The sequence below is a fragment of the Podarcis muralis genome, chromosome 5 (genome assembly GCF_964188315.1).
Source record: "Podarcis muralis chromosome 5, rPodMur119.hap1.1, whole genome shotgun sequence".
NCBI lineage: Eukaryota > Metazoa > Chordata > Lepidosauria > Squamata > Lacertidae > Podarcis > Podarcis muralis.
The window spans coordinates 74360973-74505151 of NC_135659.1; the positions used below are offsets into that span (position 1 = coordinate 74360973).

The 144179-nt window shown below is 42.9% G+C and overlaps 2 protein-coding genes and 3 long non-coding RNA genes across 21 annotated transcripts in view; 2 read left to right on the forward strand and 3 right to left on the reverse strand.

Moving 5' to 3' along the window:
- Nucleotides 1–6302: 6302 nt before the first annotated feature.
- Nucleotides 6303–82655, reverse strand: LOC144327694 (uncharacterized). Its single transcript, XR_013392774.1, has 2 exons — nucleotides 82162–82655; nucleotides 6303–6435 (listed from the first exon to the last, which is right to left on the reverse strand). It is a non-coding gene; the product is annotated as an uncharacterized LOC144327694 (long non-coding RNA).
- A 17637-nt stretch (nucleotides 82656–100292) lies between these two features.
- AAR2 (AAR2 splicing factor) lies at nucleotides 100293–113147 on the reverse strand. Of its 3 annotated transcripts, none has more exons than XM_028734938.2 (4): nucleotides 113031–113147; nucleotides 110237–111025; nucleotides 107665–107894; nucleotides 100293–100635 (listed from the first exon to the last, which is right to left on the reverse strand). In XM_028734938.2, exons 2-4 carry the CDS (start codon nucleotides 110982–110984, stop codon nucleotides 100468–100470), a joined length of 1146 nt encoding a protein of 381 aa, XP_028590771.2. In that variant the 5' UTR covers nucleotides 110985–111025; nucleotides 113031–113147; the 3' UTR covers nucleotides 100293–100467. The 3 variants fall into 3 exon arrangements, with proteins under 3 accessions (XP_028590771.2, XP_028590772.2, XP_028590773.2); XM_028734939.2 differs by lacking the exon at nucleotides 113031–113147 and adding an exon at nucleotides 112763–112900; XM_028734940.2 differs by lacking the exon at nucleotides 100293–100635 and adding an exon at nucleotides 103499–104708.
- A 16-nt stretch (nucleotides 113148–113163) lies between these two features.
- On the forward strand, nucleotides 113164–125947 carry LOC144327835 (uncharacterized). Of its 4 annotated transcripts, none has more exons than XR_013392997.1 (3): nucleotides 113224–113283; nucleotides 115733–115910; nucleotides 119686–125947. It is a non-coding gene; the product is annotated as an uncharacterized LOC144327835 (long non-coding RNA). The 4 variants fall into 4 exon arrangements; XR_013392996.1 differs by lacking the exon at nucleotides 113224–113283 and adding an exon at nucleotides 113290–113662; XR_013392994.1 differs by lacking the exon at nucleotides 115733–115910 and having other exon boundaries at nucleotides 113164–113283.
- LOC144327836 (uncharacterized) lies at nucleotides 117185–118182 on the forward strand. The gene is made up of 2 exons (XR_013392998.1): nucleotides 117185–117515; nucleotides 117635–118182. It is a non-coding gene; the product is annotated as an uncharacterized LOC144327836 (long non-coding RNA).
- Nucleotides 119433–144179, reverse strand: part of EPB41L1 (erythrocyte membrane protein band 4.1 like 1) — a 163190-nt gene continuing 138443 nt past the window's right edge. For 3 of the 12 annotated variants that reach the window (XM_077929226.1, XM_028734929.2, XM_028734930.2), the window contains 14 exons: nucleotides 143025–143173; nucleotides 142364–142399; nucleotides 139568–139759; nucleotides 138378–138476; nucleotides 132036–134888; nucleotides 131309–131416; nucleotides 129703–130089; nucleotides 128179–128262; nucleotides 127466–127546; nucleotides 127102–127155; nucleotides 125464–125559; nucleotides 125108–125188; nucleotides 123589–123705; nucleotides 119433–122610 (listed from right to left, as the gene is read on the reverse strand). In XM_077929226.1, coding sequence (XP_077785352.1) covers nucleotides 122602–122610; nucleotides 123589–123705; nucleotides 125108–125188; nucleotides 125464–125559; nucleotides 127102–127155; nucleotides 127466–127546; nucleotides 128179–128262; nucleotides 129703–130089; nucleotides 131309–131416; nucleotides 132036–134888; nucleotides 138378–138476; nucleotides 139568–139759; nucleotides 142364–142399; nucleotides 143025–143173 — 4346 coding nt within the window. In that variant the 3' untranslated portion in view covers nucleotides 119433–122601. The remainder of the gene's footprint in view (nucleotides 122611–123588; nucleotides 123706–125107; nucleotides 125189–125463; nucleotides 125560–127101; nucleotides 127156–127465; nucleotides 127547–128178; nucleotides 128263–129702; nucleotides 130090–131308; nucleotides 131417–132035; nucleotides 134889–138377; nucleotides 138477–139567; nucleotides 139760–142363; nucleotides 142400–143024; nucleotides 143174–144179) is intronic. The other 9 variants (XM_028734931.2, XM_028734933.2, XM_077929227.1 and 6 more) reach the window with 9 other exon arrangements.

Consider the following 144179-nt stretch of genomic DNA (forward strand, 5'->3'; position numbering starts at 1 on the left):
ACATGTGTCAGTTGAATATGCAAGTACACATACATGCTCATACCTCAAGGACCACCTCTCCTCATATGAACCAACCCAGACCCTGCAACCATTTGAGGTGTCTCCCCTCTTGTGGAATGCTCCCCCCAGGGAGACTCACCTTCATTATATATCTTTCAGCATTAGGCAAAAACTTTCCTCTATAACCAGGCCTTTGGCCTTTAACTATCAACAACAACAAAGTTGAGGATATATAGTTACAACTGCAGAACCTCTGGCATACAATATGACAGATCATTCCACTGATTCCCTTGCAAGGGAGGCACAGTTCCTAAATGCAGTTCCCAGCTGGCCATTCAGGATTCAGACAAATAGTTGGTAGAATACGCAGGACTCATCTATCTGATTTGCATAAATGCAGATTAGGCTTCCTGGATTCGGGGACCTGGAATTTTGCAATTTGATTTCCTACCGACGTACTTGTAGCCAGGTACCCAAGGCTCAACATACAGCCTGGGGCAACATATGTGCAAATTACATAAGAAACGCAATTGCACACACAGTTTAATTTTAATCTTTCTTGGATGCTCTTGTTTTACAAAGTCACCAGGGCCTGGAAAGGATCCAAGTGAAAATAGGGAAGCTTAAAAGAACTGGATGAAATAATTGAGTGGAATAAATAAATTGGGCAGCCTCACATTTGCATTGTGCTGAGGCAGCGGAACAACTGACAAGATGAGGTGGGGTCATTACCACAATCTACAGCCATTTCAAATGATTATGGGCACTGGAAGGAGGTGGCGTAAGAGGTTAACACACAATACCTTAGTAAGATTCACACACACACAAAAGGATTATTAGGGATTTGTACAGAATTGGCAGGAATCAGCTAAGGCAACTCCTTCATGGATCACTGCCTTGCCGTGGCGAAGGGGCTTGAATAACTCAGAGAAGCTATGAGCTATGCCGTGCAGGGCCACCCAAGATGGACAGGTCATAGTGGAGAGTTTTGACCAAACGTGATCCACCTGGAGCAGGAACTGGCAAGCCACTCCAGTATCCCTGCCAAGAAAACTCCATGGACAAAGACAACAGGCATATAAAAGTTATGACGCTGGAAGATGAGCCCCTCAGGTCGGAAGGTGTCCAACATGCTACTGGGGAAGAGCGGAGGACAAGTACAAGTAGATCCAGAGCTGATGAAGCGGCTGGGCCAAAGCCGAAAGGACGCTCAGTTGTGGATATGCATGGAAGCGAAAGGAAAGTCCAATGCTGTAAAGAAAAATATTGCATAGGAACCTGGAATGTAAGAACCATGAACCTGGGTAAGTTGGATGTGGTCAAAAATGAGATGGCAAGAATAAACATTGACATCTTGGGCATCAGTGAACTAAAATGGACGGGAATGGGCGAATTCAGTTCGGATGACTATCATATCTACTACTGTGGACAAGAAACCCGTAAAAGAAATGGAGTGGCCCTCATAGTCAACAAAAGAGTGGTGAAAGCTGTACTGGGATGCAATCTCAAAAATGATAGAATGATCTCGATACGAATCCAAGGCAGACCTTTTAACATCACAGTAATCCAAGTTTATGCACCAACTACTGGTGCTGAAGAAACTGAAATTGACCAATTCTATGAAGACTTACAAGACCTTATAGAAATGACACCAAAGAAGGATGTTCTGCTCATAATAGGGGATTGGAATGCTAAAGTAGGGAATCAAGAGATAAAAGGAACAACTGGCAAGTTTGGCCTTGGAGTTCAAAACGAAGCAGGGCAAAGGCTAATAGAGTTCTGTCAAGAGAACAAGCTGGTCATCACAAACACGCTTTTCCAACAACACAAGAGACGACTCTACACATGGACATCACCAGATGGGCAGCATCGAAATCAGATTGATTATATTCTCTGCAGCCAAAGATGGAGAAGCTCTATACAGTCAGCAAAAACAAGACCTGGAGCTGACTGTGGCTCAGATCATCAGCTTCTTATAGCAAAATTCAAGCTTAAACTGAAGAAAGTAGGAAAAACCACTGGGCCGGTAAGATACAATCTAAGTCAAATCCCTTATGAATACACAGTGGAAGTGAGGAACAGGTTTCAGGATTTAGATTTGGTGGACAGAGTGCCTGAAGAACTATGGATGGAGACTCGTAACATTATACAAGAGGCAGCAACTAAAACCATCCCAATGAAAAGGAAATGCATGAAAGCAAAGTGGCTGTCCAACGAGGCCTTACAAATAGCGGGGGAGAGAAGGCAAGCAAAATGCGAGGGAGATAGTGAAAGATACAGGAAATTGAATGCAGATTTCCAAAAAATAGCAAGGAGAGACAAGAAGGCCTTCTTAAACAAGCAATGCAAAGAAATAGAGGAAAACAATAGAATGGGAAGAACCAGAGATCTGTTCAAGAAAATTGGAGATATGAAAGGAACATTTTGTACAAAGATTTCCATAATAAAAGACAAAAGTGGAAAGGACCTAACAGAAGCAGAAGGCATCAAGAAGAGGTGGCAAGAATACACAGAGGAACTATACCAGAAAGAAATTGATGTCTCGTATACCCCAGGTAGTGTGGTTGCTGACCTTGAGCCAGACATCCTGGAAAGTGAAGTCAAATGGGCCTTAGAAAGCATTGCTAATAACAAGGCCAGTGGAAGTGATGATATTCCAGCTGAATTATTTAAAATTTTAAAAGATGATGCTGTTAAGGTGCTACACTCAATATGCCAGCAAATTTGGAAAACTCAGCAGTGGCCAGAAGATTGGAGAAGATCAGTCTACATCCCAATCCCAAAGAAGGGAAGTGCCAAAGAATGCTCCAACTACCGCACAATTGCACTTATTTCACACGCTAGCAAGGTTATGCTTAAAATTCTACAAGGCAGGCTTAAGCAATATGTGGACCGAGAACTCCCAGAAGTGCAAGCTGGATTTAGAAGAGGCAGAGGAACCAGAGACCAAATTGCAAACATGCGCTGGATTATGGAGAAAGCTAGAGAGTTCCAGAAAGACATCTACTTCTGCTTCATTGACTATGCAAAAGCCTTTGACTGTGTGGACCACAGCAAACTATGGCAAGTTCTTAAAGAAATGGGAGTGCCTGATCACCTCATCTGTCTCCTGAGAAATCTCTATGTGGGACAAGAAGCTACAGTTAGAACTGGATATGGAACAACTGATTGGTTCAAAATTGGGAAAGGAGTACGAGAAGGCTGTATATTGTCCCCCTGCTTATTTAACTTATATGCAGAATTCATCATGCGAAAGGCTGGGCTGGATGAATCCCAAGCCGGAATTAAGATCGCCGGAAGAAATATCAACAACCTCAGATATGCAGATGACACAACCTTGATGGCAGAAAGTGAGGAGGAATTAAAGAACCTTTTAATGAGGGTGAAAGAGGAGAGCGCAAAATATGGTCTGAAGCTCAACATCAAAAAAACGAAGATCATGGCCACTGGTCCCATCACCTCCTGGCAAATAGAAGGGGAAGAAATGGAGGCAGTGAGAGATTTTATTTTCTTGGGCTCCATGATCACTGCAGATGGTGACAGCAGTCACGAAATTAAAAGACGCCTGCTCCTTGGGAGAAAGGCGATGGCAAATCTAGACAACATCTTAAAAAGTAGAGACATCACCTTACCAACAAAGGTCCGTATAGTTAAAGCCATGGTTTTCCCAGTAGTGATGTATGGAAGTGAGAGCTGGACCATAAAGAAGGCTGATCGCCGAAGAATTGATGCTTTTGAATTATGGTGCTGGAGGAAACTCTTGAGAGTCCCATGGACTGCAAGAAGATCAAACGCATCCATTCTTAAGGAAATCAGACCTGAGTGCTCACTGGAAGGACAGATCGTGAAGTTGAGGCTCCAATACTTTGGCCACCTCATGAGAAGAGAAGACTCCCTGGAAAAGACCCTGATGTTGGGAAAGATGGAGGGCACAAGGAGAAGGGGACGACAGAGGATGAGATGGTTGGATAGTGTTCTCGAAGCTACAAACATGAGCCTGACCAAACTGCGGGAGGCGGTGGAAGACAGGAGTGCCTGGCGTGCTCTGGTCCATGGGGTCACGAAGAGTCGGACACGACTAAACGACTAAACAACAACAACAACAGCTAAGGCAAAACACAGCACTGGGAGACCTGTTGGATTGGCATAAGGATAAGGCATCCCAAGGGACCAGCAACCAGAGCAGCAACATCAAAGAATTAGAGAGTTGGCATTTTAAATCAGGAAAAGGGAACCCTTTATGCGTTGTTGGACTACATCTCCCATCAGTCCAAACCTGCATGGCCAATGGACTAGGATGATGAGAGCTTAAGTCCAGCATCTTCCAAAGGGCCACAAATTCCCCATCCTTATTTTGCATCATCCCATGCATTTGCCAGGCAGTGCTGCACACACTCACAAATCTTATGTTTTATTACATTTTAACTTTATTACACTGCCACCTGCCTTTGAAATATACTGCCAGGCATGAAGGCAACATATAAATATTTAAAGTAAATACCAGCAATGCCCCTCTCTCCTTTCTTTCTTTTTCTTGAAGTTTGTTGGCACAGGAAACAAGAATACTTCACAGTACAGAAAGTGTCCTGCTCATGCACTTACGAAGAGACCACCTGGATCAGACCAAAGTCCTATACAGTCCAGAAACCTGCCCAGAGGTAGGACATGAGCACAGCTACATTCTCCCAGCTCTGTATGCCTCTGATACTGGAGGTAATATACACAGCCATCATAGACAGTAGCCATTGATAGTCTTCTCCACTGATTCTCTAGTTCCCTTTTAAAGCCATCCATATTGGTGGCAATTAGTACAGCTTGTGGCAGTGAATTCCATAGTTTAACAATGCATAAGGCAGGGAAGGCGAACCTGCAGCCTTCCAGCTGTTATTGGACTACAAATCCCATCATCCTTCATCCCTTACCATTGACCATGATAGCTGAGGCTGAGATGAACAGGAATCTGACAACTTTTGGAGGGTCACATGACTCCCTTCCCTGGTACAAAGTATTACTTCCGTGTAGAAAATTTCACACTGGTATAAAACAGCCTTAAGCGCATTACTGTATGAAGAGAGGACAGTTATATAATTATACTGTGGCTAAGCTGTAGAAAGCAAAGGAGACTAATGCTAAGGTGGGAGGGAGGGAGAATCTAGAATAACATCTATGCATAACATACGGATGGAAGAAACTCCCAGTTTCATTTTTCTTAGTTTCTCAATTTTTCAATCTTAAATTCTGTTCTGCACATTTCTATAGTAATTTACCATTTTTAAAAATTGCCATAAAAATTATTCTGCATTTTAATGTGAATGTCTTCAAATAAAAACATTTTTGTATGTTGATTTCACTGATATATTCATTTTTACACACATTTCCTCCTAATATACACATTTTTGTAAACACTGCTTGGCTGGAGAACTGCATCGCAAAATTCAGGTAAGTGTGAATTTTGGAGGCTAGCTGTGTTTCAGTTCTCATATTGCAAATTTGGGAAGACACAAGACCTACCCACCTTGGAAGAATGACAGATGAAGGTGATAGACTACATGGGACTGGCAGAGATGACGAGCAGAATCCGAAACCAGGGAAGAGAAACAGCGGAAGAAGACTGGAAAAAATTTAAGGACTATCTAAAGAAATACTGCAAAATTAATGAATGTTAAAATGACGCTGGATTAGAAAATATGTGGTTATTAGCGGTAATGGATAAGTTAAAAAGAAAAAGAAAGGTCAAAATTAAGTGGGGGGGGAAGGGAAGGATTTGCTGAATAATAAATTAGAAATTGGAATACAGAAAGGGGAGGTAAGAGGAAGTCGGGGAAGTAAGTTATAAGAAAATAAGGGTTGAAATTATATTTGTTTTTTATATTTTTTGTTTGTAATTTTTATTGTATTGTTTTGTTTTGTTTTTGTTGTTATAAAAAACTTTTGAAACTTTAATAAAAAAATTATTAAAAAAACATATTGCAAATTTGACATATTTGGCTTTACAATGTGAATTGAATTGAATCTTCACCCCCCCCTTGCCCCAATATGAGGACATGAAGAGTATAATGGGAGCTATTGACATTTAGTTTATCCATAGCATTATACAAGAAGAAAAAATGGCCAGAGAAACCAGCATGGTTCTGTAAATCTGCCATGATTTATCTTAGATGGGATTTGAAGAGCACTTCACTGATAAAGACTCTTGACACTTTGATGGGTTAGGATCAGAGTACAGTACAAAGGAAACCCCTGAGGCTTTGATTATTCCTCCCACCCCATGCAACATATTTCAGAAAGTTAAACAATACTCACCTGCTCCAGAAGATCAGGGCTTCCGAGTCAACTTCCAATTCCAACCAATGGAATCAACTTTTCCAGGTTCGCATTACAATTCAATGGGATTTCAGTGCTTAAGTCCTTTAGGGATCCCCTGAAATGCCAAATCTATAAACAGAGGGAGATAAACAGTGAAATGAGTTCAGGCAAATTACAGTAAAATTAATGCAGAATCAATTAGCAGCTTTTAAATTATTTAATTTTATTTATTATATGTATATATCGCCCTTCCTCAAAAGATCTCAGGGTGGTTCACAAAATAAAAACATGAGATAAAAGCACAAACAAATAGGTAAAACAGAAACAAAAAACAATACCCCCCAACACATTTAAAAGGCTGTAGAATATTAATCAGCCAAAGGGCTGGTTGAAGAAGAGCAACAGATGTGATTCATACCTTTCTACAATAGGCAACATTTCATCTACATAAAAGTCAGGGGGTTCAACACACACTTCCTCATCCTCCCTCCAGGTTAGCCAAAGCATTATTCGGGGCTTTTTATCAGCTGGAACTCAACAGAACTCAGTTCTGGCACCTCTCAGGTGGGCACCATTGCCATTATAAGAGAACAAGGTTGCCAGAGAGGGGGGAACATAATGGTGCAGAGCTATTGTTCTCTTCCACGGCTTGTAGGTTTCTGTGAAACACTGGGCTTGCCATTGCTGGAAAAATATGTTGAACTAGATCAGGGGTCAACAAACTAAGGTCCGCAGGCCGCATAAGGCCCAATTGCTTTCAGGATCTGGATCGCACACTGTCCGTGGATCGGCGTGGGGATTCCATTTTTTCCTGCACCATTCCATTTCCCCCCTCTCCATCACACACACCGTGGCGCCGCCTCCTCCCTCCCTCCTCTTGGCTTCTCCCTGCCCTGCCTAGAGGAGGAAGGGGGCTGCGCTGAGCTGGCTGAGCACCATTTTAAGCAGCCCCTCTCTAGAGCCAGCCCTTTTGCACCGCTCATCTTCCCTCCGCTGCCGCTGCCCCCACCCTGGTGCTCCTGTGGGTCAGAGAGCAGAGCGGACGAACTCACTCTACCTATCCATGGGAAGCAACGGCGGTGGCAGTGGCAGTGGCAGTGGCAGTGGCAGTGGCAGTGGCAGTGGCAGTGGCAGTGGCAGTGGCAGTGGCAGTGGCAGCAACAGCCTCTGGAAAGGTAAGCACAGCAGCTAGGGCTGGGGAGGAGGACTACTTGCTCCCCCGTGCCCCTTCTTCCAGCTCCCCCTCCCCAGTGCCACTTCTCCGGGCCACCACAAGGTCTGAGGGATGGTGGAACGGCCTGCGGCTAAAAAATTTTGCCGAGCCCTGAACTAGATATGTGTTCTGGTGTTATCCACTGGGGGCTCTTACGTTCCTGTGTTGTTTTACCCAGTGTGAATCTTGCATGTGTTTTTTCCTGATTGCTTTGTTTCCAAGGTATCCCTTCTGCTCCCCCCCCCCATACAGTCCCTGAAAACAAACCTGAGACAAAGTAACACACATACAAAAAGGAGATGAAGTAAACTGATAGGGAAAGGCATTTGTTGTTGTTGTTGTTGTTGTTTAGTCGTTTAGTCGTGTCCGACTCTTCGTGACCCCATGGACCCGAGCACGCCAGGCCCTCCTGTCTTTCACTGCCTCCCGCAGTTTGGTCAAACTCATGCTGGTAGCTTCGAGAACACTGTCCAACCATCTCATCCTCTGTCGTCCCCTTCTCCTTGTGCCCTCCATCTTTCCCAACATCAGGGTCTTTTCCAGGGAGTCTTCTCTTCTCATGAGGTGGCCTCTCTAATCAGGGCACTCATAGACCACTGTCCAGGAGGAATCACTAGGTCCCTCCTCCTTTTTTAGCATCCATAGAAAACAGATGCTAATAATATGACAGCCAACACTGTCATTAGCACATAGGAACATGTCAGACCATTATTCCGCTGATGTCACAGGTCTCCAGGGTCTGAGATGGGAATCTTTCCTAGCCTGGGATCTTCTATCTGCAATGCAGATGCTCTGCCATTGTGTTATGGCCCTTCTCTAGTAGCATGGCCATGTGTCCTATTTACAGCAGATAGTCCTCTATTTGAAGGGTTGTCTGGTCCAAGTCTGATTTAATGGTAAAGAATCCATTGGAAGGGTCATCGGGGCCTTGAAGCTGTCCGTCAACAGTTAGCACCAGGGCTGAGTAGACACAAAGGTCACCTGATCACAGTGTTCTCCACCAAAGTGAGATGTATTTATATTATTTAAATCAGGGTGATTATCCCTAAATATGTATCTACACATGTACATTAGCACACACAAAGTTTATGCAAATCTGCCCTCTTTTAGTGGGGATGTGTAAACTGAGCACTCCAGTCATCAGATATAATTTGGAGTGTTGTTTTCCAGTGTCTTATTGGCAGTGTGCATTTCCGGTGCTTTTTTCACAGTAGGAGGGATAGTATAATCTTCAGGAGATATACTTACCAGTGCCAGGTGGGGATGGGGGTTAGAATACAGGGTCTGAAGAGTAGGGTGCAAATGTTTAAAATTAATAATGAATTAAAATGAGTGCTAAACATCTGCTAGATTCCACTAGGTTTCCAAAAGCAGCTTTTACACTGTATGAAAAATTGCATAAAACCGGAAAACTAACAGGTAAGGGAATGTTAGGATTACAGAAAAAGGTGCTGCTGAATGCAGCCTGTGATTGGTCCAGCGAACTGGTCCAGTGAACTTTCTAGCTAATCAGGAATGTGAACTCAGGTCCCTCCAGCCAAACTCCATGGATCAACATAGCATCTTGAGGGCCCACCTGAGATGGCTGTCATGGACAGCTGCAGCATTTTGGAAATTACTGCTATGTCACTGCTGTTTTCCCTTGTGAATTTCCTTTCCTGGTTTCTCTCCTGCTTTTTTGAGGCAAAGCAAAGATTCAGAGACTATGTAGATGAGTTCAAATCCCATTTTAATGACATCCCATCATCCAGAAGAGCCTTACTATAATAAACAGTAAAATTCTCCTTCTGGCTGCCTTTAAAATCAGTAATAAAACAGGATGGAGAACAGTAGCTAATGGCCCCAAATGATGTCACTTTCTAGAAATATCAGGCTTTGACAGTCAATAAGGGGCTTAGGAATATCAATTGGTACTTTTAAAAGCCTTTTTATTTTGAATTAGAGTTCTCTGTTGCTTCAGGAAAAGTGAGGTTTCCCAGCAGCTGCTTTCCCCGCCTCCTGAAGGGGTTCTGATTAAGAATAAAATGTAAAAGAGTAGATAAGAAACTGATCATACAGAATGTGCTATAAAAGAAATGGCTATAACAAGCATCTCTCTCAGGGCAAGGAGCTTAGGCCATTTCCATTAAGGAAGTAAGGGTGGGGAACCTCAGTTCCAGGGGTCTCTACCTGGCCCTTAGAACTCTCCCAAGACCAAACCACCTCCTCCAAATGTTGACTGTTGTTCTGAGGGTGGGGCACTTCTAGGCACCACTAGTTTTTCTGCTGTGAAATTGGCACTTGGTGGTTCTATCAGTTTCTTCGTTTTCCAAATGTGCCCCAGGATCAAAAAAGTGACGACCCCTGGTAGGAATTCAACATTGTACCATGTTGATGGTTGCATCTGGGCAAGCATTTCTTCTCCCACCCCTCCACATGCTGTTGTGTGGGTTCTCTTGACCCCCCCTCACAAGTCAATCTGGGAGGATGGGGGCATGCGGTGTAGGAAAGGAGGAAAGCCCAATTTTGCAAGTGGAAATCCTTAAGTGAGCATATGCTAATGAGACTTTTGAACTGAATACCACCTGTGGGCTATAACACCTCAAACTCCTGAAACAGCACAAAATCAACATCAGAGGAAGTACCGTACTAGTACTAGTTACATATACCGTATTTTTTGCTCTATAAGACTCACTTTTTCCCTCCTAAAAAGTAAGGGGAAATGTGTGTGCATCTTATGGAGCGAATGTAGGCTGTGCAGCTATCCCAGAAGCCAGAACAGCAAGAGGGACTGCTGCTTTCACTGCACAGCGATCCCTCTTGCTGTTCTGGCTTCTGAGATTCAGAATATTTTTTTCCTTGTTTTCCTGCTCCAAAAACTAGGTGCATCTTGTGGTCTGGTGCGTCTTATAGAGCGAAAAATATGGTACTTCATAGAATCATAGAAACGTAGAGTTAGAAAGGACTCTGAGGGCCAACCCACTACAAGACAGGAATCTCAACTAATAATTATAATATAATAATAATTTGTTATTTATACCCCGCCTATCCGGCTGGGTTTCCCCAACCACTCTGGACAGCTCCTAACAGATTAAAAACAGAATAAAACACTAAAGCAGATGGCCATCCAACCTCTGCTTAAAAGCCTCCGAGGAAGGAGAGGCCACCATTTTCTGAAGGAGTCCGTTCCATGGTCAAACAGCTCTTACTGTCAGAAAATTCTTCCTGATGTTTAGTCAGAATCTCCTTTCTTGTAACTTGAATGCATTGGTAAGCCAACAACTTCCTGTTATAACTTCCGATTATAAGATTAAGCTATGATGATCTGTAAGGAAGTTTTGGTTCTGTTTGGTAACTCTATGTTGACCGCATCTTTCCCTCCACAAGTGAAAACACAACAGGAGGTGGATTTTTGGCTGAAAAGTAGCCACAGAAGCATAGCTGTCAACTTTTCCCTTTTCTTGCAAGGAATCCTATTCAGAATAAGGGAATTTCCCTTTTAAAAAGGGAAACGTTGACAGCTCTGCACAGAAGATGGGTCAAGCAGCCTCTCCTCACACCACCTTGCTGTTTATTTATTTTTTTAAAAAAACTTTTATAAAGAAACTGGGACAATAATGTAATTCAACTCAAGGATAACATTTGCTTTGTTGTTTGAGAGTAACAAAGGCAACCTGCAACCAGACTACATCACAATTACCAATACTGATTGCTAGAAGTTATCAGATCATGCAGAAAACAGAGGCGGGGGCAGTCTTCAATAGAAGTAACAAGAAGTCATGGGAACCCTATTAAGAATTACATAAATACGAACATATACAAGTCAAGGCCACTGAGTAATAATCAACGGAGGCTGTTATGTGAACCACACTCCATTTTTCCAGCCACTGCAGCACTTGTAGACAATTAAAGAATTCTCTGAACAATACAGGAAGGGGTCTCCAGGACTGAACCTCATTTTGTACTTCAACAAATGGAGAATATGCATGGATGGCAGCTATTAATCCCTTCTTTTTCTCTCTGGATTTTCTTTCCTTTTAAGGGACTATGCCTCTAAATACTGTTGTGCATTGAGGGTGGGGTGGGGGATTTGCTATATGCCTGAGCCCCTTCTAATTTCTGGATCCAGCAAGGGTTACAATCCAAGGAAGGAATCAATTGTTAGAGTAGCCAGCCCAGCGTCTTGGTGAGTTAATGACCCACCACAGTCTCTGTTGTTGTCTCATTCCAAGGAAACTGAACCCTGGGTTAGCGTGTGGAACACAGCTTGGAGATGGGGGTGGCATGCAACAATAGCAACTGCTAGGAATCGCAGGTGGGTAGAGTGCTGTTGCATTCATGTCCTGCTTGCAGGCTTTCCACAAGCATCTGGTTGGCCACTGTGATGCTGTGCCAGATGGGCCACTGGCCTGATCCAGCAGGTTGCGCCTCAAGGCCCCCAGGACCCACCCCCAAAAATAATTTCACTCAGATAACATATTTTAGTTTTAAGTTTTTGGGCAAATTTTTGGCCACAACTTTATTGAATTACAATCACGTGAGTGGTATTGGCTTAGGCATTGACTCCTGACTATAACTGACTCCACCTCTCTGGGTGGTAGTCCAATGGGGTAAACCAAAAGAGGGAGCAAATTCGATGCAGACCAACCAAAGCTCACCCTGGGGTTCCTATGGTCCTGGCATGGCCCTAGCCCCTCAATCGGGCTTCGGACGAGATCCAGGACCCCCAGATTCCTTTAACGGAATACCCAGTGCCTGGAGGGGCAGGTGATGGCCACACCTCCCCTCCCCACAATCCAACTGAGCCAATGCCTAACCACCACCTTACAAGTTGTGTCGATTGCTAAGGGGTAGGCAAAAACCAAGTGGCTAAAGCCAATTTGCCAAATGGAAAAGTTCCTACCCAGCCCCTGTTCCAAAACAGGCGACCCGAACCAAAGCAAGGCCAAGCGACACTACCTAATTCTAGGGAGGGAGGGCGGGTGTTCAGCCGTATGATACAAGTGCCCCTACTTGCATCACGCTGCCAGATTTAAAGCCCCTGGGACCATGCCACCCTCTAGGGTTTGGCTAAAACAGCCTGGCGTGATCCCAGGGCTATGGCCAGGGCTTTTAGCTACTCCCCCACTAATTCACCCTATGGGGGGAAGTCCCAGGGGCCGGCGCGCAACCAAGACCCTCTAATAGGAGGGCCCATTTAATCTTTTGTTCTTATGCCTTAAAAATGTCAGAGTCTTGACTACCAGTTAGGCTGTGTTGACAATTTCCAGGAAAAGGAGCTACAAACCTTTCATCATGGGGCTGCAAAATAAGACACATGGTTCTTTCCTTCATCCTGTGATGGTTAGACAAGAAAACTATGAAATAGAGGAAGCAAGCATTATTTTTTACAAGAGGTGGGCTTCCTCAGAATGGCAATGCAGTAAACACAACCGTGCCTGGGATCACTGAGCCATCACAGAGCAATTAGCTTAACATCAGTGTGGAGGAAACTCAGGAAACATTAGAAGCTATTTTGGTAAATGGTCTCAGAGAAGGGTGCCTTGAGAGCCATAAATTAATTAGAGTCTGCTGCCAGGGTGGATTCTGGAGAACATGGCATGCAGCGAAAGGACAGCACCAATGTCAGTTTGAACTAGATCTGAAATGTTGCTTATTTTTCGAAACAGCAGTTTAAATCCCTGCTGTCATGTGCTGCTTTGCACCGTAACAAAGGAGGCGCCAGGTATGGCTGCAAAATCCAGAGGTGTCTGAATACCCATAGCCACATGCATATCTCTACCTCCATCCAGGAATGGTCAAAGTGCAAGAATACATTCCAGCCAGGCCAAACTACTCAAGGAGCTTGCAGAGCAGAGCCAATGAAGGGTGAAGCTTGCAGGAAAGGAGCTCAGGCTGGGGAGAGCCCCAAAAGCTACAAAGAGACCTGGAGAGCCACATTTGCCCTCCAGACTGAGGTTCCCCACCCTGATCTAAGGGTCTATCATAAGGAAATATTTGACACTGTTGAAAACAGATGGCAAGGCAGGCAAGATGGAAAAAATCAATACATCCGTCATTAGATCAGGTAGGTTAGCACATTGTTCAGATTGTGCTGGGCATTTTTTTATGTGACACTCTTTCTTTTTTATGCAGAACCAACTTCTATGTAGGACAAAAATGACCAGGTTTAGAATCCAGTAGCCAGATTGCTCACCAGAGAAAGGCAGTTTGAGCATGTCACACCAATCCTGGCCTGACTACACAGGCTGCCAGTTAGTTTCCAGGCCCAATTCAAAGTGCTGGTTTTGACCGATAAAGCCTATAAAGTTCTGTAATTTTATTTTGTTTGATTGCTTATGTGAAGACTATTGTGTTGTTTTATAAACTGTATTTTTAAAAATTACTATATTGCACCCTGCAATCAAATTTATGAAGGCTGGTTCAGGAATTATCTGAAGAAATAAATATCACAAAGCAATCAAACTGCAATCATATCAAACTACCCAAAGATGCCAAGTTTCCAGAAGATGAGGTGCTCTTATTTTAAATGAACATGACCACAGCAAGGAATGAGATGGGGCAATATAGGCCTTAAACATTTTTACGCCTGAAGCAAAAGAGTCAGAATGAAACACATGTCAGTGCAAATGCCCCATTCATATTTGTTAAGTAGCAGATTCCAAAAGAGGTTGCGGGTAGCAAAAATAATGCCTATTCCACAATTTGCCACCCAAAGTGACTGATTTATGTTGTCAGAAATCTTTGCTTCAAGGCTACAGAGAGAGAGAGAGAGAGAGTTTCCAGGTTGCCGTGAGATGAAAGTGTGAGAACTAGAGAATGACATTCTCAGAAAAATTGAACTGGGAGGTATACATTGTTGTCCCAAACTGATATTTATAGCCTGCTAGTGAGCTTTCACTTGATTAGAGTTTAAGCTTTTCTCTTTGTGACATATGTCAAAAAGGAGTACCGCCTCACAGGTGTGTTTTCTGCCTCCTAGGCTCTGGCAGAACACCAGTCATTAGCCTTCAGTTCCATCAAAACCTTTTTAGCAAGGCCAGCCTTGGTATTTAAATAACAGAGCAAGATGACATTAATTCTAATTCACATGTTGCCTCAGGTGAAAACCACCTCTGGGATAGTGTGAGAGACCTGGCCAGTTAATTGAATTAACTGGATTTAACGGTAGCCAGCTAAGGGATATACCGATCACAAATACATTTATTTAGATAAAGTCTCACATCAATGGACCAAATTGCAAAGTGTGCTTATGATTGCATTTAGCGGACATAATATCAAATTTAAGAGCCGTACTAACAGCAAAATTGGGGAAATCAAATTGACTTCAAGAAATGCTGTATCAAATCAAGGTTCAGCAAGAAGATGTTATATCTATAGTGTAGCCAAGGCAACAGTGAGGTAGTACAGCTCCAGTACATATCTATAAAATCTTCTTTTTTATGATATCCATAATGGCAACTCTAAAGCATATAAAAAATACCCATAAAATGTCTGTATTGAAACACATCTCACCCATCTTTTTCTTTTTTGTATTTATTCTTTATTAAAATTTTCAGAACTTCAAAAACGAAAGCATAGTCACATACAGAATGGTGGCCTTGTTGATTTTTTCAGTCTTCCAGAGAGGTATAACAGAGATGGGGATATTACAATACTGAGTTCTGTCAAAATTGTCCTTTTGCCGTAATGAAGTCCAAATCCTTTTATCTGCTCCCTGAACCTTCTTGTTGCTACTTGACTTGTTTGTGCATACAGTAGGGTTGCCAGTAGGAAAAATAGCTCAAAATAGCATTTTTTTGAGGTGGGCAAAAAAATATATTTTAAAAATGTCAACCCTAGCATATAGTAAAGTTATCACAGTCCGCAATGAAACTGCTTGTGTGTTTCTTTCTTTTTAATAAGGAAATATATCCATTTAAGGCAGTCTGCCATAATTTAGCATACCAGTATCCCATTTACTCCTTTCTATAAGTATCACAGTACCAGCATATTTGGGCCCAAACTATAAAGCTAATGGGACGCGGGTGGCACTGTGGGTAAAAGCCTCAGCACCTAGGGCTTGCCGATTGAAAGGTCGGCGGTTCGAATCCCCGCGGCGGGGTGCGCTCCCGTTGCTCGGTCCCAGCGCCTGCCAACTTAGCAGTTCGAAAGCACGCCCGGGTGCAAGTAGATAAATAGGGACCGCTTTCTAGCAGGAAGGTAAACGGCGTTTCCGTGTGTGGCTCTGGCTCGCCAGAGCAGCGATGTCACGCTGGCCACGTGACCCGGAAGTGTCTCCGGACAGCGCTGGCCCCCGGCCTCTTGAGTGAGATGGGCGCACAACCCCAGAGTCTGTCAAGACTGGCCCGCATGGGCAGGGGTACCTTGACCTTTATAAAGCTAATGGAGCTTAGAGACTTCAACAGTGCTTAAGCTGTATTCTCTCTTTTCTTCTAATTGTTGTTAGTGGCCCTGAGCCCGGCTTCGGCTGGGGAGGGCGGGATATAAATAAAATTTTTTATTATTATTATTATTATTATTATTATTATTATTATTATTATTATTATTATTATTCATGCAAGAGCAAAGAGAAGAGGGTTGAAAACGATTCTCCCCATCTGGAGTACCAACTTGGCCCCATTACCATGAATGCCCAGGACTGTGGGTGCATGCAGTGTGCATGGACCTGGCACCGGAATTTGTGGGTGCCCGGCTCCTTCATGGGGAATTTTGTGGGTGATCAGGCACCCAGGGCCTCAGGGAGTTGGCACCTATGCTCCCCATAAAGTCCTTATGGTGTTTCCCCTTCCTCAGGTTCATGAGAGATTGAAGCAAATTCAGGCTTGGCAGCCAGGAAATGTTTCTGTTCACAAAACCCAGTAAATGAGGTTTTGCTCTATGCTGTTTCAACAATCTGAATTCTGTTACTAAATAATTCCTTGAACCACACAAGGTCTAGTGGCAAGAACCACATAACCAGATTTGTACCCCAATTTGGTGCTTTGTAAAAGAGCCTAGATTGATCCAAATTGGTTCAGAGGTTATTTGATTCTCCTCGGAGTCTGAAACCAAAGCCCAATTCGGGAAAATGAAGCTTAATGTCTCCCCATTCAGTATTATAGAGATTTTTAAAAACAAACAGAAAACTTTTTTGTTTGTTAAAAACAAACAGATTTGTATTTTATTTTTTACAAAAATGGACGAAATTTGCAGAATTAGTAGTATCACTTGATTGGAGAAAGCTAACTTCCAGGCAAATAGGTTGAGATGCTTTGTTTTGTTTTGGACACCTGTAAAGCTTAATTTGTAAAAAAAGGGACTGTTTATAATCAGGGCAGCTAACCTTTTTTGGGGGGAAGGAGTCACAATGACACATAGTCCACCCTCCAGTGAGTGCTTGTCAAAGTGGGCATGACCAAAGTCTAAAAGTTGGCACGACCAATTTATTTCTTGTACAGTACAATGCACAGTATGGTGGAGAGTTTTAAAGTATAAATGTAGGCAGGTGCTTTGGTAGTCTCGCCTTAAGTAGGGATTGATAAAGGTGAACTTCATACACCCTGTTCTCTCTCTCAGTGTGTGTTTTTATTATATAGAGTACTTGTTGATTCTTTTTGCATTTACACTCACATAGCAGCTCTGCAAGGTCAATTAGTGGTCATTTCTTATTCACACAAGTCAAAAAGAAGTATTACTGTGTTATATAGTCACAGGTATATCTTTAACATGGGTACTGATAATGCAGCATTCGTATACTTACACGTATTATCCTTTATGAAGCCTGTAGGATGACACTGTATGGTGTAACAGTGTAGATGTGTGATATGCCTGATGGCTACTATACATTATGCTGGATTGGCAGGGGACTATTTATGAAACAGAGGTCTATGTGTTGTGCGTCCATGTTTTAATTGCTACATGTATTTATAGTGCAGTTCTGATGGATTTTAGCATATCAGCACTTCATAGTTCCAGACATAGACCGAAAGCATTGGAACCATCGCATGCGAACAATAGAAGGGGATAGATTGCTATCCAGCCACGAGGTAAGATGAATGGCCTATGCATTTCAGCCAGGCATTGTCTGCTTAGCATATATATGAGAAAGCCAGCTGAACAGGAAATGGCACACTTCCCTCCAGCCTCCACCCTTGTCATGAAGTGAAGGTTCTTGTATCTACGCTACAGAGTGCTCTATAGGGAGCCGGGCGTGTAACCCTCTAGCAAGATCTTCATCTTGGTGGCAGCTCAGCTGTCTGGGCATCACTCAGTAGGGAGAGAAATGGATAGAACAAAACCTTTGCTGTAGGAAAGAAGGGGTATCTGCAACATAGTAATGTGGAGGAGTTGGGGGGAAGGACACCTACCAAAATGCTTCACAGTGCCTTGGAGAATAAAGACATAATTTTCAATATCCCACAGCATACAGCAGCCCATGTATCCCCCCTTTATGGCAGTGTTTTTCAGACTTTTTTGAATTTGCCCCCAACCCATGAACTTACTGAGTCGACACAACCAGATACCAATTATGTGTTCCAAAGCTGAATGTCTTCTTTGAACGTAGTCTAATGCAGACAATCTGCTCCATTAGAAAAAAGGAATCACTCTAATCACCACCTAAAGCCACCAAAAAGGAAGCATCAGAATAAAGTAGCAGCCTATGCCAAATCCCATTCTTCCCAAATCCCATTGGGATAACGGGACGTTAAGGATGCAATTGCTACACAAGGTGGATCGGAGAGGGGCCACCAGAGGGGGGATATTCACTCTGTCTGAATATTGACTGGGTCGGGGAGTTGCCACCTGTTCCACCATCTCTGAAAACTTCACACGGCTTCCTCCTGCTCCAGAGGACACCTGTGTCCCAAAGGGAACTCCTCCCACAGTTTAAGAATCATTGCTGGGATGTGGAAAGAATATGCCCTTTCTGTGTTGGGTATTTTAGCTCTATAAAGGTTTTTCTTTTATCCACATACACCTGGACTACATGCTAGAATATGGCTGGACCAGCTATGCAGATAGATAGATGATAGATGATAGATAGATAGATAGATAGATAGATAGATAGATAGATAGATAGATAGATGATAGATAGATAGATATAGATAGATAGATAGATAGATAGACAGACACAAAATAAAAATATTGGGTACCTTAAAGACTAACAAATTTTATTAATGCATAAGCTTATTACAGACTGACAAATTTAAGTTTATGTCATAACATTTGTTCCATATATAAATGTTTATTGAAACTTTTCAACCTACAATGCAATAAAAATCAAACTAATCTAAAGAAGAAACAAAACCAAAGAAAGAGAAGGAAAGAAGAGAAAGTGAGAGGAGAGAGAGAGAGAGGACAGAGCCTGCTATCAATAGATCTTAAACCTTATCTCACACAGAAGGGGGTAGACCCTCCCAGTTCTCACCCCCCTCTGAATCCTTTATGTACTTAGAAGTTCCCCATAACTCTTTGAAGGCCCTTCCATACCAGAAAGATTTTGCCTAGAGGTACCATGAGAGACTTCAGCTGTTGAAGATGAGATATGAAGAAAAATATAGCCTCAATCAACATGCTAGAAAGGGATTTAGGAAAATTGTATGTAGCTGGGACTTCCAATTCCTTTGGAAACAGAAGCAGAAATTGCCTCTATTCACATTTTCATCACTGTAAATCCATCCAGCAAATATTATCAGTATTCACTCACACCATTCTTGGTTTTTTGTTTTGAAGGCCTAAACTGATATGTAATTAATTATGGGTGTTTTTAACATTGTTTTGATGTTTCTTGTATATTAAAATGAATGGTGTGGAAATAATCACACCTTTAATTACTTTTAATTCATAACTTATGTAAATTATGTAACCTATGATGTAAAGTATGTTAGATAGCAGATAGCAAAACAAATAATGTAACATTTGGTGGGAACTGGACTGCAGCAGTATGGAAACACCCGTGATTGTGACCAAGGCTGGTTGACATGGAAATTTCTGCCTTCACTTCCTTATAGTGAAGTCTAGGGCAGGGGCAAAACTAGGCTTTATTTCATCCGGGTCGAAGACCCAGTTTGGCACCACCGCTACGAGCATTTGCATACATACACACACACACAGGCTGGGAGCCTCAGTGGTGCCCCTCTGGAGGCTTCACCAGGAGCAAACTCCCCACCCCGGTAGCTATTTTTCATCATCAAGAACAATTTCTTTTAATACTATATTAAATAGTATATTGAATACAATTCTCTATTTAAGCAAAGGCTTGGATAAGTCAGTTGGCATTACAAGCTACAAGAATTTGCTGAAATGGCACAGTTAACAAATACCCTGAGAGGCAATTCAAAACAAAAATTTATGGAAAAGTGGGACAGATATAAAACATATGTTCAAAAATACAGTAAAGGTTCGCTATCTATGCTAGCATTTGATTGACGTTGGAGTGAGACTGAGTTCAGAAATAAGACTAAGAGCACATATTGATATAGGAATGTATTAGATAAAATGTAAAGAAATATACAATAATAAGAGTACATTCATTTGTAAAAAAGGAATATACAACGGGATAGACAGGAAGTCTAGTGTGTTGGTATGTATATGATTTTTTTGGGGGGGTTGTTTTTGTTTTTTCTCTTTGTTCTTTCTTTTTTTGTTTCATTTTCTTGATAGGTATATAAAATTTGTATATAATTTTTGCATACATGTTGGAAATTATAGTAAGTGCTGTAATGTGATATAACAACATTTACTGATGTAATATAAGAATGTTAACAAATAAATAAAATGCAAATTCAAAAAAGAAAAGGATAACTCAGTTGGTTAGAGTGTGGTGCTGATAATGTCAAGGTTTGGTCCTCATATGGGACAGCAGCATATTCCTGCATTGCAAGCAGTTGGACTACTAGATGATCCTCAGGGTCTCTTCCAATTCTACAGTCCATGATTCTCATATCTATCAGCTTTTTAACCATCGAGAGTCAGTCCTGGTTGCTAAAACACACTTTCTTTTTGTTTTCTTCTTCTTCTTAAAAAAAAAAGGAGTTTTAAATCACTCCATCAAAAAAAGCTGGTTGCAAAATATGTTTCAAATAGATCTCAGTTCCCAGAGTTCCCAAATAATAAAGCAGCACACCAGCCTGCTTTGGTAAATAAGGCAGATACAGTACACATAATGAGAAAACCAATACTATTAAGCTGGCACATTAAGCGTGAAGACATGAGTTTAACAAGATATTAGATTATCTACAGACTGCATTGTAGAAGATACATGTCTAGGCATCAGTTCATTTTTTCTAAGCTCTGAATAAAGCTGAGTTGAGGAACATGGTTCCTCATGAACCATGTTCGTTCTTCCATTACTCCTCCCCACACAGGTTCACAGCACACATTAAGCTGAATTCTTTTACAACAGGCATATCAGTACCAAGGAACAGGTCCAGTTTTTTGTTTAAAGAAATATACAGTAGTACCTCGAGTTACAAACGCCTCAAGTTACAAACACTTCAGGTTACAAACTCCGCTAACCTGAAAGAGTTACCTCGAGTTGAGAACTTTGCCCCAGGATGAGAACGGAAATTGTGTGCCGGCGGCAGCAAGGGGGCCCATTAGCGAAAGCACGCCTCTAGTTAAGGTCTGTATAGTCAAAGCTATGGTTTTCCCAGTAGTGATGTATGGAAGTGAGAGCTGGACCATAAAGAAGGCTGATCGCCGAAGAATTGATGCTTTTGAATTATGGTGCTGGAGAAGACTCTTGAGAGTCCCATGGACTGCAAGAAGATCAAACCTATCTATTCTGAAGGAAATCAGCTCTGAGTGCTCACTGGAAGGACAGATCCTGAAGCTGAGGCTCCAATACTTTGGCCACCTCATGAGAAGAGAAGACTCCCGGGAAAAGATCCTGATGTTAGGAAAGTCTGAGGGCACAAGGAGAAGGGGACGACAGAGGATGAGATGGTGGAACAGTGTTCTTCAAGCTACCAGCATGAGTTTGACCAAACTGCGGGAGGCTGTGGAAGACAGGAGTGCCTGGCGTGCTCTGGTCCATGGGGTCATGAAGAGTCGGACACGACTAAATGACTAAACAACAACAACATTCAAGAACAGTTTCAGGTTAACAACGTATTCTAAATAATTTGCCTACCAGATAATTGTAACAAAAACCCACCACTAAGCAGTTTATATAATATCCATATATTTAAATTACCAATGAAAAATAAGAAATTAAAAACATGTAAACCAAACAACATTTATGTACTTAGGACTGGGGCTGAGAAAGACGACTGCTAGAATGGTCAACTGTTTCTTTTGTTCAGTAAACTGCCCTATCCGGGTGGCAACCAAATGCCTATGGGAAGACTTAAAGAAATCCATCGGCACTATCCCCTCTGGCATTCAGATGCGTACTGCCTCCAACTGAGGAGGACAAACATGTGGATATAAACTTTATCTGCCTTTACTATTTCACCGAAGACCTATCTGCTCAAACATTTTACAGCACCTAAAAATTATTACAAAGGCTCGGGCAAGTTTTAGTTGGGGCAGCGTATCTGTGGCAAGTAGGGACTGGGAGACATTCAATTCAGGTGCATTTGAAGCCAGAACTATCAAATCTGCACTTTCCAAAGCAATATGCAATGTGAAACACAGCTCACCTTTGAAATTTACACTTATTCAAGTTTTGCAATGCACTTTCCCAATCAAATTATGCTTACAAAAATGCATATATTAGGGGAAACTGCTTGCAAGAATGCATGCATTAGTCAAAACTGCATGTAAAAATGGGTTTAGTTGGAGAAAGTCACACTAAAATGCTAAGAAAGTTTTATGGTGATTTAAAAAACAAGCAAACTATGAATTGCAGCAAAATGTGGAGAATTAAATTTAAGACTGGAAAAATGAGGAAGTGAGAGAACTGAAATGGACAGATCCTTCAATTTCTAGAGGCCAACACTGACTATGAATATGCTCCCAGTGGCAGATCCTAGATCACTATCTCTCCTGTGTGGAGGCAGCTGTGGACATAACAAATCTGTGTGCAAGATGATGTGAACAAGAATTTTAAAAAGAGCGAGCTATAAAACCAATGTGATTTTGGGTCCCTACCAGCATGACAATCTGGCACAGTGACATCTAGCAGTCGGGGAACATTATGGGCAGCTGCAAAAGTAAAGTGCTTTGGAATGGTCCAATGCCTGTAAACGCTGTTGATGAAACAATACAGCACTGAAGGCCAAATGCCACTTGGCAGTGGGACAAAAGGCCTGGGAGCAAGTACATGATGCTGACAACTCACAGCAGCATGTGTGTGTTGTTACCTACTTTGCTAGACAAATGACAAAGACAATGCCATGCCCAAACCCCTGCCAGTCTTCCAGCTGCTCACACATGAAGGAGGCCTCATGCATCCAGGGCAGAGACACATGGAACACATGCTTGGAGAGATGACTTCAACATTATCTTCAACACCCTGCTGTGCTTGGAAGCTTAGGGAGAACAGTAAGTGCCTATTATTAGTCATGTTAGGTTAAGTACAAAGAAGCTAATAGATTCTGGGCCAGTGGAATCTTCCTATATGTATGCTAAAGAAGAACGGAGCTAAAGTTACTGAGAATATATCTCTAAAGCAGGGGTGGTGAATCTGAGGCCCTCCAGATCTTGTTGGACTACAACTCCCAGCATCCCTGAGCACTGACCATGCTGGCTTGGGCTGATGAGAGTTGGGAATCCAACAACACCTGGAATGCCATCAGTCCCTTATCCTTGGTAAAGCTTCAGCCTTCAGTTATTGCATCCTGCTTCAAGTGTTTAGATGTTCTCAGGAGCATGAGAGGATTTCAAGGAGAGTGAGGCTTAGGCATGACATCTGGGCACTTTCCCCATCATTAGTATCTATTTCTTTTAATAACTATATTCCCCACAGGCCACAGGGGTGGTTTTCAGCATGGTATATTAATATAATTTTAGAACCTACCATTTTTCTTCATGGTAATAAACAAATCTAGTGTATGCAGTGATCTGATCATTCATTCCATAATTTATTTATATCGAAGATGTTCAGCATCTGAAGCAATCACAAAACCTCTTCACCTTTACTGGAGTACACCTGTACTGAGAACCAAAGATTTCTTCCACATCGCCTCACTATTATAAACACTTTTTGGTTGGAAAGTAAGCCATAAAATCTAATTCCTTGAATCTAACAATCCTTGAGCATCGTAGGAGAGTCGCTCAGCAAACATAACCCAAGGTAGCCATGGCTTTTTTCCAGCGGCTTTTGATTTGTAGAGGCAAATGCCCTTGACAAATGACAGTATAATTTACAAATTCATATGGTCAGATTTGGCATCTACAAACCTCCCCTGATATACCTAGGCTGGCTTGCATTTCTATAGCTCTCACTTGACTTGTTCTGATTGTGTATATTCTTTACATTATAAGGAAACAGACTGTGGCACTGAAAAGCTTTGTTGGAACAAAAACCTATGGAAATTATGGCCAAGAGCACTTAAGTGGGATGCAGACTCTGAATTTTGAAGAGGATGTTCAGAATCTGTGTTAGATATAGAAGCATTGGACTTGGGAGGTCACAAGTATCACAAACTCATTAGCAGCACAATCTACTCAGTAATAAGTGCCAGTAAATTCATGTGTCTGAGGAGAAACAGCTCCACTGGTGTTTATGGACAAGGTTATAGCCAATAGTGGACTACAATTCTCATAATCCATGACCACTGCTCATGCTGACTGAGGCTACTGGGAATTGGACTCCAGTAACATCTGCAGGGTACCCCACTGGCTAACCATGTTGGTTAGGAATGGTAGCCCTTTCAGGTCTTAGCCTACTGCTTCATATATATATATCAGTATGTACATTTTACTGTCCCAATAGCTTGATTGTTTGTAGGGAGAAATATTGTAGGTGATGTATGGTTTGGGATGGACCATTTTCTCACAATAGCATCGTTTTCCTTTGCCATGATCCAGGAGATTGATCCAGCCATTTTTTCTAATGCCTCCAACATTAGGTCCCATAGAGAATTAAATGGGAATGTCAAACCGCCTGGTAACAGAAGACACAGGAAAAGCAGGACTATGGAAGTTCAACAGATGTTCAGTAAAATTCCAGGATATGCACACAAAAAAGCCATGCAATTACTTGCCATATGACAATTTGCTCTCTGCTAAATGTCATGATAAAGTCAGAATTTCAAACATTCAAAAGGCTGGGCAAAATGGTTGGAAAGAAATGTTTACAAGCTCATGATAACTATACCCTCAGCTCCATGGAGCTTCCTTTCTTTCTGTGCCTGTGATACTATCTCCATTTATAATGGCCAAGATCAAGAGATAAAATGTAGTGGCTTTATTAATGAAGGGTTGCACTCGGAGTGCACTCTTCCAAAGATCCATCATTCATGTTCCAGAGCCAACAAAGGGAGAAACTCATTTCCCTCTTGGTGAAATCCACTTTTGCTTTAGCTGCAGATGAAACATGAAAAGATCCCCAGTGTTTTTTCCGCCTACCTTTAGCTTTTATACTGATCAATCCTAGCAGAGCTTGTAGCTCAGTATCAGGTGCCTGTCAGTACTGGCACTATATCTGCCTAAGTAATGATATGACTTTCTGTCAATTTACCCAGACATTTGTGTTATTGCCACTTGCCCATCAGCTAACATGTGGTTTCTCTAATGTATGTAGGAGATTGAGTGGGAGAGAAACTGTACTAAGGGCTAAAAACACACTGTTCCATTATTCATCACTTCCTTGGCTTGCTATCAAGCTTATGTAGAAATGGACGGTATGTAGAAACATCTAGCAGTTAAGCACTGGGAACAGTCAGGGAGCAATTCTGTGCTCTATCCTAATTTGTTGCCTCCCATGATGCATTGTCTAATTTGGATCCATTTGGAGGCATTTTGTCCAAACAGCTGCTGTACAATCCAGGCCTGTGCTGCTTGGACTCAAACCTCAAGGGGGGCAGAAGGGATGTATCCAAATAGCATGGGGATCTGGAAGACAGGCAATGCACATTCCATGTGCAGAGACACAAGAACGAACCTGGTGGGGAGAGAGGTCATTTTGCCGAAGTCCTATTGAAAAGTCAAAGCAGCACATGCCACTCAAAGCCAAGCAAATGTATTCTGCAAATGTAACACCTTCCATGCCTTCCAGACAACAGCTAAAATCTGCTGCATGGGCAGGCCATACTATTCAGTAGCATCAAAAATGGAAAAGGATATATGAAGATCTAAGGATGGGCAAACCAGACTACTTATTTGCCAAGTCATAGACCTGAAAAGGGTCTATGGGTGCCCATATAATAAAAATGCATTGTTGAACTGAAATTCAATCTAGTTCAGCCTAAGGTAGGTTCTACCCATATTAGTCTTCCTCTAGATTAATGCATGCTGGACATAAGCCCGCATACCTTATGGAAATGAGGCACGTCTTATTTTTAACTGAGACTCAACTTCAGGAGTTTTTAATTATGCTGTGGAATTCATTTTCCTTTTCCTTACGCTCTTAACTCTTTAATCTCTTTGTGATCTCTTTCTCACTGTATCGCACAAGAATGTCAATCAACTTACATGTCTGTACCTATGTGTGAGCCCTACACCCGAGAAACTATTGGAGAATTTCTTCTTTCTCACAAATAGCGTGGAGATGCCCAAGAGGTCATTTGTGCACAGTGCTACTTTCAGAAACACGTATCAGCTTAACAACAGATATGCTCAGAGTTTCTAGCAACCTTAATTGTAGCATAAAAGGGAGGAAATGATGAAAAACCATATTTACATTAGCTCCCCGTTCTTAACTCACCCAGATGGTAATCTTAGCTGCAAGGGTTATATAGCTGATGTTTCCAAGATTACTTATAAATCCATTCCTTGAGCATTAAGCAAAAGATACATAAATTCCTAGGACAATTTCTACCAGCATCCCTCCTTCCACTTAGCTAATCCCTCTCATGCAGCCTTCAAAGGCTGTTCATGCTTATGAGAAGCTGGGTACTTCACAAAACATTCAGTTTTCTGAAACAATGTTGATCCAATTCAGATGCGTCATAGAATGAATTTCCCCAGGAACTAAATCAAATTAATATATAGGACTCAAAACACAGGAACTAACAGAATCTAGCTAGCAGTATCTCGTTAGCAGGAAGTAGCAGGAGAGAAATAGATGGGAAATAAGTATAGGCATGGTGGTGCTTCCACTAGGAAGTCATTTGCTTTTTACCCACATTGTGGTATCCAAGACACAATGGCTAGTAATTACACTGAATCTACATTGCCTAGGACAAACTGAAATTTCTACAATTAGAGCAGTTTTCCTTCATCTTCAAAATTAAAAGATCAGGTATTTTAAATACATATATCACCTCCTGGCAAATAGAAGGGGAAGAAATGGAGGCAGTGAGAGATTTTACTTTCTTGGGCTCCATGATCACTGCAGGTAGTGACAGCAGCCATGAAATTAAAAGACACCTGCTTCTTGGGAGAAAAGCAATGACAAACCTAGACAGCATCTTAAAAAGTAGAGACATCACCTTGCCAACAAAGGTCTGTATAGTTAAAGCTATGGTTTTCCCAGTAGTGATGTATGGAAGTGAAAGCTGGACCATAAAGAAGGCTGATCGCTGAAGAATTGATGCTTTTGAATTATGGTGCTGGAGGAGACTCTTGAGAGTCCCATGGACTGCAAGAAGATCAAATATATATAATATTAGGGTATCAAACACCCCAACATGTCTAACAGATTTTGAGCTAAAAGTCTTAAAAGAGGAAAGTATTTTAAACAATTTATTCAGTACTGCTATCAGTGCTAAATCCTTGGAGTAGACTAAGACTGCAATTCTAAGCCAAATTTCCTGTGGGGAAGCCCCTTGGGATTAAATGGGAGTAACTTTTGAATAGTTTTCTATAAAATTGTACAATTGCATGCTAAATAAATAAAAGGGTTGTTCTTTGGGTTGAAGATTACCCATATGTGGGCTGATCTCCTACACATTGCTGATAATTTGCTATAGAAAATGAATGACTATATGAACTCAAACTCAGAATCCCTTCTTCCTATCTGATCTGAACAGCATGGAACTTTGTTACATTTTGTTTCCACTGTTTTGTTGCCCTGTGACCAAATTAAACTGACATCTATAACACCTTTAATTCTGCATTGTAATATGCTAGTACCTTGTATTTCACATTCTGAGTTTCCGCTTCTATTTGGTTTTCCAGCACATTTACGTTGTACTCGTATGTAATGTTCATAGTTCTCAGCATTCACTGCCATTTATGTTAAATGCGTAGTTTCACTTTGTGCTTTATCTCTGAGCGTAATCTCATTTTATGCTGTTTCTGCTTTAATACTTCAGCGTTTCATTTCACGCATCTTGGATTTGCCATCGCTCAAGCCAATAAAGCTTTTGGAACGCTCTTAAATCTCATTGTCTCAATCAGCCTCCACACTGTTTAAAATTAAGTAACTACAGCATGGTCTTGGGACCAGGGGAATTATACCCATTGTACTTGTACTTGTAAGCTTCACTTGACAAAATACCTCTTGGATAAGGGAGCTTTTCACACTTCTTTCCTGCAGGACAGTTGGTCATAGATTGCCATGCAGAGGGAGGAAGACCTTGCAGCTGGAGAAAGCGTCTTCTTCACCTGCTTCTCTATCATGAGTGCCAGCACAGGAAAGGCATTTCCAAAGACTTCACATAAACATCTTACATTTGTAGGTGCACACATAAAAACATAACCAGAGGCTGGCAGCCCAGGATTTGGCTGGTAAATCCCACTCAGCATGTGAGAAAGCACTCAGGATTCAAAGAGACAAAGAAAGGTTATGAAATGACAAATTGTTGCTTTGTGGGGAGCAGATCCCTTTGATGTTAACCTTGTAATCTCTTTTCGAAGGGCTGCATGTAGCATGTAGTAGAGCAGCTGCTGTGCATGCAGAAGGCCTCAGGTTCAATTCCTCACACCTCCAGGTAAGAGAGGCAAAAACTCTGGTCTGAAACCCTAGACCAAGCATAGGCAAACTCGGCCCTCCAGATGTTTTGGGACTACAACTCCCATCATCCCTGACCACTGGTCCTGTTAGCTAGGGATGATGGGAGTTGTAGTCCGAAAACATCTGGAGGGCCGAGTTTGCCTATGCCTGCCCTAGACAGCCATTGCTAGTCAATGCAGACAATAATGGACTAGTGCTCTATCTCAGAATAAGGCAGCCTCCTGTGTTCCTAAGCTACAGCAGTAGGAGTACATACCCTCCAACCATCCTCAGCTGAAAATAGGGACATTCATCACTCCCCACCACCAAATGACCCTCCTCAATCCCCATTTTTTTGTCTGCCCCCCTGCCCTGCCCTGCAAAGCATTTCATTTCAGAAGAAGGGCAAGTCCCAAAGGAGGAGGCCGGTAGCGATGGTGGTGGAGAGGCGATAGGGTGTTTCTAGTCATTCAGGACTAGTACCAGCTCATCCTCCCTGGGCTCAGCATCAGTTGCACTGGTAGGGGAAATAGGGACATTCTGTTATCAAATCGGAAGCCAAGTATTCACCCTGATTTGTTGGCACAACCTTTGAATGGTGGTGAAACAACATTGGCTGTTTATTGATCATTCATTCTGATTAAATTGCAACATTCATCAAGCAATTGTTACCCCATACTTCCCAGTGCATTTCCCCTCAAGTCTGAGCAATTTGTTTTGCAGGAGTCTAAGAGTGCCATGGTCACTTTAATGGTGCAACCTGAATGTGATCCGAGCTTAAATGTGATCCGATCACACCTGCAGAATACCAAAAGTCTGGAAGCAACCATTATTGCAACAGATGTGTTAGTTGACAAGAAAATCTCCCAAGCAATAATTGTTGTTCTTGCTGCGGTGGCGGCAGCCACTATGGGAAACAAACAGCACTACCTTGGAGGGAAAATAAGTGCATGATCTGCAACAACTGAGTAAAAACTGTGCCTTTAATGTGCAGCGAAATGATCATCTTGGTAACGTTCTCAGACAGGGCATGGCCTTCTTCACTGCCTGACCTGCATTTCTCCCTGAGACCTGACAAGGAACGCATGCTTCTCCCCTCCGCTCCAAACAGTACCACCCACTGCAAATATTCTAGCAGCTTGAGGGGGATGTGCAAGGCATAATAGAACAGAGTGTAGTTCTTCCTCACACAGTAATGACAGCCATAAATAAGCTTTGCCATCAGTACACTGGAATAAAGGTAACACGTCAAGAACACAAAAAGGCATGTACAGTACCAATTTTGCAGTTAAATATCTGATTGTGACTTCGTTGTTACTGCTGTTAACATCTCTCCACTGTTCACAGATCAGAGGTTGATCTGGTAAATGAAGATGTTAAGGGATTTCCTTTCCACAGAAATGTTTTACTGACCAGCCATTACTAATCTTTTTTTAAAAAAAAATATTATTATAGCTCCTAATTCCCAAATTATTGATTGCCACCTACAACAGCATATGCCAAACTAAAACTAAAACATACAAACACAGGGAGAAAAGAATTAGCCAGCATTAGGTTGGGATTCAGGAGACCTGCAGGATCATATCTATTCTGCCATTAGGTTACTGAGGAACGTGACTTTTTTATCTTACCGTTTCTTCCTCCTTCTATATAGCCAGATCTTAACTGTTTCTTGTCCTTCTATGTGACATAGCTGTGGGTCTCTCAAATGGATTTTGAGGGACCCCTGGGTGTACTGTAGTTGATAAATATCCCTAGAACTGGAGAGCAGGAGGGAAGCATTCTGACTTGGATTGGGACTGCAACACTGGGGAAGGGATGTTAAAAATTCAAATAGTATAATATTGTACTTCCATGTTTTCCAAACTTAAAACTGCTCCCCCAACCTGCAATTTTTACCATTGGGAGAAAAACGTAGAAATACTCAACTGTACATCTGCACTGGATCTCCAAACTTGATCATGCCTAAATTGCTGCATTTTGCTGTTAGGGGTTTAACCACTGCATTATGGTGATGCAACCCTCTATGTGCCAGAAATCCAAGGATGACTTGGAAAAATTCCCCTTTTTACCTAAGAAATGTATACAAAGCCTCCCCTTAGTGAAATGCTCATGAAAGGAAGTGTGCCAAGAATCTGATTTCATACCCTCCAGCATTTCTCCAATGAAAATAGGGATGTCCTAAATTGTTGTTGTTGTGGTTGTTGTTGTTTTTTTTTTTTTGTTGTTGTTATGTCACCCATTAAGCATTTTAAAACCTCGGTATACAAGGCTGCCCTCAAATGCCTTCTTCTAAAGGTTGTATGGTTACTTATCTCCTTTTCTCGAGGGTCGCATAACTCCATACCCTCCAACAATTCTCCAATGAAAATAGGGAAATACAGTGGTACCTCGGGTTACATACACTTCAGGTTACATACGCTTCAGGTTACAGACTCAGCTAACCCAGAAACAGTACCTCGGGTTAAGAACTTTGCTTCAGGATGAGAACAGAAATCGTGCGGCGGCGGTGTGGCAACAGCAGGAGGCCCCATTAGCTAAAGTGGTGCTTCAGGTTAAGAACAGTTTCAGGTTAAGAATGGACCTCCAGAACAAATTAAGTACGTAACCAGAGGCATCACTGTACTACCATACCCTCCAACATTTATCTGATGAAAATAGTGATGTCCTAAACAAAAGTGGGTCATTCTGGGATCAAATCTGAAACCGGGATGGCTTTTATAAATCTGGGACTGTCCCTGGAAAATAGGGACACTTGGAGAATCTGCGATTGAGATATTAGATTATCTTCCCTGAGTGAAAATTCAAATATTGTTTCTTTTAAAATTTTGACATCCTGCCTTTCTATTTGCTCAAGGGAGCAATTAACATAAATTTTAACACAATGAAGTTTTAAAAAAACAACCCACTCATATCAAATGGGAAGTGCTGGACCGAAAGAGAGACAAAGTGGACGTACCTGCTTTATGCCATGCACTTACTCTGCTGTTTGGCTCAAAACAGATTTTAGAGGCCCCCTTCAGCAAAATGTTTCTAGACCTTGGTGATATAACAGCTTAATAGCTCTTGTTTCCTCCCTCCCTGCAGGGCAGGATGCAGGCCTTTATGACACGAGGTCAGAGAAGTGAAATGAATTTGAGGAAATGAAGCCATTCCAAACAATAAATGTTTGTCAGTATCAAAAGAGCTATTTCACAACATGCGATGAAAATAATTGCTCAGGGAAACCTGCACACTTGAATAAAACTTGGAAAGGAGGGAGGGATGTGTAGGTCAGGTAGCAGTAGATGGATGCTGCTATATTTTTCTGTTTACATAAATGGATAATATTGAGCAGACTGCCCAGACACAGTGGGAGCCAATTACAATGTTTGCTTAACAGCTTCCAGTGCCTTCCTTTACACATTCGCATCCGTTTTGAAATGTAGGTTGCTTGACACAAGGGTTTCAAGCAATTAAAGGAATATTACTTTATTTCTGCATAGCATCCCAAGGCAGAATGGAATAGCGAGAGCCTGAACGGTTTAAGGAGAGTTTGATAGCTTATTTGCAGAGAATGGGAAAGACTCAAAGGAAACTGCAGCGTGTGCTGAAAACTTTGGATGAACGTGAAAGATTTAGTTCCTAGGTCCTGCTGCCCATGTGGACATCAGCTTCTGGAACGTCAAATACTGAATGGTATTCTGAAGGAATGACTATGAATGTTGAAGGATTTACTTATCAAATACAGGAGAGTGAATACGTGATCTGTAGTAGAAAAACCTGGCTTGGCTGCTCATAAAAACAGTATTTGTCATAGGCCAATTCTCAAATCTGCTAGTAACATATTTGGTACAATATAAATAAAATTACACTAAGAGATCCATAGCCATTAGTTTGACTATATTCATTTGGAATCGAAATAATGATGCTAATATTACAGCTGGTTAGAGTTTTACCTGAATGCTTTCAATAACGGAAATATTTTGTATATATGGGAACCTGCCAGTTCCAGGGTTAAAAAAAATCTGTTGGAATGGTTTCTTCAGTGGTCTTGCTACTTACCAATGAAGTAATTCATACATCTACTTTGTATGCACCAGGGGACGTCATAGGCCCATCACATCCAGATTATTGCAAGCCTTTGATGTAGTATCATATAAAGTATTATATTACAAACAGAGTAGAAACCATTCTCCCATACACTATTTGTGATGTCAGAAATCAAAGGATTAATTGAGTATCATGGTAGCCTTAGTTGATGGAGGTATCCCATTCTTATACAGTGGTACCTCTGGATACGAACTGCCCCCTGTGCAAATGCTTCAGGCTACGCACACGGCAAACCCGGAAGTAAAGGAAAGGTTTCCGCTGCCCGCACCTGCCCAGAACAGTGTGCCTCTGGATACGAATGTTTCGGGGTAAGAATGGGCCCCCGGAACGAATTAAGTTCGTATCCAGAGGTACCACTGTATCTAGTGACCAATGCAATTTCATTCCACAAAACAACTCAAGTCACTTGTAGTATTCCAAGATAGAATGTGAATGCACCAACTCTTTAATGTTTGATTGTATTCTTTTATACAGTAGTTTGTTGCAAGCTACCCAGAGTGGCTGAGGCAACCCGGTCAGATGGGTGGGGTACAAGAAATAAAAAAAGAAACATAATAATAATAATAATAATAATAATAATAATAATAATAATAATAAATAAAATAATAATAACATATCGTCTTTGGGGAAGGGGGTTACATAGGGGGCAATCCTATTCCTGTAAATGGCACCATGGAGGAAGAACATGTCTACATTCTTACCTCTCCCCCCCCCCCCCACTTGAATACAACAGGCACCTATTCCAGGACAGGACCCAGTGTAAGTAGTTCCCCTCTCATTTACTCCAACAGGCACTAACAAGGTAAAACAGAGCTCTTTCCTCCCACCACACAATTCCTGTTTCCCTCTACCCCACCCAAGCTGGAGATGCTTGAATGCTGAGGAGCTACCAGTGACAGGCCAGGGGAGAAGCTCAGAGTCAGAGGTCTCCCATCTCTAGGATTGCTTGGTTAATTACTATCCCCTCTGTTCTCCTGTGCTCAGTGGCGGAGCTTCATGCTCCGGCACGGGGGGGGGGGTGCAGGTGGGGGAGGGGCTGGCATGCATCTTGGGGGTGTGGTGCACCACCTGTGGGGGTGTGGCACCCAGCGCGGGTGGGGGGACAGCCACAATGGCACCCCACCGGGATTGCACTGCCGGGGGCGGTGTACTCCTCCCCCACTCCTCTTCCTCCGCCAGTGCCTGTGCTAATGTTTTCATTTGTTGCTCTGAAATGTAGATTTTCATTGTGTGATTTCATTTGTTTTAATACCAATGGAAGGTATTCCAGAAGCAGTAACACTCAAAGTGTGGGATGCAAAAATTCTTTAAAAAGAAATGCAAACCATCAAATTGCTTCCACTACCTATCCACGTTTTGTATACACCAATCTAACTTCTGATCCGTCTTAGCAAGCTGACAAACTATCAACAAAGTGGACCCTAACTCTGGAGATGATGTTGTTGTTTAGTCGTTTAGTCCGACTCTTTGTGACCCCATGGACCAGAGCACGCCAGGCACTCCTGTCTTCCACTGCCTCCGGCAGTTTGGTCAAACTCATGCTGGTAGCTTCAAGGACACTGTCCAACCATCTCGTCCTCTGTCGTCCCCTTCTCCTTGTGCCCTCAATCTTTCCCAGCATCAGGGTCTTTTCCAGGGAGTCTTCTTTTCTCATGAGGTGGCCGAAGTATAGGAGCCTCAGCTTCAGGATCTGTCCTTCCAGTGAGCACTCAGGGCTGATTTCCTTAAGAACAGATAGGTTTGATCTTCTTGCAGTCCATGGGACTTTCAAGAGTCTCCTCCAGCACCATAATTCAAAAGCATCAATTTTTCGGTGATTAGCCTTCTTTATGGTCTAGCTCTCACTTCCATACATCACTACTGGGAAAACCATAGCTTTAACTATACAGACCTTTGTTGGCAAGGTGATGTCTCTGCTTTTTAAGATGGCCTTCATGGATCACTGACTTGCCATGGTGAAGGGGCTTGAATAACTCAGAGAAGCTATGAGCTATGCCATGCAGGGCCACCCAAGATGGACAGGTCAAAGTGGAGAGTTTTGACCAAACGTGATCCACCTGGAGCAGGAACCGGCAAGCCACTCCAGTATCCCTGACAAGAAAACTCCATGGACAAAGACAGCTCTGGAGATACTTGCAATCTAATGATGGGGGAGTATTCCAAAAAGGGCATTTTTACTTGGTACTAAATCTGCCAGTTAAAGCTTGTGTCTCAGACAGGGATGGCAAAGTGTTAGAAAAGCTAGAGATTCTTTAAGCCACCCAAACTTTCTGTCTTCGCCGCCCACCATCTACAGTTCTGTCTGATCGTATAAACTTAGCATTTGACTAACTCAAGCAAAACAAGGCCAACATATGGCCAAAGGAAACCTCACACACAGTTAGCTCAAGGAACATGTCTATGCAGTCCCTCTAGTTCATTAATTGAACAGCCAGCCTCAATCAGGGAAGCTTAGAGACAGGCAAAGAGCCACAGGGCAAACCTAGCCTGTTCTTCGAAGCCTGGCAATTCAACGCACAGCTCAAGCAGGAATAATGCAAAGTGAGCGGCCCCATAAAACACAGCATATTGCTACTAACTCAGCAGCAGCAACAGACCTAATGGGAAACACTGAGAGTATTTGGCCTTGAATAAGTGATGAAAACTCATGTATAAAAAATTGGCTGCTTCTCATAGTTGCTTCTAGTAGTATTATTATTATTTTGCAAAGTTACTTTGGGTTTTGTTTGGCTGGATTAAGTTTATACATATCACAAAGCTCAAAAGTGGCCAAACAACAGTTTCAGGATTATATATCAAACTGAAGCATTTCAGTTTTCAAAACTGCTTTTTCCAGCAAAGCCTTTAATTACAGGAGAATTCAGAATAGGAGATCAACATGATTTTTTACCCTTCCCCGCTCCCCTCATTCCAAAACCTATGGTTCACATGATGTTGCGGAAAAAGGAAGCATTCTTCATCTTTGCTCTTTTAGAGTCCATTGCTGAATTTATTTATGCAAAAATTAGTCCCACCAAGTTCAATAGGGATTACTTCCAAGTAAGCATGCTGAAGCCTGGTCAGATATGTCATTAGTTTGGACATCTCTTCTGTTCCTTGTAGTCTGCTTCCCATTTTCCTAGTTTGTTTCCAATAATTTTTGCAGGAAACTTTCAAAACCCAACTCTGCAATACAACTAATGTGTTTGATTTCAATGGGTGGCTGATTTCAGCTGATTTTCTCTGAACCAAGGCAGTCAACTCTGTTCTCTAGCTCTCCTGCCATGGGCATTTTTAAGCGTTTTCATCCACAACTCAGTGCTGAATTGGGTGCACTTCAGCTGATTAAAATTGTTAGACTAAACAGTGCCTAACTCAGAGTGGTATTTTCACACATTTACTCTTTTATTTTGAATGCGGAAAGGTATAGGGAATTCTGACTGGGGCCCCCTCCAGACTTGCATTTTATTGCAGACATATTCTGCAGCATGTTCTTGACACAATAATGCCCAGTGGTAGATTTGTTTTGCTTTAGTTAGTTCTGCAATGCTTCTCCAATACTGTCACATTATTGCTGCCCTGGGGGACTATAGCACAACAAAAGTGGAACAATAAATAAACAAAAACATTTGTGGTATAAGAATTGCAGCAGGAAGTTATGAGATGTGCACTGATTGGAAATGAAGCTGGACGACCATCCCAAAACTGTTGCAGGCACAAGCAATACTGAAAGCGGGATCGTATGTGACCACCCCTATTGCAAAAAATTATGAAAGCACAATAAAAAGGATGTCTTGAAAAGCCGCACATCTCTCTGTGCCACTACGATCAAATGTCAAATAAGGCAATGTGCTGGTCTTATCTGGAATTGGAATTAATGTACACTGGGCCAGTTGACCTGAGAATTATGCACAGATTAGTACACCCAAATGCCAAAATGAGAATGTCCAAAAATTTGGAGAATGGGTCTCTGAGATCAAATGAAAACCATACAGCATTTGAACAAGTAATCACTGTTTTTGCTGCAGCTAGTGTTTTAATTATAACAGTGTCTCCGGTCTTCAGCACAAACTTAATTATACCTTAATTATCAAACGGTGCTTCCATTTATTGTGTTTCTTCCCCTATAAGTAGTGCCTAGCATCACCTCTGGTTTTCTCGGTATCAGGGAGAATGTGTATTTTCCACTGTAAAAGCCACACACACTTAGAGATAGCATTACAAACGGAATATGAGTAAAGACAGAAAAGAGCATGTTTACCTTAAGGAACAGAAGATTAAGGAAGGGCATGATCGATTGCTCTGTAGGCTTCATATATTTTAAAAGGAAGCCACGAGGAAAATAATATATGCTTCCAGGGACTAATAAGGGAATAACTAGAAAATGTAGGTTCATGTTGATCTGACTGCAGGAAAGCTGATCTACACATCATGAAACATTTCCTTAGGGCCTTTCCAGATTTTGTCCTGATTATTTTTTAAAAGCAGATTTTATTGTTATTGTCATACTCTTGCTTGCTCAATTCAGCACCAGCAATGCAATGTAGCTTTAACAAATAATGGGAGCAGGGGGAGAGCTCTTGCTCCAAGAATGATGGCCATATCTGTGTGTCCTGTTTACTTATTGTTGTTTTAAATCTTGGAATTGTTCATTGAAGTTTTAGAATGGAGGTGCAGAAACACCTGTGTATATATGCCCAGAATGGAAAAAGGCAGTGATGCACTGGCAGGAAATGACTCAGGAGAAGGACCACGCCAAAAAACCCACCTTCAAAATCATTCCAGCAAATTCCACCCAGTGGCATGGACAGCGATTAATATCCATGACAAAAGAATGAGATTTATTGTGAACATGCAAAAAAGAAAAAGAAAAGAAAAGAAAAGAGGATCTGAATGACCTGTCTATGATACAAATTCCACACCAGAAAGAACCCACAGTCTCAGATGTGTGCATTTACGAGACATTTAAATGTATGTGTTTTTTTAAAGACACCATGGATGGGTAGGTGTGAATGAAAGCAAATGCCACAGAAATGTGGCTCTGAAGACAAACATAAGTTTAATTTCCACTTTTAAGAACAGAAACTGCATAGCCACAAAGCAAAACTGGCAACAGTAGCCCTTTCTTGGTTAGCTGCTTGTCCTATCTGGACTTACACCTTTCTCTTTCCATGGCCCAAATCATTTTTTGTAATAATTTTTCAAGAAGCCAGATATAAGCATAAGCATAACATTATTCAAACAATTGGTTTCCTCCCTTCCACCCCTCCCCCAGAACAGAAGACTAATACAGCAAATTTCCCCATAGATCTATAGGTGTAGTTGGTGGGTGTCAGTCATCGGGGTGTTCATTTGAATACTTTATAAAGGGATACTATATTTTAGCAAAATTGTCCATATCCGTTGTATCAGTCAGGGTGTGCACTCTTAGTTTCTCAGATAGTGCAATTGTCCATACTTCCGGTTTCCATTGTGTGATATGTTGATAATCAAGTCCTTTCCCATGTTTTGCTATGATTAATTGTGCTGCTACAAGAAGAAAAGGGATAAGTTCCTTGTGCAATGATTTAAGCTGAGTATCTTTAAAAATTGTTAATAAACCAGCTTCTCCGAGATTTGGTGTTTAACATTAAGGACTATCAAAAAAACCGGCAGAGAGGAAGTGAGAGAGAATTAAGAGCCTCGGATGTTAGATCTCCAGGCTGACTGTATATTGAGATTGATAGACATTTGTTGGGGACTGAAACCGGGAAGGGGGTATGGGTGGAATAGAAATTGGGAACTTAAAGGGTATATAATTATAATTTGTTTTCTTTTGTTTTTTTGCATTATTACTTGTATGAAAATTGGGAAATTCGTGGAAGGGAATAATGGTCGATCTTAGAAATTGTTTTAAGAATAAGTATCGATGAACAAGTTTGGATGAGAGCTAAGATTAGATAAAGTAAAATTGGTTTCTAAGGTGAATTAAATCAGGTGAGGACTTGCTGAGCTAATAATTTGAATTGGAATACAGAGAGGGGAGATGTGAGGAGGTCTGAGAAATAAGTTAAAAGAAAAGTAAGTAATGGAAATTCTATGTGTTTTTAATTTTTTGGTTTTTTAATTTTTTGTTTTTGTACTTTGTATTACTTTGGAAATGTTAATAAATATTCATTAAAAAAATTGTTAATAAACCAGCCCAAATAATATTTTATTGCATGTCCACCCTGAAGGTCATTCTCAGGTCCACATCTCCCAAGATGGAATGTCAATCCTGACAAGCAGTATCAGAGCAGAAGAACACTCTCCCTTCCTGTGGCTTCCAGCAGCTGTCCTACACGGAAATCTGTAGAAACCATCTTGAATCCCATCTAGAGTTTGTGATGAATGTATACTCTATTGCACTGAGCACACACATGGTGAGATGTCACTGCAAAACAGCTGGGGGAAAGTAAATAAGCATGACAGTTGATTTGCGGGAGTTGGAAAGCTTCTTACCCAGAAGTAACTTTCACATCAGAAATGCATGTTGAGTAAACACACCCTAACTCATAAGCTCAGTAGCCAAGCCTGCAGGTATCATCAGGAGCAGAAGATACAAACAGCCCCTATTCCAGAATGTTAACTTTAGCAGCACATTGTTGTATTTTACTAGGCGTTGCGTCCATGAACAGGAAAGAAAACCTGCACCCCTGAATGGTTTCAACAGCAACAAAGCAAAATGCAAAGATTATCTCCTGCTCTGCCATTTTTGAAAATAATTTCATTTACTTTTTTTTAAAAAAATGTATACCACTTAATTATCAAAGCCTCTAAGTGGTTTACATTGAACTTTAAATATACATTAAAATTATCAATAAGAGTCAAAAGTTAAAAACAAGTTGACAGAGGAGGGGAATTCCAAGTATACATAAAATCAGAAGGTATATATAGATATATAGAAAATTGCCTATTAAAATGCATGTCAACTTTACATATATGGGAGAAGGGTGAATGGATAGAAAACAAATCTGGGGTGAATCCTGTTGCAGAGTGAGCTGTTTGTCTTACTCCAAGGAAGACAAACACAGCTAAAAGGTTTAACTAGCTTGTTTTACTGAAGCTGATCAGCAATGAAACGATAGAAGCAGAAATAAGGAAGGAAGGCAATATTGAAATGCACAACTTAGGAAAATCTCTCCCCCCCCCCAATACATTAACATGTTAGTGCATTTTTATTCTCAATACAATGGGTATTAATTAAAGACTGTTGCCTGTTCCAACAAAATCTAGGATGCAGCACTTCCAGTTCAGTGCATCCATTCACTCTGCAAACTGTTCTCTCTCTCTCTCTCTCTCTCTCTCTCTCTCTCTCTCTCCCTCTCCCTCTCCCTCTCCCTCTTAAAACTCATTTACCTCTATGCAAAGTGTCATCTCATTCCACCTCCTTTTAAATTATTGATCTTGACACTGAGGCTGTAATTGCCACATGGAGCTCAGCGAGCTATTCTTGTCTGTCTTGAACTCCTTCATTAGAGAGAAGCCCCCTGTGTCTCATGCTAGGAATTGGGGTGGAGGGTGTTCGGAATAGGATGAGGGAAGAGGAGTTTGCACAGTTAAGGGCTACAGAAGCTGGATCATCCTAGAGGTCTTAAAACCCAACGACAATTATTGTGATCAGCAACACCTGACTAAACTAAATTCCTTGATGAGCAAAGCAACCTTTAACCCATCTCCAAAATCTTTTGTACCAAAAGCTGTATTTGTAGAGCTTAGTCTCTGACCCCATTTGATTCTAGAAGGCAATTTGTACTTGCTTTGCATAGTAGCTTGGGATATGAAGGGACCAGTGACAGCTACAGAGAAGAATTGATACGAACCAGCCTAGCGATTCAGCCCAGGGAGCACCACCTGGGTACCGAAGCCAAACTGACTTCTGGCGTAGGAGGAAATACACATAATAGCTTTGTGTGGCAGAATAAGGTAATAGGGGGTGAGAAGACTATTGTGCATAGGGAAATTGGAATTGCAAGGATGAGCCGTCATTTGCATGTGCTAGTGAATCTTGAATGGTGTCAAGAGAGGGGGGAGAGGAAACCTTCCCCCTCTCTCTTGTAATACTGTTACTCAAGGTCACCTTATGAATTTGTGCAGGACTGAGTAAAGGAAATACTTCCTCATACAATGAATTCTTAACTCCAGAATCACCAGCATGGCACCTGCATGTGCTATGTGCTCTTGAGACTTTACCTGGTGCCTTTGACGCCTGTGAGCGCTCACACACTCATGCCTACTTTTTCCTGGGGTGGGGAAGCACTTGGAGCAGAAGGAGGAAGTTGGAAGAATGGCATTGTTGCCCACTTCCTCTTTCAGCTCTATGTGCTTTGCAAGGCACACACTGGCCAGCTGAGCAGAAAGCTGAGTGATCAAGATGAAAACAGAGACCAGAGGGAGGCAGGGATTAATGTGTTTCTCGTGCTGGAAAGCATCAGCTCTGAGATTCGTACAATGCAATCTAGTGATGTAGTGTTCTGCCCAGACGCTGAGGTCCAGTGCTGAGGGCCTTCTGGCAGTTCCCTCACTACGAGAAGCAAAGCCACAGGGAACCAGGCAGAGGGCCTTCTTGGTAGTGGCACCCGCCCTGTGGAACGCCCTCCCATCAGATGTCAAAGAGATAAACAACTACCTGACATTTAGAAGACATCTGAAGGCAGACCTGTTCAGGGAAATTTTTAATGTGTGACATTTTAATGTATTTTTAATTTTTGTTAGAAGCTGCCCAGAGTATCTGGGGAAACCCAGCCAGATGGGCGGGGTACAAATAATAAATTATTATTATTATTTGATGGTGGTAGGGAGATCTTCCACATGTGGAAAGTGCAAGATTTTCATCACATGAGGATGGAGATGCTTTTAAAGAAGTATCATAGGCCAAAAGTGATCTGGCAAAGAGAGGAAGCAGCAGATTCTGTTTACCAAAATAGTTTTGAAATAGGATTTGTGGTTCTCTGTTCTACCCCATTCCTGGCTAAAGTAAAAAAGATCAATCAAGAGATAACAGTAAGGGTGACATCTAGAAGCCTAAAGCCAGCCTTACCTTTAAGCTCAGGTGGCAGATGTTTGAAGGCAGTGGCAGAAGCTCTGGGCTGTTCTTTTTGAGCTGCCTAGCCATTGGGGCTTTTAGTTAGCCAGAACTCGCTGGAACTCAGTTCCAGCACCTCTCAAGTGAGTGCCATTGTCATTATAAGAGAACAAGGGAGGTGTTCGTGGTGAGTTCTGGCACCTCTTTTTCTGGAAAAATAGCACTGCTGGCCATTCCCCTCTGTTGTAGAACTGAGGTGCAGGTGATGCAATCCCACGGACAGAATTGAAAGAATATTCAACCACCAGTCCACTCAGATTATGCATGTGGAATGGTGAGGAAGCACCATCTTTTCCTTCACCCAAGACAGCAAAATGTTTTGGAGCAACCCTATAAAAACCCACCTACAGCTATATGGGGGTGAATGAATTTCTATTACTCACCTCGCTCAATTATGCCCCAAAGACCACAACTTATTAGGGTAGTGCAATACTGAATGCTACACTAATATAAAGATACCCTGGGGATGTTGAAGTGACTCAGAACTGAATAAGCTAAAAGCAAAATACTCTGAAGGACAAATACCTTCTAAATGTTGGGCCTTTGAACTAATATCTCTTTGAACTCAACACCTCAGAGATTAATATAGGAGTTCTGTGATCAAGGCTATTTTTGGAGGGCAACCCAACCTCTTTTTGCAGAGTTCCCCCCAAAATACAAGACAAAGAATCCATAGAATGATACAGAAGATGGAACCCAAAGTAACCCTTCATCTATAAAGAAATAGACAAGTCTTCAATCACATCACCTCTGATACGTATTCTGTGAAATACAAGTATATTATGGTTTGTTACAAGACAATAAATAAAAAAGAACTACAGTGGTACCTCGGGTTACAGACGCTTCAGGTTACAGACTCCACCAACCCAGAAATAGTACCTCGGGTTAAGAACTTTGCTTCAGAATGAGAACAGAAATCATGCTCTGGCGGCGTGGCGGCAGCAGGAGGTCCCATTAGCTAAAGTGGTGCTTCAGGTTAAGAACAGTTTCAGGTTAAGAACGAACCTCCAGAACGAATTAAGTTCTTAACCCAAGGTACCACTGTATATTATATTTATTTAAAGGTGTTGCATTTCATAGTAATTTTTACTGTAAGAGTACTATCAATTTCCCAGCAGAGAATTTGTTAGAAATATGTATACCCCACCTTCCCACTTACCTGAGTAGTGCTAGAGGCAGCTAAAGCTGTTGGTGGTCGTACGGCAGCACACAGAGTGTAACAAGGACTGAGAGATTGGGGGGGGGGGCTCATTTAATCTTACTGTAAACAAGTGGTACAGTGACAATAAAGTATTTCTATTTCTATCATTTTAAAAAAAACAACAACAGAAAGAGCATAGCATTGAAGCACTGGAGTTGGCTGAAATAACAAACATTAATAATAAAAAGCCACCTAAACAAAATTATTTTTACTTGGCAGAAAAAAGCTTTTAAAAAGAGGGGGTGTCAATGTACTTTCTGTGGAAGACAGTTCCATAGCCCCACTAAACTCACATCAAGGGTTCAGATCTTAAGGTGTGGGTAGGTGATATGAGATGACGCAGTCTTGCAGGTACCCTGTACTCAAGTCATTGAGGGCTTTATGGGTGATAACCAAACACTGGGCCCAGAATCATTTTGGTAACCAGTACACATGTTCTGAAATGGGTCTAATAGGCTTATTCATTCAACCATGTTTCTGTGAACATCTTTGTTGACGCATTCTGGACCAACTGATGTAACCGAGGCATTTGTAACTGTGCCTAGCATGGGCATAGCCAGGATTTTTGTTGGGGGGCAGGTCTCTTGTTGGGGGGGGGGAGAGAACCTCAGTTAGCTATGCATTTTTATTGATTTGGCTACACCCATGGTGGCTGGGTTCAGCCTCCCCCAAAATAGGTGCAGTTGGTGTACCAGCCCATGCCCATGTCCAATGCATTTTTCTGAGCATCCAACAGAAAGGCCCGCTCCAAGAGCATTGCCAATCTGCAAACCTTGTATTTTAAGCAGAGCATTACCTCTTAGAAACAGACTGAAACTGCCCTGCTACCAAACCAAAGATTCATCGGATTTTGTGAAGATGCAACAATTCATCTCTTTTATGCCCCATCCTTAGTAATGATTTGCTGGACCAATGTATTCTAAGATTGGTTTTTTAGTCAATGGCTGTAAGCTCATTACAGACAAATGATCTAAACAGTTCAGGTTTTCCTGTAAACTCATGTGTGTTCATAATTAAAGTCCTGCTTTAAAAGGTTTTATTCAGATTGTCACCATGTTAATATAGACAAATGTCTTCCTTGTAAGAAAAGGCTATTTTAAAAAAGAAAGAAAGAAAGAAAGAAAAGCCAGTGTGTCACATTTTCAACATGCTGAGGCTTTCTCATTCCGACACCTTTGCAGAAGCAAAGCAGGGTAATTTTATATGCATGGCATAAACTAAGTTTGCTAAACTATTTCATCTCTTTCTCTATTGGAATCCTGCCTCTAATCCCACCAAGAGGCTATCAAGGTCAAACATTTCCCTTTTCTAATTTGTTTGCAACAATCCCCGCCTAGCATCAGACAAAAATATGAATGCAGGTGCGTGTCTACGTTTTTATAGCCTTAGCAGATTTGCTGCATATTTGTTGATGAATATTGCTTCTTAGCTATCTGCATATACTAATAGATTGGAATAAAGCAGCACAAGCAGCTCACATCTCAGCTGTGACTGTTTATTCTCAATTTGAATAATCTATCCAGGAAAGGCCAAAAATAAAGCAAGAAGTTTGTTGTATAGAGTTTTCTTTGCCAACAGCTTGTTTGCTCAGAGTCTAAGAGTAATATTGTCTCAAATGAACTACATTTCCGTGACAGATACAAAGCGAGTCTTCATTAGTTTTAATTACTTCTAGAAATAAACTAACCCCAGGTACTCTAACTTAAATCATTAATGTTCACTCATCCATACACTGCGCTATGCAACTACAAAGGTGAGTTACAACAACTATTGGATAAGCTAATCTCACATTAACCAGTATGTGTTCATCAGGAAAAACAAATACAAAATGTCAAATTATCAGTTTATTCATTCAATATTCATTAATTCATTAATGAAAACAATCCCTTTGCTAACATCATCTCCCAAGCCTAGAAGCTGAATGTAGATTCTGGACCTGAATTAGCAAATAAGAATCCAAAAATGCAATAAATATTTGATTTGATTTGAATGTTTATCTTAGTTATTCACCAAGTATTTGCACAAGCTTATGCTGAGCACCAGCATATAAAATTTGGAGAGACGGAAAACCATTTTTGAAAAATTGTGCTTGCCAAACTACATGTTTTGCATCATCTAGCTATTTCTTCATCCAAGCCATGAGTTCAGATTGATTAAAATTATTTATTAATATTTGGTGTGTGTTTTTAGATAGCTCAGTTCCTACACAAGACCTCACTACTTCAACATTTCATTAAGAATGAATCAAATTATCAGAAATATGTCCCACTGAATTCAGTAGAGTTTACTCCCAGGAGAGGGGGTGGGGGTTAGAAATGCAACCCGCGTCATACTTAGAGTAGACCCACTAATGTCTATTATTATTATTACTATTACTACTATCATTCTATGCTGCTTTTCATTCAAATGAATCCCAAAGCAGCTTACGAATAACAAATAACAATAACATGATAGAACATAATAATATAGAATAATATAGAATAATTAACAAATCATCAGTGGACAAGGAATTGGCTTCACTCTTTCATTGCTGACTACAAGTAAGGTCTGGATCTCCCTCTCCTCCAACCAAGTAGGTTTACTCGTGAATCAGCATCCCCAGCGTGTGTAGAATCCTCACGCATGCAGCCATCGCTAATGAGAATTTCACTTTGGATAGCCACCAGTTTTAAGCAGGAAATGGATTCAATGAATGAACGAGACCTCTAATAAATATTCAAAAGCGGCAAAGCAGATTGCTTTCAGCTAAATATGATTACAGTACAGTGACGGTAAAATTAAGCTGCAGGTTTAATGCATAAGAGAACAAGGAATTAGGAACACACAGTACAGAGACAGATAGGTTTAGACAAACCTAACAGTGTACACCACACTAAAATAAAGTTCCTTCCGTAGAAGGAATGATGAGGAACACTGGATCTTAGATCTCAGTAAGGTTTCTATGGAAACACTATCTTTTAATTTTTTTTTAAGAGATGGCAAACGCCTTTGAGATAACAGATATATTGAAGATCTAATAGTATGAAAAAGGTTATAATGAGCAAAGGAAATATGATCTTGTGTTGAGGCAAGGACAAATTTATTCAGAAGAAAAACCTCTACTCATGATGTCTTGGAGCCCAGATTTTTACAACTGTGACCAAAGTCTGATATTTGTTGAATACACCTGCAAGGACTGAGATCAGATGTGGTAGGACAGAGGTTCTAGCTTCTCTTTACTGAAGTTTTTTTTAATGTGGTAGGAAATGTGGTTTCTTTATATACATTTGTTCCTAGCTGTACTTTATCAACACATCAACACCGTTTTTATTTCTACCCTGTATTATTTATTCACATGGGAGATATGCCAGGAGCATTTTGTTACATGAACTAGGAAGAGATTCACATCATACTCACACAACTTGAAAGGAAAAAAACCCCACCTACAGGTTGGGATCAAAAGTGTAAAGTGATTCTCCAAAAATGTTTCTTCAGGGTGGCACAATTATTTGCTGGACTGTGGTGGGTAGGATTGCCAACATTTTTATTAGGCCTTATTCTTGTGCATCTAAGAACAGTATGATCTGCAGTCAGTTGCAGGTGGAATCCCCATGCCATGAAACAGCAAACTAAGTGGCTATTTTAAAAGTATAGGAAGTGGGGTGGGTGGGTGTTTTGGATCAGGTTAGCCATATTGATTTGTATGCTGTTGGTGGGTTATTGTCATTGTCTTGTTGGGCTGTGTATGTGATAAAGGGGAGCATCTTCTTCTGTTTGTCCCCGTGTCAGTTTCAGTTTATTGGTTAATTTTTCTAGTAAGGCTGTTTGCCATACTATTTGGTACCTTTGGTCTATGCTTACTCCTGACAGGTCTCTCCAGTGCCTGGTTATGGTGTTTCTGGCTGCTGAAAGTAGGTGGGTTATGAGTTCTACATGAAAACAAAGATTGCCACAGCCAATCACAAACAAACAACCACACCCTAGGCCAACCCCAACCTCTCTCACCAACAAAGAAACACAAATGAACAGCAGAGAACCGGCACGAGCAACGCTGACATGAAACCCTACATACATTAAGCAAAATAGAAACATCGCCACCCGATCCCACCCCCACCCATCTTCCCCCTTTCCACCCCCTTTCACTAATATCTCAACAAATGAAACTGATTTGTAAAAATGTTACATGGAAAAAATACGAGAGACATTACACATACTTCTGTAAAACAAGAAAATCTTTAATAAAAAATAAAAAGTATAGGAAGCAGGAGCCAGGAAAACGGTGTCAACCCTATAAAGGACAACAGATATAACTACTGTATTTTGTTTCACAAAACCACTGGCACTTCAGTGCTGTTTTTGTATGGATATTCAGACTCTATATTTGAGGAGAGGGGAAGAAAGGTTGTTGTGAGAATAAAATGGGCAAAGGGATCATCATATATGATTGAAATCCAAAGCAGCGTCAGTGGAGTTCCACCGGTGTACCAGCACTTATGCTACCTCTCTTTCCCCCAGCCCCTAAAAATTTTCTCTTGAGGGTTTCCCACCCTCCTCACAACTGATTTTGAGTGTGTACTCAGGAGGGAGGAGGGGAAAATTCCATTCTCCTAGAGCAAATCTCTTCTGCAAGTGGAACAGGAGTGCTGGATAATACCCAATAAATGATAATCTAGATGAAATGTTTATAGTGGAAGCGGTTGTTGAATAATAAATGTAGAATATGGAAACATCTTATGTCCTCCCTACTTGAGACTCAAATCTGCTGTCTGCAACCTTGTTCATGCAATATTTGTGGATGCAGTCACAGTGAATCTGAGGTTGCCGGGGGATGGGCACAGGAAGTAATAAATGACATGACAACATTTTGGGATCATAGATGTCAGTAGGCTTTGGCATAGGCATTGGGTATGTAACCCGAATCAACCAACACAATTGCTGGCTGATTACTTCATCAGGGTCAATCTTGGGTTAAGGATACCATATGACACACATAAATACGAGTCACCCATCCAGGATGCAATTTGGGGATTCTATGGCCCATCAGCCCCCATCTGGGCATACAGACATAATCCTTTCCCTTGGACCCCTTTACCACGGTATCCTACTTTGATCCGGGTGGTAGTGGTTAAAAACTCCTTTCCATGCCACCAAAACAGTAAGTGGTCTTTATTATATTTGTTAATCCCATCTTGACAAAATTATCAAAGTGATGTATAATAAATCTAAACCAAGATAGATTTTATTCTGGCCATAGACTAATAAAAGCAGATATACACAGGAAACTTAATTAGTGTAGTAAAATAACAGATACGTTTCACAGAGGAGCCAAAGGGAATTTCATACTTTACCATCTGCTTCCTAATTTGTATTGAGGACAAAAAGAAAAAAGAAAAAGTTACCTGCTTGCTAATGTAAGAAGAGTAATCACTTAAAGAGTATCAGAATTTCAGAGGGTTTTCCAAGTAGAGTTCTTGAGAAATGAAAAACCAGCCTCCCTCAAGGTTCCTACCAACTGCAATATAAAAGAACATGATCCACAGATTCTGTTTCTCTGATTCCACAGAGACAGAAACATTCATTAAGCAGTATTAAGCATATTAAGTTGGTCAGTTAGCAAAGCAAAAAGGAGAACATCAAAATGAGTGAGCATAAATGAAATGAAGAGATAAATCCTACAAGAAGCACTACAAACTGAAGTGAGGGACAGGGAAAGTAGAAGGAAGGAACCTGTACCAGGATCTCCTAAAAGTTTGCAAAATAAAACAACCAAACTAGCACAAAGTGAGGGCAAAGAAAAACATGCAAGCAAGCAGAGAGAGAACAAATTAGTTGAAATATTGATTTTTAACTTGTTAGGAAACAGAAAATGATTGGGGAGGATACCAATTTTCCACTGCCTTTCCTAGGCAGACCTCACAGAAGATAAACCTAATGGAAAACAAACATCACTACAACATTCCTCCCCTAAATCACTGTGGAGTGTCCTGGAAGGGAAAAAATGCCTAGATTTATATGTCAACATGAAATATCCACCCACCTCTCTCTCTACTCCCTTCCTACTGTAGCTTATGGCATTTCCCAAAAATGCAGCAATCACTTTAAATGACAAGATGGCCTCATCTTCAATCCAGCCCCACAGTAAGTTGTCTGTGACCCTGAACATTTGCTGTCTGACCAGGGCAGGTTCAAAGAATTTTTTTTAATAATATGTTATGCACCACTTTTCCATGGTGCACTATTCCCAAATGACCTCACACTGTATTAAAATGCAGTATCATACACATAAGAACATAAGAGCCTGGTGGATCAGGACTGGCCCATCTAGTCCAGTGACCTGTACTCACAGAGGCCAACCAGAAGCTAGCAGTGGCTAATTGTTAAGTTGTGGGTGAACATATCAGACGACACAGCGATTCTTCAAATAGCTCTTGTTTATTCACAGGCCAGAACAGAACTGAACTGAAGGGTTCAGCCAGCCTGCTTATATAGAGCTCCACTAGAACGCAACAGTAACCATTTTCTGTAACTGAACATCACTTTCTATCTCTTATTTGCATATGTGGACCTAAGTGAAAACTATCTACAGTATCCCCCTGCTGGCCCAGGGTGAGAACCTCAGTACATAACACTAATAGCCATTGACAGACTTATACTCCATGGATTTGTCTAATCCTCTTTTAAAGAGGTTCACCTGTGGGAGCAAGTTTGATAGTTTAACTATGCACTGTGTGAAGTACTTTCTTTTCACTCTCCTGAATCTGCGAGTTGAGCCCACGTTGAGAAATGTGCCTTGGCTGTAGCCACTACACCCCTTGCATATCCTCATAAGCATGGATAGCTTTTTTGTGGCTTTGGGATGATGGTGAGGATTTATTTATTATTGCATGTATATACCACCTTTTTCTCCAAGGAGCTCAAGATGGAGCTCTTCCCCTCTGCAATCCCCACAACAATCCTAGATTAGGCTGAGAGGCATGATTAGCCCAAGGTCATCCGGTGAGCTTCATGGCCAAGTGGAGATTGGAAAGCTGGTCTCCCAGTCCTAGTCCAACATTCTAACCACTACATTACACCGGATCTTAATGCCTCATGTTCTGGGAGTCTGATGTTTTAGAAGGGTAGGAGATTAGAAGAGGAACTATACTACTATCTGATCCATGGCAAACCTGGTTATTGTGATAAGATTTTGCCTGCATCTGATGGTGGCTCTCATGGGCAGTACTTTGACTCAGTACCATTGTTCCTCTCTGCCATATCTCTCTTACAAACTGAGTTTGCAGACTGACTGCTCAGAGGGAAGTGGTGTGAAATACCCTCCCAAACCCAACCACTCCCCAACCACCCCTCCTCACAGAAACTGGAACAATGCTTGTTCGCATGCGACACATATGAAAAATACTGAAGTTGGGTTTTTTGCTGTAGAAGAAAAAACAGGCTTTTTAGTACATTATTCCAGAATCATGGCTGAATAATAGCAGCATGCCCTCCCAATACCCCAAACCTAGCAACTGTAGAGTTAGAAATGGTAGGTGCAGAAATCTCCTATGTATATGTTTGCAGGTGTATATGTGTAAAGGTAAAGGGTAAAGGGGACCCCTGACCGTTAAGTCCAGTCGTGGATGACTCTGGGGTTGCAGCGCTCATCTCGCTTTACTGGCTGAGGGAGCTGGTGTACAGCTTCCGGGTCATGTGGCCAGAATGACTAAGTCACTTCTGGCGAACCAGAGCAGTGCATGAAAACACCGTTGACCTTCCCGCCGGAGCAGTACCTATTTATCTACTTGCACTTTGACATGCTTTCGAACTGCTAGGTTGGCAGGAGCAGGGACCAAGCAATGGGAGCTCACCCCATTGCGGGGATTAGAACAACTGACCTTCTGATGGGCAAGCCCTAGGCTCTGTGATTTAGACCACAGCGCCACCCACGTGCATGAGTGTATAGGTTGGCAGATGTATATGGGCCTGGATGCCTCCCATCTGCATTTTATCTGTCCGTATCTGCTCTGTTCGTGTTTTTTTCCTTTTTCCATGCAAACTTATCTTAGGTTATCCTAATACAAGGGAGCAGGGGAGAACCTAATGGCCATTATCTAGTGGACCTTGGGAATCAGAGCTGAGTGCAAACATTTGTTCACTTGATGCCAAATTTTCACATTTCAAATATTAACCCATTGCACCAACCATTCCTACTTCCATCACTTTGCATTTCCTCAAGAGACATAGTAGTATCTCTGAAGTGTCACAACACCTGATATTTTTAACAACCTATTCTTTCTCTTAAGTGCTAGTTTGCAAAGGGGGAAACTGAAATATGTTAATTACGATTTTTTTTCCTGGGAGCTCATTACTACCAGGGGAAGCAAAAGAAGACCAAGACAATTTAGCAGGAGTACTGCCTGCTGTCTCCTCTATTTTGAGTAATCCTTTCTGGCTCATTTCCATTTATCTCTACTTAGCAATTCCTTTCTCAATCAACACCTTTGCTGACTGGAGAAACACTCAGAAGTACTGCCTCTCCCTTTTTTTACTAGAGTTATTGCTTCTTTATCATCTTATAAGTCTATTCACTGCTCTAACCTCAGAGTGATTTTCACTCACACCTAGGCCGTAAGATAAAGTTCAGGAAGAATTTCTTAAAATATAAGTACAGCAGCCTTACACCCAGCCTTCTTCGGGAATTCTAATAATACCTCACCCCCAAGAAAAGTGTCCTTTTGAAACCATTGGTTAAAATCTGTGCAGTTTTGAAAATCATACACAGCTGCAGAGAAAGCAGATATGAAGATGCTTTCTATCCCTATCTTGAATACTAGAACCTGGGATCATCCAATGAAGCTAAATGGTGGGAGATTCAGAACAAAGAAAAGACGGCACTTCTTCATACAATAGCTCTGGTCTACAGCACTTGCTATAGCAAGATGCAGTTGTCCACCAATCTAAATTGCTTTAAAAGGAGGTTAGACAAATGTATGAAGAATAAGGCTACCAATGGCTGTTAACCATGATAGCTATGTTCTATGCCCCATGTTGGAGACAGTAATGCTTCTGAACACCAGTTGCTGGAAATTGTAGGAGGGGAAAGTGCTGCTGCACTCATGTCCCGCTTATGAGTTTTCCATAGGTAACTGGCTAGCCATTGTGGGACTAGAATCTAAACCAGATGGGCTTTTGGTCTGACCCAGCACCAGCAGGGCTCTTTTGTTCTTCTGCCAGTCTGCGCATGATTTATGGATTTGGCCATTTATCAGCCTGTGGACTACTATTAAAATAAACGCTGTATCAAAATAATAGAATTTCTGAGATGGAAATAACCTTGGAGGTAACTTAGTGTAGCACCCTGCTCAGTGCAGGACCTGCAAGGCAGGATGCAGCTACAGCATCCTCAAAAGATGGCCACCCAACCTCTGATTCAATGCTATCAGTGATGGAGAGCCCATCACCCCTCCAAGCAGCCTGCTTCAAATAGCTCTTACAGTGCTACAATTTCCAATGTAGGTTTGTCACTTGTCAGAATTAAAGCTGCCACGTGCTTCTTTGAGAAAAGGAACATTTCACATCCCTTCAGAAGTCCCAAAATTTGCCTGCTAGGGAAGCCATTGTCAACAACTGATGAGCTGAGGATTCATAAGCGTCTGAGAGCTTTAGTTGCAGCAGAGTTAATGGTGCTTTGAGCTGCTGGAGCAAAAAGGCATTTTCAATGCCTGGAAAGCAGGCCAGAGCTGCTCAGCTCTTCTTGCTTGCTTGCCAAGCAACCCACTCCTACAGGAACATTACAACAACAAAACCCAAAATCAACAGGAACCATCTGAACAAAGGATTCTTACCCCCAGGTCACTCAGTTGCTTCAGAAGATTTTTTTATTTATTTATTTTTTTGCTTTCTGTTGATGACATCTCACACTTCTTCCATCATGAAGGCATGCATGGAGCTCTCAGGCAATCTCCCATATAGGCACTTACCAGATCTAGGCCTGCTTGGTTTCACAGAGGCCAAACAATGTCTTGGGACTTAAACTATTCCAACCCCTGCAGCATTTGACCATTGGGTAGTGCCTCACTGCAGCTCAGTGGAGCTCTGATGGGGTCTCCTGTGCTTCGGTGAGCATTTAATGTAAGCATTTATTTCTAGTTCTGTCAATTTGCCAGCAAAGGAGACCTCCTGCCCAAGCCTGTGAGTATAGCAGCACTTCAAACAATTGAGTCATAAAGCATTTCTTGTGACAACCTGTTTATTGAATCATTTCTGTTTGAACTGGCCTTCAAATCACTGCATGTTTTAATTCAGCTTCTCGGGATCAATTCCTGCAATAGAAAATAGGACCTTCAGCATCCAGTGAATCACTTTGCATGCTGCAAGTAGCCATGTGGCGAGGAAGTCAGTGCTCTACCATGATCTTAGATTACCATATTCTTAAGTGACTGGTGAATGAGAGTTTCTGCCTGAGACAAGGTATAAAGGGCCATAGCTTAACAATAGGGAAGAGTTGTAGCTTCCTGTGCTTTGTATGCAAGAGGTGCTAGGTTCAGCCCCCAGGATCTCCATGTAGAACTGGGGGAAATACCCTGTCTGAAACCCTGGACAGCTGCTGCAAGTCAATGTACACAGTGCTGAGCAAGATTAACCAACAGTCCGACTCAGTATAAAGCGTTCCAGCATTCAAAACTCCCATTGTTCTAGGTGCGTTTTGTGACTGGGAATTTCATTAATGCAAGCAGTTTCTGAGCTCTGGAAGCAGTACTGAGCCTAAGATTTCAGGTTAAAGCTGCAGAGTGGAATGAAAGGAGGACCTTTTTCTGCCTCCCCACTTCCAACCACTCTCTTAGGCCTGGAGAAGGGACCCTCATATGAATATTAGGGGGACAGGCAAGGGAAATATGGCTTTGTTTTTTGCAGTCTTCAGATGAGGACTGTTGTTGTTGTTTAGTCGTTTAGTCGTGTCCGACTCTTCATGACCCCATGGACCAGAGCACGCCAGGCTCTGAGATGAGGACTAGACCATGTGAAAAATGAATATATGGTTTGAGCTGCAATTCACTCATTTTCAGCTTTGTATTCTTGTTATAAAAAAGTGTGCCTAGACACTCCGTTGCAGCGCCCATAAACTAGGTTTAAGGTGCCATTTAGCTCCTAGCTTTCATATCTCAGTTTCTAACGCTGCTTCCTTCCTATGTGCTTTCCTTTAAAGTTTAATTCAACATATATTGTTGGTATCCATCTGTCTCAAGAGACAATGGAGTGCACCTCTCTTGGCTCTTTAAAATAGCACTACATAACTTAACAGCTGTGCTCGCTACTGCCTGTCATCTCTTCCCCAAACACTGAGTTGGATCCAGAGCACATAGGAGCTAGGTTCAACTAATGCTATTGACGTTAATGGAACTTAAGTGAAGTCATGACTAACCTGTCCCATTTCTTTTAACGCAAATACAGTAAGGTAAAAGGTAAAAGACCCCTGGACGGTTAAGTCCAGTCAAAGGCGACTATGGGGTTGCAGCGCTCATCTCGCTTTCAGGCCGAGGGAGCCGGTGTTTGTCCGCAGACAGCTTTCTGGGTCATGTGGCCAGCATGACTAAACTGCTTCTGGTGCAATGGGACACTGTGACAGAAACCAGAGCGCACGGAAACACCGCTTAGCTTCCTGCCACAGCAGTACCTATTTATGTACTTGCACTGGCCTGCTTTCAAACTGCTAGGTTGGCAGGAGCTGGGAGAGAGCAACGGGACCTCACTCCGTTGTGGGGATTTGAACCACCGGCCTTCCGATCGGCAAGCCCAAGAGGCTCAGTGGTTTAGACCACAGCGCCACCCACGTCCCTGCAAATACAGTAACTAACAGGCACAAGGCAGAATAGTGAAGATTGCTAAATGAGATCTCCATAGTCAGGGACAGCATGCCTTTATTAGATGTTGGAGACAAACAGAGAATAATCATCATTAACATGTGTGCTCCTTTCCACCAGAGCTCTGGAATATGCATGTGGCTGTCTTGTGTTGCAAAGTACTGAACTGTGGGTTGCATTTGTCTTAGTGATGGCAAAGAACCTTCTGCACTGGCTCTACTCGTCCAGGCTCACTTCTAGATTTGTCTGGGTAGGAAAGAGTGTAAAGAGTTTCCTTTTCCAGCCAAGCCTTGCCTGAACAACAATGTCTTCCTAGGCTCTGGTGTGTTCCTGTGTTCTTGGTTGTTCATTGGTCCCAACTCCTGACTTTAGCCCTGCATCCTGGTTTCATCTCCAGTTCCAATTTGTTATTCAGTCTTCTTTCCTGGTTTGGTCCTAACTTGCTGTCTGGTTCTTCATCTGACTCCTGGTTTTGACAACCTTCTCTCCTGTTTTGTCCTTCGGCCTTGCCTTGTTCATTGGCCTGACTACTGTCTCCTGATTCCTGACTACTGGTTCACCTCAGGCTAGTATCAACATCTCAGTCTTCAGATACAGAATACCATAGATACAGGAGATCACAAGCTGCAGGAGGAAGTACTAAGCAGGGAGCTTGAACCAGCCAGGAAACTGTCCAGCAAGAGCATAATGTTACTTAGGAAGCCTGGTCCAGCATGATTCCAGCAGAATCAAAACAGGTGGAGCTAAGCCTGAAAAACTGTGCAAATCATTTCCCAACAGAGCTATTGCACCAGCACTTAGCATCTAGAAGTTGGTTTTATTGTGAACCTGGTGGCTCTGTTACTTTCAGGGCTCTGATTTAGAACACAAATGAGGATTGCCTCCCCCTCCAAATAGGCTAGATGAAGAGGGAATATTAAGCTTCAAAAGAGAACTTGCTGCACCAGATTTGAGTTTTGATGTGGGCCTATTGTTTCTGACACTGAGATAATGAAGGAGGGCTCAGAGCTGGGGTCAGTTTTGGGAGGGTGGGGTCTAGCTGGAAAGTGGGTGACGACTCCTTGGGGTTCCTGTCTGTGCTGGAAACTTCCATAGTAACATTCACCTCCTTTTTGTTTGCCTTTGCTGTTTCTTTTGTTCCTCTTGTTTATAGAGACTTTTAAAATATATTAAAATAAATTGTCTTCTTAAGACATTTTAGATAGATCAAGTTGGGAACCAGACCATAGACGAACTTGAGAATCAGGTCCCAGGCCTGAGCACTAGTAAAACTTGACAGATTTGGTAGAAAAGAAGTTGGAACTGGAATTTGGTTTGAAAGCAGTTATTATGTTCTCATTACACAAGTCTTTCTACAAATGTCAGCCAATATCATGAACCTATGGCTACAGATGTTACTGGGTAACCCAGGAACAGTGATTGTTACTTCAAGGGAAATGATGAAAGCCAAAGATGTCACTATCTGAAATGACCAAGCTACAAAGCAGGAAAGAAAAACCATTTCAGCCACATAATTCCCCATGCCTTCACAACTGGGATACTTGCCCTGTCTGGGACTAACCCAAAGATCAAGGGGACTGGTAACATTGTTGATTCCTAAGGGATGGGAATTAACGAGGTCCGCCTCTATGTGTTGTCAAGGGAATGAATGGATCCTTTAATCATGAAAACACAATTGAACAGACTTATCTCTGCAGAGGGAAAGGTGGCTGGGTTCCTGGCACAGCTTGGGATAATTACACAAGTCACAAAAAAATGCAACAAATGAACCTATAAATCTCACAACCTGAGTCATTGGCCCTGAAAGAATAGAAGACTGGAGAGCAACTCCAGAGCAAAAGGCTTAGTGTATCACAATGTCTCTATAGAAATGAATGGGCTGACTGGAGAAAAGGACGAAGTTTCTGGAATGCCTTCTTGCTTTTTATATTTGGATTGACTTATGTAGAGAAGAGCCCTGAAGAATACATCTATGTTAATTTAATACCTTATACCAGAATCTTAGGGGTTCCTTTGAAAAGAGTTGTATTCGTTCATTGCACTTGCAAGGTTCAGTCTCATCTAACAACATGCTGATAGGTTTAGTAATTTTTTTCCAAGTGTATTGAGTGTAGCTAGACAAAGCATGGCCTGAAAAAGATGCATTTGAGCAACCAAACAGGTGGCGTGGTAGAGACCTGCAGTCATGAAATGGTAGGAACAATGCATACAAGGAGTCTGATAGAAAAGTATCATCTCTTGGGATTTGCACAGTGCTGCCTTTTACAGTCAAGATACCCAATTCAATTTGGTAAACTTAATAAAGGAGCTGCCTGTGCAACCAGCTTCAAAGGTTGTTCACAGGTCCTTGTTGTCATCAGTTGACCTATTGAGGCAGTCTGAGGAAGCTTCACTACATATTATTCAAGAAGAGCGTGTCTTTGTATCATGCTCTCAAAAACATGGGAGGAACCAAGTCAAAGACAGAGCCGGGAGACAGAGCCAATGAGCATGTCAGAACTATGAAGACCCTGTGCTCAGGTAAGAGAGAGACTTGGGAGGCCTGTACCCAATCCTCTACCCCAGGCCTGAATTTCCTCAACCCTGAATTAAAAGAACATATGTTGAAATCCTGCATATTTTATATCTTCTTCTTTCTTTGGCGATCACTTGTAGCCGAGTAAGATTGTTAAAACCATGTTTATGGGAGACAATGAGTCTGTAAGTGACTGTGGAGGCCAATTCTGGATCCACACGTCCTTTCACAGTGGGGACATTGGTTTCCGGGCGGGAGTTGATCACAGTGTGGATTTGCCAAGCGTGCCTTCCTCCTAGCATGTTTCTCCCTTGCGTCCTGAGTTCAAGTGTCTTCAAAGCCCATGACACCTTTGGTAAATGCTGTTCCCCAATTGGAGTGTTCGCAGGCAGGTGTTTCCCAATTGCTGGTGTTTATACTACATTTTTTCAGATTTGCATTGAGACAGTCTTTAAACCTCTTTTGTTGACCACCAGCATTACGCTTTCCATTTTAAAGTTCAGAATAGAGTAGTTGCTTTGGAAGACAATAATCAGGCATCTGCACAACATGACCAGTCCAATGAAGTTGATGTTAAAGAATCATTCCTTCAACACTGATGATCTTTGCTTTTTCCAGTACACTGGTATTAGTTCACCTGTCTTCCCAAGTGATGTGTAAAATTTTTTGGAGACACTGTTGATGGAATCTTTCAAGGAGTTGGAGATGGCGTTTATAAGTGGTCCATGTTTCACAAGCATACAGTAAAGTTGGTAGTACAATAGCTTTGTAAACAAGCATTTTAGTTTCCCTGCGAATGTCCTCAAACACTCACATTGATTATCTTTCTTCCATGGAACTCAAAACAGCATACCTAAGAGTTCCCAGACAGTCTCCCATCCAGATCCAGACCGGCTTAGCTGCAGTGGTTACTGAATCACGTGCCTTCAGAACATGCCATGGTATGATAACCACCAAGAAAAGAATTATCACATCAGCATGTGGCTTGACTTGCTTGCATGCATCTTGGTAGGTGGTGCTGGAATGGCTCTTCAGTGTGCATGTTGGACACCTGCTCTTTGCCTTGTCCAGGGACTATTTGAACTTGTGGATGCTTCACATTAAGGCCTGACAGGGCTCTATTTATTCAGGAGAGATGGCAACACCACCCTCTTCAGCGGGAGAGCAGCCGTATGAAAATGTAGCATTTCATTGTCACATAAGCCAATTGAGTTCCTCTTTAGCCAGCTAATTGTTTTGCATATGCAAATGAGAAGTTAGCTTGTACAGTGCTGGAGTTCATTTGTTCATCTCCTACCCAATCTTAGGGGAACATGCAGGGTTTGATTCTCATCTCCAAAACCACACATTGCTTTCTTGGCCACAAATGCTTATTAAATATCACTTGCTGGCACCTGATAGTGTGCTTGAAGCTTAGACAACATTTTCTGAAATGATGATTAGCCAGCATGTGCTTTGATTCCATGGGATGACAAAGTCATCAGTGGTAGAATTCCATTTAAACTTATGCCATTGCACCATCTACCACTGCGATTTTCAGAGAATGATTTGTGATTCATCTGCCTGCATTTACTCTCCTGTGGCACAAAGTTGTAAGAAACAATACAGATCCTGCAGTTAACATGTTGGCAGCTGAAACAAAGGATTTCGATTGTATGGTGGTCAAAATGCTTCCAACTGGGGGGAGACTTTTTTTATAATAAACTAAACTGCGATTGTTAGTGTGAACTTTTTAAACTGTAAAACAAATCTGCTACATTGTCAGTTACAAAGTAAAACCAAAATGCCCCCCCCCCACTGAAAAATTATTTGATTTTTAAAACACAGTAGGTCTCTTCACAAGTTATGCTCAGAGCAGGTAAAATTGTTTATACAGATCCTACACATGCAGTGCCAGATTTACATATAAGCTAAACAAGCTATAGCTTAGGGCCCCACTCTCTTGGGGGCCCTCCAAAAAATTAAAGGAAAAATAAAACTGGATGTACATTTCCAAAATATAAGATAAAAAACAAATAAAATAAAACCTACATACAATACAGCAACAGTGTTTTGTGTTGTGTAGGCTCCTATGATGTAAGTAATGGGCTCCACCTGTTATATAAAGGGCCCCATTACCTTCAGTAGCTTAGGGCCTCATCAAACCTAAATCTGGTCCTGTACAGATGTACACCTTTAGCTGCTGTTGTTATATTTATAGCCTGTCTTTTTCCCTGACAGGGACTAAATGTGGCTTACAGATAAAATAGTAACCACTGAAAACATTGGTGGAGGACAATAATTTAAAAATAGCATTTATAGAATTAATGCTTCAAAATCTATTGAAAACATACAACCACAACAAAAACAACACAGCACCAGCCTCCTGATTAAAAGCAGTCACTTTCCAAAAGGAAGGTCTTCACCTGCCAGTGGAAGGACAACAAGGAGGAAGCCAGTCTAGCTTCTCTAGGGAGGAAGTTCCAAAGTCTGGGATCAACCAATGAGTGGGTCATCTCCTACATCCCTACCAAGCATGCGTGCAAGGGTGGTGGGACCCTTTTATAGGCACAGGCTCTCTCACACCAGCTTGGCCAAATGAGTATAGCAATCCTTTGTTAAAATGGGTTGTAATGATTTATTTTATGGAATATTAAGTATCTACAGTGGTGCCTCGCAAGACGAAATTAATCCGTTCCGCGAGTCTCTTCGTCTTGCGGTTTTTTCGTCTTGTGAAGCACGGCTATTAGCGGCTTAGCGGCTATTAACGGCTTAGCGGCTTTAAGAAAAAGGAAACAAACTCGCAAGAACTCGCAAGACGTTTCGTCTTGCGAAGCAAGCCCATAGGGAAATTCGTCTTGCAGAACGACTCAAAAAACGGAAAACTCTTTCGTCTTGCGTGTTTTTCGTCTTGTGAGGCATTCGTCTTGCGAGGTACCACTGTATTTGTATGTTTGCAGTGCCCCTTTGAGCATTTTATCCTTAACTCTGTTTTCTCTTTGATAAGGAGACAACGATCTTTCCCCTCTTGCTAAATGAGCCACTGGCCTGATCTTGCAGTCTCTTCTGATATTCTGAGGGAAGGAAGGAGACTCTGTGCTTTCAAAGTCCCATTCAGTGACACATTTCAAATCAAAACTAAATTCTGAGCAAAGGAATGCTACAGTAGATGAGCCTTTGGTCTGAACCGGCAAGGCTCTTCTTACAGTCTTAAGAAAAGGCACAGTTTTCATTGTAATCACTTTCTGTGTTTCAGAGATGAGCCTGCAATCAGGCTCTGGGTCTACAAAATGAAGGCCCTTAACATAAACGTGGGGATTTGTCAAAGTTTCCTTTTCTGTATGACATTTACCTATCAATTGCAAGCCATTCAGGAGAGTTGGCTTCTCTTCCTTTTAGCTGGACAATAGGTTTGGGAAGGAAGTTAGTGAATCGCTCAAGACTACCTAGCCAGCTTCACAGCTGCATGGGAATTTGAACCCAAGCCACTGCACCACACTTGCTCTCATTGGATCAATATTGTCAACACAACACATTTTGTATTGTAATGGCCATTGACATCATTGTTATTTTTCTTTTTAGAAGATGACAGCAATGTTTGGACTTTCCCCCAAAAATGTTATTTTTCACATTCCTTTTTATTCTGTGTTTAACATTCCTATTAAGCCTGTGGCAATCTGGAAATAGCTACTCAAGGGTTGAGGTGTGAATGAATCAGTCGATATAGGAATGCTATTTTTTTCTCATAATAAGAAGGACTGAAGGATATAACTGCAGCCCTAGGAATAAGCCCTAGTGACTCAGCAGACAATTGCATTTACAAGAACCTGTTTGTGGGCATATTTATTGTCTCGGAAGAAAGCAGTTAAACCCTGTCTTAGGTCATGAAGAACACCCCAAGTGGGTGGTCTTCTGCTCCTTTTTATTTATTTTTAAATGTTGTATTCCCCACACACATATTTTCCGAAAAAGATTCCAGGTGGCTTAAAAACCAGAATAAAAACAATAAAGTACAATTCCCTCCCTCCAAAAACTTCCAATACCAATTAAAAATAATAACCTGACATGTGCTGCGATTAAAGAAAATTATATGAAAATTATGCATACATGGTATCTACAACCAGTTAAATTAGCAAAAATGTATAAAACTAAGGAAAGCAAGTGTTTGAAATGTAAAATAACAGAAGGGGAATTTTTGCTGAAATGGCAAAATTGACAATGAAATTAAGAGGAAGAGACGACAACAAATTTGAGGAAGAATGGAAGATGTTTATTGCATATATACAGAAGCATTGCACACAGGTTAATTTATTAGCAGGGTTTAAGGTTACTTGTAATTTTGTTATGAATGAATAATAGGCAATTTAAATAGGTTTTAAATTTAATAATGGGCATGCAGCAAGTTGATAAATAATAGAACCAAGGAAGGGACTAGAGGGAAGTCATTTTGTTGTGTTGTGTTGTGTTTTGGTATGGTATTATTGTTGTTTTTATTTTTGTTATTGGAAAAATCAATAAAATGTTATCTAATAATAATAATAACCTGACAATTTAACAAATCACAGCAGCACAAGAATAAACAGAAAGCAATAGCTTGGTTCTCACCCAAGAGATATCATGCAAAAGTGAGAAGTATGTTTCAAGATCTTCCCAGCATTTCATGATATAAAGAATAAGACATAAAAAAAACTACAGATTGGAGCTTTTTACATCTACAGTCCCTTAAACAGTCTTAATGACATTGCCACAGAGCAGTTGCAAAATCCAGTGTGGCAATATCTCCTTCTCAGCCTCTAACCTCACAAACATCCTTTCCTACTTGGTGCCCTTTAGTGGTGTGGGATCAGCTTATCTGGCATGTTTGTACAAATCTCACCCAGACAGCTTAGCTAGATCCTACATGCTGCATCAGCACATTTTGCCACAGCAGAATTAGATTGCCAGTCACCAATGGGTTTTTAATTGCAGATTACAAAGTCAGCAATTATGAGAAGTCAAGTCAACATCTGCTAAGGCATTCTGAGGTTTACATTCCATCAGAATATTTGTTGAAAAAAACTGAATGGTGAAAGCAAATGCAATAAGCAGCAGCCCCGTTGTCCACACCTCCTTTATTCAAAACTTTCCCCCATGCATAACCACATGCAAGCACCACACCCACCGTACATTGAACAAATGGCTCTGTATTGCTTTCAGATCTTTACTTGATAAAGAGCAAGCTGGGTACAGAGGAATGCAAGAAGGTATCTTGTCCAAAGGTGACATAGATGAATGAACATGTATTGATTGCTTCATTCATGCATTCATACACAGAATCATATTTTGAGCTGGCCATTTGCTCACTCTTTTGTTGGAAAGGTCAGACTAGCCATTTTACAATCTCAGAGGAAAACCAGATTGGCTGCATCTGTCTGTAACGTGCCAGGCCATTGCTTCGCATCACCTCTGATATCTTCCTTTGAAAGACTTCGGGGTTTTGAGAAATGAGAGGTTAAATAAAACTGGCATTTGGAATTACAATAGTAAGAGCATCTGTGCGCAATGCTTACATTTGGGTTTGGTCCGTCCCATAACTTGACAATTCCATGAGTTGATGCAGGACAGTTCCAGACCATAGGATCAGCTCCAGACCATAAGAGTTACATGTATGAAGGACCAATTCTAAAGAAAAGTTTGCATGCTTTCATGCAAAATGTAGATGCAGGAGAACCAGGAGGACCACTGATGCCTTGAAATTAAATTAATAATAATAATAATAATAATAATAATAATAATAATAATAATAATTTATTTATACCCTGCCCATCTGGCTGGGTTTCCCCAGGCACTCTGGGTGCGTTCCAACAAAATATTAAAAATACAGTACAAGACCCAGCCCAAATTGGAAGCCTTTTGTAGCTCTCTTTGCCTAAGAAGGCCCAATGGCTGGTGCAGGTTGACGTGATCAGTCCACAGCCAGAAGCTGCAGACACAACATACATTGAAAGCACATGACTCCCCCCCCCCAAAGTTGGGAACTGCAGTTTACCCCCAACACAGCTACAATTCCTAGAACCCTTCAGCTATAGTTCCCAGGATTCTTTTAGAGAAGTTGTGTGCTTTCAATGTATGGCGTTCATGCAGCCTGAAAACAGCTTACTGCCCAGGAGGACAGTCCATACGGTCATCCTTGCTGCTCACCACACAGGGCAGCTGTTCACAGCCCCAGTTCCAGCTTCAGTGGCTCCTGGGAGGTTGTTGTGGTGGGACTCTACCATTGCTGGAATCACAGCAAGCAAAATCCCGCAGCACGAGGTTTCATTTGCTGAGTTTGCAATGTAGTAAGAACATACAACACCAGGAATATTCCAGCCTGCTTTTGTCTTTGGACTAACAAAAGGCTTTGACAATGCTCAGTGAAGTGGTTTCATTCCTCATTCTTTTGCAAAGGGTTAGGCTGGGTTAGCCATTAATATAAATGCCCTGTGAGTGATGAAGTCTGCTTTCCTCAGCACCGCATGGCTTGTGCACGCAGCAGAGCAGTGCGCAGTATTGTTACTCTCATCCGTCTTCTCCCTTTCTCACACGATCGATGGCCATATGTCTAAATGTTCCATCTTGTTAAGAAAACAAACCCAAAGCCAAAATACAAACAACATCTTGCGGGTGGGAGAGTGGGTCCTCTCCCCCCCTCCCCCATGAATGTGAACAACGCAGGAGCTGGAGAGTGGGGAATGAAGGCAGGATTTAGGCATTGCATTCCACGTATCAGCAGCGGGCAGTTCTGGAGTTCAGCCACCAAAGCAGATCATACTGCTGGTAGATTTGTCTCTGCAGCTGTTGAGAGACACTGTATATACTTGTGTATAAGCCAACTTTTTCAGCACATTTTTTATGCTGAAAAAGCCCCTCCCCCCGGCTTATACTCGAGTGAGGGTCCCACCCGAGCACATTTCCAGCAGCCCCTCGCTGGTGGTGGCGGAGGAACGAGCAGCTCTTTTGGGCTGTTTGTTCTTCCTCCGCCGCTGCCACCACCAGCCTCTGCGTCTTGGCAGCACCCTAGGTAGGCGGGGGGGGGGGCTGGGGCGGAAGGGGCTGGGGGGGAGAGAAGCCCCGCTGTGTGCGCATGTGCACACACACACTCCAGCCCACCAGGAGGTTTGTGGTCTGGTGAACCAGCTTATACTCTGGTCAGTAAGTTTTCCCAGTTTTTTGTGGTAAAATTAGGTGCCTCGGCTTATATTCGGGTCGGCTTATACTCGCATATATACGGTACTTTGCACCAAGAGAAAGGAAAAGTGTGTGGTTGAAGGTGATAAGGTATACATTGCCTCCCTGTTTCAGCTAAAACTGAAAGCCAGTTCCTTCATCAAGCCACCATGTTCTCCTCAAACATAAAAGAAATTCTCCCTTCAATTTGATTTCTAAAATGTGCACTGTGCAATTTTATACCTCCAGTGTTGCACATTTTCCATTTCAACACATGATGAGAAGTTTCAAGGGGTATAATACATGGGTTTGGTTTCCTTTAGATGAGAGTCTTAAAAAAAATAAAAATAAAGCTTTACTTGCAAATGTACAAGAGAGCATAAGCCAAAGCAAGCCGCAGATACTACTGCAAAGTGGTAGATCCGCTACTTCGCATCATACCATTGTCAGCAGCAGCGGCCAGCATCCTCCGGCATCTGCAAAGGTTCAGCAGGAGCTACTACTGGTCCTGGGACCTTTGCATGAAGTGTCTGAGTCTGCAAGCTGCCCACTGTTTGAATTTCCAACAATGCCCCAGGACTATATCAGAGCTGCTAAGCACAAACTGCAGTGCTGCTGCTGTACTGCCCAGCCTCACCTCCACTAGCAGGTAAGTCCACCAGAGAGGTCCACTGATGTAGGAGGGAGGATATTCAAAGGCCAGGCTGCTTAAAACCCTCATCAGAATCACAGAGAGACACACTCAACAGCCCAGGATGCCTTCAGACAGTTGTCAGGTGTGTGTCTCTCCCAAACTGCTATTTCTACACACACACACACACACACACACACACACACACACACACACAAACTATTTGCTTCCTTCCCTTAGCTGGAGGGTGTGACTTTCTCTAAGCTCTGATGGACATCTCATTCAAACACAGAGATTCAAAGCTATCATATCTAGCCATTAACTCTTATCAGCTAACCATACAGAAACCTGCCTAACAAAGGAATAATACTGTAGTGCCACATTACAAGACCTTAGGCTCTCTAATATCTTGAGAGTGAGATGCTGTGTAGCAAGACAAAAAGGAAAGTATGGTGCTTTCTGGTTAATGGAACGGGGGGGAAATGTAAAATTGGAATTCGGTATCATCAACCTTCTCCACAGGTATGGCAAGAGCTATAATTTGGGGGCCCTCTGTTCATATTTTTGGGTAGGAAAAGGAAACATTGTGGTGGAGAGCATCTGAACCTTGAGGTGGAAATCCTGATTGTTGCTCTATAGAAGGGGTGGAGTACATTTTTGACTTGGCAGGCCAGATCTTTCCCCACCGCCGACATGCCTATTTGACCAGTGGGTGGGACAACCTAGGTCATCAGGGTTGAAACTCCAGGTCACTACATTGTTTATGGAGAAGAGGGAGGATCAAATGCTCCAGGAACGATCTGCACCTCTCCAAATGTGCATGCTGTCAAGAGTATGGTGTTATTGAATTTACACTGTATCATAAATCACTTACTCCTTTTCAGTATTAAATAATAACCTCATTTTCTTCCAACTCATAAATTGAAGACCTGTTTCCAAGACAAGCCATCTCCACACCATTATTATGCCAAAACCCAACCTTACCCCCATCCCACCAAGGTGATGAAGGCCTCTTCTGCTCATTTTCTTTTTTGTGGCTCCCACTTCTCCAAGAAGAAAAAAGCCTGCTCTCCCCCCCCCCCCAATATCTCACTCACATGTATGAAAATGTCAACCCATTTTGGTGACAGAAACTTCACTATAGGAAGCACCAAAGAAAGCAAAAATAGATGTCAGGTCGATCAAAATCCCAAATGCATCACATCTGCTTTCTACCTCAGTCCCATAGGAAACCAGTTGTTGCCCCTAATCCACCTTACTGCTTCACTAAGGCAATATTTAATCATGTTCTCTCAGTCTTGCTAGCTTAAAGACCAACACCTCCCTTATGCCCTTGCATCACATAGCCCATGCTTCCTCCTTGATAAAGCTGTATCATCAGATGATTATCAAACCTGCACCTGATTTTCTGGAACACTGTGTCCTCATCAAGAGGTAGCTCAGCACTTGGTTTGTTGGAACTCAGACAAATTTTATTACAGTGAGCAGCATAATGTAATCGCTCTATCCATCATCTGAGGTGGGCTCACAAATGCACAGCTGCCTGCTTAGGTATTGCTTTCAGCTTTGTGATTGACAGTCTATTCTCTCTCTCTCTCTTTCCCTCTCCCTCCCTCCCTCCTTCCTCCACTCTCCGGCTTGCATCACTTTCCCAACCTTCCAACTCATAGTCTGAAGCACTGGAAGGTGACATCTGAATCAAGCCTACAAGTGCCCCTCACTTTTGGGGGGGGGGGGGTGGAGATTAGAATTACTTTTGTCTTTGAATTCCAAGCCACCTGATTTCTTAAGAATAAGCCTCTTTTTAATCAACCCTTTCTCACAAGAACATATGGAGAGCCTGTCAATGGCCCATCTAGTCCAGCATCCTGTTCTCACAGTGGCCAAACAGATGCCTGTGGGAAATCTGCAAGCAGGATCTGATCACAGAAGCACTGTCCCTTCATATGAATTCCAGCAACTGGTGTTCACAAGCAATGTTGCCTCCAACTATGGCAGAACCGAGCCATCCTTGATACTAGCCATCAATTGCCTTCTCCTCCATGAGCTTGTCCAATCCCTTTTTAAAAGCCATCTAGCTTGGTGGCCATTGCTGCCTCCTGTGGGAGAGAGTTCTGTAATGTAACGATGCACTGAGAAGAAGAGGAGGAGTAGGAGGAGGAGGAGTTTGGATTTGATATCCCGCTTTATCACTACCCAAAGGAGTCTCAAAGCGGCTAACAATCTCCTTTCCCTTCCTCGCCCACAACAAACACACTGTGAGGTGAGTGGGGCTGAGAGACTTCAAAGAAGGGTGACTAGCCCAAGGTCACCCAGCAGCTGCATGTGGAGGAGCGGAGACGCGAACCCGGTTCCCCAGATTACGAGACTACCGCTCTTAACCACTACACCACACTGAGTGAAGAAGTGAGAAGAAGTGATTTCTTTTTATTTGTCCCAAATCTTCTAACATTCGTCTTTCCTGGATGTCCACAAGTTTCAGTGTTATGACAGTAAAAGAAGAATTTTTCTCTGGCCACTTTCTCCATGCCATGAATGATTTTATAAACTTCTATCACGTTGCCTCTTGCATTTGTGTAAATAAGGCCTTTGTGCCTCTCTCACACTCTAATCGCTCAGAAATAAATCATGTTATGTTCAATCCAGTACTATGTAACCTGTTTGTATCTCAGGCAGTATATACATTATACTTTAAAGCACATTTGGAACTAGTTCTTTCCCTCAAATAATTCTGCGCACTTTAATTTACCTCCACTGAGTGAGAATTCCCAGCAACCCTTAACAAGCCACAGTGCCCAGAATTCTTTGAGGGAGAGAACGTGTTTCGAATGTGCTTTAAAGGTTTAGTGCGTACGCATCCTCAGTGTCCAGAACTACGCCAATCATTTCCGCTATATATTACAGTAGTCCCGATGAAACCTATCATTTCATGAAATTTCTGAACTATCTATAATTATACCCATCTTATTTTGTAGTCTTCTTGCATTCATGTTAAAAACATCTACATTTTGTTCACATTAGTTCCAGACCATTATGCATATCTTTTAACCTTCTTGGAGTTCCTCAGCTTTCTTCTGTAAGGCTCAAAATGACACTTGTAGACAATTGAAATCTGTAATGTTCATTTAGGCATACAAATCCAGATGGGGCCTGAGACTCAGTCTAATAGATGTTTCTACCAAAGTACTAGCCACATATCCCACAATATATATTTAAAATGGGGGGGGGGAGAGAGAGACACCAAAATTGTAGTAATTGATTGCCACCATTCCAAATGAACTCTCTCATATATTTTTTGTTTGACTGTCAGGCATTTGGACATGCCTCAGCTTTTCGTATAGTATCAAAGTAGCCATTTACCAGTAGTATAGCAAAAGAAAATTCAGAGGCAGAGTCTGGCTGCTGTGAAAAAGGCAAATTTCACGCCAGGGATCATTAGGAAAAGAACTTAAAATATAATTGCTGTTATCATAATGCAAAGACAAATACATGGTGCTACTGCATTTGGACTTCTATGTCTGGTTATGGTTGCCTCACCCCTCCAAAAAGTATATTGTAGAGTTGGAAAAGGTTCAGGAAAAGGCAACCAAAATGAACACGATAGAAGTCTATAATATCACGCATAGGATGGAGAAAGAATACCTTTTCTCCCTCTTTCATAACTAGATGTCACAAACATCCATTGAAGCTGAATCTTGGAACATTCAGAAAATTCTTATGTTCTTAAATAGCCAATGAACAGGTGAATCTGCTCCTGGATTTAATCACAGGTGATGAATTGGTGGTTGACTGCTTCCTTGCGAAAGGGGAGGAGGACCACAACACAGCACAACCCAAAACGATGTCAAATGATCAGGAATAATGGGCTTTGGAGTCCAGTGGATCTGGAGGTCCTCGGATTTCCCCTCTCTATCCTAGGACACAGGAGAGACTGCTGGTTTGGCTGTATGCGCCAAAACATCTGCCCATGTTACCGGGCCAGGTTCAAGCTACTCATATTCATATACAAAGCCCTGAACAACTTGGGTTCAGGATACCTTAAGGACCACCTGGGCCCTTATATCCCAGCTCGGTCACTAAGATCATCCAGAGAAGTGCTGTGAGCTGTCCATGTCTCAGATGCCCACCAGGCTTCAGCGAGAAGCTGGACATTTAGTGCTGCCCGTCCCATGGTGTGGAATACTCTGAGATTCAGTTGGCATCCTCACTGCTTCAGTTGGCATCCTCACTGCTAACTTTAAAGCATCTCTTCAAGACTTTTTAATGCTGATCGTTCAGTTGTTTGAATCTTTTTTCCAAGTTCCTGGTCTTAAGGTTAATTACAGCTGAGGATGGCACAGGGTCATCAAAGTATGGAAGGACATTCTTTTACCTATGTGGTCTCCTAGCAATTACTCTCTTTCAAAACTGTCCCCTGTCCCCCCAAAAATGAACAATTAAAATGTTTTGTTAATAACTGTCAATGGGCCAAAACCTGCTCATCGTGTACCAGCTGCTGCTCCTTCTGCTGGAGTTGAGCATGTGAATCTAAGAGCAGAATCTAGGATGATACACAAAACCCGTTTTAGTCACATATTAAGTAACGGAGCTGATCTGCCAGTGGAGGGATCTGAAATGCCAAGAGGAGGCGAAATGAAGATGTAGGGCATAGCGATGTAGCAAGAAGATGAGAGACAAGCAATGATGGAGAACACCAGTTATGGCTGTTCTTCAGGCAGCAAGCAAGAGAGACAGGCTGGTGGGGGGAATGGGATGCAGGGAGGGAAATGAAGATGACAACTGCTGCCCTCTTAAGCAGCTCTGAGCAGGATAATGTCATTCCACATCTAATTGCTCATTTCCTTTCACCAAAAGTGAACTGGAGGGATTTACAATCTTCCATCCGCATGTGCAGATGGTCCTTTTCCATGGCCCATGGAAGGGAAGGAGAATGAGTATGCCGGGAAGAAAGCTATTTATGTAGGATGCGTAGGTGGAACAATACAGCAGGGTTTTTTTCCTCCTTCTACAGGAGAGTCTGTTCTTTACAGAAGTATTTCTTCCTTTTTAAAGTGTGAGAATTAATGCCTCTGTAATCCCTCTTTTTCCTCACCCCTGCCGTTGTCTCAGATGAGGAAAATGGGCTTGTCTCCCCAGCAGAAGTCCTAATCAGATGCATCAGTGGAGATAAGGTCCAAGTGACAGGGCAATGTTCCAGCTGTGCTTTCTACAGTGAAGTCCACAGTCTGAGATACATGATACTCCACACAATGCCCATGCATGTTCAAAACAGTTATTTCTACCAGCGTGCTTAGCTTTAAACATAATACACTAGAGCAGCGTGGCTGCTTTTCAGTGGCATGTTATTTGAGCCACATTGCATTATGTATACAGGTGTGCACACAAAGCACCAATTTCTGGCACTCTGTGTGGGGTTTTCTTTGCACTTGATCCAGTTAGTGTAGAGTGTGGTGGCACAAATGGTCACAGGAATGAGCATATAACACCTCTCCTAAGAGACCCAGGCTGGATCTAGACACGTCAAAGAAGCGATTCAGTTAAACGCGTTGTAAACTCATACACGGAAATCTGGTAGGGAAAGATGGGACTCCACAGCACCATCTGGTGTCACAGTGTTATATTGCATATTATACAACAATCTTGGTAAAGATTGCTCTTTACCAATCTAGCCGAGTCCCTGTACTGGTTCCAGTTTGTTTCTGAGCCAAGTTCAAGGTAGCAGAATATAAAGCCCTTAACAGCTTGGGACCAGTTTACTTTCGAGATTGCCTTACCTCAGAATTTCCCACTTCACCAGAACTGCCACTGCTAGAGGTGCCACATAATATTTGTTCTGCATTTGTAAGAGATGGATTCTTTAGTGTGGCAGCACACAAACTTTGGAACTCCCTGACTATTGACATCAGACAAGCACATTCACTGTCCTCTTTTTGGTGCCTGCTAAAAACATTTCGTTTAGGCAAGCATATTCAGACATGTAGAATGTTGACATGTGTTTTAATCTGGGTTTAAGATGATAATTGATTTTAAGTATTTTCTGGATCTTTATAATAGTTGTTTTAAACTGTTTTCACTGACAGTTTCGTTGCTTTTTTGTTGCTTTTTTGTAAACTGCTTTGAGGCTTTATTACAGTTAATGAATAAAATACATTTCTCCCCCCACCCTTTCCTGGGAGCCACTGCTTGCTGAGAAACAAGTGGTCTGTACAATTATGGAGACACATGTACAAATGCATATATGCTCCCAGGGCCACTGGTTCAAATACGGCAAGATAAAAATGCATTTCACCATGGCAGCCAATATGGTGTCCTCCAGCTGTTACTGGAATACAGCGCCAGTCATTTACCATGTTGGTTGGGCATGGTTGGATTTGTAGCCCTTGAGGGCACCACGATGACTCTCCCTGCATTTCACAATCCCTTCACCCAGATATTGGCTGGGAAGATCTGGGACAGAATGCTCCTGTGGCCTCACTGGTCACTGAGAAAGAGCCAGCATCCACCCGACAACATGGCCTGTAAATGAGTCATCAAGGTCTTCACCAATGTCTGAGGGTAAGCACACAACAACAAGGAGTGAGGCTGTAAACCATGATATTCAATTATGTCTGAACTGCATCTGACCATGGAAGCAGAGTCTAACCATCCAATATTGCTGCCCAACCCCTCTCTCGCCAATGGCACTGGCTTCTCCTGGTCCAATTGACATAGGAACATAGGAAACTGCCTTATGTGGAGTGAGACTATTGGGTCCATCCAGCTCAGTATTGTTTAAACTGCCTGGTAGTGAGACTCCAGGAGTTCCAGGTAGGATTTTCTTCCTGTCACACCTGGAGATGTCGGGGATCGAACCCAAGAACTTCTGCATGCTCTACTACTGAGCTATGGCCAAATGTTCCTTCTGACATTTTCTGGCTATAGTTTGCAATGTTACGAAATGAGCAGCATGCAAGGTTATCAACTGCATATAGGAAGAACACAGTCCTCTCTCCCACTTCTGCCAGCCATTTCAGTTAAGTTCCTGGTAAATGTGTATGTACAAAAAAAAAATCCCATCAGAATCCTTCCCCCCACCCCCTGCTGCCTGAACCTGCTGCCTCACCTTGCTTATGAAGTCAGGCCAGCTGGAAAATGCCACGTGTGTCTTCGCTTTTTGCAAGATAACCTTCTGAAATTAACTTGCTATGCACATTTTAAGAATAAGGAGGCAGTGGGCGGCTTTGATGCATTTACTATCAGGAAAAAATAGGACTTAGAGCAATAGGAGAAACTATTTTTGAAACAGAAATCCTCCCCCTAACACATACTGCATCAGCAGCATATGAATCAGGGCTAAATAAAGTGCAGGAGTCAATTCCTTCAATAATAGGCCAAATCTTGCTTTCAAATGATGTTTGCTCCCAAATGGTGGTAGATCTCGGGTTGGAAATCCAACAGCGTTTCTGACAAAGCTGGAAGCTGAAAAATTTAACTGAGTAATCAGACAGTTGGAAGAGACTTTGGAGGTCATCTTGTCCAAAGTTCTGTTCAATGCAGGATGCAGCCACAGCAGCCTTGTCAGATGACCAGCCTCTGCTTAAATACTTCCAGTAAGAAAAGCCTACCGCCTCCCAAATCACTGTGCTCTGCTGTCAAATAGCTTTTACCATTCAGAAGTTCCTCCTGATGTTCATCCAAAAACAGCTACCCTTCAATTCCCATATGTAGGTTCTACTCCTGTCCTCTTAAGTCACGTAGAACAAATCTGATCCATTTGTTCCATCTTTTGCATGACAGTTCTTCAGATATTTCAGGACAACTATCCTGTCTCTCCTGAATCTTCATGTCTCCCAACCAGTTGTGTAGCGGAGCAGGGAGAGGCAGGGATTAAGTGCTGCTACATTTCTCAGCAAGGACAACAACAATGCCATCTCCTGACACACTAGTTGCAAATACTTTGCATACCAAATCATAAGGCAGGTTACCTTAGCATGAATGGTTATTCTTTAAAATACCAAAGCCCTTCTGCGATTACCAGGCAAAGTGTCACAAAACAGCGAGCAAACATATGAGTCCACCAGAGCTCATCAGGTTAGATGCTCAGCAAAGTAGAAGGTTAAGGAAAAAAACTGCCTTGGTATTGAAGCTATAATGTCTGCATTGGTCAAGACTTTGGCAGTGGTTGTATGGGCTGCTTAGAAGCGTGTGCGGCTATGGTGATTGACATGATGAGGGCCTACACTTCAGAATTTACCACTACACTGCTGCTCCCAAGTTAATATGCCCAGCTCTTTGAACCATAGGGTAGCTCCTCAGCATCCTGATCACTCACCTCTGGAGTCTGGACTGGTGCTCCAGTTTGTCAGAGTTCCTCTTGAAATGTGCTGCCCAGATCCACAGTCTGCTGAGCACAGAATAGGGCAGGCATAGGCAAACTCTGCCCTCTAGATGTTTTGGGATTACAACTCCCATCATCCCTAGTTAACAGGATCAGTGGTCAGGGATGATGGAAATTGTAGTCTCAAAACATCTGGAGGGCCAAGTTTGCCTATGCCTGGAATAGAGTGAATTTGTTACTTGCAATTTGGGCACAATGCTTCTATTTATGCAGCTGAAGATTGCTTTAGCTTTCTTAGCAGCTGCAGCACATTGAAGGCTCGTATTCTTCTTCAGACCAGCTAAGAGTGGGGTCATGTTCTCAAGTACTGCTGCCAAGATAGGTCTCCCCCATTCTAAACTTGTGCTGTTGATTCTTTGTACCAAAAAGAAGGACTTAACATTCGGCTTTGTGGAATTTCATCATCTGAAGCTCATCTCTGTTATGTCAGTCACTTATTTACATGTATTGTGTGGGAGGGAGCAGTAAGTGACTGGATCATGCTAGGATGCAGATTGCAGATGCTAACTGAATGCAACACTGTTTAGATCATATATATGCAACTTTCTCTCTCTTCCTAACACAAATATGCTCACTGCACCTGAGATGAGGAACCTGTGGCCCTCCCTATGATTCCCATCAGCTCCAGACAACTTGGACTATGCTGTTGGACTATGATTCCCATCAGCTCCAGACAACTTGACCAACAATCCGGGGTGATGGGAGCTGTAGTTCAACAACACCATCAGGGCCACAGGTTCTACACAAATGACTCTGAAAACAGAGTGTTTTACATGCTTATCTTGGAGTAAGTCCCACTGAACTCGATGAAACTTTTGAGTATACTTGTGTGTGATTGTGCCATTAGTCTACTAAAAAGGCATCCCGAATTAAAGGCTGCAACCTTAATATTTATACTTTGTCTTTGCCATCCAAAGGAGACCCTTAAGGCATATTACAGTCAACATAAAACTAAGACTACAGTAAAACAAGCACAACAAGCAGCAAAAGAGGCAATGAAAGGGATAGAAAGAGCCACAATACTTAAAATGATCAATGAACTGCTGGAGCATACTCTGCCATCAGAGAAAAATGTGTATTTTTATCTGTTGTGTTTGGATTTATTAGAACTAATAATTGTTGGGATACTGCCAGGGAGATAACGTCCATCTGGCCCCAAGCCGGCTGCCGGACATCCATCTGCCTCCCGTAGTCACGCAGTCACGCAGTATCATTTAGCGACACGAAGCCTTTGGATCCACATTCCTAGGCTGGTGCACACTCTTTCAGCAGACTCCACACAGCAAAAGATGCACAGCAGGAGAGTATATTTACAGTTTATTTAGCGTTGAACAGAACAAAGGGAAAACATGACCATTCTGAGTCAGTGACTCCGACCGACTGAAATCGAAAGGAAACAGCAAACATAAACATCCTCAACAGGAAATACGCAGACTCTGTGACTCACAAGCCTGCTCTCTCTTAAGGTGGAACGGAAATATCCTAACATCCTCCCCCTTTCCGTGTAACCTGTAGTACCTGTGGTTCACCCAATTGCAACCTCTGTGTGTAAACCTTAAGTTGTTCTTTGTTAACAACCTTAGACAACAGATCAGCAGGAATTTCATTTCCTGCCATGTAGGACACCCGAATCAGTCCTTTCTGAATACACTCTCTTGCACGATGTAGCTTAATCTGCAAGTACTTGGTTCTTTGCTTGCAACTCTCAGAGTTCAGCAAAGCCAAACACGATCTATTGTCTTGATACACTTGTATAGGACATTTCACAGAAACCCCGATGTCCTTAAACAGTTGCATCAACCATTCACAATCCATGAGTGAAAATGACAGAGCATTGAGTTCTGCTTCACAGGAACTTAGGCTCACTGTTGTTTGCTTCTTGCACAACCAGTCAAACAGGCAGTGGTTGTACATTTAGCATACTCCAGAAGTGCTCGTACCATCCGTGGTGTCACTTCCAAAACTTGCATCTGCAAAGATTTCAAGACCTCCAGTCTTCTGACTGGTGAACCTCAGCCTGTAGTGCATAGTCCCTTTCAAATAGCGGGCTATGCGCTTCAGAGCTTTCCAATCCTGAACCGTAGGATTGTTGGCATGTCTGCTAAGCAGATTACAGCTTACAGCTATGTCAGGTCTTGAACATCTGGCAATGAAATTCAGCTTGCCTAGAACGCATCTGTATAGCGTTGTGTCAGAAAACGCTTCAGCAGTACTATCTACCTGGTAACCTGTCACCATCGGTGTGTCTGCTGGGTTTGCATCAACCAAATTCAACCTGGTTAATACATCAGCAATTTTCTGTGTTTGGTGTACCAGAAAATTACCTGCTTGGTCCTTCTCCACCTGCAGAGAAAGATAGTTGGATACCTCACCAAGATCCTTCATGTCAAAGTGCTCCTTCAGCTGAGCTAGGGTGCTTTGATAGAAAGCCTGATTCTTCCAAAACATCAGAAGATCATCAACAAAACATAAACAATACAGTTTGTTTTGCCCCTCCTCCTTGACAAACACACATGGATCAGCTTTGCCCTGGTGAAAACCTAGAGAAAGCAATGTCTCAGTGAGTTTTGTGTTCCAACACCTGGCACTCTGCTTGAGACCATATAAGGATTTCCGCAGTTTACAGACCATTCCCTTCTGTATCTGCATCCCATCAGGTGGAAGCATGAACAGCTCTTCGTTCAAAATCCCGTACAAAAAAGCTGTATTAATGTCGTGGTGGGAAACATGCAGTTTCTCCTCCGCAGCGATTTTGAGCATCAGCCGAATGCTCTCATATTTGACCGTGGGTGAGTAGGTCTCGTGGTAATCCTGTCCTGGTACCTGTGAAAAACCTCTGGCAACCAATCTGGCTTTGTGTCTGACAACCTTGCCATTCTGGTCTGTCTTGGCCTTGAAGACCCATTTGCTGCCAACCAGTCTCATACCTGGGACTACCGGTACCAGCTCCCAAGTTTGGTTCCTGTTCAAGGAATCAACTTCAGCCTTCATGGCATTAAGCCAAGGCTCAGCATCTTTAGAGGTTAACTCCTGAACCTCTTTGAAGCTTGAAGGTTCCCACACCTTCTCTGAGCTACTAAGAACAGCAGTTGCAGTCTTAGCAAACTCATCAGCAAATCTCTTTGGAGGTCTGCCTTTGGTCGCCCTTTCAGACCTACGTACTAAACGCAAGTCTTCTGGACTCATCTCCTCTTTCTTGGGAGAAAAATGACCAATGGTGAACAGTGGTTCTTCCAGTTCATTGTCAGACGCATCAGATGGTCTGACTGAGGCCTTTGCACTCTTGTAGTCTGCTGTGTCATCACTCTCACTGACATCAGCAGCAGCGCCGCCCACTGAACTGGAATCCGAACTCTGATCATCATCATCATCATCATCATCCTCATCATCATCATCCTCAGCAGCTTCCTCAGCTTTAGCTGCTTGCTTGACATCACCTTCATCCTCCTCTGGGTAACTCTGGAAAATTCCCACATTTTCCCCCCACTTAGGATTGTACTCAACACTCCTTGTGAACTTAATGGATTTAGAGTCAGTCATCCATACCCTGTATGCACCTTTTTCGTACCCCATGAACAAACCATGTGCCCCACGCTTCCCAAGCTTGTTGGTTTGTGGGGTGCGTACCCACATGTCAGAACCAAAAATTCTCATGTGTTTGGTGTTGGGTTTCTTGCCAAACATCTTCTCATAGGGGGTACAACCAATGGGTGATGACAATCTGCGATTAACGGAGTAAACCAGATTCCCTAAAGCCTCCCCCCAAAACTTATCAGGGAGATTGGCATCATGCAACAAGGTTTTCATTCCTTGCAGCAATGTTTGATTTGCTCTCTCCGCAAGCCCATTCATCCATGGCGATCTGGGGGTTGACATGTCATGCTGGATTCCCTTCTCAGTCAGGAAAGCTTCAAACTGCTGAGAAGTGAATTCCCCGCCCCGATCGGTAAAAAGACAGGAAATACGTTTACCGTGAGCATTCTCCAACCAAGCACAGAATGCCTTAAACTTCGGAAACGCTTGCGATTTCTGTTCGAGCAAAAACACATGAATGTACCTAGAAAAAGAATCAATTAGAACCATGAAGAACCTTGCTCCTCCTAAAGAGGGCGTAAGTGGCCCAACTAGGTCTGCGTGCACTAGCTGGTAGGGCTTGGAAGCCTGCCTGCTAGACTCTTTGCCTTTTGGAGCAACCTTCACCTTGTTCTCAGCACAAGATACACATTTCATGTGATATTTACAGGGTTTGATGTTCAAACCCTCAACCACCTCTGGCATCTTGGCCAGTGCCTTCCAAGAGAGGTGACCAAACCTTCGATGCGCTTCATGAATGCAACCTGCATGAAGAACTTTGTTAGTTTGTGCAACACAACAAGAATCAGCATTAGATACAACAGCAGTGTCCTCATAAGTTATATGGAACAAACCATCCATAAACTTTGCATGCATATAGTCCTCTTTGCCTTTACTGATGACACAGACGCTCCTCTTGAAGGAAATCTGAAAACCACGTCCAGTAAGCTGCGGGACGCTCAACAAATTGCTTGCAGCTCCAGGAACATACAGAACATTACTGATGGTTGTATGCAAACTTGCAAGTTTCACAGTCCCTTCTCCTGCAATTTGCAACGTCCTTCCATCAGCCAGGTGGATCTCACCTTCCTGAGGCTTGAAGGAGATAAAGAGGTGGCGATCCTTCGAAATATGGCGGCTGGCGCCTGAATCGATAATAAACCTGCCTTTGGCTGTTGGAGCAGTCTTTACAGCAAGCAAACCCTTGTTTTCCACTGGCTTGGGCTTTTGCAGCTTGCCCCCCTGCCGCTCCTGGCCAGCAGACGTGCCTTTAGCCTTTGGTGAAGCTGTGCCAGCAGACATAGCCTTGTCTTCCACTGGCGTGGGCTTTTGCAGCTTGCCCCCCTGCTTCTGGTCAGCAGACGTGCCTTTAGCCTTTGGTGAAGCAGTGCCAGCTAACAAAGCCTTGTTTTTCCCTGGCGCGGGCTCTTCACCCTCCCTTCGCTCCTGGCCATCTGCAGACGCCTGTTTACCTTTGCCTTTCCGGCCTCTGCAAAGGCGTTGACCTTGGTTCTCACGAGAAACAGAGCTCTCAGCTGCTGACTCCTTGGCTCCCCCTGGAGGCTGGAATGCTGCCTGGGATGACATCACAGTCTGCTCCCCCTGCAGCTTGCAACCGGTGCCCTCAGCATCCCTGCATACACTCGCATTCTGGGAAACAGCTTGGACCTCCGATGCAGTCAAACTCTGGGCTGGGACAACTGAGTTGTGAGCTTTCATCAAAGCATACCACATTCCACGTGCAGTGGTGTTGCCAGCCAGCGTCTTAATTTCCTCAAGAGATACGGATAAGACTATTACGTCAATCGCCTTCGAATCATCGGCTTTCCATCTCTCTGTCAGAGGAACTGGGGGGGCCTCACTCACGGTATGCCACACCCTAAACTGACGCAGCAAACTCTCACACCATTTTGCCCAGGTTTCATAATTCTGCCCATGTAACTTAAGGCATTCAGCATCTGCCTCAGAAGCTTGGAAAAACCCCATTTCCAGCTTTCTGCTTTAGCCGTGAGTCTTTTTTTAACTTCAGAGACTCCTTATCTTGGCAGCCATTAATCACGATGCCTTTTGGCTCGGCTCCCAGGCCAATTAAGCCTTGCCGGAGTTCAAAGGCTCCGTCCGAGGTAAAACAGAAAAGCCTCCCTTTCTTTCGCTTTTCCCACGTACCTCTCAAACGCAGTCTGTTGCAGCTTTACTCTCCTGTAGGTGCTGTGAATCTGGGCCCGAAACCTTGTTGTTGGGATACTGCCAGGGAGATAACGTCCATCTGGCCCCAAGCCGGCTGCCGGACATCCATCTGCCTCCCGTAGTCACGCAGTCACGCAGTATCATTTAGCGACACGAAGCCTTTGGATCCACATTCCTAGGCTGGTGCACACTCTTTCAGCAGACTCCACACAGCAAAAGATGCACAGCAGGAGAGTATATTTACAGTTTATTTAGCGTTGAACAGAACAAAGGGAAAACATGACCATTCTGAGTCAGTGACTCCGACCGACTGAAATCGAAAGGAAACAGCAAACATAAACATCCTCAACAGGAAATACGCAGACTCTGTGACTCACAAGCCTGCTCTCTCTTAAGGTGGAACGGAAATATCCTAACAATAATTTGGTTTTCTATTGTCCCAGAGTGTGGGCATAGCCAGGAGAAACACCCACACGGTAGGTTGGACAGCCTAAGAAAATCACATGTCTCATCATTGCCAAGCTGACTCCTTTGTCCAGTTGCCCCATGCTTAAAGGTCAGGCTGATTTTCAGAGAAGTGTGTAATACTAGACTAAGAGGTTTTACCCACTATACTACTTCATAGATGCTGCTAAACTCCAGCACTTCAGATGCTGCTTTGCTATTGAAGTCCTGCCTGCACCAAGGAAGACAGATCATTATATTGCAATTGAGAGAGCTGACACTCGGCAGACTTGTCAATTGTCAGAGGCTTGACCTCAACCTGAAGTTCACCTTCTCAGGGAGGATCATCCATCATCTGTAGGCCGAGTGCAAAATGTAACCACGTTCTCCCCGAGGTGGGCCAGGACCGCTCAAGACAGCTGTATTTAAGGGTTGCTTTGATACCTCCAGTGGATGGGGAGCAGCAGAAGGACAGTTATGCAGAGACAGAGATGACATTCAGAGTCTCATTTGTTTTTTCAGTTGGCACCAGCTGCCCAAGAGCTATTTCTGCCTTTGGAAACCTATCCCCACTTTTTAAACGAATGCATAAAATTGTGGTGCAGGTAACATTTATAGAGCAAACGGGGAAGATCGATAGGACAGCGAGGTGCAAAAAGGCTAGAATGTTTGGATTTGAAGAGCACCTTGACTTATTTATGTAATTTCTTTTCTCCCACAGATCCAGGGTGGCTTATACAACATTATTTTTTCAACCTAAAGTTAAACATAAAGGTCTCAGGGTGTGGCCTGAGGGTATGTGAGGCTACCAACTTGCTTAAGCTAAGCTGGTCAGTGCTTGGATGGGTGACTGCCTAAGAACCACATATACACTGCCTTTTGTTCCATGATGGAAATAAGGAAATAAATAAATAAAACATTCCTATCAGTGATTAAAGGAAATGCAGGACTTCCCACAAGGATAACACAAGGTCAGTGTTACTCTTCGACATAAAATGAGAAAAGCATGACTTGAAAACATATTACTTGATAGGAATACAACAGTGATAAGGAACCTCAGGCCTAAAGTGATGAATGTGGCCCTCCAGAACTCTCTACCTGGCCCTCTGCTGCTAGGGGTTATTAATTATTCAAACTTAAATTCACTTTTTCTTAAAATCTTTTTGTCAGAAACTGTTTAACTTGTTGCCTTACAAAGCCTTAAGTAAGAGCATAGGTTGTTTTTTTGGAGGGGGGGGGGTTCTGGGTCATTGCAATTAACCACTTGCCTGTGTCCCATACTCAACCCATCATTGCAAGTGGATTGGGCTGTTTAGTCTAGGCAACACAAGAAAAATAAAGATAGGCATGTGGAGACAGCAGTGAAATTAACGGGGGGGGGGGGGGGGGCTTGATTTGGTTACCTCCCCTCACTCTCACTGCCCAGCATTGCCCAATCTTGTAACCTTCAAATGTCTTGGACTGCAGCTCCCATTGTCCTTGACCATTCCCTGGCTTGAAAGATGTGGTCCAAAGAATCTGTGGGTGGCTGGTGTAGGCTATAGCCCATGCCCTCGCAGCATGTTACAGAGCAAGATATCAGCAAGGAGCATCTGCCATTGTGCACACATCCAGCCATTATCTGGATATAGACTAAAAGTTAATAGGGAGCCCCAGGACTACGATTCAGATCAATTAAGAATGCAGTCCTAAATATACTTACTATGGAGTAAGAGCAAGAATCACTTTGGGGTAAATATGCACAGAATTGCATTGTAAATAATGCACACCACCAGATCTGAACCCATTTTTGTTTGCTTGTTGGCTTGCTTAGGGCTGATGGAACTGCTGCATCTCAACACATCCATATTTCCTACTCTGTTTTCAGCAGCAGCAGCAGCATCTATTTCTTTGTTACTTCAGAATCAGAAGGAAACTCACCTGACTCTCATTCCTTCCATTCCTTGCATATTTCCTGAGCTTCCCCGGAAAGCTCTCCCCTCCCTGTTCTCCAATAAGTCACACAATTATCTCCGTCAGTGAATCACTATATAAAGCAGTCACTCATCACAATAAACTTTCCATTGTTCCCAGAGGAAGTGACATTTAGAGCACATATAGACAGCTACCTGACTTGAGCTAACCTCTCACAGGCATCCCGTCACTCATTTACAGAGAGGTGATGTTTTTGTTACCATCACAGAGGGCAATGAAGCTCATCAGACATCGCTGCGCATCTGAGACCTTCATAGGCTGTGTCACATGTGTGACACATACAAGAAGGCTTTTACCACGGTGGTTTTCTTTAAATTCAATGCAGTCCATCAGGTAGACCCTCTTGATGGATCCCCTACCCTTAGAGAAGGGGGGGGGCAGAGAAGCCACTGGAAAATTAAATCCCAACAGGAAGTTATCTGACCAGGACAAGGGAATAAAATTGTAGCATCCTCAGACACAGATTGCCTTCTTTTAGGGTTGCCATATTCCGAAAGGCAAAAAAAAGAGGACACATTTGTATGGGGGGGGCAGGGGCAGAGAGGAAGAAAAATGTTAGTAATAGTGCAAAATATTGAATAATGGTACAGTGGTACCTCGGGTTAAGTGCTTAATTCTTTCCCCCCCTCTTACCTTTGCTGTCTTCAGCCTCCTGCTCACGAGATGCTGCACCGGAGGCGGTGCGAGGCTTCTGGAAGGCTGTGCCATGCCTGGCAGCCCCTGGAAACACCACAACGCCTAGAGCGGCCTGGGGGCGTGGTGTGCCGCTCCCCCTGCACGCCTCTTCCTCTGCCAGTGGAAGGATGTGTAAATTGTTGGGGCATGCACCCATCCTAATGCCAGCAGAGTGTGCCAAAAGGAACACTAGTTCTAGGAGCAGTCAGTTGCTTTAGTGACAATAATGCAGTTTCAGTTATACTCAGCTGTAGATACAGTCTCCTTACGTCATACAGATTATGCTCCTGGCAGGGGCAAAGAGCAAACTTGCCTTAAACACAACAGTATTTATACTGTAGATTGTGCTGAATCACTTTCACATGCTTGCTGACTCATTCACACATGGTTAACTAGCTGCAGGTGCAGGACGAAACACACCCAAAACAAACAGCAGAACCAACTTAAACCTTTCTTATCCCTTTTCTCTGCATGCATAAGCCCTTATACATTAACTCAACATTCTTAGGGCTGGAATGCAGGCTAATGGAACCTATGAAAGAGAGAGCTATGTTTGTCAGCTGTGATTATAAGTTATTTTATTTCTAAGAATTTGAGCCTGTGCTAGACACGCACATGATCTCATGGAACTGTTTGGGTGCATCATTTACTGTTTTTTTGCTCTGTTTTAAAGAAAGTTCTGCAAGTAAAGCTTTGAATCAAACTTATGGACCTGGACAATGTTGTATTCCAAAAGGAGTCAATTTTTATGCATCCAGTTGCTTCAAGCTGCGCAATATTAAGATCTGCAATATCTTCAGCACCCATGCTTCTGATCCTTGTTATGGTTTACTGTGGCAAAAGTTTGGGTCTAAAACAGATGGTATTAATGATCCTTAGTATTAGCAGAGAATACAGCAGGGGCGAGGAACTGGATCTCAGTAGAGGGCCTGATCCTTAATTTCTCCATCTGCTGGACAACCCCACCCACCTGTCAAAATTCAAAGACGTTCATTACAGCAAGTCCCTTCAAAGCCCATTTTTTTAAAGTGCAGCTTGGATTCAAACTGTGCCTGCCAAAGGGCAAAACAAGGCTCACTTTTGACAAATGAGTGGCACTGACAGCAAGGTGCACTATATCAGGGCCTGCCAATGAAAAACCAGGAGCTCACTTTAAGCCTCTGATTGTTCTACTGTAAGCACATCCTTACCTGTCCTACACCTGACAACCGATATGACATGAGGCGTGAAGCAGCACAGGAAAACGGCATTGAGTGCCAAATTTGGGCCACTGCCTAGTGTAATTAGCTGTAGATTCCCCTTTTCTGGTATACAGTTTACTGTGCTCCCTAAAAACATAAGCACTTATTTAGGACAGCTCTATCTGATATATCAGGTTAATGCATTAGGAATTTTCTTTCATTTCTCAGAGACTCTCCTGGGTGCAAGAAGAGTACCTGGGCTGGAGCCCCTGGCTATAAATAGACTTTTTGCCGGAGTTTGGCATATGTTTCTCTCCTCAGCCTTGCAACAGCAAGGGTATTACCCAATCACTTTCAGTGTTCTGCCTTCTATATTTATTTGTTATTACGAGTTAGTTCCTTCCCAAGTGAATTTACAGCCCACTTCAGCTGAGTGCGGCTGGATCCAAGCTGGGACATGCAGCATGAAAATGGAAACTGACAGGAGTAAAATCACTTCCAGCAAACTCATTTTGTATTTATTTCGCACATCTGAATTTCCGATAAACAGTTACCCTTACACTCCCTCTGCCCAGGAAGGGTGTTTTAGCAAGGGCCTACTATTAATGACATTAAATAATGAAGGGTGTCACGTCGAGGCAAAACTCGCCACCCTTGGTGTGATAACAACGCAGAGACGGGGTGATGAGTTTTCCAGAAAAGCATATTAAGTTAAGCCCACAGGCTTCCAAGTGGGCATCAGAGAACAGCGGAAGCAGAGGGATGTGCTGCCACCTGCTTACATTTCTTTGTCAATGCACGGAAGAGAGCAAAGGCAGAAATCTGATGGAGGATGGCAGCTTGAGATTCTCCACAAAAGTCAGAAAGCAAAGGTAGGGTGGATTGTGGGCTACTTTTCAGAGGAGACGGTGTGTGCTTGAAGGTATGCACACCGTTTGAAGGTTCGCCTGATCTAGGTCTGGCGTAAAAATAAAGAACCATCAGAAGAGAGAGCGGGGGCTTGACAAAGGGCCTGGAAACCAAGCCTTATTATGAGGAACAGTGGAGGGAGCTGGGTATGTTCAAGAGGAGACTAAGAGGTGACATGATAGGCCTCTTCAAATATCTGAAGTGCTGCCACATGGAAGATGGAGCTAGTTTGTTTTCTGTTGCTCCAGAAGGTAAGACACTGACCAAAGGAAGCCAATTATAAGAAAGGAGAGCCTGATTATATTTTAGGAAGTAATTTCTGATGGTAAGAGCTGTTCAGGTTATGGACTCTCCTTCACTGGAGGTTTTCAAACAACAGGTTGGATGGTTACCTGTTCTTTAGCTGTGATTCCTGCATTGCAGGGGCTTGGACTAGATCAGGGTGGCCAACTCTCAAGAGACTGCGATCTACTTATTAAAAACTGGCAGTGATCTACCCTCATTTTGGGGGGGTTCAGCTCAAAGTTGTTGAGCTTTTTTGGGGGGGACTGGTGTTTCTGTAGGGGTTAAAGGCAAGGGACAAAGGGGTAATGTCACTCATAAAAAGATCACTATGGATGAAAACAGCAGCACAGAGAAAGTCAGTCCCCTCTTCCCTTCCAGAGATCCAACAACAATGGAGGGCAGAGCGAGGGGGCGGGGCAGGACGCTAAGGAAAGTGAGCCAGAGATTGACTGCGATCTACCAAAACCTCACGGGGATCTACCAGTAGATTGTGATCGACCTGTTGGACATCCCTGGACTAGATGATCCCTGGAGTCCCTTCCAAATCTATGATTCTGTACCCATCAGTCAGTGGAAGCTGATCGATTAAGAGAGGGGTGGGAAACCTTTAACCCTCCAGACGTTGCTGAACTACAACTCCCACCAGCCCTGACAAGCATGGCTGGAGGGATGGCAGGAGTTGTAGTACAGCAATATCTGGAGGGCCAAATGCTTCCCAAGCCAGCCTTAAAGCAAATGCAGCAGTGCCCCACTAGTCTGAGCTCAACCATCCACCGCTTGCTCGCCTTCCTACATACAAGTATTCAGCGCATTCTGTCATTGGCTCTGACTCCACCGATTGTGGATCTCCCTTGCCTTACACCCTTCATCTTGACTGTGGAGACACCATCTACACTTAGCACCTAGCAGCAGACTGAGCAGACATCTTCTGTAGTCATGGCCTTTACTGTTGTAGTGAGGTGTCTTGCATTTCTTAGATATTTTGAAAATATTCAGTGATACAGCTTTTATTTAAATAAATAATTAAATAATTATTAATCGTTAATTATTAATAATAAATAAATAAATTATTTAAATAATTTTATATTTAAATTATAGGGTGGGATTCAATATAGCCCAAAGTGGGGCATGCAGGAGTGGAGCAAGGTCCACCAGCATGGCCGTACTCTGCACCCTGTGTGCCCCCTGCAACCCCCCCCAAAACCTGTTCTGGGCCCTCCACCCACCCACCCTCCATTACACGAGTGAACCTCATTCCCTTCACACAGCAGCTTAGTTGAATTCTGTCCACAGTACTTATTTCTAAATGTGCATCTATACAAATTTAGGTCCTTTGTCCTTTCTAGGGCCTCCATTTGCTCTTTATTGGCTATGTGTAAGGGCTACAGCGGAAGAAATAATTGACAATAAGCACTTATTGATAACTAGCCCCAGCCAATTCATGGGTAAGGCGTGAAGGTGCTGCACTGCCTTGATAAACAGAAGGCACCCCAGGCCACCATCCATCTACTCCTAGATTCATTCACTATCTCATTCATTTATGGAGCAGATTAAGACACAGGGGGAGGGCAGAGAGGTACACAACAGCAGCAAAGATCTCCCAGCTTCCTCCTTATTGGATCAATAAATCAGAATGATTCAGACCTGAAGAGACAGAATCAACAACAGTCTTTTTCTTTGTGTCCCTCCCCTGCCCATGAAGGAGAATGTGGCCTTGTATCATTGAATGAAAAGCTAGGAATGAAAACCTGTGCTTGCCTTTTTAGAGAGGGCGATATTAGTTTATGCAATAGTGTGTTGCTCCAGGAAAATGTGTGGTGGGGAGCAGTTGCTGTGTAATCACCAAGAAGCTCTGATACGGGGAGAGTGTGCTCACCCCATGCCTTCTGCTGGGTTCCCCACACTTCTGAATGCTGCAGCTGGTACCTTGAGATGGCAGTAGAGCTGTCCCCATATTTCAAGGTGGCTGAGATCAGAGCCATACCAAGGTGATCTTGCACCCCTGGCAGAACCGTCCAGATTGCATCCCCTAGCCACGGACAAATTAGCTCTTCTTTCCGCATCTCCTCCAACTCCCCCACTCCACCCATTCAATTCACCTTCTATTTCTTATGAGGCAATAATCGATATTTATATTTATGGACATATTTTTAGCCGATTTTGCACTCCCTAATTGCCTGCACCCCTGGTGGGGGCCCACCTCACCACCCCCTAGCTAGGGCCCTGGGTGAGATTCCAGAAATATGAGCAGTCCGGGCAGCCTGTGGATTAGAATCCTTCCTAGATTGCAGGATAGTTCAAAAGAAGGACAAAATCGCTTGAGATCTTCTCTAGGCCTGGCCACACTATTAGGCAGAGTGTGGCAACTGACTTGGGGTCAGATGCTGAGAAGGGCACAAGCATGAGGAGGTGAAGACCATTTGGTCTGACCTGTACCAAGTGACAGTGGAGAATTTATTTTTCTTTTTTTAAGGTTATAAGTTTAGGACTTATGAGAGAGGGAGAAAAACTTTTCTCTATCCACTTCCTCTATGCCATGCCTAATTACAGAAACGTCTACCATGTCACCTCTTACTCTTCTTTAAAAATCCCAAATGCTACAACCTTTCATTATACAGTGGTACCTCAGGTTAAGTACTTAATTCGTTCCGGAGGTCCATACTTAACCTGAAACTGTTCTTAACCTGAAGCTTAACCTGAACCACTTTAGCTAATGGGGCCTCCTGCTGCTGCCGCGACGCCGGAGCACAATTTCTGTTCTTATCCTGAAGCAAAGTTCTTAACCTGAAGCACTATCTCTGGGTTAGTGGAGTCTGTAACCTGAAGCATATGTAACCTGAAGCGTATGTAACCTGAGGTACCACTGTAGTTTGAAACGCATTTCCTGTTGAACCTGTTGCAAGTGTGGTGTAGTGGTTAAGAGCGGTAGTCTCGTAATCTGGTGAACCGTGTTCGCGTCTCCGCTCCTCCACATGCAGCTGCTGGGTGACCTTGGGTCAGTCACACTTCTTTGAAGTCTCTCAGCCCCACTCACCTCACAGAGTGTTTGTTGTGGGGGAGGAAGGGAAAGGAGAATGTTAGCCACTTTGAGACTCCTTAAAGGGAGTGAAGGGCGGGATATCAAATCCAAACTCTTCTTCTTCTTCTTGCAACCCTGTTTGAAATGGACTATTTCCCTTTCCCAGGGATATGGAAGTACTTCTGTCTTGTCTGGATATCTAGAAATCTTATATACAGCCACTGTTTCCCACAGGATGTCTGTGAAACACATTTTTTCACAGAGTCAGTTAATAGCCTTTCAGTTTGACGGATCAGGCTGGAAGATATTTTATAGGTCATCCTTTGAAATTCCATCCTGTAATTGGCTCAGCCTGCATTTACACTTAAATAATGTAGGTCAGGTTTATTTATTTACCGGGGCAGCAGAACCTCACATATAATTAGTGGTCCACTGGGGCAAATGGGGCACTGCCCACCAAGCTCCGTGTGCCCTCAGCCAGCCCCCACCTGCTCGTTTCATTACTTACAAACAGACTAATAGGTGCCACTGGCTGCCAGCTTCCTGCCTGCCTTCTCCTTAGTGTTGCTTTTGATTCAGCAGGGAGGAGGACAGGGACAAAAGCAGAATTAGTTGGCTCCACTTATCATTGACTCCATGGGCTGTTTCGTCACCTGAGGTGAAAGAAGAGATGAAGAAGAGTTTGGATTTGATATCCCCCTTTATCACTACCCTAAGGAGTCTCAAAGCGGCTAACAATCTCCTTTCCTTTCCTCCCCCACAACAAACACTCTGTGAGGTGAGTGAGGCTGAGAGACTTCAGAGAAGTGTGACTAGCCCAAGGTCACCCAGCAGCTGCATGTGGAGGAGCGGGGAAGTGAACCCAGTTCACCAGATTACGAGTCCACTGCTTTTAACCACTACACCAGTGTCCCTGCCCTGGCGGAAGCCTTGCTTACGGGGGCTGTGCAGCAGTGGTAAGCTCAGCTTCATATAACCCTCGCAAGATCTTGCAGAACTCCCACAAGCTCCACGAGAGCTCACAAGATCTCACTGGAAGAAGCTGCTGCACAACCCTGGCAGGGGTGGGCAGGGCGCACCCATGAGGGCACCACCTTGTGGGATTCTGGCACCCAAGGCTGCCGCTTCATCCCACCTCATGGGTGGGCCGGTCCTGGCTCTGGTCTCACTGCTTCTGGCCTCCTTGCCTTCCCTTCTAACAGCCCCAGTGAGCAGCAGCCTCCACTGCTTATAATATCACGACAGTGGCAAAAGGGACTTCCAGAAGTTGTTGCGTTCCAACTCTCCCATCAGTCCCAGCCAGCATGGCCAATGACCAAGAATGACAGGAGTTCTAGGATTCCAATATCAGGAGGTCAACAAGCTCCCCACCCCTACTTTGAGGAGATGACAACATTTATGGCCATTCCATAAAGCTATCTCTGCATTTGCTATTTCATTCCCGTCCCCTTCCTAGAATTTCAGCTCTCGTTGGAAGTATTTTTGTTTACATGGGGACTTCTCTCAGTGTCTTGCTGTTTACATGATCCACCCCATAGAGAATATCGTAGAAAGGGAAGAGGAAAAACTGGCACAGCCTCTTGGACAATTGCCGCAATACAGCAGACTCCTCATTACATTTACTTACACACACACACACACACACCCTCCTTGTTAGGAAAAGTGAATTAAAGCCTCTTGGGAAACATGCCATAATAGTAACTAAACTTAAGAAAATGAACTGGATAAATGAATAAATCTGTTTAGCAAGAGCATCTTCCCGTTAATGTGATGCACGTTGGGCCACGCAGGAATGAAATAAAGCTATTAAAAGTCAGAGCTGAGAGTACACCAAAGGGGGATTTGTGTTTAAGAGGTCCCCATTGGATTGCAAATAGAAAGTGTTTTAAATGTCAGTAACATGGACACTGAGCAGCTTTCACAATCCATCTTTAATTTTTAAAGTGCTGGTTCAAATTTAAAACGGGGATGATGACATTTTGTGCAAAAATTAAAATTAAAAAATAAATCACTTTGTGAACCAACCAAGAAACCACGCAGAGGATAGTAGCTCAATATTTTTTTTCAGATCTGGAACGCAGGAAGTTGCTTTACAAAAGTTGGGTGCCACCCTTACTCTGCCAAGCGGAAGCAAGATTCCAAGCACTCACGCAGGTGTTGGGCTCCTTTGGAGAATTGAAGATGTGGTGGAGACTGTCGCAGCTATAAGAAATATGATTTATTCACATATTTACACCTTCAGTCTGTTGTACCTCATTCCGAAACATGAACCCTGTGTAAACGCTTGGAATTCCTGGAATTTCGCACAGCTTGGAGACTGGGGCAAAGTGCAACAATATGGACCCTTTGACTCACAAAGCCCCAGTTCTACCTCATACTTTAAAATCTTATTTTTCCTATATTGTTTTATGATGCCTTCCTAATACAGCAAAAACCTTCTTTGCTTTTTACATTAGCTGGATTGGATTAGCTAGGAAAATGATTGCTTTCTTAGACTTCATTTTTCACTTATAATTTCTTGTTATACCTTTTAGCAGCTAATGCAAATAGCTCTATATTTCTTCCACATGGTGCTTGTAGTAGCCTCATTGTAACTGCTTCATTTATTCGGGTAATCATTTCTTATAAAATTTACTGTTTTAGCACTTCTGCATCATTTACTGTTTGTTGCGTAAATGAATATTTATGATTTTTCATCATTTGTCAGTTGTTATTTTTTAAATACATTTTAAATGTACTCTTTTTTGTTGTGGTTCTGGCTCTTTAATCACTATCAATATGTTCACTGCAGCAAATTAATATAGTCTGAGTTTAGAACCCAATTTTCAGAGCCAAGCTCAGTTTCTCCCTATATGGGCGCATACTGGGTCTTCGCTAGTCACATCAATTCCCACCATAGCTGTCAACTTACAGATTTGAAAATAAGGGACCAGCAGCCAAAATAAGGGACCTGCAGCCTCACCTGTTCCAGGCACTCCAGTCTTCCTGTCCTCCTGCAGTCTGGTCAAACTCATGCTGGTAGCTTTGCGAACACTGTCCAACCAACTTTGTAGCCAGAGGTTCAACTGAATAGAATCTGAATCACATGCACCACAAGGCCTATGCAGCCTCAACTTAAGATGGCTCCCCAGCCTGGCTTTGCACTGCAAAGTTTGCAGCAGCACGTGCAACAAAATGGCGCCCAGCATTCAAAAAACCCCTGAGCTTGCATTAACTAGCCACACACAAGGCATGCAAGCTCCACCCCCCAGTTGTCCTTAGACTTCTTATTGGGTGAGCAACGCAGCCAAGCAACACAGTTGGAGCCTCCCTCCTCCCTGGCCAGCAGGGAGGGAGGGAGAGGAGCTGCTTCCTTCAAAATTTAAGGGATATCATTTAAGGGACATTTAAGGGACATCCATCAATAAGGGACAGCAGCGGGACATGGCGCTGGAATAAGGGACTGTCCCTTCAAATAAGGGACACTTGACAGCTATGATTCCCACCGAGAAGTGAGAAGCGAGGCTAAGCCAGACTCTCTTTACTATCCAAAACTGCTCTGTTTGCTGCTAGAGGGAAACAGAGTTGCCTTACCACCTGTCCTAGAGAAATGAAAAAGGTGACTCCCCATTAGCCTTATGTCCTCCTTTAAATATATGCAGATTTGAAATGCTGATTTGGCTAGCAATGAGAAAGAGGAGAAGGAGAAAAATTGGATCATAGGAGGCTCCCTTACACAAAGTCAAGCCATTGGTCTATCTAGCTCAGTACTGTCTCATCCCTTCAACATTTCTCTGAAGAAAATAGGGACATCCTATTCCATACCCTCCAAAATTTCTCTGATTAAAATATCGAGACATCCTAAGGAAAAGCGGGACATTCCACGATCAAAGCAGAAACTAGGATGGATTCTGTAAATCTGGGACCGTCCCTGGAAAATAGGGACACTTGGAGGGTCTGTTTCTGACTGGCTGCAGTCCTCTAGGGTTTCAGACGGGTGTGTTTTACCAGTCCAATTTAGAGATATAACCCAGGACTTTCTCCTTGAGTAAGTTAGTTAAAAACCCGTGTGGTGGCAATTCCAGAGAAGGAAAATAATTTTGTAATTTTCTTTTTCCTATTTCCTATTACTTTCAGGGGTTTTTTGTTTTTCTTGTGTTGAAATGTACAGTCATACCTCGGGATAAATACGCTTCAGGATAAGTATTTTCGGGTTGCGCTCCGTGGCGACCCGGAAGAAACGGAGTGCGTTACTTCTGGGTTTCGCCGCTCGCGCATGCGCCTGATGTCATTTTGACCGTCTGCGCATGCGCGAGCGGCGAAACCCAGAAGTAACGAAAGCAGCGAAACGCGACCCACGCACCTGCAGACGCGCAGTCGTGTCTTACGTTCTGTTCAGGATGCAAACGGGGCTCCGGAACAGATCCCATTCGCATCCCAAGGTACCACTGTATCAGAAATGCAAAAAGGGAAGGAAAAAGAATTATGCCTTTTAACTCAGCAGCCAAGGAACAAGCCAGCTCATTTGCCATGGACTGGTTAAAAATAATCTCAGGAGCTGCGATTCAAAAAAACTTTGTTTTATCAGCACATCTGTTTTAGAAATGTATGCTGTAGCATCATCCAATTCACAAGCACTTACACAGTACCGGAGACGGTCGTTTCAAAACCGAATGTACCTTTTGTTCATTAGTGCTTCTGACCCGCTCCTTTTAAATGTGTGGAGCTTCTTTATGAAGAACACAAAATGACAAAATATTACTCCAGAGTTGGGTTAAACCCCCTTAGGGGTGTATGGATGGGAGAAGGTGTCACTCAATCAGGCAAAAGCTGTTTGCAACTATTTCGCAAAACGTATTGTCATATTTTGCTCTTTTGATGAAAACAGCACCTTGCCCTTGACCCAGTGGCGTAGCATGGGTTGTCAGCACCCGGGGCAAGGCAAGTAATTTGTGCCCCCTAACCCGTGGATTTGCGCCCCCTAACCCGTGGATTTGCGCCCCCTAACCTGTGGATTTGCCCTAACCCCAGATGTTGTGCCCGGTGCGGCCGGCCCCCCCTGCACCCCCACGCTATGCCACTCCTTGACCCGTTGTCTTCAAAATGTCCAACATGAGATAAATAGCTTCATTTCCTTTTCTTCCTCCCCATTTAATCAAATTTGTTTCCATCTACATCCCTACCTACCGCAAGCTTCTGCTTTTAAAGGGGGGGGGGGGGAGCAAAAACAAATGGGCTTAGCTGTCATCTGCCTCCTTAACTTGCATCTGAAAGAGACACACATATTCCAATAAATACAGACTTTCAACCTTTCAGACACAGAAAGTGGAAGAGGTACTACTTTAGCTATTATTGTGTCCATGACTTTGACCACACACACACACCCCAATTTGTGCCTGTCACCATGGTAACAAGCAATTTCCTGTTGCTGGATCCTTCATAAGGCCATTCTGGTACCAGCGAGGAAACAATTGTTGAAAAGACAGACTTCTTGCAATTAATGCTTAGAAGGAAGGTGTCTGGAAAGTTTACTGGTAGTGAAAGACCGACACTGCAATGAGCAATAGGGGACCCCATCACCAAATCACTCCATTCCCTCTGGCAGAACAGCTTCTGTGATGAATTGCTGTGGTAAATCAATGATAATTCTATCTATCACAGCTAGCCTATCTATCCAGACATTTTGTGCAGGATTCAGCTAAGTGGTTGTGAGCAACAAACAAGGTCCTCTCACACAATGGGACCTCCCACTCTCCTTTCCTGGATGCTTCCTGCATGCCCTAAATCTGCTCTGGAAGGCTGAGGACACTCCCAGAGCAGGTGGTTCTTCTGCCCTCCCCCTAAATATGGGTCGGGGAGCCCTCCAGATCATAGTGGGGCAGTGCTGAAGGAGAGTATCTACAGAGTGGAGGAAGCAGCACCAAAAGGCTAGAGCAGGCATAGGCAAACTCCGGCCCTCCAGATGTTTTGGAACTACAATACCCATCATCCCTAGCTAACAGGACCAGTGGTCAGGGATGATGGGAATTGTAGTCTCAAAACATCTGGAGGGCCGGGGTTTGCCTATGCCTGGGCTAGAGACTGGGCCCCCAGTCTGGGTGTGATGGCCTGGGAATCTGATTCAGAGGTTGAACCTGAGGAATTCCAGCCCACACAGGAGTCCCTGCCTCCAGGGCTGGCTGAGCCGGGGCAGGGGCTTGAACCTGAAGGACCCTCACCTGTGCCGGATCCTCAGGAGCAGACACCAGCTGAATCCGCTCTGGCTCCAGAGGTGATCGATGACCCATTGTCTGCAGGTGCTCCTCTCCCAGCCCTGTCAGGGGGATGTGAGGTTGTCTCTGGGTCCTGTAACCCTCCAGCCTCTCCTGAGCTGTAGAGGCTCAGAACAGAGAGGCGGAAGGAACTAAGTTCTCACAGGAGGAGTGCTCGCCTCCAGGCCAGGAGAGGCGAGTCACCTGTGGACCGGGGCCGCTCTATGCCTCAGAGGAGATAAAGGCCAGCCCGCCCAGACCCAGGTTGCAGACCCGGGAGCAACATCGTTGGTTACCTGTTCCTGCCGGCACCCTGTCCTGCTTTCTGCCAGAGTTCCTGACCACGCCCGTCTCCCTGCCTTGGACCCCGCTTCAGCCTCGGACCGGACATGGACCACGCCGCACGGTAACCCCCCCCCCCCCCGGGACCAGCACACTGGGGCACCAATGAGCACCAAGAACCTGTAAGCATTGGATTGGTGATCCCTAAGCCATAGGTTCTATTCTGACCTTCAAATCAGGAACACACATAGGTGGGAGGTGAGATCTACTATGAACGGGGTGTGAACCTGGTACACACTGAATTCAAACTGAGGACACGTTTTACTCCTGCCCCCCAAAGTGTTAGAGTGAGTGGAAGCTGGTCTATTAGGGCAAATGGGCCACTGGGCCACCAACCTCAACTTGTCCTTAGCCAGCCCCCATGTTCCTGCCTTCTTATTTAAAGCCACTCCAGGGGGTGGCACTGAGTTCTCAGCTTCATCTCAGTCCTGCCCTCCCAGGACTTGAGAGGGGACAAAACCAAAATAAGTTGGCTCTGGTGGTCATTAGCTGTTTTGATGCCTGACCTCTTCTCCGTATTATGCAGCATGCGGGGCTTTGAAGACTCGTGCACACTTTATTGTGTGGAAATATTAAATGTTTAAGCAGATCTCCAAGGATGTTAAGGTATATGGAAGGCTGGTTTCATTAAAAAACAACAACACAAAAAGCTTTCCCCACATTTGAGACAGGGACTGCCAGCTCATTCAGCCTTTAAAATAATTGCTGGGAAAGTACCTTTTAATTTTTGTGTGCTTAAATTGGCCTATTGAAACAGCTGTCACATTCAGATGAGCGTCCTCGGCTGCTATAAATTAACCCTCCATCCGAGGCACCTCTGTTCCTTCTTTCCCCCTTGCCTAGAGAAATTTCAGAGATGTCAGTCGCCCATTCAACTTGGGAGGATTCGGTGACACAAGCGAGTGCAGGCTCTTTGTTCCCAAGCCCTAGGGGGCCACAAAGCCCTTCAAGCTGAAGTTGATGAACGCCACTGGAAGCTGGAGATAAGCTCCACTGGGAAGGCAGCATGCTCAGCCCTGGCACCTGAATAGCAATGCCTCGGTGGGGCGACCTATTTCTGCAAGCTCCTGAGCCCCGCTGCCAGTCTTTGCAGCTCATATTTATGCAAAACCGTCCATGCAAATTAATCAGTCAGTCCCCCTGCAGGGACAAGGGGGGGAGCACGCAGCAGAGAAATCCAAAACCATCGTTTTGGGAATTTGAACATATATCAGCTTCCCATATTGACCAAGCTTAGAAATACTCTAGGTAACTGCCGCGTGACTCCTTTACCAATTCTTAATGAGGTCTCTGTGGTCAACAACATGCTAATTATGTCATAGGGTGAGCTTGGGTGGAAGATCCCCCAGGCATGCTCTGTTAACTAATTTCCTAGCAAAAAAACAAAACAAAACCCATATCTGTAGGAAAGAGCAAAGGCTAGCTTTAATCGTCCTAAAGGCTGCGAAGGGCTAATGTTAATTATCAATAAAAGAGAAAAAGAACAAGGATCAACGAGAGCCAAGGTAAAATGCTTACACCCGAAATTAAAATTAGAGAAGGCTAAAATGCAGAGTGCTTTTAATGCAAATGGTCTATTTTAAATGAGCTTTTAAATGCATATTTTGATAATTTCAAGATTAGTACAGTGGTAACTCGGGTTACAGATGCTTCAGGTTACAGACTCTGCTAACTCAGAAATAGTACCTCGGGTTAAGAACTTTGCTTCAGGATGAGAACAGAAATCGTGTGGCGGAGGCACAGCGGCAGCAGGAGGCCCCATTAGCTAAAGTGGTACCTCAGGTTAAGAACAATTTCAGGTTAAGAAATAACAGACCTCCAGAATGAATTAAGTTCTTAACCCGAGGTACCACTGTATTTGCTACTCCACAATTGCTTCTTTTTAAGATTGTACAATTTTTCAGGATTTGAATAATACATTTGGATTGGCTGTTACAGCATACAGTGAGAAAATAAGGCATCAGAGAATATGCCTGGAAATGGTAACAATGGACAGGAAAATGGTTTAGGGCAACGTAAATCCCAGCCCAACTGCTGGAATTCAGTGGAATATAGTTCCTAGTAAAGCATACCTAAGTGCTGAACTGATGGACTCAGGACCTTATCAGATGAGACAAAGGAGACCTGTAATCCTATCTTCCATCTCTGGTTGTGTGTGTTGTGTGTGTGTTGGAGGGTGGGGGGCTGTCAGCTCAAGATAACAGAATCATAGCATCGTAGAATTGTAAAACTGGAAGGGATCCCGAGGGTCATCTAGTCTAACCCCATGCAATGCAGGAATCTCATGGCTCTGGGGGAATACGTGCTTAAGAGAGATAGACATTGTGTACATATAAGTATCTTCTAATGGGCCTAACAGCAGTTTTGACAGGAAGGGGCAATTAAAAAAAATAAATCAAGAGAACAGCCCAAACCTAAATTACACCTCCTTGCCACAACCACCACTTGTAAAATTGTTTATTAAAAAAAATCCGTAGCAGCTGTTTTGGCAAGAAAGCAAATAAAACTGCATTAAAAAATAGAATATTTGATCAGAGTTCTGCCAACTCATCTAGTTAGCATAATTCAAATGGCACACTATGGCTCAAAGGGGAGGACACTCTTGTGTTCAGATCCTGTTTGTGGGTTTCCCACATGCCTCTCTGGTTGGCCACTGTGAGAACAGGATGGTGGACTCGGCCTGATCCGGTAGACTCTTCTTATGCTCTCAGAGCAAAACAGGAATAAATCGTTAAGGAAAAGCCAGATGGAGAAATAAGACTTTGTCTGGTGGTTGAAGCTGTAAATCACTCGGAAGGCTTCATGCAAGAGGCAGCAAAATTAGCAATTTACATTTCTGTCCAATTGCATGTCTGACAAAAGTTGATTGATTCAAAAATCTGACAGGGAAAATAGAAATGAATCCCCCCCCCCATTCCCCGCTTCTTCACACTTCCCTAACTGTGAGATGTCATCACGTCACTGTGACAAGAGAGGCATTTTCATTAGGGGGGGGGACCCTAAACCCACCCGACTTTTATCTTTACATTGGCAGGATCGTGAGGTGAAAAGCAGTTTTCCTTTTTAATACAAAATGCAAGATTAACATGTCAAACCATTTTGGTAAATTGACAGAAATAACGTATTTCTACTCCTGCAGCAACAAAAATGTATGAAGAAAATTGTCCCATATTAGGGTCCCTTTACGATGGGATTGTTTACGCCATCTGTGTTCGCCACTTAGCTTCCATCCTAGAACTCTATGTGCTGTGTACAGTTTCTAGGCAGCCCTGTTTAGGGAAGTTTGTAATGTTTGAAGTTTTATACTGTTTTTAGTGTTGTGTTGGGAGCCACCCAGAGTGACTGGGGAAACCCAGCCAGATGGGCAGGGTATTTATTTATTTATAATAAAATAATTCCATCTAGGCACTGGCTATATCAATCTTCCCCAGGCTGCTGCCTTCAGTTTTGGACCACAGCTGAGGCCTCTCAGGCATGTATAGGGCCTGCTGCATTACTTGCCCACACTCAGACATTGCGGTCCTTGAGCTCCCCTTTTCAATGTGCATCTCAAAGTTCAGCCTTGGTCATTCAGCAGACCACTTCAAGCACCTGAAACAGCTTCAATCCCACCACTGACTGAACTCTACACGTATGCCTTTTTGAGTCCTGTCACTCAGAAGGCAGGTTTGTGCGCCATCCTGATGTTTTATATTATGATTGTGGTGATTATAATTATTGTTATTTTGGCAGAAGGAAGAATACAAATGAGATTGATAATAAAAGTGTCCATAAGAGGCTTCATGGATCATATCTGTAAGAAAAGACAAAGAGTTACTTATATCCACAAGGTTCTCTGGCCCCTAAACTATTGAAAAATCCCCTTTTCTTTGGGCTTTAAGATTTTTTATTAAATGTTTCCCATAATACAGTAAGATTACAACTACCAAAGATACAAACTGAAGAAAGGAAGGAAAGGGCGATAGAAATAAAGGAAAGAGAAAGAAAAATATAAAAACAATTAGCAAAAGATACAAAAGAACTTCCTATTTTCCATCTGCCAGTTACATTAAAAAAAAGTTTATTAAAAACCTTTGGTCCATACAAACATCCATCTTCTCCACTTTCTGTTAACTTTTTTTTTTTTTTTAAGTCAAGGGGTCTCAGAATAATTTTTCTACAAGAAGTCCCAACTGTGATCACACACTATGGGAAAAACCCCTTTTCATAGTGATAGCAGGTCTTAAGGCTTAGCGTTTTACTTTGTCAAGCCCCTGCTCACTGGCTGGAGGACACTGGGAATGGCTGGATCCTCCTTCTGACTTCTTGGTTGTTCAGTGCCTGCAAGGATTAGGACTGGAAATACTACACAAGCAGGAACTGCTGAGCCACTGAAGGGGCAAACTGAAGGTGTGCAGCAAGTGCATGCAAACAGACCCTCTGCATACATGCATGCAGCCAAGCCTTTGCCGTATCTTGGTGGCAGTGGTGCCATCAGATCAGAATGCTAGCACATGGGCCCACTCAGTTGAGTGAGCCAAAGGACCCCCCTCATATAACCATCAATCCCAGAGTCTAAAATGGAAGCATTTAGTCCTACTTTCTGCTAAGCACATTTTGTCACCATGGCGGAACTGTGACATGTGCCTTAACTATGGTTTATCCAAACAAGCCAGGATTTTAAACTGTGGTTTGATGTTGACTTGTTCACACAAACCGTAGTTACTGCTAGTGAGTTTGCCCTGGGTCAAACACAAAAACAAATTATAGTTGGGGTGTTACATGCCACCTCAGATGACAAAACCCACCCAACAGTGGTGGAGTTAGGTAAAGCTTTTCCGCCCAGCCATGCAGGAAAGTAGGTGAGCAGTCATGGGTATTTAATGAGAAATTATGGCTTAAAAGCCTCAGGTTTACATCTGAACAAGGCTGTTATGTGTAATTATAGAGGTGAGTCATCCTGGATTAAGTTAGACTTGCCTTCTTATATCCGATTGCTGTGGCTACTTTTATACATATGAAGGAACAGAAACTCAGGGCTTTGCAGACCATGAATGTTAACTTATATTAATACTAAAGCATAGCACTTGAAAACTAGCTACACTTGGGTATGAAACAGACAAGGTGGCAAGCAAGGTAAAGAACATTTCATCGCCATCGCAGCCATGTCAGCAACCACCCAGAGCACACCTTTGCTAAAATATTTCACACCGAGAAGACTTTAGGGACATTTTGTAGAAATACCTAACGCAGGAACATTTATTGTGTGCTGAACGCTAACACACAGGTTATCTTGTCAGATACACACACCAACTCTTGACGGAGCCCGACACAGTAGGGATTCTTTTTTGAAAAATGTACCAACATCCCTGCACCTCAGAGAAAGCATTAAAAGATAACAGGCAGCATGCTTGCTGCAGGCTGTTTTATAGCATTTTCATTGCTCTGAAGTCACAACAGGAAGTGCTTGTCTGTCCTGAGAGAGGAACATTCCATGGAGCTTTTTAGTAAAGGCTCAGACAGGAAAGTGCCATTGATTAAATATGAAATTTCTCTTTCATTTCACATTTGCTCCCCCTGGACACTTCTATTGCTCTGGAAAGTGGTAAGGAAATCCTCCGCCAGGCTAAAGAAAGGTAGGGACAGAGTATAAAAGTGATGGAATGAAGAAAAACGATAGGAATAATTCTAGTAACGCCACAGTAAAAGCAAAAGCTTGGAAATTTACAATGAATGACAACCCAAGTTGTGTAGGCTAACTCCATTTGAAGTGTTTATGAAATATCTCTACACAGCATTGTTCAGTTCTGGCATGTATTAGAAGATGATGCACAAAGTCTCCTGAACACGGCCATCTGGCTTACCAGTTATGGAACTAAAGCAGCATGGAACTAAAGAATAAACAAGTCAAGAGTTAAATACCACTATGTCACATGTGGTTCTTCAACAAAGGAAAAGTGTGTTCATCAACAATCAAACAGTGCAATCCTGCACATGTTAAGAAAGAAGTACACTCCATTGTATTCAATGGAGCTTACTTCCAGGTAAGAGTACGAGATAGTTAGTGACAAAAGAACTGAGTCACAGCAAGCGTTGGAGGTTAAAATGATTCAATCTGGCAAAGAATCTAGACGTAATCTAGTCTGTATCTCCCAGAATTTTTATTTCCAGCAGGAAGGAAGTTGGTAGACTTTCTGGATTTCACAGTTCTGCCTCCATGAAGGGAGGAGAAAATAGAAGTGTAGAACACAGAATCAAGTATGGTACAACAGTTCAAAATACTGCTTTAAAAACAAAACAGGAAAAGGGAAATTGCCATTCAGTCCACAAGTGCCCCTTCTGGAAGCTCAACTACTACGGGGGCATCGTCTTCTGGCTCAGCCTCAAAGTCCCACTTGAACTTCTTGGTTAGGTGGACTTTAAACCTCTCTGCCTTCTTTCTCAGAGTCCTGTCAACAGTTGGGCTGCAGGTATAGGAGAAGAAGACCTAGAAAAAATGCAGTACAGTCCGTTAGTAGAATAGTATAGAAAACACACTGGGTTGTATCCAATGCTAGCCCTACCCAGAGTAGATTTACCAAAGTTAATGAACATGGCTAACTAGGGTCCATTAATTTCAATGGGCCTACTCTGAGTAAAATACCATTGGGCACAGAGAGAGGAGAAACCTGACTGGACTGCATACATATAATACTAATTATATAATAATAATTTTAAGGGGGAAATGTCAAAGGTCAAAACCCAACCTAATATGCTCCTGCATCACAGAGGCACACACAAAAACCTGATACAAACCTAAGCACAATTCACTTGAAAGGTTTAGAGTTGTGACTTAGAGAAGCAATGGAGTTATCCATAATACTCTGTTTTGGATGTTGAGAAGAAACAGAATTCTGGCATTCTTGTACAGAAAAAAAGATCTCAAACCATGTCAATTATAGCAATTCCTGGATAAATGGGAACTGTTACAGGATGCTAGAAACCTTAGTCCATTAATCATTTCAGATTTACCCAATTTACTGGTGATCAATTAAGCCTCCAAAAATCTGTATATGAAAACATTTCAGAAGGGGGAAATGCTTTAGATCGTGCACACATGCAGCCTAGTAAAGAAGCCCACAAACGTTGCTAGGCTGCTACAAGGTAAGTAATGTTATTTCATATTGGCCCTCTCCATGGCCAGCATAGAAGTGCAGATTAGTTTTTTTAAAAAGCAAAAGCAAACTCTACTTTCTATCAAACAGGGTGTGAATGTGCAGGTGGGTCCAAGCTAGACCCTTCCTCCACGGGAAGAAGGAAATCAAGCAGGCTGGAAATGTGATAGAGCAATCCATCCCTCCTCTGCCACCCTGATCCAGCTCCCTTGTGTCACCTATGCCAAAAAGGCAAATATGAGGTTGCCCATATGCCACAACAGGCACAATCTTAAAAGCCACATTCATAGAACCATGGAATTGTAGAGTTGGAAGGGACGAGGGTCATCTAGTCCAACCCCCTGCAATGCAGGAATCTTTTGCCCAGAATGGGGCTGGATCCCACAACCCTGAGATTAAGAGTCTCATGGTCTACCAACTGAGCTTCCCTGTTGTGGAAAACAGGAGGAGGAATGCCTCTAACACCTGCTGCCCACGATTTTTAAGCAAGTAACCGTTACTTCCAAATTATCTGGGTGAGACAATTCTCTTTTAAAAATAAAAGTATTCAAAAGGTTTTATAATCGGGTAATATGATTCATTCTATTTATGAATAACTTGAGCCTTAGAATTAACCATCATTTTGAAAGGGCCATGCTCTCTCAAATTTAAATCTCTTAACTTTTCACACACAAGGGGATAGCTCCTGTTACTTTTGACCCGTCACATGTGTGTTCGATTAGAAATCTCATCTCTAAGCTCATCTCTTCTGCCTCTGTGCTAAATTTGTTACACATAATTCATTTCCAAGGCAACCAACTGATAGCCAAAAGCAAAGACATTTCCATTGCAGGAACACGCAAAGGAGAAACTTTGTAATGCAGGAGGAAAGCTTGTGCTGTTGTTGCTGCTTTTTCTAAAATTAAAAAAAGACCTGCAGACAGCAGGAAAAAGCACAAAAAGATCAAGGTGTGGTTTGTTGCTTTGTGTCATTTCGCACCTTGTTTGTCATAGTGTGAAGTGCCTTCTCCTACTAAACTAATTACAAAGTAATCCAGGCATTAGAAAACAAAAACCCTTATTTTTGTTTTGTTTTACTCCCTTCACCAGCACAGTAACAGCCACATGAAAAATGAAGTGTCCAGTCACTGCATTTTGAAAAAAATCAGCCAAGTACTGGTGGTCCCGTAAGAAAAAAGGTAATAAAAAAATCTACCTTAAAGCAATGCCGTTGCAAGGCCAACCAAAATGTTACAAAATCATATGTAAGTTTTGAGTTCCCTAGAAGTCTTCATCAGGTTAGATGGCAAGAAACAAGGGAGTTGGAGAGCAGAAGAGGAGACAGAAACGCTTTGGGCCAGTGTTCAAGCCATCCACACAGCTGCAACTGTTTTGGGAGGTAAAGGTAAAGGGACCCCTGAGTGTTAGATCCAGTCGCGGACGACTCTGGGGTTACGCCGCTCATCTCACTTTACTGGCCGAGGGAGCCGGCGTACAGCTTCCGGGTCATGTGGCCAGCATGACTAAGTGGCTTCTGGCGAACCACAGCAGCGCATAGAAACGCTGTTTACCTTCTCGACGGAGCGGTACCTATTTATCTACTTGCACTTTGTGAGGTAGCAGGTATTTACATGACTCCCCCCCCCTTTTTTTTTATGCGCTATGCTGGGCAGGAATCAAGTTGCCTTGTGGCCTCTTGAGAAGGAGAAACAAAGCAACCTGCTGCTACTCAGTTCAGCTCATTTAATGATTAAGCAATAATCTTTCTGTCTGCTAGGCAGAGAGCCAGTGTGGTGTAGTGGTTAAGAGCGATAGACTTGTAATCTGGGGAACCGGGTTCGCGTCTCCGCTCCTCCACCTGCAGCTGCTGGGTGACCATGGGCCAGTCACACTTCTCTGAAGTCTCTCAGCCCCACTCACCTCACAGAGTGTTTGTTGTGGGGGAGGAAGGGAAAGGAGAATGTTAGCCGCTTTGAGACTCCTGAAGGGGAGTGAAAGGCGGGATATCAAATCCAAACTCTTCTTCTTCTTCTTCTTAGGCAGCGCCAACAGGTTATTTTTTGCATGTGAAGAAGAGTTTGGCTTGTGGTACAGAATCTGACTACTTTCTTATCTATCTATCTATCTATCTATCTATCTATCTATCTATCTATCTATCTATCTATCATCTATCTATCATCTATCTATCTATCTGTCTGTCTGTCTGTCTGTCTAAAATAAATCAGAATTTCTAGCTCACATGACTGTGAAGACATGTTTAAAAACACTTAAGACAGTTCCAGATTCCAATGTTCCAAGGCCCCATTTGACATGCTCCTCTTCCACAAGCTAAACAGATTCTGTCCCGCACAAAGAACCCCACAGTGCCTCAAGTGCTTATCTTCCCCTCTCTTGCCATTCTAATTTATATGGCCTCACATAAGACATAAAGTCTTTATTTTCTTTATCTCTCATTCATGTAAGAATTTCTTTTTTTAAAGCCAATGTTAATGCATTTCCAGTTTAGTAACACAGTATTCAGTCTCAACTGGCATTACCTTCTTTGGCCAGAATTTCTAATTTCAGCCCAAATTAAAGCACTATTATTGAGAAGAATGCTGCACCTAAAGCTCAGAGGTACAAGACGATCCATTTCCCAGTTATAATAACAAGGGTGGAAAAGGCTTGCCTAACAAGGTGAAAAGACACAAAACCTGACATTGTTACTTGACATTCATGCTTTCAACAGGTTCTCTGACACCCAGAAAGCTCTATGTTTGGGCCAGCCATAAAAGTGATAAGAGGGAAGCACAGCATACATGTCACTAAAATAAGGAAATGGTTCTGCCAGAATTCAGTTTGAGAAAAAATTGCTATTAACATTTATGAATGTAACACCTCCCAACCATCAGTGAGCACTGAAAGCCTGAGATAAATGAGTAAATGCATATTGCACAGCTGCGTTCTAAGTCATGGGAATGCTCTACAAATAATTCCTGTATCTGACATTGCAGTCAAAGTAAAATTGTACATATGTCCCCATAAGGAGGAGGAAGTAAATTAAAGCCTCGCTAGTTGTGTGGGAACAATGTGCATACAAAACAGTACAAGAACAGCGTCACACTTCTTGCTTGCAAATAAGCACACAGAAATCCTTCCCACCTTCGAATTTTATTGCCTATATACCTTTCCCTGGTGATTTCAGAGTTATCCATCATATTCAGACAATACTCCTGCAACATATGTTAGGCCAAGAAATGGTGAATGACCAGGGTCACCCAGGGAGCTTTATGGCTGAGCAAGGATCTGAAGCCTTAGGGTGGTATTGAGCTAAGTTTTACTCACAGAAGACTCATTGAATAAATTGACTTAACTTAGCCCTGTTCATTCATTATAATGAGTCATCTTAGTTGAATAGCACCTCTGATGTCCAATGCAGCATACTGTTCTAGACATAGATAGAAAAATGATGACATGAAAACTCAAACTGTCTTCTGCAAGGTTAGCTTTCCTGAAGGCCCTCAAAGCATGCTTTCATCAGGAAGCAGCAACACAATGTACTTTTCTTAGGTCTCTTGCAGAGAAGCATATACACAAATTAGCTAATGGGTTACTTGAATATCGGGAACTGCCACCTGCTGTCAACAACTCTTGTTTACAACTATCATAAAGCAACTAGGAGATGCTTCCTCCAGCTGCCTCGTGTGTGTTTTTTAAAAAATGTACTGCTTCTGTACGGCTTCAAAGCTGGAAAGAAACAATTATCATTATTATACAGCCTGATTGAATTTCAATTTGTTGACAAGAGTGTTGTCAGTCCTCCAGAATGAATGACACACAACAGCTAAATTCTATGGCCGGGATCCAAGAGGCCATGCTCAATCTTTCACGCACAGATGCAGGCTTTCAGCTCTCTTTGCTACAGCAGCGCCTCCTCCCCTGCACAAAAAGCTGATCCCGAATGCCTACAAGCCTTCTGCAGTAGCAATGGTTGAGACATGGAGGGATAGTGATAGATGGGAAGGGTGACTGCCACCCTTCTGTGATCACATAGAGAGGAATTGTGCATGTACTTTGGCATCCTGGTCCTCCGGAACAAATGCAGCACTCACTCACATAGCCCATCTTGCTTTATGTTATTGCTGTTCTGGGTAAATCTACCAGAACAAAGTCTAAAAGGAGCCTGCCAGGACAAAGCCAGAAAGGCGAAAGACAGAAATCAGAGAAAGCTGTGGTATCTCCTTCACTGGAGATGCTCAGGCATAGGCTAGACAGGCACCTGAAACGGATGCCTTGGGCATGCAGTTTTCTTTCTTTCTTAGGGTTAGATCGTTCCTTTGCATTATATTCAAAGTAGCTGGCAAAATCACCACTAGGTGAGCAACACGAATGCATAGAGTATGGGAAAGCAAGAAGAACTTGAGCTCTTAATGAAGGATGGCAAATATAACCTAATATGCGTTATTGAAACCTGGTGGGATGTGACTCATGACTGGAAGGTAGAAATTGTGGGGTACAACCTACTAAAGAAGGAACAGTTCAAACAGGGAGGAGCAGTAGCATCCTCAAATATACTTGGAGGATGGAGCAAGCTCCTGCTCCAGAGGCTAGGACCCAAACGTACGGATTCAAGTTACAAAAAAGGAGATTCCGACTAACATCAGTAAGAACTTTCTAACATTAAGAGTTGTTTGACAGTGGAACAGACTCACACAAGAGGTGGTGGACTCTCCTTCCTTGGAGGTTTATAAGCAGAGGTTCGATGCCCATCTGTCAGGAATTCTTTAGCTGCCGTTCCTGCATTGCAGGGGGGTTGACTAGATAACCCTCGGAGTCCCTTCCAACTCTACAATACTATGATTCTAGGTCTCCACTAATTTCAGTATTGTATCATTCATAATCTGTGGCTTTAATTCTGGGATAGCAGCAAAAGTTTAGTTTGATCTATTGAAAAAATGAAAATCTCTCTCTTATGTAAATATCTCGAAAAGGAACCCTGAATCAACCATACAGTTTCTGTATCCGTACAATTACATCAGTTTCTCAGTCAGATTCACCAAACAAGTACCCACTCACTTTGTTTGAATCAGTCACAGAAGCTACTACATCTTTGGCTATAGAGATGACTTCATCTACTTATAATATCCTCCAAAGGCCAATCTATCCTATGCATGGCCATGGGAGAGACACTTTCTTTGGAAGAAAGTGATTGACAGAGTGTGTAGAATTCAACACAGAGCAGGGTATGCATGAGCAGAACAGGGTCTACTTAAGCAACAAGACTCTCTCCCCCCCCCCCCAACCTCTTCAGGAGATTCTGCAGCCCTTTTGCAAATTTAGCAATTAATACCAATATAAAGAAAGATAAAGAAAAAGTTATCAGTAAGTGGTATATTATCCCTGTAAGGCTTTCTATTCAAACATATCAGCATTGTTGTAAGGGATGAACTCGCATTGCTTAATGCTTTCACCTTTAGTGGGAACGCCCAATAGTGCAGGAGTTTTGGGACATGGTTGCTGTTTACTGCACACTAAACCACAGCTATCTCCGAAATCTATCCTCCATCATCATTTTGAATGAACTACCATAGATTCCAGCACAAAGACTTTCTTAAGCAATTGTATACAGCTGGGATAACAACAATTGTGCCCAAGCCACTCTGGGGTAATTAAAATCTAGAGACTATTCTTATATACAAACTTACTCAGCAAAATCCTTCAAAAAGGTATTATGATATCATGGTTTCTGTTTATTTCCTATGTGGAAGTCCTCCAAACTTCTCAGATAACACCAGAGAAACAGCCTGGTGACCTGCCACCACCCAGCTCTCAGGGGTGGCCCCTCTCTCTCCCAACTGCTACCATACAGCTTTTGGAAAAACCATCTTGACCTGATGGAAGCGGGGGAAATTATAATTCACTCTAAACAAGCAGTTTTCTCTCTCTTTTGTTTTAACTCTTTTTAAAAAGCAATGATGATAATAATTTATTATTATTTCTACCCCGCCCATCTGGCTGGGTTTCCTCAGACACTCTGGGCGGCTTTCAATGGAACATTTAAAACAGAATAAAACTTCAAACATTAAAAACTTTCTTAAACAGGGCTGCCTTCAGATGTCTTCTAAAAGCCGGATAGTTGTTTATTTCCTTGACATCTGACGGGAGGGCGTTCCACAGGGCGGGCGCCACTACTGAGAAGGCCCTCTGCCTGGTTCCTTCCCTAAATTATGCTTACTGCTGCAATGTTTTTTGTGAAACTTTTTATAAGATTCACATATAAAGTAGTATATAAATACAACTGCCTCTCATTATGACGCTGCATTTTGCATATGCATGCAGTTCTTGGGGAAATTCTCCCCACTACTGCTTCCCAACCTCTACAGTACCAAAACCAGCTCCCTTACCTGCAAGGTGTTGGTTAAAAAGTTGTCCTGGGAAACGATGTCCACAAAGAAGTCTGCTGGGATTTCACTGAGCTGATGGTACAGGACCGAAATGAGGTTAACGAACAGGGCCTGATGCTTCACTATGGCATCCTCTGACCTGCATAAGAGATTCAGGAGTTTCTTCCAGTGCTCAAAGGCATCATATACATTCCCAATCAAGAAGCAGATGAAGGCAAACTGCAGTTCCCCTGAAAAGGTCAAACACACAAGAAAAAAACAAGAAGGTTTTGTTTAGCTTCAATTCTGGTAGCATAACAAAAGGGTACACTGTTTTTATTATTTATTTAACTATTTTTATAACACCATTCATACTTCCAAGGAAAATTTACAAACACAATACAGTTAAAAAGTAAATACAAAAAACCCCCATAATAAACTAAAAGCCACAATATTGTAAAAGCAGCATGAAGGAGTCAGCAGGATTGAAATGGTTTCTAAAAAATACCAGGAAATACTTTGTTTTCAGGCATCAAAAGGACAATAAGGTAGGTGCCAGCAAATATCTCTGAAAAGAGAATTTCACAACTGGGATACCACCACCATGAAGTTTCTCTCTACAGCCAGCCACCCAACAGCAAGGGCATTAGAGCCTCTCTAATTAAGATCTTTACATGAAAGCCTTGGCTATAATATAAAGCAGATCTGCATAACTTGTGAACACAGCCCAACAGCAATGTAAGGTGGCCCACTAGGGCCTCCATAAACCTGCTTTGGGTGCATGCCTAGAACTTCAAAGAAAAAGATATATATATTTGGCATGCCCACAAGTAAGCTCCACAGTGGTATTCTGCCTGCCTCCTCCCTGGCAGAGAAAGCTTGTGATAAAACCACGTTAAGGTACAGGGGGCTATATAGCTACTGAACTAGGCACTAGAGCAGAGTTCTCTCATGGTTTGGATTTGACATGAGCCACATTTGGCAAACGGACGCGGGTGGCGCTGTGGGTAAAAGCCTCAGTGCCTAGGGCTTGCCGATCGAAAGGCCGGCGGTTCGAATCCCCGCAGCGGGGTGCGCTCCCGTTGCTCGGTCCCAGCACCTGCCAACCTAGCAGTTCGAAAGCACCTTCAGGTGCAAGTAGATAAAAAGGGACAGCGGGAAGGTAAACGGCGTTACCGTGTGCTGCGCTGGCTTGCCAGATGCGGCTTTGTCACGCTGGCCACGTGACCCGGAAGTGTCTCCGGACAGCACTGGCCCCCGGCCTATAGAGTGAGATGGGCGCACAACCCTAGAGTCTGTCAAGACTGGCCCGTACGGGCAGGGGTACCTTTACCTTTTACCTTTACATTTGGCAAAAAGATTAGCCATCACTGTTTACCTACCCTTCCTCATGTAACGGCATTGCCTGATTAAGTTTCTATGCGGCTTAATGGCTTGCATACTTATACTCCAATGCTCTGCATAATTTCTATTATTGGCAATTACTGGTCCAGGGCTCAGAATGAGTTCCAGCATTTAAACATAGGTCCACAAATATTGCTTAGCTGCTGTTTGTACCCAACCCCTTCCCTCTCTAAGGCCTCCAGCATGTGCATAATGCTTGAGGGACAGGGATTTCTCCCACTTCTGCTGAGATGAATGGAGAAGGTAAGAAAGAGCAGAAGAGGCTTCTTAGCTTTGAGATGTCAGGAACTGTGGTCACTTTTATCACTAAAGGGTCTGGGGCACTTAAGCTCTGCAAGTGGATTTGTAGATGCCAACATGTAATGCAGATAAAGCAGTAATGAAGGAAAAACTTAAACCTTGCAATGCATGAAAATCTTAATTATTTGCAGAAGTGGTTAAATTGCGTTCCTGTGGATAGTTTCAATACCAAATGTTATATTCTGTGAAAATTAGATCTAAACAGAGGATTTTATTATAATTACTAAACTAATCTTGAGAAGGCTACTGTCATCCCAGCTTGATTTCATGGTTCTCTCCCCATGATATCTATAGGATTTATTCAAGAACACGCTCCCTAGGGTAGCACACGTCCACAGCTTTCCTTTGCTCCAAGGGTGAGAGCTGATAATTAAGGTACCACTACTGAGAGACAGCAGCCAATTGTCTCTAATAAGTAATTAAATAACAAATGCCTTACTTCTGAAATCTGTCAAAGCAGAACCCTAGCTTTACCACTAGAGGTCACCAATATCACACATGAGAAGTTTTTTGGTTTCTCAATTAACCTACTGTCTTTTCCGTGCAAACATGGTTGTTTAGTGAGAAGGGGGTGAGGGAGACTGCACCCTACCCAAATTTATCACTTAACCAGATATAAATGTTATAAGTGAAGTCAGATTTGTTATCACAAAAGGCTACTTCTCGGGTTACTTCTGAACAGCATAGAAGCATTCATGAGTGGAACTGAACTGTTATATTGATGACAGTTGCAAACACTGAAAAAAGTCCTGCATACCTCTTCAAAACAGAAGTATGCATTACGGTTCAGAAATTTTGTTTCCAGACACATTTTGGCATGCAAATGGCACCTGAGAGATACTTTGATAGCAACAAGAAAAGCAATTTCTGTAAAAGCAGGTTAACTCACCAAGCACATCCTGGGAATTGCTGGAATACTGTTTACTGATCACCGTCTCCAGGGCATAGCTAAGGTCCATGCTATGCCTAGTAACTTCTTCAGGGGTAGCACCTTCAGGGTACATTTGCTTAGGTATTTCTGTAAACCTGATCTCAGTGCCGGCTTTCAGCTGCATTTTGGGCAGCCGGGCCAACCCCTCTGCATAGCTTTTGCACTCTGTGTCATACCGGGGCAGGTTCTGTTCAACTCGATCTTTAGTAAACCTCCCAGGCAAAATAGGAAGCACTTCTGAAAAGGCACATATCTGTCCACTTTCTGGCTGTAGTTTTTGCATCACAAATTCATTAATGAAATTAGTGAGGGAAATCCATTTTTTAAGAGTGTCATATGGGTAAGGACCCAGAAATTGGTCCATCTCCTGGAGGTTAGTCCTCATTGCTTCAGTCTCATTTTCAGAAGCTGGGGTAAGGTCTACTTCTTCCCTGACGGGGTCCCAGTGTAGCACTCGCAGATCACATGGCTGCAAGTTCATGAAGAAGCCGGTGCGAGGGCCACTCTCTTTGCGATTGTTCTTATCAACAGAGCTATAGTGAAGGAAATGAATTCCAGGGGGTATCATCTTGACTCCACGGAACTTGGGGCCCACTTGCCAAGTGTTGTAGTCAATGCCAAACTCTGTTCCTTCTGGCACATTCAAAATGATGACTGTAGCGCCCTCAAAAAAGAGCCGCTTTGCCAGGTCTTGATCTATCTGCATTTCTGCTTCTCCCTTGGTCACACTACAACCTTATGAGAAATCTAGAAAAGAGCAAACAAATCTCATCTGAATACACTTTACAAGCATGATACATATGTGACTAGGCTCTTGCTAGACTAGTCCGTGCCAAGCTTGATGGGCCACATTCCTGACTCATTCTGTAGAAGCCAGGCAAAATAATTTTCCAACTGAATTTATCTTCACTGTCCATGGGACAGAAGTTACAACTACCTCCATCAGGAAACAAGATTCAAGTCCCAAAGTAAATGGGATTTAAACAACTTATGTGTGCAGGCTTTCTGACTAATGTAGGCTTGAAGAGAAACTAGGAAGCTGCATTATAATGAGTCAGACCATTGGTCCAGCTAGCTCAGTGCTGCAAGGAGATTGTGTCAGGCATAGGTCACCAATAAAAAACACAGTGAAGTTAACTCATTACAGTGGTACCTCAGGTTACATATGCTTCAGGTTACATACACTTCAGGTTACAGACTCCGCTAACCCAGAAATAGTGCTTCAGGTTAAGAACTTTGCTTCAAGATGAGAACAGAAATCGTGCTCTGGCAGCACAGTGGCAGCAGGAGGCCCCATTACCTAAAGTGGTGCTTCTGGTTAAGAACAGTTTCAGGTTAAGTACGGACCTCTGGAACGAATTAAGTACTTAACCTGAGGTACCACTATATTCAAGAAACCAAAACAGCACAGGCCTAGTGATCCCAGCAACTCTTCCCAGTAGGTCTTGCTCCAATGAGGCAACTGCAAGGACTGGAGGTCCTCACTTTTCCCCTGCTCTCTAAAGCTCCTTCTTTCCAGGGTCTTTCCCAAGCAGTTGAAAACGGCATCAGTCCACAATCAATCTCTGCTCTGCTCTTTTCCTTTTCTCCTGTGTGTTTTTTAATGAGTCTGGAGGTGGGGGCTGGGGTGGTCACAGCGGGAGGGGGCTACTCCCTGGATTCTTCAGCAGTCTGCCTCAACTCTGCCTCTTAGCCAACCTCCTCTCTAGCATCTGCTTCAGTCTCTGCCACAGCCTCTTCCTGCTCACTAAACCGTTACCTCTTCTGCTTCTGACACCACCACCTCCCAGGCATCTCCCTCTGACCACTCCACCACCACCCTAACTCTGAGTCTTCTTCCCCTAGGGTTCCTTGGGGGATTCCTCAGCTAGTGCCTCCCACCACTCCTATGCATCCAGCCAGTCCATGACATTCACACAGGCAGGAGGAGCCTCTCCCAGCTCTACATGGGGAGATGCTATGAGTTTAACATGGGACCATCCGCATGCAAAGCATGTGCTCCAGAACTACATACAGTGGTACCTCAGGTTAAGGACTTAATTTGTTCTGGAGGTCCGTTCTTAACCTGAAACTGTTCTTAACCTGAGGTACCACTTTAGCTAATGGGGCCTCCGGCTGCTGCTGCTGCGGCCCAATTTCTGTTCTCATCCTGAAGCAAAGTTCTTAACCCGAGGTACTATTTCTGGGTTAGCAGAGTCTGTAACCTGAAGCGTCTGTAACCCGAGGTACCACTGTACTTGCCTCTGCGGCCAACAAGGGGGAAAAACAAAAGAGGAATGAAAAGGAATAGTGGTAGAAGAGTTTCTGGCAACAGGAATTTAGTCGCATGAAACTCTCCATCTCAGAGTCGTGGGCTCAAGCCCCACGTTGGGGAAAAGATCCCTGCGTTACGAAGGGTTGGACTAGATGGCCCTCGCGGTCCTTTCCAGATCATGTCTCTCAATTCACTTCTACGACCCTTCTCTCCGACTGCAACTCCTGTACCTTGAACTCCGGCTGCCCAAGGAGCACAAGTTCCACAGGTGACGCTTTATTGCCTTTATCGCTGCACCCGCGGGCTTCTAGACTCCTCGCGCAGCTCTGTTAAAGTGAGAGCAGAGGCCCTGCCCGGGTGGGAGGGAATAGAGAAGAGCAGCCTCAAGGGAAGATACTGGGGAAGTTTAGCCCGGGCCCACCGTGTGGCCGCGAAGAGGGAAAGGCGAAGGGCAGGGGATGCCACGCCCGCCCGACGCAGCCTTCGCCCACTTCTCACCTCCCTTCCGCGCCCCGAGGAAGGGAAGCGCAGCCGCCAAACTCGAGGAACTCTCGCCCCAGCAAGCCCCTGGAAACACTTGTCGGCAACTTCCGGCAACGGCGTTGGATATCCGGCGACCCTAGAGACAGGGGAAAGCGAACGACGTCCGGTCCCTCTCAAAAAGCAGTCCGGGTAGGTCCCGCGGCAGCGCCTCAAGACGTTCCGCTCTGGATGCTGAAAAGTAGCCTTTGCCGGTTGAGAGACAAGTTGGGTAAGAGGCGGAGGCGCGACGTGTTTGCTTGCTTGCTTGGAAAGTTGGCGGGATTGCGGATGTTTAATCCTCCGTCCTTTCTCCGTACCGAGAGGCTCGGCACTGTGCCAGCAGCTGCACCAAAGAAAACGCGGTGACTCCTGTGCAGGTTTCTCCGGCGCTGCGATGAGGTGTCCCTGCACACCTGCGGGCGGAGAGGACGGTTTCCGCGAGAGAAGATAATCAGTCAAACAGAGCATAAGGGATCTACTGGCCGATCTCTGGGTTATTCGCCATGGACTAGAGCAACAAAGCGTTTCTGACTCCCCGGTGGTTTTAGAATAGCAACATCCTCCCATCAGTTTAGGCAGCTGGGGTTTAGAAAGCATGGGATAACCAGGTATGGTCTCTTGTGTGAAATGGCTTTGCGCCTTGTTCAGTTCTGGTCCTGGAACCACTTTCCTAGGTCCAGATTGTGCTCGGTCAGAGGCTCCTTGTTTAATTCAAACTATTGTTTTTTGCACCTGGCTCTGGTTGGGAGATCTTAGGGTTTTTCTAGTGTGAAACCATATCTATCTGACACCAGTTTGAAGGTTTTAAACTAAGGTTACCAGATGTCCCTGGATTTACAAAGCAGTCCCCATACAAAATTCTATCATTCCTACTGAAGTTGAAAAGTGTCCCCAGATTCATTGAAAAAAATCTGGTAACCTTATTTTAAACAAGAATTCATGAAGGCTATTGGTGACTACTAACCCTAATGGCTACGTTCTGCCTCCACTGTTGCAAGCAGTGTGCTTCTGAATAATAATAAAAAAGTAAAATAACAGCAGCTGGAAACAGTAGGAAGGAAGAGTACTGTTGTGCGATGGTGGATGTTGTAATTTTCTCAAGGGCCACAGGTTTCCTGCTCCTGCTATAAGGTCTTGAAGTTATAGGTTTTTAAGAGGGTCAGATACATCTGCGTAGCAAACACCAAACAATAAAAACATGAAGTCTTTTAAAGTGATAGAGAACTCTTACTTTAGGCTCCAAGCAAGGTCCTCTGCCCGCTTCATAAAAGCTCAGTTGACTGCTCAGAAGTTTTCCTTCCAAGGACTTGGGCAAGGTTGTTTCCCAGCCCTGATATGCAAGCTTCTTTTAATTAAAGTTAAGGGAGAGACACTGTGCTGGCCATCAGGCAATGGCTTTTCCCACCTGCCTTGCCCCACCCTCCAGGCCTAGAAGCCTTTCCCAGACCATGACTTTGAGAACAGCAGAAGCATCTGGGAAGAGAGGAGTTCAGGGATATTTAAAAAATAATAATTTTGTAAGTTGTGAGTCCTTGTTTCTCAGTTTAATCCTTTTTATCGTTTTTCATGTTTTGTGGTATTTGTATGTTTTTGTGGTATTTTATGCATTGTGTCTTGCTGATACAGTGGTGCCTCGCAAGACAAAATTAATTCGTTCCGCGAGTTTTGTCGTCTTGCGATTTTTTTCGTCTTGCGAAGCACGGTGTCGGGAAAGTTTTGGAAAAGCTTCAAAAATCACCAAAGTCTTTAAAAACCTCAAAAAAGTCTACCACACCGTGTTCTATGAGTTGCTCCTCGAAGTCAAGTCGCAACTGTATTAACGGTGTTAAGAAAAAGGAAACAAACTTGCAAGACGTTTCCGTCTTGCGAAGCAAGCCCATAGGGAAAATCGTCTTGCGAAGCAGCTCAAAAAACAAAAAACCCTTTCGTCTAGCGAGTTTTTTGTCTTGCGAGGCATTCGTCTTGAGAGGTACCACTGTATTTTTATTGATTATAGTTTAGAATTCTTTACTGTATTTACTGTATCAGCCTGAATATAAGCCTCATTTCCCCCTCAAATTCTGACCGTGAAAAGTTAAAGTGTGGCTTATATTTGCAACCTTGCGGTATGTAGCCAGGAGCAGCGAGGAATGGAGTGGTTTATATTCAGGGTTTTTTGTGTTTTCTCTCTCTCTCTCTCTCCCCCCCCCCCCAATTTTAAAGGTGTGGGTTATACAGTGGTACCTCGGGTTAAGTACTTAATTAGTTCCGGAGGTCCGTTCTTAACCTGAAACTGTTCTTAACCTGAAGCACCACTTTAGCTAATGGGGTCTCCCGCTGCCACCGCGCCGCCGGAGCCCGATTTTTGTTCTTATCCTGAAGCAAAGTTCTTAACCTGAAGCATTATTTCTGGGTTAGCGTATGTAACCTGAAGCGTATGTAACCTGAGGTACCACTGTATTTAATGTTACTTTTTACTATTCTAATGGATTATTGGATAATTCTTTATTTGATATAAGTTGTTTATTTTAAAGTTATGTTTTTATTGTGACTTTTCTGTATTGATTCAAATTGTTATTAGGTGTGTGATCTTTGCTGTATATTTTGTTGTTTCTTTGGCTTGTAAGCTGCCTTGTGTATAGTAATATAGAAAGGTGGTGTGCAAATTAAACTAATTTTTCATTTCATCTCACTTTTAGCTAAAGCCCTTTCCACAAGCTTTCCCATTCATTCATTCATTCATTCATTAATACATGGAAGAGGAGTGGAGCCATGCCTGCTGGTCCTGTCCCCAGCATGAGTGTACCCACTTATCTCACCACCATGCGGTTGGTGCAAAGTCTGGACAAGGGACCCTACATGTGTACAGCTATACAGGTGCAGGTTCCTCTACATGAACAGAACTCTGTACAGTTTGGATCCCTAATCCCATGGTGGTATCTTAGGGGTCGTTCCACATCATTTCAACGCAGTTATGCAACCCACCGTCTTGGATTTTGATGAAACTTGGTGTACATCCTTCCCTTATGGTTGAAATATACTTTTTTTGGCGGGGGGACGGGACCTGTAATAACCAATATTATTTTAGATTTTAAGAGGAACAACTTTGTTTCATTAATTTTTTCTATTACAGCTATGGATTGTAGGAAAATTGTACCCAGTAGCCATTCCCCCCCCCCATGATGTCCAAAAAATGTAAAATTTTGTTACAAGACATAAGAGATCATTAAATTTTATTCTTTGTTGAGAAAGAGCATGTCTTTGCAATTATTTTCACCATCCAAAACTTTAGATTCCATCGTGCCCACATGCTGAAAATTAAGGTTTTCTAGTTTTTCACCAAAAAACTACATTTATACATTTTTTAAGGCATTTATGAAATCTTTTGAGTGCTGGTGTATTTTTTCCTGAAATCCTCATCATGTTATTGAGCTTTGTGTAAAATTTCAAAGAGATCTGATCATTGATTATGGAGAGAGAAAAAACGCACACAAGGCCGAGGATCTCAAGAGGGACAGAAACACAGATTTCATGAAACTCTGAAGTGCTATAAAATCAAAACTGTGATAGAGGGGAAAATTAAAGGGGGTTTCTTTCAACCATAAGGGAAGGGTGTACACCAAGTTTCATCAAAATTCGAGACAGTGGGTGGCAAAACCCTTGTTTTTTGCATTGATTTGATGTGGAATGACCTTTAGGTTTTAAAGCTGGATGTGTAGGCTCAGCCTGGGTAAATTTGTGGCCCTTACTGGGCATGCCTGAGCAGCAGGAAAGCCAAACTCATCGCTTTACAAGATGGCCTTAAAATAAGTCGTCAGGTAGGATTTTACTCAAGTAGAATTAAATACTTAGTCCTTGCCCAGTTGTTTTCATCTCACACAAGTATATGTCCTGTGGCAACTGAGCTTCCAGAATAGTAAACTGTCCCTGTAGAACATGTATTTTAGAGTACTTATGCTTAATTAACACTTGCTGCACTTTTATAATCTACTATCAAGGGGTCTAAAAAGGGTGTGGTTGTTATTTCACTTTCAGTGCCTGCTTATTGACTGAACTGAAATTCCAATCCCATTCTGTTTTAATGGCTGTAACTGCAACTAGGATTTGGAAGGTCCTATTATGGATTAATTCATCCAGTGTGAGAATATTTGATGCCTGGTTGTTTCCATCCTCACATACCGAATTCTTGCTCTATCCTCTTTACCACAGACGGCTGTTTTCCAGTTTATGGGGATTAAGCTCATGTGGGATTCCTTGATGAGATAAATGATGACAAGTAAATTTGTCTACTGCTTCCGGTCTTGCTCAGTGCAGCCACTGAGGAACCTAGAGATAGTGCTTAATTCAGGGGTAGCCCATGTGGTCCTCCGGAGCTACAGCTCCCGTGACCTCTGACCATCCTGGATGGGGATATTGCGAGTTGAAGCCTCACACCTGGAGACACTACACTGGCTATCTCTGACTTGGATAAATTTCAAGGAGGTGTTGTTGTTGTTGTTTAGTCGTTTAGTCGTGTCCGACTCTTCGTGACCCCATGGACCAGAGCACGCCAGGCACCTCTGTCCTCCACTACCTCCCGCAGTTTGGTCAAATTCAAGGAGGTAGGGGGAAGTATTTTCCTGAGTTACTTACTGTCTTTTTATTCTATACTTCTTCCAATGAGCTCAGGAAGAAGGGTAAACATTTCCCTCCATTTTATTCTCGCAGCAACTCTGTGAAGTAGGTTAGATTATTTGAAGAAAAAAAACATGTGCAGGATACCATAGTCATCAGGTTAGGGAGGGTTTCTTTGTCTACCACCACTCTCCTAAACATGGATTGCATATCTCTCTTATTGCAGTAGACCTTATGGCAAAGTAAATGCATTTGGGATCAAAGCCTAGGTGCATATACACACATCCAGCAATAGCCTGAAAAGAATAAATTGACAGGCTGAAGGAAATGTTTCTAACAGATGTGCCCTGTTACTTCCTTATATGAAGCAAGATGAAATAACATGTATATGTTGCGTATAAACAGTGCTTTTTTCTTTAAAAAATGTTTAGGGGTACTTTCATTTTCCTACTCATATTGAAATACTGCCCTCAATGAGGCCAAACTTTGATTCACAAAATGTTTAGGAGTATGCATACTCCTGCCCCCCCCCCCCCCCCCCGGAAAAAAGCACTGTGTATAAATTTGTTGTTGTGATAACAGTAATCTCTTTCCCTGTTATTTAATGCAAATTGTTCAGATTTGACCCTTTGTAACCTTGACTAGTGAGGGCCAAGTTTTAAGCTAAAGGTGTCACAAGACTGTTGCTCTTGCTGCAATAGATTTAACACAGCTACCCCCCCCCCCCGGGGTGGGGGGCAGAAGATAGAAATCACCCTTTGTTGGACAGTACACTTTGTTGTGTCACTCATGGAACAAACTCAGGGAGAACCAGTTGTGACAATTTGAAGCAGAAGAGGCTGTGCTGAGCAATGATTGGCTGGGTACTTGTGATGTCACAAAGTACTCTCCCCAGAGCAGTTTTTCATTTTACAGCAAATTTTCTTAAACAAACAAACAAACAAACAAACAAACAAACAAACGGAGATTAGGGATGCATTCTTGTTCAGATGTGTCATTGAACAAACAGTGCTTTAAGCCAAGGATGGGGAACATGTAACCTTTTAGATTTTGTTAAATTACAAGCCCCATCATGCCTGACCAACAGATTCCCCCACCCGTGCTTTTTTTAAAAAAATAGACCGCCTCTGCCAGCCTGAAATTGGCATTTGCTGTACAGGCATGTGTTATTTGAAGAGTGAAGTCAGGATCAATATACAGGGTGAAGCAACCCCTTCCCCCCCCCCATACTGTCTCGTTTATATGTAGCTATGTATGCACCCTAGATTTTGTTGCTGGTTTCAGATGCAGGCCTGATGAAATAGTTCATACTGAAAAGCCATACAGTACATCCAGCACAATCTTCCCACCACAGAGATCTTTTTAAAAAATGTAATAATTGGAATGGCAGGAAAACTGGAATAACGTATCCCTTAGAAATATGACAGACAAATGGGAATAATAGCAGCAGAATTGAGCATGAGCAACTGAGGACAAAGAATAGGCATGGGGAAGATGTGAGCTCAGAAATGGGAGCTGGAAAGCTGGAGACTTAGTGCAAGAGTGCAGACATATAGGGCAAGACTATCTTACGGTGTCCTCACAATCTGGTGCTCTGTCGTCATTGTCGTCCAAGCAGCTCTTCCCATTTAAGTCTGCACCCTTCTGAAGAATGTCCGAACCATCTCTCAAAATCACTGGGACAACAGTTCGTGCCAGAACGTAGGGTCCTGAATTCCCAAGCTAACCCCCTTGAGTCTCTCCACTGCCCTTCTACTTAGGAGTAAAGTGCAAGCCACAAAGTGGTTGAGCATCAAACACATTTATTTCACTTTTATTGAATACAAGAACAGTGAGCACACACGCATACACCACCAAGCACTGAAAGAGGATATGATTGAAAGGGGGGTGGGGGACAAAAAGAGGAATGGGGTGCAAGATGGCCAGAGGAATTAGTGAGGAAGGAATGACAGAGCGTTGCAGTTGGTTGGTAAAGTGCTTCTCAAATTAAAAAGAAAGAAAGAAAATATAATTAGTAATATTATTCATGCAATTGCAGGGCAGTTTCGGAATCAACTTAAGGGATTTGGCGCAAACAATCGGTTTCGTCTCCCACGCCCTTCAGAGAAAAGAAAAAAGAGTGGTCAGCTGCGTCTGATGGAAGCAGTAGTGAAGATTAAGGTAAGAGGAAGCCATAACTTTAAAAATTATGCATGGCTTCAACACTACCACAGATAATAAATATTATATATATTTATATATATTTATATAGATGTCTATATATAAGCCACATCCTGCTATTTTTTTGTTAATGGCTACCCATCGGACAAGCTGCGGGAAGAATCTGAAGGAACAAGTCTATTTTAGCTTTCCTCTGATTGCCCAGTTGGATTTTGATCTTGAGCATGTTGGGCTTGATGCTGTTTACCTCCACAGATTTGAGTGGCTGACTCACTTATCCCAATGTATACCAGTGTAAGTGGGATTGTGCTTTCTATCTAGCTACTCAACAGTGACTTTTGAGCTGACGTTATTTTCTTTTTTTGAAAGTCAAAATCAAAATGCAAAGTTTGAGAAGGGAGGGTTACCTCTACCCCCAAATTCCCTGTAACAATGTCACCAGGATCCCCGTGTCTTGGTTATTTTTAAAATTAAGAGCACAAGCTTTTTTGTGTTCTGTTAAGATCAATTTAGAGTTCTATGTCTTTCACATCCATATGTGCTATTTCTTTGCTTTTCGGTTCTGGGGTATTACATGATCCCTATCAGCAACAGGAAGTGAACAAATTAATAACAGTCCTGAAATAAAACTCAGGGAGAGAAGCATATAGTTGGATACAGAAGTGGCAATGACTTCTACATCAAAGAAAGAAGTCCGTTTATGTTCTCAGTGCTTTACGTAGGACATGTCTGCATGCCAGAAGCAGATCTAGTTTTAGGGAACTGTAAAGACCAACGACCCAATGCTTTCTATTGTAGCAGTTTACTGTATGGGAAACATCCACTTGACTATATTCAAGGAGCCCCTTTACCCTAAGATCTCTAGATCCCAATCACAGACACTAATTAAATGTCCTTCTCTAGCTATCATGTGTGTTGAGGAGGGAAGATGTAAAAAGGCAAGCATGGTGCAATATCTGTTGGTCTTTCTCTAATGTCTGGAGCCACCAGCTGCTTCACTTGGAAACTGGTTCATTTTGGTTTGTCCCCCTTAACATTAGGCATCTGCTGTCTTTCCCCCCTCAAACAATGGATGAAGGCAATTTGTGGAAAGCAGAGAAGGAAACCTTCCAAGTACCAGGTTCCATTTGTAGCAGAGCAAGTTTTATTTTATGCCTTCCTCATCCACGAGCAGCGCCTGCCCTTATGTTGTGCACTGGTTGTCCCTTTCTGTAACTGAATGGATGTACTTTCAAAGAGCCAGTGCTTCACTTGTCCTCTGGTTCTAAGTTGACAGTGCTTAGAAGGAAGCCATGATGTTTCACACTGGTTCCCCACCTGCCGGATATTCTCTGCAGAAGCTAGTGTCACCCTGGCCAAACACAGACATGCAGCATACAACAAGCAGGATGGAGATACCTCCTTGTTTGACCTGGACACTCCCTTTGGAGGGCTATCAAGATCCTTTGCAGATATAGGTCTGGAGGAACCACTTAAACTGACACACAGGGCATCTTTGCTACAGGTAAATATTTAGGTCCAAGAGATCAAAGCCTACTAGATACTGAAAGGCTGTGAATGAAGCAACCTGACCTCATGTCCCCAAGGTGACTTCAGTCTCCTGGGCCCAGGGGAGGAGGGAGACCTTGGCACGCTTAAGTGACTAACTAGGCTGCAGTAACACTGATCCATTCTGTCTTCCTCGACTCCCTCTCCAGGTTGCTGAATGGTGCCTTATCACCAACCAACCAATTACAAACACTACCGTGTCACTATGTCAGTCCCTTTAGCAAGAGCACAGAGCAGGTGAGTGACAGACAAATATGGCTAGCAGAGATCATTAGTGTTTGTTTTCTTCCTACTCTGTTTTCATGGGATATTGGCATGATCTAAGAGTCTTATAATACATCAACCACGGTCAATCAAATAATTATAATGTAAAAATGCCATTGTCATACTTATCAGCACTGTTTAATTTGTTTTAATATCGTTCCCCACCCTCCCCAGTTATATATAATATACATAACTTAAAAGCACATCCATATGAAACCTCTACAGGCTGCATTTTGATCAAATATAGAAATCATATACATATTTTGATTTGTTTTAAGTGAAATCCAGTCTTAATGATCTTCAGAAGAACAAAGAACCGGATGTGGGGGGACGAAAGGTTGAGAAAGGAAGGGCAGTTTGGGGAAATAACAGAACCAAAGATGAAGCAACAGAAGTGGCATGGAAGTGGAGAGAGAGGGTGATCACCACACATCCCAAATCAGAAAATAATTAAACAAGAATTATACAAGTGAATGGTTTTTGATTCATTCCTCTGCAGGGAATCATTTTGTATTTCTGCTTGTTTTGCTTGTTGATTTCTTGCTTTGTTGCAAAGCATTCTTGCTTTTCCATTCAGTGTGCAACAAATGAGTTATGTATCCTTTAAATGTAACATGCAGAATGGTGGTTTATTGTACTGTTAATAATAATATTATTACCATCGTGACTTTTTCTTTCTTTCTTTTAGATCAGTCCAGTCAATTCTTCAATTTATTTGAAGAGGTGGTTGGTTTTTGTTTGTTGCTGATGTTGCTGTCTGTAATTCATCTCCAGCATATAGCAGCAGTGCAAGGATGCATTTTGTTTCCTGTATATATAATATATAATATATTTGCTATTCCTTTTTTATTTTTATTTTTTTGTCTCTCAACATTATTCTTGCAGCCAGGACGTTCTATGTCTCATTGAGGAATCCAGCATAAAGGCCCCTTCTTTTTCTCCAAAGTTAAAATAGAGATGCCAACTTTTAGAAACACGAAGGTCAAGATTCCTGCACCAGAATGAAAGGAAGGAGGAAGCAATAGTAAGCACAATATAAGCATTTTATCAAGACAATAAGCAAGACTCTCTAGCAGTTTGGTTTTCTGGGACACCTTTTGCTATAATGATGCGCTGTCATTTTGGAACCTATTGTAGAGAGATTATATCTAGGGCACTGAATTTTTAGACTTCCCACCTGCAAGAAAACTCTTTGCATGGAAATTCACTCAACAGGGAACTTGTTGCACATCAGCTGTGGAATTTCTGCATCTTGCAGAGGATTCTAGAGTATGTTCTGGGGTGTATCCTCAGTCAGCACAGACTTTCAGCCGAGCCTAGCTGTGACGTGCTATAAAGGGCCTGACATTTTTCTGCAGCTGCACATCACAGAGAAAGTGCAATAATGATGGGCAAACTGTCTATTGGGAAGCTTGGTTCCCGGAGCTAACTTCCCAAGGAGGCACCTCTTCTAACCATTCAAGGAACCTCAGGGTTCCCACTGAAAATTACTGGTCATCCAGTTGCAAAGGTTTGCCCTTTATCCAAGGGGTAAGGTAAAGGTAAAGGGACCCCTGACCATTAGGTCCAGTCGTGACCGACTCTGGGGCTGCAGCGCTCATCTCGCTTTATTGGCCGAGGGCTTCTGGGTCATGTGGCCACCATGACTGGCGAACCAGAGCAGCGCACGGAAACGCCGTTTACCTTCCCGCCTGAGCGGTACCTATTTATCTACTTGCACATTGACATGCTTTTGAACTGCTAGGTTGGCAGGAGCAGGGACTGAGCAACGGGAGCTCACTCTGTCGCGGGGATTCGAACCACCAAGTCTTTTGAGGGGAGGCACTGTTTCTCAGTAGAGGTCTGCCTGTTTTGACAACTACAACATACCCACTTTGTGTATCATTCTTTTATTCTCCTATGTTGCCTGGCCTCTATAGTCAGCTAGATGTTACATCTTATAGGGCCGACTTCCCACATCTTTTCATACCTGAGGCTTCTTGTCCCTTTCCTCTGGAGATGGTTCTGTTTCTCTATATACTACGGCTTTGGTTACCAGCATGTCAGGATGCTGCAGTTTTGCCTCCTTGATTGCCAAAGCCAAAGCCTGTGGAAACAAAACGCTGAATGTAAAATGGCGGCTCACGTGACTTGCTGTAAGGAGGTAGCAACTGAAGATCACGTAGAAACAAGAAAAAGGAATGTTACTGAGGATGCATAGAACTCTATTCATGGATCAAGAAAACTTAACATTCTTGTTGCAGATTTTCCATTCAAACCTGTGGCTTGCATCTTTGGAACCACAAATGAAAATAAGTTCCTAGGAGGTGGCTTTAGCGTTCCCTCCTCTCCCCCTGTATTCCCTGCAGAGGGCTGCAGGGAGACTCTCTTGAGTAGCTTAGGATGGACGCTGGTGGAGGAAGGAGTCACCAGCCAAAATTCAGCAGAGGAATTGCGCATACACTTAACTTCACTGGTGCCCAATTTTGGACCATTATTTCCTCCTCTGTCAGCCCAAAGCCCCGTTTCATGCTTTTCAAAAGCGGCATCACAGAGAGGAAGGAGTGGGCAATCACCTGCTTTCCGTTCAGTTTGGAGGAGCCAATCCTATGTCCTTAAGAAAATTCCTCTACAGTTGTAGCCCTCTGTTACTGTATGTTGCAATCCCAGCTTACCTCTAGTGTATGGCAGTATGACTGGACTGACATTGCAGTTGCACCCCCTAACCTACACTTACAGATTTGCTTCCCTTGTAACTACTCTAAATGGACAACATGTTACAGAACAGTGCTGCAGGAGTTAAAAAATTTGCACCAACTGAAATTTCCTCTTCTATGCGGCTACCAAAAGTACAGAAGTTCTAGTGTAGGCTGGAGCATCCCTGTTCTAATATGAAATATTGCAATTGTTTTATCTTTTCTTGCCGGATATTATGATGTATGTGATTTTAGTGCTTTTTTGTTATTTTTCTTCTGTTTCCACCTCTTCTTATAAATTACAAATTTTGATTAAATATAATTAAAAGTAATAATAATATTAAACTTTAGAAGAGTGCATTTGATTATTATTCTTACTACTGCATCTTCCATAGGCTTACGGTGGCACTCATTTCAATTTATCCTGGCTTTTTAGTTGTTGCTGTTTTATAATTATTTACTATGAAGGAAGCCTACAATGGTTTTACATAGCTTATTGTTGATTTCATTTAGTTCATAATTAGGTTTTATTACAATCAAGTGGTATTTAAATGCTAGTAAGTAAATAAAAGGCATACCTCTGGATTTCTTTTGTGTTATTGTGACAATAAGTCTACCTGTCACAGGGTGATCATTACTGCGATTTGCTATATACCAGTAAAAATATGTGAGACTCTTATTTCTACCACTAGCTTTCTATGCATAGGGAAGGATGGTTCTGGGGATTCTGGCCTCCTTAACCTTTCCATAAATACAGGGATGGAAAGCTTCTTTCTAACATTACTGACAGCCTCATTCAGACTTCCTTCACACCTGGTCTTGGTCCACATCTTCATCTCCTGTTATGATGATTCGCTTTTCTATTCTGGTTTCAGAAAATCCTCCTTTCACAGTCTGAAATAAGGAAAACAACACATCGAGTGTTTATATAGCACTTCCAATATTTAAAATGTTTTGTAAGTTACCTTTTCTCTCACTCAGCCACTGCAATTCTGTGAAGGCTATCGCATTATTTCCTATTTTATAGATACAGAATTGGGAATAAGAAATAAAAATAATAATGTCTTCTTGAATAGCTTCCACATGGCTCTTAGTTTTGCAGTGTCTCAAGTTGAGTGGTCTTACTTGGCACACATGCTGGTATTCTGGTACTCCTGCTCTAGTCTTACCTTGGTAACATGAGTGGTTGTGGAGGTGGAGAGGGTTTCTGCTGTGGCACCAAAAAGACTGGAGAAGGCTTCTTTCCCAACAGCACTGCTGGTGATCTGCAAAAACATGCAAAGCACCATCCACGTCAGCAGACTTCCAGTTTTATTAAACATGCATACTGGGGCGAAGGTTTATCATGTAAAAGTGTCTGGGCTCTGATTTTCTATTTTTTGGGGGGGGGAGTGGTGGGATCTGTTTGTTATTAAGGAAGGTCATAGTTCAGTGAGAGAAGATGTTTTGCGCATAGAAAGTCTCAGGTTCACTCTTGGGCATCCCGTTTGAAAAGTTCTCTTTGCAAACCACTATACCAGTCAAAATCACACAGTACTACTGGGTGCTAAATAAGCCGCTATGACATTGTATACGGCAACCCTTATATCTTCATTGTATTCTAGTATTGCATTCATTTGGTCGTTGCTTATTTAAATAAATCAGCTTACTGTTGTCTACTAGTACCTATTTTGTTAACAGTGCAATCTTATGCATGCGTGCTTAGAAGAAAGTCCCATTGTGTTCAGTGGGGTTCACACTCAGGTTAAGTGTATATAGGACTGCAGCCTGAAACAATAATACCAAGCTAGACATAGTCAGAATTCAGATACATCGAGTAGACTATCTGAAGAACATCTCAGCAGCATTCTAACAGGCTCACAAGGACACCCTCTAGCAGATATTTCCAGGTAAAGTGGAATTGCAACAGAGAAAGCTCTGGGTTATCTCCTAACAGATTTCAACACTTGAAAATAAAAGCGGCCCACAGCAGGCCTTAATGAGTAGGAAACTCACTATAATTTACTTGTACAACTACAGAAGTTTCAGATAACCTTTACATATTATGTTGGCTTTCTACTTCATCATTGTTTTCTGAAAAAGGAAGTAAAGCATGGAAGGAACCATACTAATAAAACCCAACCCCTAAACCTTCTGACTGACAGGATATTCACTCACAAGTGTCACAGGAGGATCAGACCACCTATCAGCACTGTCAGACACATGCCATTATATTCTCAGATGAGTAGCTGCTATGAAACAAGTGCATAAATCAGATTATAAGGGCAGAGAGACAGTAGTTTGCTTGCTTGCAGTCACTGTGTGTGTCTCTGGAGGCTGATGGCTGCCAAGAATGATAGAATAGTGGGTTTATTGGTCTGCCAGTAGTAAATATGTGTTTCGTATGTGTTTTAATCATTTTGTGCAGTACCAACTCACAGTTCACAGTCTCACAGTTCACCTCAGCGGGCTTACTTAGGCACACTGAAGATGGTCTACTATTCCTATTGCTTCTGTTTTTCAAAATCGCCCTGAACCTTGTTCTTCCGCTACTGATGCTAGAAAGAAGATGGGAGGGGTATCCTTAAGAAATAGTAGATATGTGTGTGTGGTTATGCAGGATTTGGGGGTCATTATATGGCTACAGGAGGGATGGGGAATGTGTTCTGGACTAAAACACCAATTGTCTCTGACCAGTAAGCATGCTGGCTGGGGCAGATGGAAGCTGGAATCAAAGAACATCTGTAGAGCTACAGATTGGGCACCGCTGGTCTACCGCGCTCTAACATAGCTATACCTCAAAGGCCCAGGAATGTAAAATCACTCACTGGAGAGATGGAGCGAAGTTCTGTTGTTCCCTTCCCAGCCTTGGTGCTGTGATCCTGAAAAACACAAGGTGGGTATGGATATAACTAAAGAGAGAAGTGAGGTGTCCTATTCGCACAGATCCCCCTACACATGAACAAAAGTTTGCACATTGGGGTTTCTTTATGACCTTGGGCCACATGCAGTTGTTGGAAGCAGACAACATGACACTGAGGGCATGACTAAAGCTTCACCTCACTCGAGTCAACACAATTATGCCCTACACACAAGCAATGTGTGAAATAAGGCTTACGTTGTTGCCAGATGGGGTCTTGAGGGATGCAATAGAACCTTCAACCCCAGATGTTCCCAGTAAGGGGTACTTACTGAGGTTGTTGATATGGTTTCTGTGCTGACAATGTGGGAAGTGGTTATTGTCTCCTTTCCACCTGTGGTGGTACCATCAACCTAAACATGAAAAGGGAAATACGGTAAGTCAATAAAGTTTACAGGCTAAGCACAAGCAGCAGTCTCTAAGAAGATTAAAAAGAAAACACTTGCCCTAATTCACATGCCAATGAAGAGCTTTAGTGAAATTCTTCACCCAGTTAAAGTAAAATACATGAATTTACATCTGTCTAGACCAGGCATAGGCAACCTCGGCCCGCCAGATGTTTTGGGACTACAATTCCCATCATCCCTGACCACTAGTCCTGTTAGCTAGGGATCATGGGAGTTGTAGTCCCAAAACATCTGGTGGGCCGAGGTTGCCTATGCCTGGTCTAGACTCATCCCACCTACTTGGACTAATAACTTTGGTATTACTGCACTGGAAGTATCAGAAAAGATGGCACTCTTCTGAAAATGCAGGCATGCTACAGGCATATAAATGAACCATTTTCGTTTGATAACCTTCCAGTGCAACTCATCTGAACAGCACAGCAACCCTTACATTTAAACAAATGCAGTGCGGATGTGATCTTCGTATGATGCGTTGCCACTAGAGATATGCAGTGGCCCCATGCTTCATGTGCTTTGACCAAGGTGCTGTGCTGCAAGATAAACAACTGCAATAAAACAAAATAAAATATAAATGTTACCTGCGTAATTTCTGTTGCAGTGATTCTATGCTGCACAGAGGCTTCCGATTCTGCTTTTTTCGCAGTTTCCGTTTTCATGGAGGACTACCAAAGGAACAAAAGAATTTAGCAACAATCCAACCTCCATTTAACTGAACAAAATTGCTGGTTTGTGCACAATTCTCTCACTCCACCTTTGTAGGCTGTCATGGATGAAGTTATTTTAATTGCACAGAACTTGTTTAGCTTGAGTTCAAGCGTTCTTCTATTGCAAAGAGCAAGTGCAGTTTTCAAACAGCAGAGAGAACTGACTGAAAATATGAAGCTCAAGGACGTTGTAGAGGACTCCAGTAAAGGTAAGAGAATGGAATTAAAATTCAAACTGGCAAAGTAAGATGATAACTGCAGTAACTTACAGTAAAAGGGGAGGGGAGATGAATTTAGAACTTTGCATTTTAATGCAAATCCCTGCAGAACAAACAATCCCATTGGAAGGAGTAAGGTAAAGGTAAAGGTACCCCTGCCCATACGGGCCAGTCTTGACAGACTCTAGGGTTGTGCGCCCATCTCACTCAAGAGGCCGGGGGCCAGCGCGGTCCGGAGACACTTCCGGGTCACGTGGCCAGCGTGACATCGCTGCTTTGGCGAGCCAGAGCCGCACACGGAAACGCTGTTTACCTTCCCGCTAGTAAGCGGTCCCTATTTATCTACTTGCACCCGGGGGTGCTTTCGAACTGCTAGGTTGGCAGGCGCTGGGACCGAACAACGGGAGCGCACCCCGCCGCGGGGATTCGAACCGCCGACCTTTCAACCGGCAAGCCCTAGGCGCTGAGGCTTTTACCCACAGTGCCACCCGCATCCCTATTGGAAGGAGTAGGTGCACATAAATACAGACTGTCTATGTGATGCTCTTGCAAATATAGGACATTTGGCTTAACTGTATATTCCCACAGAAAATATTGCTTTCCCCAGCTTCTGCTCTGTTTTGTTTTCACTTCTATTTTTTTCAATCAGTCTGGAGAAAGTTACTTTAACTATTCTTGCTATAACCATTTCCCCACTGCTCCGAATCTGACTTAAATAGAACCAGAATAAACTATAGTCATTTACCTCAGCTCCCATCCTAGAAACTATTCATCTCATCAATAGTCACATCATTATACATAAATTAAATGTCTTCAATACAAATGTTATTTGTTGATTCATGCAACATAGAAACTTGCTATGGTGGAACAGCCAGGCAAATACAGTGGGGGTTAAAGGTATGATGGTAACTTCACGGGTTAGGCGATACAAAAGGACACACTTAACAAAACACACATGCACTTGGGTGTCAAAGACATGCAAACATGACAGCAACATTCATGAAGGTAGATAAAATATTCTAGTTTTTTTAAAACAAAAAGACGCTGTTTGGAAATAAGGTGTGCTTCTCCAAACAGGTGTGAGACAGACAGTCCATCGAGCAATGCAAATGCCAAAAACAGACAACACTGCAAATGAGGACACTAAGATACAGCCGTGCACCATGGCTTCCTTTTGTACCTCTTCTGGGATTACTTGGGGAACCTTCTCCCCTTCCTTGGCAACATCTTCCTGCACGGGAGGTGGCTTGTCCGATTCCTCAGAAGAAATCACGCCCTCTGCTTCTCCCTCGCTCTTTTCCTTGTCAAGCTCAGGCAAACTCCGGGAGAAGTCTTCGAAGGCGGCGCTGTGGTAGTCGCCAATGACTGTGAAGTCCACCTCAGCCTCAAGGCTGGAAGTTGAGCTGACCGTGATGCTTGAGCACTTGCGCTCGATGGCCAGGTGGTTGTCTTTAAGGAAGACAGAGTCTCTCTCCTGGTCTTGCTCCTCGTCCCCAGTGTCACTTTCGGGGGCCCTGTGCCGAGGTGGCTTAGATTTCTCCTCTGTGCCCTCCCTCAATCCCGCTCTCTGAATGAGACAAAAGGGAGGAAAGAAGCTATGGCTGTAAGTGCCGAATGACAGGTTACAGCCATCAGGACCCATTGGTTTGGGGTGAAGAGGGAGAGAGGAAGCATCATCGAAAGGGTATCAAGCACATCCCAAGCATGAAAACCAAAACTTCTCACAGCAAAAACTCTGCAGGGAGAAGGGAAAAGGGTTTCTGATTTTACCTGCAAAACTGCAAGGAGGAAATAAAACAATGACCTTGGAAATATTAATCCCAAATAGATGAGTGGCACTTGTGGCAAAAGCGGGTGTGTGCAAAAAGAGGAGATGTTGTTAAGACATTAATAAAGAAGTTTGGACTCTCACTGACCATTGGGGAAGCAGGAGGACAGAAAAGTGGAGGCAGAGAGTAGAAAAGTTTGGATGTGGGGGAAAAGACAAAAGGTTAAGGCAAATCGGCTGCACATATTGCAGGAGAAGCAAGAACATTTGTCAATTTCACTGAGATAAGGTCGTTTGTTATTTTCTGCCACTGCATATATCTCACTTCGCTTTGTAAGGCTCCTTTTAAAAAGCGCGCAAGGAACGATTCGGTGGTATCCTGAAATATCACAGTGTTTGTGAAAGGGCGTGTGTTGTGAGAACCCGCATCTCTGGACTGAGTATGCCACCAGAGGAAACCTGTTAAAAGTATGAACTTTTCCAGGGTAGATTTTTAATCAGTGTAATTGACAAGAAAAAAATCAGAACAGAAGGACATCGTTCTCCTAGCTCCCCCAAAAGCTACACATACCTCTCAACTGCATCAATGTGGAAATTCCACCCCCAAACTGGCCTAAATTCCTGCACCATATCGAAACACCTTGTATTATGCATTCACAAAGAATTGCCACTTGTTAGGGACTGAGCCAAAAGTTACTGTAGTCAATGGAGATTCTCCTCATGGCACCAGTGGGGTTTGGCCTGTCCCCCAGGAAGTAAATGCTATTCTTTAATTTAGATGCTATGATGTCCTACTTCTTAATGCCTGGTTTTGTCCAGGTTTCTGGTATGTTGAGAGGTATGAGAAAAGATAATTAAAACAAACAGAAGAGGAGCATATATATGTGTGTGTGTATATACATATATAAAGATATATAGTAGCTCAGTAAGCTGGGGAAGGAGATGGTGGTGGCACACGGCTCTCTAGGGTGAGGTTTTACACCACAAAAGCAAGCAGTTAGTAAAAGATCATTGAGACCTGAGGGGCCACTGGAGGAGCAGCCATTAAACTCTCTTCTTTCGGGGAGGCTTTTACTGATGGGCCTGACAAATCCTTTTCTTCCCAAGCTGGTTCTTGAAATTTGCTCTAGATTAGAGAAAAGGGGTTAGTCTTAAAAGAGCAGAAAGGAACTCAGCTAGTGCCTTGGTTGGAGCAGTGGGAAGCTATTTTTGTCAGCCAGCCACTAGCTTGCCAAAGGCAGGAGGGGAGGAGAGGAGGGGCTCACAAGCCAAGCAAAAGAAGGGATATCAAAATTAAGAGATGCAAGAAGGAAGAAGCTGGAAGCGTGAGAATGCTGCTGCTAGGTGTGTGCGTGGAGGTATGGGAGAGATACAAAGCTCTCAGCGTGTCATCCTTTCCCACCCTGCCACTGCACGATTCCATTCACAAAACTCATTTTGCTTGGATTTGAGTTAGCAGCTGGCACTCTCCAAGTTAGCCAAACCTCCAGGAGTTCTCTCTCTCACGCACATACACACACAGAGAGAACAATCCAAAAGCTGATGAACTGCCTGGGCCAGCAAGTTTGCATTCAGCAACTGAGCCAGGTCACACACACACAAAGGACAGGGGATGCAAGCAGCAAGAACCGGAAGCGGCTCTCGGTCAACGGCCATGTTTGAAGCCATGGCACATGGTGCATAAAGGCAAGTCACACAACATGCTTTATGAACTTTCCAGTGGGACAGTTCATTTGAGAGGTTACCACAGCTTCTGCCAAAGTGATTTCACAGCCAGAATCAGGAGAAGCCAGCTCCACATCCCCTTCCGGTTCTTGCTCTGATCCGACAGAAATATCTTCCTTCCAAGATGAAGACTGGGATGGTTCTCCCTCACTTGCTCCTTGTACAACAGCTAGGTAGTTCACATCCAGGGCTTTGCCATCCAAAGTGCCCGAGGCCAACTCAACATCTGTACAGCTGTTCTCTAAAAATATACCTGTTTGTAGCTCTATCTGCATCCTTGATAGATCCTTTGGTGTCTCATTGCCAGTGCAACTCTCGTACAACCCCTTTGGAGTTGCATGTTGCTCACCAAAAAGTGGGCTATATACTTCACCTTGTTCAAACATCCGGATTTTAGAAGCTACGGAGACTTCTTGGTCCATCTCATTTCTATACTCAAATAAACCCCCGTGGTTCTCTACAGGTGCTGCTATATCCTGATGTTTTTGAAGTGGTGTAGTTGTATCTGTGCTAAATGCCATGTGATTCAATGACTCTAGACCTGGTTTCCCTTCCTTGATAACAGTGTGCAGTTCTTCCCTTTCCTGTGCTACAGCACGATAAGGATGCGGACATTCTTTGCTCCTTTTTGCTGGCCCAATCTTAGGAGAGACAGTATGGGTGGCCTCAGTTCCGTCTTCCGAAGAAGATTGATCCTGGAATGTCTCTCTTGATTCTGGAGGTTTAGAATCAGGAGGGCCAGCCTGGGATAAAATGTCATCCCTGGATGGCTGTTTCAAGTTGGAGAATTTATCCCCAGTCAGCTCTTCCAAGTCTAGAGTTACACCCTCTGTTTCTTTGAGATGATCTTTGGCTACCTCTTCCATTTCATGGTGTTCATCCAAAGCTGAGCCTTTCAAGTCTTCGATTTTATCCTTACTCACCCCTTCTGCTTTTACGTGCCTATCCAATTCTTTATCTTTAGCCAACTTATCCAATACATCTCTGTCTAACTCTTCAGCCTCAGAGGGAGCACCCTGAGTTGTCTCTTTCAATTCTGAGAGATTATCCAAAGCTGATGGTTCATCTTTAGTTGACTCTTCAGACAGAGTAGGCTTATCTTTCATCATCTGCTCCACTTCAGTATGGTTGGCATTGGCTGCATCTTCCAGTTCTTGGAGTCTCTGTTGATCTACAACTTCCAATTCATGGTTATCCTCTTTAGCCAACTCTTCCAATTCAGGGTGTTTGTCCTTGGAAGAGATTTCTGATGTGGTGCATTTACTTTGAACTTCAGAGTATTTGTCATGGGGAGGCTGGCTTGAATCAAGGGTTTCATCCTGGGGCAATTCTCCTGGTTTTGCATCCTGTTGTTTACTCTGCTCTTCATCTGAAATTTCTGTAGTACAGGAAAGTTGCTGTAGTGAGAAACCCAGGGTGGATCTCGTAATCTCTATGGCTTCCATTTGAAGGAATATTTGAGAAGTTTCAGTTTCTTCTAATTTATTAATTTCTCTTTGAGTTTCTGAAGTTCTGAATGTCAAACCTACTTTTTCCATGGCAGTATCAACTTCCTTCTTGTCAGATTCTTCTCCACCTTGGAGAATACTGTGAGTTTCATCTGCTTCCTGTTCTTGCCCACAGGAGAGATAAGCTGCTGTTTCTTTTGTTGGGGATCCAGATTTTGGCTGTGGCATCGATAAATGGAAAACTCTTTGGCTGAATTCTTCTGTAGAATGATGTGCATTGGATTCGCTGTAAACTTTTGTTCCATAATCAGTTGGTTCCACTGAAGTTTTTTTCTCTGGAGTTGATGAATGCTCTTCTTTCTCATAAGCACATGACTCTGGGGGATGTATCTTTTTACCATCCTCTGTAACTTTGTCAGGCAAATCTGATTTTATAATTGGTTTACTGAGCTCTGATTGTCCTCCCCCGTGAGTGGATGACCTGGATTGGAACTCATCATCTTCCTTGATCTCTGTGGCACCGGAAGCTGGTGCAAAACTGGGGCTCTTCTCTTTTTCATCTAATGACTCTGTTTGGTTTTCCTGCCTGTCTTCAGATGAGCCGGGCTTTTCTCTGGCAGGTATTGTATTGATCTTATCACCATCTTTTTCATCAGTTTCTTCAGACCCCAAATAGATTATCCTTTCTGCAGCAGAAGATACCATCTTCACCTTAGTTCTAACAGTCTCAGAATCTGAGGTAGTTTTGAACACTTCTTTGTCTGACAGAGTCAAAGTAGTCCTGTGTTCTTGTATTATAGTTCTGCTTTGTTTGTTTGGAGATTCTGAGGCATGTATTTGTCCTTCTTCAACTTGGAAACCTTCAGGTATGGTACTCTTTTCTGTTGGTCCTTCGGGTTGGTGAGCTGGCTGCTCAAGAGTGGTAGAAGCCACCACTGCTGCTTCCATTTTGTCTTTCTGTTCCCCTTTCTCCTCAAGTTTAGTGGAAGCTACCACCACTGCCTCTCTTTGGCCTTTCAGTTCTGCCTCCTCAGGATGAGTGGAGGCTACCATGACCGTCTCCATTTTATCTTTCTCGTCTCTCTCCTCAGCAGACTGTCCATCTGTCTCAGAAGAGTGTTTCCTGCTATCTCTCTCGTACACATCATCATCCCATAACGATTCAAAATCTTCTGGGCTGGCTATCATTTTGGCTTTTTTCCGAATATGTGCTCTGCCTTCCTCTCTTGCTTTCTCTTCTTGCTTTGCTGCTGCTGCTGCTTTGAGTTCCCTCACTGCAGTGGTCACTTTTGTTAAATCCAAATCTGGATGCTTCTCTGAAGGACCTGCACGCGCCTCTTCTTTCTGGGTCTCAACTATTTGTTTTAGTGCTAGCTCTTCCAGCCCAGAAGTTTCTCTTTCTATAAATACCCAATGCTCTGAACCCTGCATTGCAATTGGAGCAAGAAGAGTTAGCGTTAAACATAAATTTCCTGAACACCTCATTATTAACATGCAGCAAGAGTCTTGCCAACATCCTTGTAATCACTAAACTGTATTACTACTAAAGAAACAACCTGTAGGTAGATGCCTTTAAGGAGGTGTTTGTTATTGACTTGAATGCATGCTGAAATCTCAAAAGCACAGTTCTGAGACTGGGGCTGAGAGCTGGATTTTAACAGACAGTATTTCTCCCTTCCCGTTTGCAAAAGTCTGGTGCCAAAAGTTTATACAAATCATGAGCTACATAGTCAGCTATGTGTGATTCTGACTGTTGGATTGATGATTTGGAAATTCAAGGTCTCGTGATCAAATCAGAATTCTAATGTAAGCTTTAAAACAATATTCAAACTTTGATTTAAATTAACCACATGTTAATTATCTGCATACCTAAGCAACGGACTCATGCATAGTTGTATCCACATCTAACTAAATCACTTTGTAAGTTGGGAAGTCAAGTTACTGTAATGAGACTTTCTCTTTGGTGCCTAAATTTCCAGAATGAAATTTATCCAGATCTTTCATATCTCAGTATGTCTGTGTGCAAGAATAATAAACATCTTTCATGATGGGAATGGGAGGAATCCCTTTAGCCTATAGTCAGGAGCGAGACTACAGACTGAAGATCCTGTTGCACCCTGTTTTTCTAGGCTCCAGCAGCATCCACAGGTTCTCCGCACTGAGAAAGCAAGTGAAATGGTTGAGACACTTTTGTTCCTTCACATGGTATTACACTCCTCTGGACAAACTTGAGTAGAGGCAATTTTGGTCTAGTGCCCCAGTTAATATGAACCCAAGATCAATTCCATTTAAAAAAAGGCAGATCAGAGGGCTAGAACTAGGAAGGCACTGCTAAGAAAGTAAATGGCAGAAACTGTTATGCAAACTGCTTTAAAAGGCAATACAGCAAAGTGTAGGAGGCAGGGAAAAGAAAACCTAGTATTTAGTGCATCACGTAGCACAGCACACAGCTACATAAACATTGTGTATGATGCTGTGTATTAATATGTAGTGATTTGCTTTTTATGTCATGTGTGTTATCCAAGCCCATCACCCATTGAGCGTTCAGTCATCACTATAGAAGTAAGCAGGAAGACAGAGCACGTATTGATGAAATGGTGGCAGGAGGGGTGGGACAAAGAGTTAGGTTAAGTCCCTGGAATTATGTGCTGGGGTCATATATATATGTGTGTGTGTGTGTGTGTGTGTGTGTGTGTGTGTGTGTGTGTGTGTGTTAAGCCCTAGACATACAGCAGCCCATTATTGGCTAGTTAAATATCTTAATTGTGGTTGGAGATGTTACTGGTGATTTCCCCAAAGACTGAAAGAATGCATTGCAACAGAGAGATTTTTCCTGAAGCCTCACAAAGGCTTCAGATCTGGTGGAGGCAGCTGTGATTTGCTCCAGTGCCATGTGCTACATTGTGGTACAATGCCACGAGTCAGTCTGAGAGGCTAATTCCACCACAGTACTCTTCAATACTGGAAGGCAACTATAGAGCAAACAGTCGTGCAGGTCTGAATGTATGCACAGAATGAAGTAGCAATCATTTACAGCTGTATGCTCAAACCTTGCTATAGAAAAATTTGTGTCAACTACACTGATGGGAATAAAAACAACATGTAACTCTATTTGCCTTGTCCCATTAAATATATCTTCAAGAAAACTCAAATGTAAGAATCCGCAAAACATCATTTCCATTTCTATTGTTGCTGAGTCTCCTAATAACTAGTGCTGTGACAAATGTTCGCTCATTTCAACATCGAAGTAGTATTTTGAAAGCAATCAGAAGCATGTCCTAAAAAAGTCTTAAATATGCACATGGTCATCTTTTTTTGAAGCTGGCATTGTTTCCTCTATACTTTTTAGGGACATTGCAACTTGGTTAGAGCTTCCTTTTCTTTCCTAGAGTGATCCTAGCAAATCAGGGATCACACCAACACCTTGTGAACTATTAAATTTGCCTATTAGATGTGCTTATGTCAAAAGGGAGGGAAAAAAATTATTCAGAGTGAAGGCAATGCTTCCTGGAGTGGTCACATGGGTGACCCTAACCAATTAGAGATCTTGTAGTGAATCTGATGACATACATTATATGCACAGTGCTTCAGACACTTCATAATTCACATTCATTATTCTGCCTGCCTTTGTTTCTGGCCTCACCACTCAGGAAGGTTGCCAAAAAGAAAATGCAGCCCCTCTTGGAAACCAACTATTATGCTGCATGGCATCTGCCTTTATTGCCATGCCCTGAGGACAACTAAGCACCCACACTCAAGTTTGATGATTGTCTCTCCATAATACAGTTTCTCTAACTATCTTCTCTCCCACTGTCCACCAGAAGGCACTTCTCTGTAACTTGGTCCTGGGCCATACTGATACAGTTAAGGCCCAAACTAACTTTCATAATCTTGAGAGCTATGCCAGAAACCACATTCAGAACTGGCACGAACTGTGCATGCTATCCATCCTAAGATAAGGTAAAGGTAAAGGTACCCCTGCCCGTACGGGCCAGTCGTGTCCAACTCTGGGGTTGCGTGCTCATCTCGCTTAAGAGGCCGGGAGCCAGCACTGTCCGAAGACACTTCCGGGTCACATGGCCAGCGTGACGAAGCTGCTCTGGCGAGCCAGCACCAGCGCAGCACACGGAAACGCCGTTACCTTCCCGCTATATAGCGGTACCTATTTATCTACTTGCACTTGGGGGTGCTTTTGAACTGCTAGGTGGGCAGGAGCTGGGACCAAACGATGGGAGCTCACCCCGCCACGGGGATTCGAACCGCCGACAATGCGATCGGCAAGTCCTAGGCACTGAGGTTTTACCCACAGCGCCACTCGCGTCCCCATCCTAAGATAGGAACTAGCTTTCAGAGTGAGTGGGTTTGACAACTACGGTGCCTGTGCGAACAACTATTGGGTTATTTATTGTTGGTTGTGAAATGCCACAACCACTGCTCAAGTTACAAGCTGTATATGCATGCACCTCCATTAACTGCAAACTGAATACAATATCAATATTACTTTCCACTGCAGCTGATTTTCATAGAGTTATCCTATTCAAGTACCAGCTAGTTCAGACCCGCTTTCAACAAACTTTACCCCAATAGTCAGTTGAAGAGTCTACATATACCACTGTCAGGACAATATTCAAAATCAACCACATATCTGCCCTTAACACACCAAGAATTACTAGGTTGGATGGAATAACTTTATAACATTTCAAATGAACCCCCAATTTACTGACCATTGCTAAATATGGCTGGTCAACTGTAATTAACAGTGTGATCTTATACATGCCTATTCAGAAGCATATCCCACCGAATACAGTAGGTAAGCATGTATAAAAGATTGCAGCCTAAACCTTTCTTACTGCAAATGGAAACAAAAAAGAGAAGCAGATAAAGAAAGAGAGAAAAAGGAAGGGTGGTGATAACCTCAGGAGAAGAAACAAGGCTTTTCTGTGTAAAAGACTCCATGATTAAGGCAGCTCCATACTCAGATGACAGATCCTCTGGAGAATCCTCTTCTGACATCTATTTCAGCAGGGGAAACCCAAGACCCCAAGGCAGAGAAAGAGGCAGAGAAAGAGAGAGAGAGAGAGAGAGAAAGAGAAAGAATGAGAAAGAGAGAAATAAGCAGTAGAAGAAGAGATAATGAGAGACAGAGAGACAGTAAATAAAGTATGGAGAATACACTCCATTCCTAGAGCTTTCACTTTCACCTTCCACTTTTACCTGACAACTTTTCTAGCATGAAAACACCCTATCCTTCAGCTTCCATCATTTCCGTGTCAATGACAATAACAACGACCTAATGAACGCTACTTCTATCTCCTATAACGCCTGAAGACACAGAGATCCACCTTGCTTCCATCATAAAGGTTTCAGCTCAGTTCCAAACATATCTTGCTCAATGCACAACCTTTGATCTAGGAATATTCGGCAAACTATGAGCCTAACTAGATGTGATGGGTGCACTCATGGTTGTTTATTCCATGTCTACTACATTCACAGACAGAACAGATGGGGTGTCCAATTTTACTATCAAAAGTGGCATGCGGTAAGAAGAGTTCAGCCTTCCTCCTCCTCATATGCCTTTGCTTCAGACACCTTTGTTCCTAGGCTGCTTTACATTCCTTTTATTGGAGCTGAGTTGTGAGCAAAATTGTTCTGAGCAATGGAGTGTGGAGAAGTAAGTGGGGAAGGACTCAGTTCTCCTTATCTATGCCCCTGTTTTGATGTAGAAGCAAGACCTCCATCCCACCTTATGTGCAAATAGGACAGACGTATAATGACAAATCTGGCTCCCTCCATCAATTTGGTCCTACCGCTTTCAGCCTCCATTTGCTTGTACCTTTGCCCAGAAACCACTGTTTTAAAGTACCAAGAAGCAGATTGCACACCACACTAACACTCAAACCACATAGTGGTGGGTGATCCATGTCCCAACCATAAAGGCTGGAGAGAATTCAAATGCAGTAGAGATGGATGCCACATGGTCCCTGATCAGACTGATTCTGTTATGATGTGAGCAGATAAAGTATCAAGAACGAAGCCACACAGAACAGCTGCATAGCACTGATATGCGACAGACAAAACCTTCATAAAATTAGAGCAAAACAAACCTCGTTGGCCTTCTCTGGGGTTCCCCTTGGTGTCTCATCCTCATGTTTGGGCGAGGAAGAGGCAGGCGAGGAAGGCAGCCTCCTATCCCGGTCCCTGTGCACGAGTTTGCTGTTAGGTTCCTTCAGGGTCCTCTTCAACTCATTGATGCTGGCCTGGTGCTTTAGCAAAACATCTTCCGGTTTGTCTAAAAACTTTTGGAGGGAGAGGGGAAGGTAACTACTGAGGTGAGGATTAGAGGAAGGAACATGAGTGGGACGAGTGATCTTTTCCGAGGTGGAAGCTTCACTGAGTTTAGAACCTCAGAGGCTGTAACCTCTGTAAAGTGAAATCTCCACTACAATGGAGACTTTAATTTTCATGAAACCACAGCTTAGGATGACAGTTAGGGCTAAAAGACTGGCCCTGCCACTGAACTTAATCAAGAATGGTCCTGTTTTCCTTGAAGAAAAGTCACCGTGGTCAAAGAGATTCCCTTTTGGTGTAAACTTTATGGTAATCTATAGCAGAATTCTCTTTCTTGACTCCCACAGGCCTAGATTTTATTTTATTGGAATGTTAGTCATTCTAGGGTCAACAGCTTAAGGAGCCAAGAGACAGATATGTTTCTGTCCAGTGTTTCCAATCTTGTATGGTAATTTCGATCGATATCCTCAGGAACATCAAGTCTGCAACTGAAAAAGCTGAAGATTTAAAATCTGAACCAGGAGCCAGATATAGGCTATTTCAAATAATAAAAAAGGATGAAAACAGGGCTCTAGGTTTGGTATAAAATCAAGTGGGTTCAGGGCCAGAATTATACGACTAAGTCATCCCCTTTTTATAAAGTTTTTACTGTGGTTAAGTGAAGTTCCACCCTGTTGGATTGTGCAAACTGTTTCAAAGAGAGGAAGACCATAAATATGTATGCCCAAGTCAAATAAGAATTTAGGTCCTGTTCCCTACCTGTGATATTCTGCTCTGAAGAAGGCCTCCCCTCCCCGTATTTCCAGATTCCACAGAGATGCCACAAAAACCAGTCATCAGCTCCAAGTCCCTTCAAAGCAGAGCAGCATTTCCCAAACTTTTTACAATCAAAGGACATTTTTCTTCAGAAATAAAATTGGAATCACACTGAAAGTTTTCTGTTCTGAGTGTCTAAGACTAAAAATAACTGGGAGTGCACTTCTTGTGCTTCTGTTTGAGTCACTGTTCTGGGTGTCACTCCCAACTACAAAGAAGCATGCCAAGAAAAGTGATTTACATTCAGTGCAGCCCTATGCATTTCTACTCGGAAGGAAGCCCCAATGATTTCAGTGGCACTTGCTCCCAGATAAGCGTGCAAAGAGTTGCAGCTGAAGAGATGCAACTTTTGAGGATGAGTAATTCTGCTGTCTATGAACTAGGAGAGACTGAATGATTAAACCATCTCCAATGCTGAAATTCAGCAGAAGTATTTTGCCTGCAGTGGAGACTGAGCGCTTTGGGGCTTCCTATAGGCATGTGTCTGGCCACTGTGAGAACAGGATAGTGGACCAGAAGGTCCTTAGACCTGATCCAGCAGGGCTCATCTTGTGTTTTTAAAGAGGCAAGGCAAGAATAGCTAGGTATGCAGTCTCCTTTGTGAGTGGGCAATTAAAAGGACCCTTTAATTGGTATCCTGCGCCAGACTAGCAGTCCTCTTCTGCCATGCCAAAGAACATATTTGGGGAATGACTGCCCTAGAGGCTGAGAAAGTAAGAACTGGAAGTGTGAGCATCTCTGAATCAGTTTGCCCCTTGCCCCATTCATGTACCGGTGAGGTTGTAAATAAGGACCATAAAAGGGTTGCAATATGGAGCATGCAGAAGAAATGGATGGTAAAACAACACAAAGGGAACAATAGCCGGCACTGAAGATCAGGTGCTTGGAGAATTTGTGTGTCTGTGTGGATGGATGGACAGCCAGGCAGGAAATCAGTAGCTGATACACCTTGGCTGTCTTGGGAAACTAAAATTGTAGCATGACAACATTAGTATGCAGTGACAGCATTTCATTCTGACTGTGGTTTGCTTTCCAGTTTTGATTCTAGAGCCTGATTCAAGCCTGCTAAAAATAAATCAACCAAAGCCATCATCATGGGATTCAGGCTGATTTGAATGGAAACCCTATAGTTCTTCTCTGAAAGGGGAAAAGGTTGAGGAACAACTCTGCATAGTAGGAGAAATCTGCAAATAATAAGCTGTGTGGAAAGAGCCTTAACCTTCTTCTTCACAGCCTGTGCTGGATACTTTAGCAGCCTGGTTGTTTATTTTTAATTCACCTATCAAATGTCACTCAAGTTCATCATCCAAAGAAAAAACTGAAGGCAACTTGGTTACCTTGCTTTCTACTGATTGGCAGCTTAGCAAGGTGACTAAGTGAAAGCTCCAATTTCAGTTCTACCCTAACCTGCACAAAATTCAATGATGCAGATCTTCTGACCTGCCACTGAGTGGTGTACATTCTTGTCATAACTATTTGTTGCCTCTGAAATACCTATTTCCTACCTGAGGACATCAGGGCCGGAAAACAGAAAGAGAGACAATGGGATACTAAGAAAACACAGGAAAGTGTCAGTTGGGTATTAAAATATAGATGATTTCCTAGGAAGCAAGTAGCTGAAGTGACCTGGCTACTGCTTGCAAGGAGGGCTACTTGTGGAATAAAAGATGCTTCCAGTCTGAATACATCTTGTATCCCAGTAAACAGGGGCACAGTCAGTGTGGTTTGCATGTTTAAAAGAGGATGAGCACTAGGATGCACTGATGAGGCGTTAAGACATTCCAGAAAGAGAATACCTCCTGCTTGTGCCTTGGGGTGGTTTCTTGTTCCGGCTGGCAGCAAAAAGAAGGGGGAGGGAAGGAACTAGCAGAGTCAGTCAAGGGAACTCATAGAACACACATTATACTGAGGTTATAACTCAGGAGCCAAGAAAAATATCATCTGTAATGCCATGTGGTTTCAGCATGGAGTTGTCAGCATTGGAAAGGGCTCTCTATGGTGTAGCCTTTTTGTCTGCAAATGAGGAAACCAGGAATGGCGTGTGTCATAAAAATCTACTGATGGAAATTTGGGGAATGGAGAAGGTCAGAGGAAACCACAAGGGCAGATTATTATTTGTTAAATAACGAATTAAATCCCATTTCATATATTATGAGCTGAGCCCCAAATCCCTGAGAATTCAAGGTTAAAAATATGTCGGCTGTTGCCTTTAGCCAGCCTTCCTTGCTTCCACTATCCGTGCCAAGCAAAGCTACCCTTGTGAAAGGAGTATGGAGCTGGGAGCTCCATCCATTCGTGGGGTGGGGAACAGCTTGATTTGAAAAGCCCGATTCTGAATTGAGATGAAGGGAGCTTGCTCCTCACTTAATTCATCTCTTAATTCAAAGAGTAGGGGCCAGGGGGCAGAAACCTCCCTTCAGGGGCAGATCTCGCAAAGCCTCGATGTAGATTTTGTACCTTTAGCTCCTTGATTTTTGTTGGGGTGGTCACCTCTTCATCCTCGGTCTCGGACCGCGTTCTTCCTCCATACCTGCTGTCCGTGTCTCTCCTGTCTGACTCTGTTCCTCCATCGTGATTCTCGCTGACTGAAGCTGGGCGAGAGAATTCTGCGCAGAAAAGAGAGAGAAACGGAGGAGCCCTATTTTGTCCCATTGAGTCCAGCCAAAAGCAAGAGTAGATTTGTTCTGCACAGGCTACTGTACCTGCTTTTTAATTCTAGAAACAATGTAATCTCAATATTTAAAAAAGGTGCAGAGCTCCCCTTTCCCTTGGTGGGGGACACCCCACAGGCTCGTGATCCAACACTGCCATAAAATCAGCTCTGGGATTCAAGTCTTATTTTGATCTTTGTTTTCCTGAGATTCCTTGAGTCAAGTCCTTGACAACCCAAAAACATCACCACTCATCTGCATCAGGGCTGATCATCTCTTGCTTAGCACACTGTATAATAAGTGGCTTACTTTGTGCTACATCTAAAGAGGAACTATCCACCTAAAGTTTATGGCATGTTACACCCTGCAAGAGAACTTCATGAAAATGCTTTACCGTTGGTATCTAACACCATCAAAGTTGGCAAAAATGTACAGAACCAGGTCAAGCATTTGTTGGAGATGTAGAGAGGCAGAGGGTACAATGATACACATGTGGTGGAATTGTAGGGAAATAAGGGAATTTGGGGACATAATATATAATGAGCTCAGAAAGAATGTTTATTAGAGAGTGGGATATTTACATAAAATATCTTAAAGAGCATTGTAAAAATGTGAATTCTCTGACAGGCTTAGAATAACCCCTGTAGAAACATAGAAAATCTTATAAAAATAGAGATATAGGAAAAGATTGGAATGATAACAAAAAGTGTGTTACATAAAAGAAACCTGGGACCCTTGATGGTGTGACTGGAAGTCATAATAGAAGTTGTGTTGTAATAAATTTATTTACTCTTCGCAATTTGTATATCCTTTGGTTTTTCATTTGTTGACTTTTTTCTTTCTTTTTTAAAACTAATAAAGCAATTAAAAATAGAGGGTGCTGTATAAGGAAGGCAAAAGAGGAGGTATATCACCTGCTCTCCCATATTGTGGATCTATTCCTCAGGAATGCATCTATCTC

Excerpts from the sequence above, each read along its gene's own strand:
- AAR2 (XM_028734938.2), bottom strand. The coding sequence starts at position 110,984 with ATGCAGATAGATCAAGACCTGGCAAAGCGGCTCTTTTTTGAGGGCGCT. Across the intron at positions 107,895-110,236 it reads CAATTCCCAGGATGTGCTTG|GGGAACTGCAGTTTGCCTTC; the intron begins GTGAGTTAACCT and ends TGACCTTTTCAG. Across the intron at positions 100,636-107,664 it reads TTTTAACCAACACCTTGCAG|GTCTTCTTCTCCTATACCTG; the intron begins GTAAGGGAGCTG and ends CATTTTTTCTAG.